Source organism: Oryx dammah, unplaced genomic scaffold (genome assembly GCF_014754425.2).
Source record: "Oryx dammah isolate SB20612 unplaced genomic scaffold, SCBI_Odam_1.1 HiC_scaffold_11210, whole genome shotgun sequence".
Lineage (NCBI taxonomy): Eukaryota > Metazoa > Chordata > Mammalia > Artiodactyla > Bovidae > Oryx > Oryx dammah.
Genome location: NW_024080603.1, coordinates 3,361,653 through 3,505,831, shown reverse-complemented (window position 1 = coordinate 3,505,831; position 144,179 = coordinate 3,361,653). Strand labels below are relative to the sequence as shown.

The 144,179-nt window shown below is 44.0% G+C and overlaps 1 protein-coding gene across 2 annotated transcripts; it reads right to left on the bottom strand.

Moving 5' to 3' along the window:
• Positions 1-49,164: 49,164 nt before the first annotated feature.
• Positions 49,165-105,385, bottom strand: LOC120860971 (sideroflexin-1). Of its 2 annotated transcripts, XM_040236675.1 has the most exons (12): positions 105,280-105,385; positions 87,646-87,818; positions 70,890-71,060; positions 69,871-69,969; positions 68,325-68,400; positions 67,668-67,753; positions 66,319-66,446; positions 62,879-62,928; positions 56,455-56,476; positions 55,503-55,552; positions 55,047-55,094; positions 49,165-51,578 (listed from the first exon to the last, which is right to left on the bottom strand). In XM_040236675.1, the coding sequence occupies exons 2-12, from the start codon at positions 87,807-87,809 to the stop codon at positions 51,549-51,551; spliced, it is 924 nt and encodes a 307-aa protein (XP_040092609.1). In that variant the 5' UTR covers positions 87,810-87,818; positions 105,280-105,385; the 3' UTR covers positions 49,165-51,548. The 2 variants fall into 2 exon arrangements, with proteins under 2 accessions (XP_040092609.1, XP_040092608.1); XM_040236674.1 differs by lacking the exon at positions 56,455-56,476 and having other exon boundaries at positions 49,589-51,578.
• Positions 105,386-144,179: the final 38,794 nt, after the last annotated feature.

Below are 144,179 nucleotides of genomic sequence, written 5' to 3'. Positions count from 1 at the left end.
GCAAGGGTGCGAGGAGAGGGAGCCTGGCACAGAGGGCGTCAGAAAGGGCACAGATTTCATGGGCCTGCGTGCTCAGATGCTCCGTCTTCTTTGTGACTTAGCGACCCCATGGACTGCAGACCGCCAGGCTCCTCTGTCCATGGGGTTCTTTAGGCAAGAACACTGGAGGGTTGCCATTTCCTGCTCCAGGGATCTTCCCGACCGCCAGGGATGGAATCCACTTCTGGGTTGTTGACCACTAGCGCCACCTGGGGAGCCATTCGTGGGCCTGGTAGGGCTACAGTTAGTCTAATCTAAGAGTTTTCTCTGAGTGCAAGGGGAGCTCTTGGGAATTTAGTTTTAAGCTGAAAAATGACATCAATCAGACTTATACAGGCAGACCTCCTTTTACTGCACTTTGCTTTTCCTGTGCTTCCCAGATGCTACGTGTTTTACAAGTTGAAGTTTTGTGGCAAACGTGTGGTGAGCAGGTCTCTTGATGCCATTTTTCTGACAGCGTTTGCTTACTTCCTGACCCCGTGTCACATTTTGGTAATTCTCGAAATATTTCAGACTTTTTCATTGTTATTACATTTATTATTGTGACCTGTGATCTTTGATTTCACATTGCAAAAGGATTAGGACTCACTGAAGACTCAGAAGATGATTAGTATTTATTTAGTAATAAGGTACTTTTCATTAAGGTATGCACTTTGCTTTTTTTAGACATATGCACACTTAATAGACTTCAGGCAAGAATACTGGAGTGGGCTGACATTTCCCTCTCCAGGGAATCTTCCCAACCAGGGATCGAACCCTGGTCTCCTGCATTGCAGGTGGAGTCTTTACCGTCTGAGCCACCAAGCCCAGTAGACTTCAAGATAGTGCAAACATAACTTTTATATGCACCAGGAAACCTTTTTAAAAGCTCATGTGACTCACTTTATTGACATACTTGCTTTGTTGTGCCATCTGGAACCCAGCTGGAGACATCTCTGAGGCCTGGCTGTGTTTGAAAAGACTCACTGTGGTCACCGTGTTGAGTGAGTGCTGTGTAGGTTCCAGGGCAGTGGCAGGCGGGCGCCTTAGACACTGCTGAAGATTCAAGTCAAAGATGGTGGCCCTAGGGCAAGAAGTTGTGGAACCCTGCATCGATTTCGAGCGAAGCATTAGGATTCTCTGACAGCTGGATCCGAGGAATGTGACCAGCAGTAGGAAGGCAGGGATGGCTCCAAGGTCGTGGCTGAGCTGATGGAAGATGAGGGTGAGTGCAAAGGGAGGCAGGGAAGGCTGTGAATGGGGTTTTGAGGGAAGATCTGAGCTACGGTTAGACAGAATGAGTTTGTCTTCTAGGTTGTCAGGTGGAGCTGTTGAGTAGATGTTTAGAAAAAGAGGTCAGAGTTCAGCAAAGTGTTGGGAAGGTGTAAACTTGGGAGTTGAAAGACACGAGACATTTAAAGCTTTCAGGCTGACAGCTCCACAGGAAGGAATGTTGGTAGAAGAGAAGCTGAGTCCTGGGCACCAGGGACGTTCAGAAGAGGGAAGGGAGAGCAAAGGAGGCCGAGAGGAGAGACCGGAGGTAAGGGGACTGAGAGAGCAGAGCATCGCGGGAGGTGGGGGATGCACAATGCCCATCTGTTAAGGGGGAGATGGAGGAGGAGGAGTGTGGATCTGGTCATGTGGATGGTGTTGACTGTGGCAGAACAGCTGGCAGAGGGCTGGGGCAAAAGCCTGACCACAGTGGGTTTAAGGTGAAGAGGAGACGAAAACCACAAACGTAGATAGCGGGTCCCTCGTGACCCTCACAGCAAAGAGGAAACAGAGAAGAGAGGCAGCGGAGGTGGCGAGACAGGGTGCTGGCGGTGAGATCTAGGTAAAAAGTGGAAGTGGAAGTGAACGTCACTGAGTCGTGTCCAACTCTTTGCCACCCCAGGACTATACGGTCCATGGAATTCTCGAGGCCAGAATACTGGAGAGGGTAGCCTTTCCCTTCTCCAGTGGATCTTCCCAAATCAGGGATTGAACCAGGGTCTCCCGCCTTGCAGGCAGATTCTCTACCAACTGCTCTCAGGGAAACCATGAGATCTAGGTACCGTGTGGGTATTTGCAAACCAGACATTCAGAGTTAGCGGTGATGGCACCCAGGGGAGGCAAGCGCTGTGGCAGGTGTGTGTGTGTGTGGCCAGGGGCAGGGAGGAGGAGGCTCACTCTTACATCTCCATCAGCAGCTAACCACTAAAACCAGTAAAAACACTGGGCCAGTTCTGCAAACACAACAAATTCGGGAAATTTAGGGCAGAAGCTGGTCATGGCCACGTTTAACAGCTCCTCAGGTGATGGCTCAGAGGATAAAGAACCCACCTGCAGTGCAGGCTCCTTCCCTGGGTTAGGGAGATCCCCTGGAGTAGGAAATGGCAACCCACTCCAGTGTTCTTGCCTGGAGAACTCCACGGACAGAGGAACCCGGCAGGCTATAGTCCAAGGGGTTGCAAACTGCTGGGCATGACTGAGCGCAATTGTCTTGGCTCAGGTGATTCTATGAGTACCCCCATTAATCTAGAACCTTCTCTGCCTGCTAAACTCCTGCTTCTCCTTCAAAGTCCAGTTCAGCTGAGAAACTTCTGTAGGTATTTTTGAGGCAGGAAAGTCAAGGGCACAGAGGAAGGGGTTAGAGGAGGGTGACCCTGGGAAGACACATGGCATTCTCTATTCTTCAGTAACCAGGGGGCGCTCGGAAAATGACTGTTGTTAGGTTTAGAAACTGTGTCTGGGAGACCCTTTGGGGTTTTCTGATTCTGTAGGGTCTGTGCCCTTCATGGTCTTTGATTGAGTTATTTTATATCTCTGTAAGCTGTAGAAAACAGACAGTAAAGCAAATGATTCTTGTCCACACTGATGCAAGTGAATTTTGCTATGGAGACGCAATTGATTTCTGTCACAGAGAAGGCGGATTTGCATCCACTAACAAATTCATGGCAGCATTCCTGATTGCCAATTCAAGTCTGCTCCTTGGATTCTCCTTGAACCTGTTTTGATATCTTCCTCGTTCCCTCATGATTAATCAACTAAATCATATCTTTGACACAAATTCATTTTGCATTTGTATGAAAGTCATGATTTTGCCTGTTAAAAAGTGATCCTTTAACACTTGTTTAATTTGAAAATGTTGGCTAGTGGTGGTAAGCAAGGAATGGGGATGGGAATAGAGAGACAGCAAAGAAAGTATGTTTGGTTTCCAAGGGATAAAATCCTATCCAAACTAGTCCAACTAAGCGGAGTTTAACTAGAAATATCTAGGGTCCTCTTATGAAACCTGGGGGTAAGCAGAAGGGCCAGGACTCATCTAAATTAGGAAGAGGGTAGGGGATTAAGTTTGACTGCATATAACTGAGATAAAATACATGAGAAATAGAAGTATAAAATTCAGAAGCTCAGATCTAGCATGACAGCTTCTAATGTCATAAAAAAACTCGGACTGCTATTTTTCTGCTCTGTCATCCTTCAGTTCAGTTCAGTTTAGTCGCTCAGTCGTGTCCGACTCTTTGCGACCCCATGAATCGCAGCACCCCAGGCCTCCCTGTCCATCACCAACTCCCGGAGTTCACTCAAACTCATGTCCATTGAGTCGGTGATGCCATCTAGCCATCTCATCCTCGGTCGTCCCCTTCTCCTCCTGCCCCCAATCCCTCCCAGCATCAGAGTCTTTTCCAATGAGTCAACTCTTCACATGAGGTGGCCAAAGTACTGGAGTTTCAGCTTTAGCATCATTCCTTCCAAAGAACACCCAGGGCTGATCTCCTTCAGAATGGACAGGTTGGATCTTGCAGTCCAAGGGACTCTCAAGAGTCTTCTCCAACACCACAGTTCAAAAGCATCAATTCTTCGGCTCTCAGCTTTCTTCACAGTCCAACTCTCACATCCATACATGACTAGTGGAAAAACCATAGCCTTGATTAGGTGGACATTTGTTGGCAAAGTAATGTCTCTGCCTTTCAATATGCTATCTAGTTTGGTCATAACTTTTCTTCCAAGGAGTAAGCGTCTTTTAATTTCATGGCTGCAGTCACCATCTGTCATCCTTAGCATGCTTCCAACTGCAAAGTCACCTCAGTGTCTAATATGATTGCTGAAGCTCCAGCCAGTATTTCTGTATTCCAAGCACCTGGAGTGAGCAAGGGAAGGATTCCTTTTAAAGAAAACTTCCAGCAAGACCCACAAAACACTTCTATTGACCACACAAGATTTCAATTGGCCAGAAGTGGGTCAATGACCACACCTAAATCAGATACTCACACTGTGGTTTGTAGATGTAGTTTGGCTACACTTGACAATTTGGAATGTTTAAAAAACATGAGCAGATATTTAAATACTATAAGATTTGACATTTCTGGCCTCTCTTAAAAAAAGACAAACTCAGAAAGTCTGACAACCCCCTTTTATTAAAGCCCAGTTTTCTCCACCCCTTCGGGTTGCTTGCAGGCTGTGTGACTTTGAGCTCCAGCTTTCCTGAGGGAGGAGTTGATGGGCCCAGATCTCCTGGAATAGTGTCCACTCCTGGCCCGGCCCTGCTGGCCACTGGGAGAAGGGCTTGGCGGCCATGGCCGTCCAGCGGTTCTCCAGGTCAGGTTTGGTGCAGTCTGTCTGTTGCATATAAGACTTCATCTTCATTGGCACCCTGGGGAGTGTTGTCAGACAGCCTTAAGCTGCCAGAGCCTTAAGCTACCCTTTTCTGAGTATCTACTGAATGCCACAGCTATTGCACTCCAAACCCCATTTTGCCAGTGTTTTCTCTCAAAGGGTGGCACACAGACTTCCTGGGGAATGCGTTTAAACTGTCCACTCCTAGCCCGGGTTCCAGAACGGCAGAATCAAGCTCTCTAGGTAGGGCCAAGGACTCTGCATTTCAGCAGTCTCTCCAGGGCCTTCTGAACACTTCAGTTTGGGAGTGAGGGCATTACACAAGCCCCGCAGTTAGGAGTGGGAGCCTGAGTCTGCTCCCCTGGGCTGTCCAGAGGAGGAAGAGAGTGAGCAGAAGCTCTTTCATCAGGAGGCTGCTGGCCCCTACAGGGCTCTCTATCAAAGGCCGTTGGGGGCCACTGGGCATCTCCTGCCGCAGGGTTAACCCTGGGCTGCACAGAGGGGTCCTCTCTTAACTGTCTATTTCACTTAGCAGCGGAGAAGGGGAGGGACAGACAGCGAGCCTGGGGAAGAGAGTGCTCATGCTAGCTTCCCCTCCTCTCTCCCACCCCAGGCCGAGCTCACTCTCTGAGGCTGCTTCCTCCCCTTTACCTGGGCAGTTATTAACGTAATGGGTGATCCCGGTTTCATGCTGTCTAAATGCTATCAGTTTTCATGGTTTCTACCCCTCCTGCTTCTGCTATCATCACTTTCCTTTGCTGGGCATGCTTTGCACAAGCGCAGTGCTCCAGGGTGGCCCAACGAGAGCCTGAATTGAGGACTTGATTGGAAACCATGGGGGAAAGTGGACATTCTTCTCCCTGGCTGGGAGCTGTGGGGATGTCGCCTGGGCCAACTTATCCCTTCAAAGGGCAGTTCTGCCTGGGAAGGGTGCCAGTGTGGGGGAAAGCAGGCCTGAGAGAAAAGAGGCTGATGAAGCGTCAGATGACATCCTGTAAGCCCCCGCCTCAAAGCCAGGCCCCCTCCAGTGTGAGCATGCCAACGGATTCCTGTCTCCTGCTAAAGTTAACCTGAGCCGATTTCCTCTTGTGGAGGGAGTGACAGAGGGCCTCATACAAGCAGCAGCCGCCAAGTCTGAAACCTGCATTTGCTGCTGAGTGCGGCATGGCTGCCACACACTCAGTGCTTGGACACTGCTTTGGATCTCCTTTTGCTTTTTATGATTTGTCCTCGATATTAGCTCTTTTCTTCTTTATTATTTCACTCCTTACTGCTCGACCGATGGTAACAGCTGGCAGAGTTAAATGTGTATGCAGGAAAAAGCTTTCATGTAAGTGACAATGCTTTCCTAATCGGCTGCCTGGAGTGCTGGGTTAGGAATCAGTGGGAAGCAGTGCAGGGTTTGATTAGCAATGTCTGCCATGGAGGCTGCCCTCCACTGTGGGTGTGCATGCTACATTCTCACCGTGTGTGAATTATTCCTTTTTTTGGTGTCAGTTGTTGCAAATCAATAAAAGGGAATTTTAGTGGTTGTGTGCCCCGTGATTTCTCAAGTTGGGGCCACTTCTCGGCCCAGTTCAGAAACTGGAGCATGGGAAGATTTATGGCCAGAGGTGACCAAGGGAATTTGCAAAGGACGTGGGGGCAGTGGCCAGAAGTCACGTTTAGTGTCTGCCACTTGCTGGGTGATCCTGCACAATCACTTTCCCTCCCCCAGCACCAGTGACTGAACCTGCAGTGAGAGGGATTTGAACCAGGAGGACTGGAGAGGTCTTGTGACTTGTGGGCAAGAGGCATGCTGGTGCTGTCTTGCCTCTGGTCTTGATGCTCTGGTGACATTGACCTAGACGTCACTCTCCAAGCACATTGCTTTGCCTCTGTCCCTTTGAGGGCATTTGTCTCTCTGTGAAATGCTACCCTGATGCACTCATCATCCCTTAGCACCCTGCTCAAACGTCCAGTCCTCCTCCTCGTTGTCCTCGGACAGAGGGGCATGAAGCCTCTACTTGGCTTGCTGTGCTGTGAGTGGCCTGAAGGCAGGCCCAGGTCTGCTTCAGCTCGTGCTCTAGAGCATGGCCCATGACCCGGCACAGAGCTAGTGTTCAGACAAGGTTTGTTGAGTGAATTAGCAAATGACCTCTTTTCAGAGGCATGAAGTGCTGTGAAATTAAGGGAAAGGCAAGAATCCCCAGGAATCACATACTTTCTATAATTTTTCTCCCACTTTCTCCTCCCTTCTTTAGAATTTTCCTTTAGAATCTCCCTTAGAATTTCCAAGAAGAAAGGGCCTGTGACATCATTGTTGTCACCTTTGGAGGAGAAACTCTTGACTCATGGGATTGGCCTGGGCTGGCCAGGGCTTGTGTGGGAAGCCTCTGTCTTACCTCCAAAAGCTGTGCAGCCAGGACTCTCCAAAGACTCCATCAGAGTCACTGTTTACATGCTAAAGCCTTTTTTCTCTGAACTTCCTGCAAATTGAACTGGATGTGCTAAATACATAATGAATCTGCTAAACTCTTTAATGAACTTGCAGTACTTATTGATTTCCTCGTTGATTACACATAATTTGCTGAACTGATTTGGCTGTGTGACTTGAAAGGCATTTGGGAGAGATCTCTGCAATTTGTCACTCCAAGTGCCCTGGACTTTAAAATGAATATGGAATGATACATTAAAAGAAATCCCAGGGTTGTGATCCCAGTTATCTTCAGTGGATGGTAACACATTCAGGGCAGCAATTTTTAAAACTGAGTTCTGATTATACACCAGGCCCTGTGTGAGCTGCTGGGGTTTCCCTGATGAATAGGAGTGCGTTTCTGATCTTGGTGTGCTTATGGTCTATGGGGTGGGGGTAGGGGGTAGACTGATGGGCCTTCGAAGTGCTTACAATTTAGAGAGTGAGAGCACAGAGGAGGGGCATGTAAATTCACCTGTGAAGGTCAAGGGCAACTTCAGAGAAAATTTGATCTTTGAGCTGTCTCTTAAAAATTGTGCAGGAGTTTCCAGACATGCCAAGTAGAGTAGACGTCTGCTGCTCTTGCCTGCTCAGCTTCCCTCCTGCCTTCTTTGATCATAGCATCCAGGTATTCTTTGAGAACTCACCTCCTGCATGCCACCTCCCATGAAGTCCTAGAGGAACCAGGTGTATGCCCCACCCCCAGCCCACAGCCAAGATGTGGGTCCTTCAGATCTTACTCCTGGAACTCCATTTCCCAAAGTATCTTACAAGGACAGAAGGCAGCTGGAACCAAGTCATCCCAAGATGGCCCTTGAATTTCTGCTCCTGAGATTCAGCCCTACCTGGATTGTCTCCTTCTCGAATCTCAGTCTCTGAGCTGCTCAATAGCCAGGCTTGGTTTTTGCAGTTCATAATCAAAAGGCCCTAAGTGACAAACTCGGCATCAAAGGCTCTTGCCTCCACTCACTCTGGGGAAGAATTTCTCCTTCCTTTCTGGCAAGACCATGAGCCCACAGCTATGCCTCTTGTCAGGGCCATGTCCCCATGACATATTTTCATCTCCAGCTCTGAATTGTCCACTGAGATGGGAACTTGAATATCCAACCGCCCCACTAACACGGCCACTCGGATAGCTAACACACGAAGCACCGACCCCTCAATCTCCACTGCCCTGCCCCCTAAACAACCACTTCCTCCCCATCTAAGAAGATGACACCATATCTGCTTCTGCGTTCAGCCAGTTGTCATCTGTCTCCTTGGCGCTCTCTCTACCTGCCCAGCCCCATCCACCTCCCAGTCGTCTTGGATTTACACTCCTTCCCTCACAAGTTCCATTTGAACCCATCCTTTTCTTTCTGTATTGATTCCTTTCTATATCAAGACATTCTCTCTCCTGGATCCTGTAATAGCTTCTTAAATTCAGTCTTAGACTCCTCAGTCCTATACACCCTTCTGCTTAACTACCTTCCAAGGCATCTTGTTGCGGTTGAGATACAATTCAAATCTCCCACTGTGGTCTTTTGGCACATCCTGCTCCATTTAAGCCCCTTCCCTCAGCCCTGTCCTCACCTCCTCCTCCTCCTCCTCCCTCATATCCAGCCTGCAGCTGACTGGCCTTCCTGTTCCTGGTACCCACCGAGCATCTCTGGGGCTTTGTGCTGGTGGGTCTCTCTGTCTGGGTGTGTTTATCCCCTACTTTTACCTGGCAGCAGCTTCTCGTCACTCTGGCTCAGGGTCTCCGCTCAAAGGTCCTCTCCTTAGTGAAGTCCGCATTGGCCACCCCAGCATGTCTCCCCGCACCCCGCCACTGGCCACTCCAAGCAGATCTGTACAGTTTTGTTTTTCATATTGCACATTTTGCTGTCAGGTACTGTCTGGTTCCTTTGTTCACTTGTGTGGTATCCGTCTTCCCTACTGGAATGGGGGCCCCCGCAGAGCAGTCTCTTGACTCTCTGGCCACTTCTGCATTGTTGTAACTCTGCACGTAGTGTGTGCTTAAATATTTGTGCCATGCAAGCACAGGAGTGAGTGAGTGAACAGAAGAATGGAGAGCACGTGTCTCAGTGCTATCTTTGCACTCGCTGTCTCTCCTGCTAGCCCTCGAGGACAAGGACTGGGTCTGTTTTGACTCTCAGTATCCCCAGCACCCCAAAGATCGCTGGCACACAGTAGGTATTCAATGAATGTGTGTTTAAAAGATGCAGAAGTAAATGGCATATGTAGCAGAGGGAGCGAGAGAGGGAAAAATGTGGAGGGTTACTTAATTTATGGCAAGCAGATTTACACACTCTCTTCTTGGATAAAGCACTGAGCACAGCTGTTTATGGAGCAGGAATGTGTGCACACACACACACGCCCTGCTTCAGGGAAAGGGTGAGGAATGGAGCTTCATCTGATAAAACCTTTACAATGAACTCGCCCTTCCCATCTAAAGCAATGCAATGGAAATTATTTCCAAGGATCAGAGTTCACAGGGGGAAAAAAAAATGGGAAAAAAATCGTAGGAGGGGATGTTGAAATTTTGATAAACATCCAGACTTTGTATGATCACGGGTTAAAAGGGGCTTGATGTTCGCCTAGGCCAGAAGTTCGCAAAGGTTAGCAAACATTAGAATGGGGATCTTATTTTTTTTGGTAATAACTAAATTTCCCTCTTTTTCTTTCTTTCATTGAAGCATAGTTGATTTACAATGTTGTGTTCATTTGAAGTGTACAGAAAAGTGCTTCAGTTATACACACACACACACACATATTAGATTCTTTTCCATTATAGGTTATTACAAGATATTGAATACTTGTTACTTATCTATTTTATGTATAGTGGTATGTATTTTATTTTATTGTTACTTATCTATTTTATGTATAGTGGTATGTATCTGTTAATCCCAAACTCGTAGTTTACCCTTCCCCCACTTTTGTAAAGAATCTCCCTACAAAGGCAGGAGATGTAAAAGATGTGGGTTCAATCCCTGGGTTGGGAAGATCCCCTGGAGGAGGGCATGGAAACCCACTCCAGTATTCTTGCCTGGAGAATCCCCATGGACAGAGGAGCCTGGTGGGCTACAGTCCACAGGGTCACAGAGTCAGACACAACTGAAGCAACGTAACCCTCAAACACACATCTCTTTGGTAAGCATGTTTGTTTTCTATGTCTGTAAGTCTGTTTCTGTTTTTAAAATAAGTACATTTGCATCATTTTTTTAGGTTCCACAAGTGATTGATGTCATATAATGCCATTTGCAGCAACATGGTTGTATAAATATATATAGATATAGATATAGATATATCTGTATATATATACATACAGTGGACTGTTACAACCATATATGTATATATGTATATATGTATGTGTGTGTATATATATATATATATATTCACGTATAGATACATATGTTATATCCTCTTTATCCATAGAATGGAGATTTTACAAAAGGGGAAGATTCCTGGGGCCCATATCCAGAGATTCTTGTTCTGTAGATCTGGGCTAAAGTTTCAGTCTGTGAATCTGTATTTTGACATTCACCCTCTGGTGATTTTTATGTAGGTAGTCATCAACCCCCAGGCCAGAGAAACCCTGAGCTGAACCAAACCCTACTTAATGTCTTGAAATCTCTCTGTAGCCTCCCCTCTGGATGCCTTTCTTTCTGTCTGTGATAACCTGGATGGAAACTCACTGTCTTTGGACGTTAAGACTGTAAGGAAGTTTTATTTCATGTGCCTAGAATGCCATTTGAAGCAGAAGGTACAGCAAACACAAAAGCTTTTAAGAAGAAGGAAAGTTGTTAAAGGGTGGTGTAAAGTAGATGGAGCATTGGATGACAGGGAGATGTGCAAAGACTGAAAGCTAAAATTGCAGGTTGAAGCCAGATCAGGAAGGCCTTGAATGCCAAAATGGTGGAGTTTGGGCATTATTATCAGACACTGGGGACCTGTTGAAGAGTTTTTATCAGAGAACACCAGCGCTGGTAAGGTATGATTGCGATTTGGCATGGCTCAATCCAATATCCAGTTTCTTTCTCTCCCCCTTTCTTGGCTATGCTTTATTATCAGATCTCATGTCACAAGATGGTTACAGCAGTTCCAGCCCTTTCACCTTTTCTCTAATCCTTCTCTAGGCAGGAGGAGGCACAGCATATTTTTTAAATTCACAGAAATAGACTAAAGGCATTTCATGGGCTCTAAGCAGGTCGGGGACCAGATGCAATGATCTTCATTTTCTGAATATTGAGCTATAAGCCAACTTTCTCACTCTCTACTTTCACTTTCATCAAGAGGCTTTTTAGTTCCTCTTCACTTTCTGCCATAAGGGTGGTGTCATCTGCATATTTGAGGTTATTGATATTTCTCCCAGCAATCTTGATTCTAGCTTGTGCTTCCTCCAGCCCACCGTTTCTCATGATATACTCTGCGTATAAGTTAAATAAGCAGGGTGACAATATACAGCCTTGACGGACTCCTTTTCCTATTTGGAACCAGTCTGTTGTTCCATGTCCAGTTCTAACTGTTGCTTCCTGACCTGCATACCGATTTCTCAAGAGGCAGGTCAGGTGGTCTGGTATTCCCATCTCTTGAAGAATTTTCCACAGCTTATTGTGATCCACACAGTCAAAGGCTTTGGCATAGTCAATAAAGCAGAAATAGATGTTTTTCTGGAACTCTTTTGCTTTTTCCATGATCCAGCGGATGTTGGCAATTTGATCTCTGGTTCCTCTGCCTTTTCTAAAACCAGCTTGAACATCAGGAAGTTCACGGTTCACGTATTGCTGAAGCCTGGCTTGGAGAATTTTGAGCATTACTTTACTAGCATGTGAGATGAATGCAATTGTGCAGTAGTTTGAAAATTCTTTGGCATTGCCTTTCTTTGGGATTGGAATGAAAACTGACCTTTTCCAGTTCTGTGGCCACTGCTGAGTTTTCCAAATTTGCTGGCATATTGAGTGCTGTACTTTCACAGCATCATCTTTCAGGATTTGAAACAGCTCAACTGGAATTCCATCACCTCCACTAGCTTTGTTCGTAGTGATGCTTTCTAAGGCCCACTTGACTTCACACTCCAGGATGTCTGGCTCTAGGCGAGTGATCACACCATTGTGTTTATCTTGGTCGTGAAGATCTTTTCTGTATAGTTCTTCTGTGTATTCTTGCCACCTCTTCTTACTTTGCCAACAAAGGTCCGTCTAGTCAAGGCTATGGTTTTTCCTGTGGTCATGTATGGATGTGAGAGTTGGACTGTGAAGAAGGCTGAGTGCCGAAGAATTGATGCTTTTGAACTGTGGTGTTGGAGAAGACTCTTGAGAGTCCCTTGGACTGCAAGGAGATCCAACCAGTCCATTCTGAAGGAGATCAGCCCTGGGATTTCTTTGGAAGGAATGATGCTAAAGCTGAAGCTCCAGTACTTTGGCCACCTCATGCGAAGAGTTGACTCATTGCAAAAGACTCTGATGCTGGGAGGGATTGGGGGCAGGAGGAGAAGGGGACGACAGAGGATGAGATGGCTGGATGGCATCACGGACTCGATGGATGTGAGTCTGAGTGAACTCTGGGAGTTGGTGATGGACAGGGGGGCCTGGCGTGCTGTGATTCATGGGGTCGCAAAGAGTCGGACACGACTGAGCGACTGAACTGACTGAAGCAGGTCAGGTGACCATCTCTAACCCTGTCACCATATTAAGCAATATAGCTTGTGATTGGCCAGGCTCAAGTCACATGTCTATGGAAGGGATAGGGTCAATTCTACTGGAAACACAGGGATTGCCTATGGAGGATGGGTGGTCCCCCAGAAGGAGATCTGATGAGTCAATTTAGAATGATTTATTCAATGTCTGCAGAGAACTGCTCCACTCTTTCGCGGTGTGTTGGGTGAGGTGGAAGGCCCTCTGTGGCTCAGGGAACCAGGGCCAGGGGGTAGGAGGGTGTAAGGTGGCGAAGGCAGAGTGGCAGAGGACGAAAGTTTTGAAGAGACAAACTTGAATGCATGATGCTTCGTGGGTCAAGTCCTAGCTCAGCCATTTACTTTATGAGGGGCCGTGGGAAGGTTATTCATTTCTCTGAACCTCATTCTTCATCTCTCAAGTGGTACATGAAACGTTTTCTTTAGAGAGCTGCTGTAGGGAGTTGACGAATTTATATAGAGTCCCTGGCACAAAGTAACTACTCGATAACAATCAGCAATTACAATATTTCCTTGGCTTTATGAAACCAGTGATTATAGATGAATCATTGATTTAATAGGCTTTTGGAGAGAGGGAAAAAATAGATGAATCATTGGTTTAATAGCTTTTGGGGGAGGGAAAAAAACTGCCATGTCAATGGCATGAAATTTCAGAAATGTTAAATTTTTAAAAAAAGTTGTTGAATTCAGGAAATGGACAGTGATGATCATGGTGGTGATGGTGATGGCAGTCATGATGCCTGGGGGGTAGGTGATCAGTGGCTGAGAAAACAGATTTGGAACACACAAACCCTGGTTTGGGCACTGTTGAGATATATCAACCATCAAAAGGACTCAACACGTGGTAGCTTCTTCTCCTTGCCCACTCGGTGCCTCAGTTTCCCTTTTCACTCTCTGTCCCATGACACATGATTTTTTATCTTCCTTATACATAGCTGTATTCACTTACTTTTCTACAATTTTTGAAAAATAATCAAGTTGCTTTGATAATTTAGGAAAATTTCTTCCCAAAAAATATAAAGAAAAAAGTCATCCAATTTCATGCCTGCCCCCTGGGGATGAGTCTTCACTGCTTTACTGGATTCCCTTCTATGGTATTTTTCTGTGTATGAGGTTTTGTTGTTGTTGAAGTCATAATCATCCTGTAATTTCAATTTCGTATCCTATTCCCCTCTTGGTTATTACCAACTCTCCTTAAATAGAATTTTAATGACCGTAATATTTTTCATTATGTGTCTGGAATTGGTTGACTTAATTATTTCTATTTTTGAACACTGAGTAGTCTCCAAGTTTTCACTGGTGTTAATAACATAGGGATGAAAAATTTCTGCAGAAACTTATTTCGTATTTCTGATAATATCATAAGGAAACAATCTTGGATGTAGAAATATCGGGGGAAAAAAGTTGGGACATGTTTTCAGTTCCTAGTAGCCAATGTGTTTTTCAAAATAATTTTATCACTGTAGCTATCTTGTAGCTATCTTGTGTCTTGTAGCTATCTGTTTTAAATGTTTGACTTGTTCACAAATATAAGTGCATGCAAAACCATAGACGTGCACGCATATTTAGTGTTTGTCATGAGTGACCCTGGAGACTACGATCAATGGGTCTGTGCAACTGGGAAACAACCCTTCAAAACTCTGCCACCCCCAGCTCAGTATTAAAAGAAGCCAAAGAGGCTGACATAGGATCGGATTGGCAGGGCCATTTCTGTCTCCAATTCTGGCTCAGACATAGGTTTCAGCTCCAACTCTGGGGTTTCCCCCTAAAATGAGATGTGGCTGCCAAGGCCAAAACCTTCTTTTCCCTCTCCAGGGTAAATTCCTTAGGGCTTAAGTGACTACTATCCTTCTTTGCCCTCATGTCTGGGAAACTCTCTGCTGGGCCCTAGGCAGCTACCCTCACCAGGGAGATATGCTCCTGGAACATCCCTCTCAGGGTGCAGGAAAATACACTGGGGTGTGAGAATAAATATTAGAAGTTCTTATATTTAAAAAAACTTTTTTGGTGAAAATAATGCATGTTTATAAAGGTATATGCAATACAAATCTACAGTTTAATGGATTGTTCTAAAATGAACATCCATGCTGAGAATTAAAAACTGGTCAGTGCCCCAGAAGCCTACCCCTTTCAATGACACCCCTCTCCATCCTGCCAAGGTAACCCTTGTCCTAACTTTTATGATAATCAGTACATTAACATTCTCCATACTTCTACTATCTAGCTATGCATTCCTAAACACTTCAGTTTAATTTTGCCTGCTTTGGAGTTTTCTATAAATAGTATGCAAATTATATTTCCTCTTAAGTCTGACTTCTTTAGCTCAAAAATACTCTTTTAAGATTCATCTATGTTGTTCTGTAACATTTTTTGTTGGAAAATATCACTGAGCTGAATGAATATACCACGATTAATATAATCCTTCCACCTGGGGTCTGCAAATTACAGCCCATGGATCCAAATCCAGCTGAAGGCCTGTTGTTTATAGATAAAGTTTTATTAGAACACAGCCCAGCCCATTCATTTACACATTGTCTGTGGCTGCATTCACTCTAAGGAGAATTGCGGCCGAGAGTATATGGCCCGGGCTGTATGCTTGCATGCTAGGTTGCTTCAGTCATGTCTGACTCTTTGTGATCCTATGGACTGTAGCCCTCTGCTTCCTCCATCCATGGGGATTCTCCAGGCAAGAATACTGGAGTGGGTTGCAATGCCTTCTCTGCAGGGGATCTTCCCAACCCAGGGATTGAACCCACTTCTCTTAAGTCTCCTACATGGGCAGGCAGGTTCTTTACCACTAGTGCCACCTGGGAAGCCCGTATATGGCCCACAAAGCCTAAATATTTTCTATATAGCCTTTTGGAAAAAAAAAAAAAGTTTGCTTACCCCTCCCTTCTACAGTTGACACACAGTTGTTCTCCAGTTTAGGGTTATCACAATTTATGCACATTTTTTCCTGGTATGTAAGTGCCCAAGATTTTCTGGGGTATATACTTATGAGCAGAATTATTGGTCCACACAGTATACATAAGCTCAAATTTTCTAGATAATGCTGCACTGTTCCAAAGTGGTTGTATTAATTTATATCCCTCATTGTGTATAAGAGCTCTGGTTGTTTCACATCTCTGGACACTTGTATGGGTGGACTTTTTTTTTTAATGCAATAGGAGCAGTTGTTAGTTATTATTACTGCTGCTCTTAAGGACCTTGCAGTCTAATGGGGATGAGCCATTGAGCAGTTACCACTAGGTGTGCAGAAAATGTGTGTCATCTTTCCTGTCACAGTGACTCCTGTCTAATTTTTTTATTCATTTGGGAAATTGCAAATACAGCTTATGTTGGTCAGATCTAGTGCCTCTAGAATTTAGATGATGAGGGGAAAAGTGCTCTAAGACAACTCAAGGTAAGTTCCTCTTGAGAACATAAGATTGCCTCCTGCTTTTAGATAAAGATGCCATTAGCTAATTGCTCACTCTGGATTCAAATTCCTTCCTTTGTTGCTTCCCATGTATCGAGCAAGAACACCTCTGGATTTTGCTTCTGTTTTGCCTGGAAATAGTAGAGGAAGAGTCATTATTTAGCTTTTTTTTTTTGTCACTACCTGTGATTAGAGGTGTTTCAAAATAAATCAGTGGGTCAGATATGCCTTTACAGTCTTATGGTTGAGAGCCTCATTGTTTTTACTCCACCTTTATTATGCTGGACAGACTTTCTAATTTTTGCCAATCTGATAGGTATGGTTTAGTACTTTATATCTTAGTATTTGGGGCTTCCCAGGTGGCACTAGTGGTAAAGAACCCTCCTGTTAATGCAGGAGGTGTAAGAGATGTGGGTTCTATCCCTGGGTTAGGAAGATCCCGTGGAGGAGTGCATGGCAACCCACTCCAGTATTCCTGCCTGGAGAATCCCATGGACAGAGCCACATTTTCTCTCCTGTGAATTTCTTAGTCATTTTGTCCATTTTTCATTCAGTTATTTGCTTTTTCCTTCTTGATTTATTGGAATTCTTTATCATATTCTGCTTATCAATCTTTTGTTGGTTATGTATTGCAAATACATTTTTTTTGCCTTTGACTAATCAAAGTTTCACTTTCTTATTGGTCATTTTCACTCAGCAATTTTAAATGTTAGTCAAACCAGCTCCTTTCCTTTGCGGGTTGTGCTTTTTGTATATTAACCAAAAAATTTTTCCTGTTTCAATGTGGAAGACAATTCTCCTGTATTAGCCTCTAAATTTATGTCTGCGGGAGTTACATTCAGCATCTTAGTCCTTTAGACAGTTCTGTGGAGTGGAGCTTTGTGTTCCCAGTTCAGATGAGAAATTGGTTAAGAGTCACCGACTTGTCTAAGCTGGTGCAGCTAATAAAACCATGCTGCTGCTGCTGCTGCTGCTAAGTCGCGTCAGTCATGTCTGACTCTGTGCGACCCCATAGATGGCAGCCCATCAGGCTCACCCCATCCCTGGGATTCTCCAGGCAAGAACACTGGAGTGGGTTGCTGTTTCCTTCTCCAATGCATGAAAGTGAAAAGTGAAAGGGAAGTCGCTTAGTCGTGTCTGACTCTTAGCGACCCCACGGACTGCAGCCCACCAGGCTCCTCCGTCCATGGGATTCTCCAGGCAAGAGTACTGGAGTGGGCTGCCACAGTGGAGTGCAATCTAGACCTGCCTGCCGCTCCTCAGCACATGACCTCTGGAGTCCTTCCAAGGATTCAAATAAATCCTTCCTCTTCCACAGACCGGAGAAGGGCACTCTGTTCAATTGCATGCCCTAGGAAGAGGAAGTTGAAGCCCCAGAAAGGAAAGTGTGTTCAGGTACCCTGCCCAGCGCCTGAGCAGGGAAGAGCACTCTACTTTTATGGAGCGGGTGGCTTCCAGGATACAGACCACGGAAATGCCCCTGTGGCCTGCTTCCTGAGGGTCTCAGAGCAGCTGGCCTGCATGCCAGCTTGGGCCCGTTTCCCACCCCTCAGGGCTGTTATCAGGTTTCGGTCAGAAGCAGCCTGGCCTTGGGGGTCCCTGGGGCTCAGCTGTGGACAGCACACCCATTGTTTTTCCCCGGTGGGCTTTTGAAAGTGGATGACTTCCAAAAGGTCTGCTGCTTTTTTCCAGAAGCGGGAGTCCTGCCTCTAGCCTGCCTGTTTTAGGCAAGAAAGCTCACAGCAAGGTGTTCGCCACGCTCCCGGGACCCACTTCACAGGCACTGCCCTGGGAGGATTCATTCTGTGTCACCCACTGGGGTCATGACTCCGAGGGTGCAGACTCTGGGCCTACCTCTCAGCGGTTCCCCCAGGACACAGAGGTGGAATCAGACATGTTTCCCACGCTGGACCCCTCTCTCCATGGCTTGTGAGTTGTAATGCAACCCCAGTCCAGAAGTGGCCAGGCCCCTTCATGGGGTTGCCTTTGACAATGGGGATCTAAAGGCAAAATTTACTCTGGGGCCCAGTATTCAAAGGAAGGAAAGTGTTAGTTGCTCAGTCATGTCTGACTCTTTGCGACCCCATGGACTGTAACCCTCCAGGCTCCTCTGTCCATGGGATTCTCCAGGCAAGAATACAGGAGTGGGTTGCCATGCCCTCCACCAGGGGATCTTCCCTACCCAGGGATTGAACCTGGTTGTCCTGCATGGCAGGCAGATTCTTTATCATCTGAGCCACCAGGGAAGCCTGGCAATATTCAAATATTCCCCTCAGATCACAAAAGATGTCCCTCCTACTTGGGTATTTTACCCCTGAAGAAAAGAAGCCATTGTTTGGGCTTTATGTGCAGCATCTAACCAAGTTCCTACAACTGGCCCAAGGGGGCCCCATTCTACAGATTAGAAAACAGGGGTGCGAAGCAATTAGGCACCTTGACAACAAGGGCACACCACTATAAATGGCAGATGCACGATGGTTCCTTTATTCGTTTGACACAGACTGTTGAGATCATACTATGTGCCAGGTGCTGTGATAGATCCATGCAGACATCTGTGGGAACGGGCATCTTGGTAGAGACAACAGCCAGAAAAAGGCCCCCAGTAGGAACAAGCCTGGAGCTTGAGGAACACAGAGAAGGCCAGTGTGTCTGGAGTAGACTGATGAGGGGGCAGTGGAGAGAGGGTGAGGGCAAGGCAAGCAAGGGACGAATCTCACAGGGCCCTAGAGGCCACAGGGATAGGAGATCTTCTTTCAGGGCAGTGAGCACTCTATACGGAGAAGGCAATGGCAACCTGCTCCAGTACTCTTGCCTGGAAAACCCCATGGACGGAGGAGCCTGGTGGGCTGCAGTCCATGGGGTCGCCAAGAGTCAGACACGACTGAGTGACTTCACTTTCACTTTTCACTTTCATGCATTGGAGAAGGAAATGGCAGCCCACTCCAGTGTTCTTGCCTGGAGAATCCCAGGGATGGGGTGAGCCTGGTGGGCTGCCATCTATGGGGTCGCACAGAGTCAGACATGACTGAAGCGACTTAGCAGCAGCAGCAGAGCACTCTATCTAGGGGAGGGGTAGGGTGTGATCTGCATTTTACAAGTAGCACTCTGGGTGCTCACTGGGGCTTGAGAAGGAGTGTCAGGCCAGGCCCAGGGCTGTGACTTCAGTTCAGGGTGAAGCTGGCGTTACAGGGCGGGAAGAGCCAGTGTAGATGGGTGAGGCAGAGACAGAAACCCTGTGTCTCCTAGGGTCTTTTTTAAAAAACCGTTGAGATATAATCTATATCCCATAAAATTTATCCTTTCTAAATTCACAATCAAGTGACCTTTAGTATAAGCCAAAGATTGTGCAGCCATCGTCACTGTCTAATTCTGAAAACTTCCATCATCCCCACAAGATGCCCCACACCCGCTATTAGTCAGTCCCTCCTCTCCCTTCCTCCACTGCGAGGACATCACTGATCTCTAGGGACCAGTCTTGTTTGGACATTTCATGTGAGTGAAATGACACAGTAACTGGTCTGTTGTTCCTGGCTTCTGTCACTTTCATAGTGGTTTCAGTTCCTCTGTGTTGCAGCATGAATCAGAACTTCGTTCCCTCTAACTGACAACTAATGTCCCGTTCTAGGACATACCACCTCTTGTTTACCCATCAGTTGATGAACATTTGGATTATTTCCACTTAGCTACTATGCATAACTTCTGAAGAACATCTGTGTTCACGTTTTTGTGTGGACATTAGGTTTTCATATGTATCTGGTGGTGAAAGTAAAGTCCGATGCTGTAAAAAAACATATTACATGTGAACTTGCAATGTTACGTCCATGAATCAAGGTAAATTGGATGTGGTCAGGCAGGAAACGGCAAGAATGAACCTCGACATCTTAAGACTCAGTGAACTAAAATGGATGGGAATGGGCAAATTTAATTCAGATGACACTTATGTCTACTGCTTTGGACAAGAACCCCTTAGAAGAAATGGAGTAGCCATCATAGTCAACAAAACAGTCTGAAATGCAGTGCTTGGGTGCAATCTCACAAATGCCAGAATGATCTCAGTTCATTTCCAAGGCAGACTATTCAACATCACAATAATCCAAGTCTATGTCCCGACCAATGATGTCAAAGAAGCTGAAGCTGATGGTTCTGTGAAGATCTAAACACTTTCTAGAACTAACACTGAAAAAGATGTCTTATTGTTCATAGAGGATTGGAATGCAGAAGTAGAAAGTAAAGAGATACTTGGAACAACAGGCAAGTTTGGCCCTGGAGTACAAAATGAAGCAGACCAAAGGCTAACAGAGTTTAGTGAAGAGAACACCTGGTCATGGGAAACGCCCTTCTCTAACAACCCAAGAGAGAACTCTACACATGGGCATCATGAGAAGGTTGATACTGAAATCAGATTGATTATATTCTTTGTAGCCACAGATGGAGAACCTCTATATAGACAGCAAAAACAAGACCTGGAGCTGACTGTGGGTCAGATCATGAGCTCCTCATTGCAAAATTTAGGCTTAATTGAAGAAAGTAGGGAAAACCACTATGCCTTTCAGATATTACCTAAATCCAATCCCTTATGATTATACAGTGGAGATGATGAATAGATTAAAGGGATTAGATCTAGTAGGCAGAGTGTCTGAAGAACTATGGCCAGAGGCTCATAACAGTGAACAGCAGGCTCTGACCAAAACCATCCCAAAGAAAAAGAAATGCAAAGTAGTTGTCTGAGAAGGCTTTTCAAATAGCTGAGGAAAGAAGTGAAAGGCAAGAGAGAAAGGGAAAGATATACCCAACTGAATGCAGAGTTTCAGAGAATAGCAAAGAGAGATAAGAAGCCCTTCTTATATGAACAGTGCAAAGAAAAAGAGGGAAAAAATAGAAAGGGAAAGACTAGAGATACTTTAAGATAATTGGAGATATCAAGGGAAGGTTTCACGCAAAGATGGGCACAATAAAGGACAGAAATGGTAAGGATCTAACAGAAGCAGAAGATATTAAGAAGAGGTGGCAAGAATACACAGAAGAACTATACAAGAAAGGTCTTAATGACCCGGATAACCATGATGATGTGGTCATTTACCTAGAACCAGACATTCTGGAATGTGAAGTCAAGTGGGCCTTAAGAAGCATTACTAGGATCCAAGCTAGTGGAGGTGATGGAATTCCAGCTGAGCTATTTAAAATCCTAAAAGATGATGCTGTTAAACCACAGCACTCAATATGTCAGCAAATTTGGAAAACTCAGCAGTGGCCACAGGACTGGAAAAGTCAGTTTTCATTCCAATCCCAAAGAAGAGCAATGCCAAAGAATGTTCAAACTATGGCACAATTGTGCTCATTTCACATGCTAACAAAGTTATATTCAAAGTCCTTCAAGTGAGGCTTCACCAGTATGTGGACGGAGAATTTCCAGATGTCCAAGCTGGGTTTAGAAAAGGCAGAAGAGCCAGAGATTGAACTGCCAACATTTCTTGGATCATAGAAAAAGCAAGGGAATTCCAGAAAAACATCTACTTCTGCTTCATTGACTATGCTAAAGCCTTTGACTGTATGGATCACAACAAACTGGGAAGGTGGGAAGACCAGAACACCTTACCTGTCTCCTGAGAATTGTGTATGCAGATCAAGAAACAACAGTTACAACCTGACAGGGAACAACTGACTGGTTCAAAATTGGGAAAGAAGTATGAAACGTCTGTATATTGTCACCCTGCTTATTTAACTTATATGCAGAGTACATCATGAGAAACGCTCGGCTGGAAGAAGCACAAGCTGGAATCAAGATTGCTGGGAGAAATATCAATAACCTCAGATATGCAGATGACACCATCCTTATGGCAGAAAGTGAAGAACTAAAAAGCTTCTTGATGAAAGTGAAAGAGGAGAGTGAAAAAGCTGGCTTAAAACTCAACATTCAGAAAGCTAAGACCATGGCATCTGGTCCCATCACTTCATGACAAATAGAAAGGGAAAAAAGTAGAAGCAGTGACTATTTTATTTTCTTGGGCTCTAAAATCACCATGAACAGTGATTGCAGCCGTGAAATTAAAAGGTGCTTGCCCCTTGGAAAGAAAGCTACGACAAACTTAGTGTATTAAAAAGCAGAGGCATCACTTTACTGACAAAGGTCCATTTAGTCAAAGCTGTGGTTTTCCCAGTAGTCATGTATAGATGTAAGAGTTGGATCATATAGAAGGCTGAGCACCAAAGAATTGCTTTGGAACTGTGGTGCTGGAGAAGACTCTTGAGAGTCCCTTGGACTGACTGCAAGGCCATCAAACCAGTCAGTCCTAAAGGAAATCAACCCTGAATATTCATTGGAAGGACTGATGCTGAAGCTGAAGCTACAATACTTTGGCCACCTGATGGGAAGAGCCAGTTCATTGGAAAAGACCCTGATGCTGGGAAAGATTGAAGGCAAAAGGAGAAGGGGGCAACAGAGGATGAGATGGTTAGACAGCACTGCCAACTCAATGGACATGAATGTGAGCGAACTCTGGGAGATAGTGGAGGACAGAGGAGCCTGGCGTGTACAGTTCATTAGGTTGCAAAGAATCAGACACAACTTAGAGACTAAAGGGCAGCAACAGCCCCATTTTTAAATTGGGTTGTTTGTACTTTTATTATTGTGTTGTAAGGACTCCTTTTATACTCTAAATAAAAGTTCCTTAAGAGATATAAGACCTGCAAATATTTTCTCTTATTTGGGAGGTTGTCTCTTCACATGCTTGGTAGTGTTTTTTAAAGCCTAAAAGTTTAGAATTTGAATGAAGTCCAATTTACCTCTTTTTTGTTTTTATCCTTGTCTGTGCCTTCGGTGTTACTCCTAGGGAATCACTGCCTAGTCCAGTGTCAAGAATACTTATTGTTGTGTTATCCTTTAAGAACTTTATACCTTTATCACTTATATTCCGTTCTTTGGTCCACTTTTATTTAATTTTTGTATGTGGTGTGAAGTAGGGGTACAGCTTCATCCCTTTCTAGATGAATATCTAGTTGTCCCAGCACAGTTTGTTGAAAAGATCTTTCTTTCCCCACAGCCCAGGGTCTTCCAGAGCACCTGATGAGAAACAGTAGGGGAAAATGCTGCATGGGTGAAGGCTTCCCCGGGATAACCCATCTCATAGAGCTCCATCGAGTCCTGGGCCCTCCAGGGCTTCCTCAGTTCCTGGGAAGACAGCACAGTTGACTAGAGAAATCAGCTCAGAATTCAGTGAGCAATTCCTTGATGCTTCAGACTCAGAATATGTCTTCAGAGATTGGGACAGGCAGACCCACTGAGTCCAGCAACCTCCCTTTGCTGAGGAAATACCCAAGTGTCAGAGAGGTGACTAGCCCAAGGTTGCAACCAGTTAGCTGTAGCTGGGGCCAGAGCAGCCTCACCACCCTCAGGATGGATCTTTGTGGGCACAGAAAAGGCCCTGCCTCCCCTGCAGACCTGGAGAGTGCCCGGGGCACAGGGATACCTTTGAAGACTCTGAGGAAATGAGCTGCTTCTTTGGCATAAACTCAGCAGGAAATAAAATATTGATCACTAATTCCAACATGAAACAATAATGATGGCTTTTAAAAAGGCCAAGGTTGAAGTCCCCCCTCTCTCGAAGAACTCTGTGCTGCTGGTGCTACTGGGCCCTCACAAACAATCCTCTAGGTGGGGAGGTGCCAGGGGGTGGTGGAATCAAAGGTTTCCTAGGGAACAGGGCTTGGGAGGGGGGTCCTCAAGGACAAGGCTGTCCTTGCCAGGAGGATATAGGGGCCGGGCAAAGGAGGCATGTTGGTGGACTGAACAGAAACAGCGAAGGCAGGCGCTTCTTTAGTGACGTCATTAGTCAGACTCAGTTTGCTCTTCTGTAAAGTGCGGTGTGTCCACTGAGATGCTATTGGCTATGTGAGCAACATACCGAACAAAAGGGGCTTAAACATGGGGGTTTTAAAGTTCTCATTTGACAGGAAGTCTGCAGGTTGACAGTTCCAAGCTGGATGACCCAGCTCTGCTTGTTGGAACTTCCGGGCAGCCTCTCTGAGAGTCTTTCTTCTCATGCTTGCAAGATGGCAGTCCTGGTTCTCTAGTCTAGTAGGAGAAAGAAAAGGAAAGTGAAAGTGAAATTGCTCTGCTGTGTCTAACTATTTGTGACCCCATGGACTGTAGCCCGCCAGGCTCCTCTGTCCATGGGATTTTCCAGGCAAGAATACTGAAGTGGGTTGCTGTTTCCTTCTCCAGGGGATCTTCCCAACCCAGGGATCGAACTCAGGTCTCCCACATTGCAGGCAGACTCTTTACTGTCTGAGACACCAGGGAAGCCCCTAGTAGGGGAAGACGGGTGGTAATCTAAAATGCACGCATGTGTGTGAACGTGACATGTGAAAAGTGCCATGAAAATGGACAGAGCAGAGTGGCAGAGAATAACAGAGGGGCTCTGATTACATAGAGTGTCAGAGAAGAGGCCTCTGAAGGGCTCATACTTAGGCAAAGACCCAAAGGAAGAGAAGGAGCCAGATGCTGGAATGATTCAGGGAAGAGAGATCCCAGCAAGTGCTGAAATCCAGGCAGAACCCAGCTTCTCACCTCTTTAGCTTGTGCATCATGGACAGCACACAAGTAGGAGCTCTGAATTTTAGTGCAGATAGCCAGTTCTAAACAGCTCATCCAGGGCCTTCAGAATTTAGAATGCAATAAACAGTCCAGGTGAGCAAGGAATCTCTGAGAACAGGGTCTCCTGGAAATGCTGGTCCACCAGTCTCCTTGCTTCTCCTCTTGGCCTCCCACAGTTTATTCTTCAGCCAGAAACCAGACAGTTGTGACACAAATGTCCATGAAATACAGTCATCCCTTTGCCCAAGGCCCTCCAATGGCCTCTTATTGGTCTAGAAGTAAACCCAGAGCCCATCCCATGACTGATAAGATTCTGCACCATCCAGCTTCTTGCTACTTCTTTGATCCCTTCTCTTACCACCCTCTTCTCATTCACTCAATTCTAGCCTTTCTGGTCTACTTGCTTTTTCTGGAATCTGCCAAGATGCTGTTGCCTCAGGGCCTTTTCACATGCTGTTCCCTCTGCCTGGAACCTTCTTCCCCAAATATCTACATAGCTTACTCCTCACTTCACCCAGGGCTCTGCTCCAAAGGCCCTGCTCAGAGTCTCTATCACCTTGCCCGGCTTTATATCATGGGGCTGTCTTTCTATCGTCAGCTTCATCAGAGCAAAGCCATTGTGTCTGACTTCTCCAGTGTCTAGACAGTGCCTGGCACATGGTAGGCATTTGATAAGTGTTTGTTAAATGAATGAATGAAGGAACGCAGACCCACATGTGAGATCATACAGATATTTGATATCCCAAGTTATGGTTTCCGAGCAGAGTGGCCCTGTTCACAGCGACATTAAGAGAGGGGAGTGGCAGGGAAAGAAAGCTGGACCACTGTCCAGCTGAGTCATCACTGAGGCGTCTTGGAAAATCATCAGGAGGGCAGGCTAGGCTGAAGAGGGGCACTTAGGAGTCGTGGGTGTGACAAGGGTGACACAAATCACAGGTGCCTGCCCATGGCAGTGTGCAAGACGAAATGGGGGCCCAGCCTTGTGTGGACTGCAGGGAGGAAGAGGGGTGAAGAAAGAGCAGGCAGACAGGTCAATAAAAGGGGAGGAGAAGGATAAAAGAAATAATCACGAGGGATGCAACTGAGAAGGGGCCATCATTTTCTATTTGTCTTTCCAAAATATATAAATAAGTCACATAGCTCAATATTAAAAAAAAAACCCAAAAGATGAGTAAAAGACTTAAATAGACACTTCTCCAAAGAAGGCACACAGTTGGCCAACAGTCATGTGAAAAGATAATCAACATCTCTAATTATAAGAGAAATGCAAATCAAACTTCAGTGAGGTGTTACCTCATAGCAGTTGGAGTGGCCATCATCAAAATATCTGCAAATAATGAAAGCTGAAAAGAATGTGAAAAAATGGGAACCCTCCTGCACTGCTGGCAGGAAGGTAAATTGGTGCAGTCACTACGGAGAATAGTATGGAGGTTCCCTAAAACACTAAAAACAGAGTTAATACATGATCCAGCAATCCCATTCCAGGGCTTATATCTGGAAATATACTTGTACCCCAATATTCATAGCAGCATGATACATAATAGCCAAGCAACCTAAGTGTCCATCAAAAGAAAATGGAAAAGAAGGTGTGATATATATATATCACATCTTTATCTATCTATGTGGAATATTACGCAGCCATGAAAAAGAATATCATACTGCCATTTGCAGCAACATGGATACACCTAGAGGTTACTATACGAAGTGAAGTAAGTCAGACAGAGAAAAAACAAGTATCATATAATATCACTTATATATGCAGTCTAAAAAATTATGCAAATGAAATTATTTATAAAACAAATAGACTTACAGACATATCAAACAAATTTAAGGTTACCAAAAAGGAAAGTGGTTGGGGGGAGGGATGAATTAGGAGTTTGGGATTAACAGATACAGATTTCAGTTTATAAAACAGGTAAACAGGAACCTACTATATTTCACAGAAAACTATATTCAATATCTTGTAATAACCTCTAATGGAAAAAATATGAAAAAATATGTATAACTGAATCACTTTGCTGTACAGCTGAAACTAACTCAATATTGTAAATTAACTACACTTCATTTTTTTTTAAGTGTTTGGCGGGGACATGCAGGAGCGAGCACTGAGCAGCAGTACTGCTTTCAGGCACAGCAGGAAGATGAGACCCAGAAGTACATTTTTAAAGTCAATCGTTTCAGTTGGCCTTGGGAAAATAAACCAACGTTTCAAAAATAACCATGCTTTTCAAAACTAAAAGCAGACAAGTTATTCCCAATGGGGACTACTTTCAATCAGAGCAATGGATTTTGGCTTTTTCCCCCAAGTCCTACATGAGGGCCTCACAAGATATATTGGATCCACAATGGGGCCAAATGCAGAACTTGCTCAGTTCAGTTCAGCTCAGTTCAGTCGCTCAGTCGTGTCCGACTCTTTGTGACCCCATGGACTGCAGCACGCCAGGCCTCCCTGTCCATCACCAACTCCCAGAGATTACTTAGACTCATGTCCATCGAGTTGGTGATGCCATCCAACCGTCTCATCTTCTGTCGTCCCCTTCTCCTCTCTCCTTCAATCTTTCCCAGCATCAGTGTCTTTTCAAATGAGTCTGTTCTTTGCATCAGGTGGCCAAAGTATTGGAGTTTCAGCTTCAGAATTAGTCCTTCCAATGAATATTCAGGACTGACCTCCTTTAGGATGGACTGGTTGGATCTCCTTGCGGTCCAAGGGACTCTCAAGAGTCTTCTCCAACATCACAGTTCAAAAGCATCAATTCTTTGGCACTCATCCTTCTTTATAGCCCAACTCTCTCATCCAGAACTTGCTGCTAACACTTAAAAACTTGGAGAGTTTCCATAAAAACCCAATTTCTAGGTTCTTTAAAAAACAAGAGTACCTGAGAACAGTTCAGTTCAGTTCAGTCACTCAGTCGTGTCCGACTCTTTGTGACCCCATGAATCACAGCACGCCAGGCTTCCCTGTCCATCACCAACTCCCGGAGTTCACTCAGACTCAAGTCCATTGAGTCCGTGATGCCATCCAGCCATCTCATCCTCTGTCGTCCCCTTCTCCTCCTGCCCCCAATCCCTCCCAGCATCAGAGTCTTTTCCAGTGAGTTAACTCTTCGCATGAGGTGGCCAAAGTACTGGAGTTTCAGCTTTAGCATCATTCCTTCCAAAGAAATCCCAGGGTTGATCTCTTTCAGAATGGACTGGTTGGATCTCCTTGCAGCCCAAGGGACTCTCAAGAGTCTTCTCCAACACCGCAGTTCAAAAGCATCAATTCTTTGGCGCTCAGCCTTCTTCACAGTCCAACTCTCACATCCATACATGACCACAGGAAAAACCATAGCCTTGACTAGACGGACTTTAGTCAGCAAAGTAAGGTCTCTGCTTTTGAATATACTATCTAGGTTGGTCATAACTTTTCTTCCAAGGAGTAAGCATCTTTTAATTTCATGGCTGCAGTCACCATCTGCAACACTGGCCTCTAATCCCCAGAAAGCATCAGTTGGCTGCTCTCTTTCATATTTACTCTTGAATACTTTGGTTAAGCGAATAACAATTCTTTTAAAGAAAACCCTTTTATAGTGAAAACTTTCTACATACTAAGATGAGACTAATATGAGGTACTTTGCCATATCATCACGAAATTTGACAGTTGTTAAGATCTGCCTTTCTTGTTTTCTCAATTTCTATCCCAACCTTTTTTTTTTTCCTTTTTGTCCAGGGGAGGGGAAGGGAAGGTTGGCCTATTTTAAATTAAATTCAAGGCATCATGTGACTCCACCCATTAATACAACAATTTGACTTTCTAAGAGGTGAAGACCTTTAAAAATCATAACCACAATGCCATTATGACACTCAACAAAATTGGTAACAATTCCTTAATATCATCTAATATCCAAATTATGTTCTATAAGACCCACAGACTGCATTTGGTTGACATGTCTCCTAAATTTCTTTTAATCTATAGTTCTTTTTCCCTCTTCTTCTTTTTTTCCTTTTACATTTTTTTTTCCATTTGTTGAAGCAACGGGGTCATTTCTCTCGTAAAACTTAGCATATTCTAGGTTTAACTGATTGTTTCCTCCTGCTGTATTTAACATCCTTGTCTATCTTTGTATTTCCTCTAGACCAGTTATAGTTAGAGGCTTGGTTAGAGTCAGATTTATTCTTTCCTCTTTTTGCAAGTGCTACTCATTGGTTAGTTGCTGTTGCTCAGTCACTGAGTCATGTCAGATTCTTTGCGATCCCGTGGACCACAGCACCCCGCTTCCCTCTCCTGCACTGCTTCTTGTGTTTCACGTCCATTGAGTCGGTGATGCCATCCAAACATCTCATCCTCGGCCACCTCCTTCTCCTCTTGCCCTCAATCTTTCCCAGCATCAGAGTCTTTTCCAAAGAGTCAGCTCTTCACATCAGGTGGCCAAAGTATTGGAGCTTCAGCTTCAGTATCAGTCCTTCCGATGAATATTCAGGATTGATTTCCTTTAGGATGGACTGATTTGATCTCCTTGCAGTCCAAGGAAGAGATTGACTCTCAAGAATCCCCCCCGGCACCACAATTCTAAAGCATCAATTCTTTGGTGCTCAGCCTGTTTTATCTCTTAAATCCACACATGACTTCTGGAAAAATTATAGCTTTGACTATATGGACATTTGTCGGCAAAGTGAAGTCTCTGCTTTTTAGTACGTTGTCTAGGCTCATCACGGCTTTCCTTCCAAGGAGCAAGTGTCTTTTAATATGGCTGCAGTCATCATCCACAGTGATTTTGGAGCCCAAGAAAATAACATTTATCATTGCTTCCACTTTTTCCCCTTCTGTTTGCCATGAAGTGATGGGATCAGACGCCATGATCTTAGATTTTTGAATGTTGAGTTTCAAGCCAGCTTTTTCACTCTCCTCTTTCACCACGGATCAGTAGTGCTCTTTATTTCCTATTGCTTTATGTCAAGGTACCCAGAACATCTGTTTTCCACATTTTAAAGAACGATTAGCAAGTTCAGATGTGACAGTGAATCTCAGCGTGATAAAGTTCGCCACCATACCACTGATGACCACTGTCTAGATGATGCGTTCTTACTGGGCTGACGATGTCTCCGAGGAGGCAAAAAATTGTTCTTGGATGGGGGATTAAAAAAAAATCTTTTTTTTCCCTGTGTATAAAGCATAGAAGTACATATAGTACACAGTAGTAGTATTAGTAGTAGTATTAATAGTAGTATTAGTAGTAGTATAGTACACATTTGTAGTATTAAAATTTCATGGGAGGAGAGTTGATTGGGGAAAAAAGTCTCAAAAGACTCCTTGAGGAGGGTGATAATGAAAAGGAGGTTGGGAGACACTGGCATAGACATATTATTTCATTAGGGATTGCCAATTGGTGATTATCTAATGCTATCATTTCTTGGCTATGATTCTCCTATATGGAAAAAACTTGTGCTTGCTATTTGGTTTCCCTGAAATGTAATCCATGTAAACAAGGCAAGCAAATGCTTCAGTCTTATTCTTTATTCATCAATTTTCGGCATAAAGAGTTGATACTTAGCAGTTTCTAAAGGAAACCATGAGATTTTTAAAATATCATTTTGAATTTAGAGATGTCATATATTTTGTGTGATTTTGCTGCTTGGCTATTTATAACAGCTTGTACTGTGACCATTTCACTTGATCCATTTGACTGAATATAAAATCCTTGGCTCTCGTTTCTTTCTGGAAACTTCTTAAATACATTACTCTTTAGAATTCTGACATAAAGTGGTTCTGATGATAATTTGTCTTTGAATTCTTTCCCTCTTATTAATTTGTTCATTTTGGCGGGACACCTAATGCAGTTTTCCTTTTAAAGTCCAAATGTTTAACTGGAGTGTGGCTTGGCATTGACCATTTAGCTTTGACCAGTTGCTTTTCCCAGATTATATAACTCAAGTATCTTTTGTTCCCCCAGAAAGCTTCTGAGATCACAGTTTTTGCTATTTGTTTTCTTGTGTTGCGTCCCTCCCCCCATTCAGAAGTATTATACATGTGTTGAAGGTGAACATTCTATTCTATTTTCTATATCTATCACTTTATCTCAAATCTTTTTAAATTCCTCATTTCTGTTTCATTTTTTTTTCTCTTTTAACCTTATATTTCTCTAACAGCAATTTTCTGTGGTGCCTATCAATTTTATCTCTAATTCATTCCTGGCCTTTTCTGATTCTGTTTTATATTGGTCTTTCTTAATGGCTCTTTTTTCCCCCAGTTTTCTAGTTCATTTTGAAATATTAGGTTATAGTTTTCCTCTCTCTCACTGGAACTAAATGTTTCTAATGTGTTGTTGCTTTTCATAGATATATTACTTTGCTAATTATTCTGTCTTTCTTATTCTTTAACCCCAGTCTTCCTCCACCTACTCATATTTAAATGGGATGGGTTTTCCCATACATTTTGGAGGAATTTCTGTTGTTAAAAGATGATTTTCAGAAACAGGTAAAATAATGACTCTAATACACATACATTTAAATATGAACATATCTTAAAATTTTTAGCCCATTTCAACAAAGGAACAAGGAGGATGTTTTAACCCATTCAAAGGAAGAGTCAGAAAAGCACAAATATATGTGGGTAAAGGAGTGTTGAAATGAGTTACAAATGAAGGCAAATTTTCTGCAAATCTGTGGAGGGTGATGAGACAGGACAGACTCCACGTGTCTACATGTAACAAACTACTTACAGGACTCCCACAGAATCAGCATCTGATAAGGTACAGGGTGTGCTATAGAATATGTATAATTTTCCACTAAAATGTGAGATTATTTTCTACCCTGAGCAGAAGATGGGGTCGCCAGCTCTCCTGGCTACTCTGAACCATAGACTTCCCCTTAGTACAAAGAGTTTGCCTGCATGATGCTGAGAAGCTTGGCCAAATATTAGCCTGGCTTCCAGTTGCATTAGCTCATGCCTCAACAGGTAACCCCAGGCCCCTGGGCTAAGTCTGTGTTCATGTCGACTGGGAAAAAAAAAAAAGCACAACATGAGAGTTCTGAGTTAAGTTTTCTTGTGCAAAATGAGGACTATGCCCAGGAGACAACATTTCAGATAGCTCTGAGAAACTGCTCCAAAGAGGTGGGCAGGGAGGTCAGAATATATGTGATTTTAGAGAAGGGGGAGACCATGCAATCAAGCACATGATTTTTGCAGAAGGTTGCTGTTAGTCACAAGGAGCAGACGTCATCATGAAGGACTTTAGTGCTTTTCTAGATACAAGGAGAAACAAGAATTGGCTCATAAAATCTCTTCCTGAAAATATCTAATTATCTAAAGACCCATTCTGCCAACTTTTTCCAGAGCACAGAGTGCCTCATTTCTGCTCTCCACCCCAACCTCCTTTCAGGAGGTGTTGAAGATCAGCAACTTCAGCTGTACGTAATTTAATCCGAGGTAGATGGTAAGTGCCAATTGTAGTTGGCACTCAAAAAAAAAATTAAACCAAACCACAAAATGTACCTGTTCTAACCCACATTGTCAAACTATTTTCAGTAATTCTTCATTTAACTCCCTTCTGTGATTTTCCATTTCCTCATATCCCCTTTCTGCTCTTTCTTTAAAAGCTTCAGTCACCTTTTTTCCAGTTAGAGTTGAGCTCACTTTGTTTGTACCCGAGTTTCTGCCCTACTGCCCTGGTCTGGAAAAAAATCTGCCTTGCTGCCTTTAACATGTGTCTGATGCTGGTTTTCTTTGACACACCACACTTTTCTCTCTCTTCTGCTGCTTCCACAAGTTATTTAAAAATAGCAATACATCAAGCTCCTCCCTTTTTATTTTCAGAGATCTGTATCCTCTGGCCACTTCCCTTACAAATATTTAGACTTTTTTTTTTAAACTTTTACTCACACACATTCTACCTTGGCTATATTGCACACTATTTCTCTGCAGTTTCCCTCGTGGGTAACTCTGTCTCTTTCCTGGCACTTTGGACAGCCTCAAGTTTCCAGGTCATCCCAGACCCCCTCTATCCCTGCAGAGATATCCTTCTATCACAGTGCAGAGTCTTGTAGGCCCATCCAAGTTCTCTGTCCTCCAGACAGACTGTTCCTGGTGAAAGGTTCTTATAATAGATGGAATTCAGAAATGAGAAAGGGAGATCAAGTGAGGATTTACTTAAGCAGGAATATGCTCTCAAAGAAACAGTGGGCAGACAGATGGGTAGCTGCCCTGGGTTCCTTTGGCAAGCCAGTTATGAGGAGTATGCATGAAGAACCAGTGGCAAGAATACACAGAAGAACTATGCAAAAAAGGTCTTAATGACCCAGATAACCAAGATGGTATGGTCACTCACCTAGATTCAGGCATGCTGGAGTACGAAGTCAAGTGGGCCTTAGGAAGCACTACTATGAACAAAGCTACTAGAGGTGATGGATTCCAGCTGAGCTATTTCAAATATGATGCTATTAAAGTGTTGCACTCAATATGTCAGCAAATTTGGAAAATTCATCTGTGGCCACAGGACTGGAAAAGGTCAGTTTTCACTACAATCCCAAAGGAGGGCAATGCCAAAGAATGTTCAAACTACTGCACAGTTGCACTCATTTCACATGCTAATAAGGTAAGGCTCAAAATTCTTCATGCTAGGCCTCAATAGTATGTGAACCGAGAACTTCCAGATGCACAAACTGGATTGAGAAAAAGCAAAGGAATCAGAGATCAAATTGCCAACATTCATTGGATCATAGAGAAAGCAAGGTAATTTCAGAAAAACATCTGCTTCATTGACTACGCTAAAGCCTTTGACTGTGTGGATCACAACAAACTGGAAAATTCTTAAAGAGATGGCAGGATGAGACCACCTTACCTGTCTCCTGAGAAACCTGTATGCAGGTCAAGACGCAACAGTTAGAACAGGACATGAAACAACAGACTCAAAATTGGGAAAGGAGTATGACAAGGCTGTCTATTGTCACCCTGTTTATTTAACTTATATGCAGAGTACCTCATGAGAAATGCTGGGTGGATGAATCACAAGCTGGAATCAAGATTGCCGGGAGAAATACAACAACCTCAGATATGCATATACCACTTCAGTGGCAGAAAGTGAAGAGGAACTAAAGAGCCTCTTGATGAGGATGAAAGAGGAGAGTGAAAAAACTGACTTGAAATTCAACATTCAAAAAACTAAGATCATGATATCCAGTCCCACACTTCAAGGCAGACAGAAGGGGAAAAAGTGGAAACAGTGACAGATTTTATTTTCTTGGGCTCCAAAATCATGTGGATGGCGACTGCAGCTATGAAATTAAAAGACTCTTGCTCTTTGGTAGGAAAGCTATGACCAGCCTAAACAGTGTACTAAAAAGCACCACTTTTTAATCACTTTGCTGGAAAATGTCCATATAGTCAAGGCTATGGTTCTTCCAGTAGTCATGTATGGATATGAGAGTTGGACCATAAAGAAGCCTGAGCACCAAAGAACTGATGCTTTTGAATTGTGGTGCTGGAGAAGACACTTGAGAATCCCTTTAACAGCAAGGAAAGGAAATCCTAAAGGAAATCAACCCTGAATATTCATTGGAAGGACTGATGCTGAAGTTGAAACTCCAGTACTTTGGGGCACCTGATTTGAAGAGCTGACTCATTGGAAAAGATCCTGATGCTGGGAAGGATTGAGGGCAGGAGGAAAAGGGGGCGACAGAGGATGAGATGGTTGGATGGCATCATCAACTCAAGGGACATGAGTTTGAACAAACTCAGGGAGATGGTGAAGGAGAGGGAAGCCTGCTGTGCTGCAGTCCCTGGGGTCACAGAGAAGGATACAGCTGAGTGACAACAACAGGAACAACACAGCATCCTAACCAACCACCTAATGCCACCATTCCAGTAGGAATTTTTTCTCTCTCTTGAGGCTATGGAAATTGACTGCTGCCGCTGCTGCTAAATCACTTCAGTCGTGTCCGACTCTGTGCGACCCCATAGACGGCAGCCCACCAGGCTCCCCGGTCCCTGGGATTCTCCAGGCAAGAACACTGGAGTGGGTGCCATTTCCTTCTCCGATGCATGAAAGTGAAAAGGGAAAGGAGTCGCTCAGCAGTGTCCCACTCTTCGAGACCCCATGGGCTGCAGCCCACCAGGCTTCGCCGTCCGCAGGATTCTTCAGGCTAGAGTGCTGGAGGGGGCGCCACGGTTACTAGCCTGCAAAAGGGTGCAGGTCTCCTTCGAGCCAGCCCGCTAACAGTGTCTCCCACTCTAAAAACCTTGTTCTCCTCTCATTTATTCTCATGCCTGGAAATTCTTTTCCAATGAGAACGTGGGCCACGACAGGAAGTCATCCCTCTCTCTCTTTCTTTGTTCATGTGTTATTTTGGGGGGGTGGGGTGGGAGGGAGATATCTGTTTTTGTCTTTCTCTATATTGCCAACAGAGGATGAGATGGTTGGATGGCATCACCGTAGCTATGGACATGAGTTTGAGTGGGCTCCGGGAGTTGGTGATGGACAGGGAAGCCTGGCGTGCTGCAGTCCATGGGGTCACAAAGAGTCGGCCGTGACTGAGTGACTGAACTGAACCGATAGTGCTTTCATTTCAGAAAAAAGAATGAGAGCCAATCCCTTCCTCAAGCACTTTACTGAGCCTTTCTTGAATCGTCTAAACCTCAATTTCCTCATCTGTAAAATGGAAATAATATAAACACATCAAAAGACTTTGAGAAGATTAAGGATATGGTCTGCCCTTAAGTAGTGCCTTTCAGTCTCTCCAGCTGGTCCTAAAAGTGAAACTTAAGTACATTTTCCAGTGTTTTGTTTGTGTTTATGGAATAGTTTTTACTTCTTTTTTTTTTTTTTTTAAACAAAACAGATGTGTGTTCAAAATGTTTTAAAATTCCACTTTGAAGAAATACCCCTCCTCCACCCCCACCCTTGCTGGGTAGGGTGGGGAAGAAGAAAAGGAAAAAGAGGCCAGGAAATCAGTTCCTTTTCCTTCTGCTGCTGGCAGTCACTCTTCTCCCCTTCTGGGTCAGGGCCCCTCACAGGAAAAAAAAGAGAGAGAAAGGAAAAAAAAGAGAAACGAAAAAAAAGGCTTCCTACCCGCGATTCAAATTAACCCCTTTTATGACCATATTTTCTTTCCTTCTGAATTGATATCTCCCCTGCCACATGCTTTAGCCTTTGAAAAAACTGCCAGAAATGATTAGAACAGAGAACAAAAGGACTGCAGCCTCTGAAAGGTAGAGACTGCACACGTTTAAATTCAATCACCTCTTTTATTATGCAAATATCCTCCCCCTTGGATTCCGCCTTCCTTGTGTGATTAAATGGAGACTCTCTTAGGGTAAATGGAGCACAGATGCAGAAATAAAGGACCCACATTTCTCAAGTCCCATTCCCTCAGAAGCCAAATGACTCTCCTCTCCACAGTCACTCTTGTTTTCTTTGGAAAGTGGTCCATGTTCCCCAGGGGAAAGATAAATTTTGAATCACTGTTCCCAGCCACGCGCTAAAACCAAAAACAAAACCCCAATTTTCTGGCTTCCTAGAGACTCTGTCATCCAGGTTCAGATCTGGGTGATGTTTCCTACCTGATAGAGAAAAGAATGGTTCACGTTTTTTTTTTTTTCTGAGCACTTCCTGTGTGCCTGGCACAGCGCCAAGCCCGCTCTCTGACCATTATCTCTTTTCATCCTCCCAACAGCTGTATGAGGTAGGCAATTGCTTGGATTATCTAATTCTGCAGATAGACTCTCCCAGGTGAAGTCACTCAGCTTGTTAGCCCCCCAAACCGGGACTGAAACCCACAGGCAGGGTCACGGATTTGACACCATGTGCCGTGCACAGAATCGCGTGGGCTTTGGGGTAAGGTGCAAGCCAGGGTTTTGTGTCCTGGACTCTAAGCTTCTGGGAAGCAGAGTCAGACATGAGGACTGGCTTCCTGTGCTCATAAGAAAAAGAATGGATGGATGGATGGATGGATGGATTCCAATCTAAGCAATGCAGGATGGCAGAGCAAAAACATGGATTTGGGGGTTGGGCATCTGGGATCCAGGCTCAGCCATACTGGGGACTTGCTGTGTGGCCTCATGCAAATTATCTTGCCTCTCTGGGTCTCTCCTCAAATTCATTCATTAAGTGGCGCCAGAAACAGCTCCCTCTCAAGATCGTTCAGTTCAGTTCAGTTCAGTTGCTCAGTCGTGTCCAACTCTTTGTGACCCCACGGACTGAAGCACACCAGGCCTCCCTGACCATCACCAACTCCCAGAGTTTACTCAAACTCATGTCCATCGAGCTGGTGATGCCATCCAACCATCTCATCCTCTGTCGTCCCCTTCTCCTCCCGCCTTCAATCTTTCCCAGCATCAGGGTTTTTTCCAATGAGTCAGTTCTTCCTGTCAGGTGGCCAAAGTACTGGAGTTTCAATTTCAGCATCAGTCCTTCCAATGAATACTCAGGACTCTTTTCCTTTAGGATGGATTGGTTGCAGTCCAAGGGACTCTCAAGAGTCTTCTCCAACACCACAGTTCATAAGCATCAGTTGTTCAGTGCTCAGCTTTCTTTATAGCCCAACTCTCAAGATTGTGGGGAGCATTAAGTAAAATAAACCACAGGAAGCTCTTTAAACTTAATATCGTGTGTGTGTGTGTGTGTGTGTGTGTGTGTGCGCTGAGTCACTTCAGTTGTATCCAACTCTTTGTGACCCCATGGACTGTAGCCCACCAGGCTCCTCTGTCCATGGCATTCTTCAGGCAAGGATGCTCGGAGAAGGTAGCCATTCCCTTCTCCAAGTGATCTTCCCAACCCAGGGATGGAACCTGGTCTCCCACACTGCAGGCAGATTCTTTACCATCTGAGCCACAATTTTGTAGAGGGAGACACCTCAATGTCCAAACCAAGATGATTGAGAACAGAAGAGGGTGCTGTTATCAACGATGCCCAGTCAACGGGAATGCAGGACCATTCTCCATCTCAGTGTTCAATTTATCAGCTGGCTTTCCTGAGAGCAGAAGAGAAACCCTTCAGGAGGAGGACCTGTGGGAAGTGATTTAAGGTTATTAACTCAGCCCTTCAGGCATCTGACTTTGAGTACTTTGCTCTGTCCTCTCCACTCACCAGATCTCTGGACTCCTTCAAAGGGTAGAGCCCTTTTCATCCCATTCCAGCAGTAGTTGGGATGACTGGTGCTGGGATTTTAAATTTCATGTATTTGGATCTCTTCCCCGCTGTGTGATTCTGGATAAGATGCGTTACCTCTCCAGGCCTCAGTTTTGTTCCCTACAAAACAGTGCGATGAACTCCCAAGGGCTGGAGCTGTATGAGGATCGGGTGCTTAGCGCGGCTGCCGGCACACAGAAGGCCTCCAGAAGCGGCCATTTCCCTCCTTACCTTTCCCGGAACCAGGGAGACTGTTTGAGTATTTACTGAAATCCAAGTGCCACATGCATACGTGCGAAGTCACTCCAGTCGTGTGTGACTCATGGTGACCCTCTGGCCCATAGCCCTCCAGGCTTCTCTGTTGCTGGAATTCTCAGGCTCTAGCACTGAAGTCAGTTGCTGTGCCTTCCTCCAGGGGGTCTTCCTGACTCAGGGACTGAGCCTGCATCTCCTTCTTTCGTAGGCGGGTTCTTTACCGCGAGCGTCAGCTGGGAAGCCATCAAGCATCGCAGAGAAAATAAAAATTAGATCCAGTTGGTCATGCGCATGCGTGCTGAGGTGGTCAAAGCACTCTGTTCCATTTAGGTGGTTCGTGAACAGAAAAATACCTCTCTATGCATACGTACTGTTCCTGGTGATAACGGTAAGCGGAGCAGGATCGATAAAGGCCCCCTGCAATGCTCCTGAGCCTCCAGGGTGGGCCTGAAGCTGAGCACCACCCTCCTCCAGCTTCTGCATCCCTCTTCTCTACCCTTTTCTCTTCACGCACCTGTGCCCAGACGTTCAGTGGGGCTGACCACCACCTCCCAGGACAACGCTTACATCGTGGGGCTCAGAGTCTGCCCGCACTTCCCTCCCGTTGTGCGGGGTGATGACACGGATGTGATTCCACACTTCCTCAGTGGCCTGAGCCCCCGGGTGCCTACACAGCAGCCCGCTCAAACCGCAGCCGGCGCTGGCTTGCCCCCGTCACTCCCCGCTGTTCCCCCATTGCGTTCCCTGGTGCCACCTCTTTAAAAACATATGATCTCAAGTCCTACTGTCTGAGGACCGGGCACCCTGGGTGAGATGCTAACTGCTGCAGGCTGAACATTTGTGTCCCCAGCCCCTGAAACTCACATTTGAAACTAATCCCCAACACGATGCTGTTAGGGAGGTGGGGCTTGTGCGGGGGTGATTAGGCCATGTGAGCAGAACCCTCAGCACTGGGATAAGGTCCCTTACCAAAGAGAGAGCCAGCCCTCCCTTTCAACCTGGGAGGCTGTGAGGTTATAGTGAGGAGATGGCCCTCAGTGTGGAAGCGGGTCCCCACTAGACACGGAACCGCCAGGGCCATGATTTCTACTCCCCAGCCTCCAGAAGTTTGAGAACTGAATTTGCATCGTTTATAAGGCAGGTTGGTCTGCAGTATTTCTGTTAGAGCAGCCCCAGGGACTGAGACAGGACCTACCCTTAGGTGCTGGTGTGTCTGCCCAAGGCTCTGTTGCTGCCTCCTCCCCCAAGCATCCCCGAGAGCTCCTTGTACAAACCCCGTCAGGCAGCTCCTATTACTGCCTCATTGTACAAACAAGAAAGCTAGAGCTCAAAGAGGCACACAGCAACTGAGTCATCATCCAAGGCAGAGTCCCTGGGACTCTGGACGCCCCTGGGCGTGTGCCCTGACTGATTCTGTTCTGGGTCTGTTTCACTGATTTGATGTGAAGAGCCTCATTCAGCAGGGATTTCAAAGACCCCTCCCCCCGAGGGGGTGGGGCTGAAGGTGGGGGGAGAATAGCTAGGCTCTAGAGATCTATGGGTCATGAGAGATTGATGAAAGTGGGGGTCGGAGCCAGAGAAGAGCTCAGTCACGCCCTGGGGAAAGGCCATCCATGCTTTCATTATTACTAGAGGCATAAAGAGGGGGTTCTCTGGTGGCCCAGGTGGTAAAGAATCTGCCGGCAGGGCAGGAGACCCAGGTTCAATCCCTGGCTGGGGAACATCCCCTGGAGAAGGGGATGGCTACCCACTCCAATGTGGAGACTCCCATCGACAGAGGCACCTGGTGGGCTACAGAGTTGGACACTACTGAAGACTACTTTCAGAGGCATAACGGAGTCGGTTCTCTCAGCCGTCCTCTGTCTGCTTGACTCCTGGGGAGCCTCCTAGAACAAGAGGGGCAGGTAAAGGGTCATGTCTACGGTGGGGCAGCCACCATGCTTGGAACCACCCATGTCATTCTTTGAGGCCGTTCTTTTTTTCCTTCCTTCTCTTTCTCTCTCTTTTTTGTTCTAGTCTTCTTCATTTTTTAAAATATTCACTAGCTGTATTTTTTAGATTCTATATAAAAGTGAGATCTTACAGTATTTGTCTTTCTCTGTCTTATGCACTTAGCATAATACCCTCCAAATCCATCCACACTGTTGCAAGTGGCAAAATTTCACTCTTTTTTATGGCTGAGTAGTATTTCCTTGTATATGAACACCACACCTTTATCCATTCATCTGCTGATGGACACTTGCTTCCATATCTTGGCAACTGTAAATAATGCTGCTATGAACATTGGGAAGCATGTATCTATTCAAATTAGAGTTCTTTTTTTTTCTTCTTTTTCCTGATATATGCCTAGGAGTGAAAGTGCTGAATCATATGATAACTCTATTTTTAGTTTTTTGAGAAAACTCCATGCTGTTTTTCACATTGGCTGTACCAATTTACATTCCCACCAACAGTGTAGGTGGGAGGTGCATTTCTGATGCACGGGGTCAGCCAACTTGGCTCGTTCTCTAAACTGTAGCATCTCCAGAACTGGGGTCTCTGGTCTTTGACAGCTGCAGATCTTGGGGAGACCTAGGCAGTCCCCCGGCTCTATGCACATGGCGCACTCTCCTTTCCACCATCTGATTCGCATCTCCAAGATGGGACTTCTGGTGGGACTTCACGGAGGACAAGCCTTTCATTGCAGCTTTTGCTAAGGAATTTAGGACCAGATTACCAGGAAGCATCGTTTCCCAACTGGACAAATTCCAAGATGGAAAGTGTGTTTTTAAAACTCGGGAGGTAATGAGAGCCTGGAAGCATTCAGGAGAGAGGACGGAGCAGTGCGAATGATGGCAAGCTGTTCTGCACCCTGTCTGTGGGAGGGGTGCAGACACTGCCTCCGAGTCAGAGCCTGGCTCCTGCTTCTGTTGACCTTGACCCCCAGGGGAGACACATGACCTTTCTGCTCCTCAGTTTCCTCATCTATGAAAGGAGGATGATTGGCTCCTATTGCATAGGTTTGACGTGGGGACTGAACAGCAGTGTACCCAGAGCATTGGCGCCTAAGGGCTGTGTAGACAGTAGCAGAGCAAAGGGACCGACAGGCATCAGGCCCATGAAAGGTCAAAGGGGGAGGAGGCAGGGATAGGAACAAAGTAAAGTTTTTTTAAAAGTTACCTTTAGATTTTTAGTTCTTAAAAAGACAATTATATTCTGTGTTGGGGAAGGTGTGGACCCTTACTGCTAGAGTAAAATACCCTTTCGGAGGACAATTCACATGATCTTTGTGGGATTTGGGGCAAGGGGGTCAGCCGTTCTAGGTCTCAATTTATTGTGTAAGAAATGAGGTTAATAATAGAATTTATCTTATAGAGTTGATAAGAGGCTAAAATGGGATAATGAATAAACTGCTTATCATGTACATCAAAATAAATGCTAAATACAGCTGGCCCTGGTGGCTCAGACGGTAAAGGTAAAGTGTCTGTCTACAATGCGGGAGACCTGGGTTCGATCCCTGGGTCGGGAAGATCTGCTGGAGAAGGAAATGGCAACCCACTCCAGTACTATTGCCTGGAGAATCCCATGGACAGAGGAGCCTGGTAGGCTACAGCCCATGGGGTTGCAGAGTTGGACACTACTGAGCGACTTCACTTTCCTTTCCTTTTGATCATCACCACCAAAAATTTAAATGCTCCTAGGACCTAACTCATCTCACTTATAGGAACCTCTATCAGAGAAACAACGACATAACAATATAAATCTTTGCACAAGGGTATTCAGGACAGAATTTTTTATTTTTTCGGTAGTAGCAAAAATGTGGAAATAACAGAAATGTCTATCAACAGAGGAATGATTAATAAATTATAGGGATTGCTGCTTCAGACTTCTATGAAGCTCTTAGCAAGAATGAGGAAGAGCTATAAATATTACTTAAAAAATGAGAAAATTTTAAGGGGAAAAATGAAGTTGTAGGAGAATATGTGTATTTCAGTTGTACAAAGTCAAACCAAATATACTTATGTGCTAAGTCACTTCACTTGTGTCTCGGTCTTTGCAACCCTATGGCCCATAGCCCACCAGACTCCTCTGTCCATGGGGTTCTCCAGGCAAGCACACTGGAGTGGGTTGCCATGCCCACCTCCAGGGGATCTTTCCAACCCAGGGATCGAATCTGCATCTCTTAAGCCTCCTGCATTGGCAGGCGGATTCCACACTAGTGCCAGCTGGGGAGCCTGAGCCCACTTACAGTTAATGGCATACTATGCAAGGTCCAGACGAAAGTGAAGGTCACTCACTGGTGTCCAACTCTTTGTGACCCCATGGACTATACAGTTCATGGAATTCTCTAGGCCAGAATACTGGAGTGGGTAGCCTTTCCCTTCTCCAGAGGATCTGCTGCAATCTTCCAGCAGATTCTTTACCAGCTGAGCCATAGGAGGGAAGCCCAAGAATACTGGAGTGGGAGCCTATCCCTTCTTCAGCCGATCTTCCCCGCCCAGGAACCGAACTGCGGTCTCCTGCACTGCAGGCTGATTCTTCACCAACTAATGTCAGGGAAGCCCCCGATGAGTACAGATCAATTCAAGGCGGTTACCTCCCATCCCCCACCCCCGAAGAAAGCAGGGCTGGGGCTGGGATTAGAAAGAAGGAAGCGATCACTGTACACCCTTCTGTGTCATCGTAGTTTGTCCTTATGAACAAGTACTATTTTGGTAGTGAAAAGAAAGAGCTTCTTAGGTCAGAGAGGTTGAGGCAGAAAACACGGCTGAAGGAGGAGGCGTGCCGGGGGAACCTGCCGGAGCGGGGATGCGGGTGGGAAAGGCTGGAGGAGGCAGCTGCGTGCCCGGAATAGAGCTCCCTGCGGGGCTCCAGGAGCCTCATCACTCCACTCACGCTGCAAGCTCTGCAGACCCACGTTCTCCAGAACTCCCGCGCTGCTGCGCTCCTGCGGACATCTGCTGCGGGCGTCCAGCGACAGTCCGGTCCCCTCGTACCCCGGGGTCAGAAGGCGGGCTCGTCCTCTCGCCGCGAAGGCAGGCGGCCTGAGCGCAGGGTCTGGGGCGGGGAGCGCCCTGCCTCCCTTCGCCCTGCGGATCCGGGGTCCCGGGTCCCTGGCAAGCGCCTGAAAGGCTGCCGTTTCACCCGTGAAGGGGTGGCCACGGAGTCACAGTTCACTGACAGGGTGCTGTGAGAGTAAACGAGGTGGCCACAGGGGAAAACGACTGCTCAGCGACTGCGAGCCCCCCTGTCTGTCACGGCGGCTCCTGGGGGGTCGAGTGCATTTAAGTGATGACACGCCCTCACGCCTAGCTCCCTGCTGAACCGCATGTCACTGCCGGGCATCAACCACGTCCCGGTCCCCTCGCTCCCCTCCTCCAACTCCCGCACCTCCAAAGCCACGAAAACACTTCCGTGTACTCCTCAATCCTGAGAACAACCGTTCTCAGTCCCGGCTGCACTCAGAACCCAAGGTCTGGGGAGCCTAAAATGCCGATTCCCAGGCCACCTCTGAATGTTGGGATGTGGTCGGCTTGGATGGGGCCTGAGCAGTGGGACTTGTGAAAGGCTCTTCAGGTGATGCTGCAGTGAAGCTCCTCCCCCCAGACTGAGGTGCCCTCTTAATGTGCAGTTTCAAGGATGGGAGCTCCGCATGTGCGGCCTCTTGGCACCCTCTCTCCCCAAACCTGCACCCAACCACCCCCTCGCCCCCGCCGGCTGTCAACTCTCAGACTTGAAAGCTACTGCCCACAGCTGGTCCAGGCAGCTTTCTGTCCAGACTTCCCCTCTTCCTCCCTCCATTTTTATTGTCAGGCTCCACTTAGCCTGGGGTTTCTTTGTTTTGTTTTCCCCGTTGTCCAGATTTTGCCTTGCAAAGGAGCTCCGGGAAGCTGAAGCAAAATTCCGTCTCAGCTTCTTTTTCAGGAACAGCACCCTCTTCCTCCTCCTCAGGTCGCCATCACTGGATTTACAGATGTGAGTCACCCTGCTGGTGAGAAGGCTGCTGGAAGAAAACTTCTTCTTTCTTTACCATTTCAGCCGTCTGCACCCACGCCGCCCAGCCGGAAAGCTGCACAGCCCTTCTCTTGCTGCACCTGAAATGGTTGCACAGGGGAAAAGGGTTCCCAGCAGCGCCCCCTCCTACCTTCTGGACCGAAATGATTATTCAGAGTTTGGCATCCTTTGGAATTTCAATAGAATCTACATCTTCATCTCTATTTTTAGCTTTTTCTTATCAAAAGCACTGTTCTCTCCTGCTACCATCTTTCTTGGAGACTGCACATGATTAAAATACATTTTCATTATAAACGGGAATAAGACGAAAGAACTTGTTCTTGATTGCAATCACACAGGATGAAATGATTTCCTGGTCCCTAGAAACTAGGTGGGACGACTCCCCTGGACTAGTCATGCTCGCTGAGCTGCCACTGTGACCTACTGTAAATGAGGGCCTGCTGGTCTGTCTTTTCTATTTGCTTTACTGCAGAGAGATAAAAGGACAGGGGAAGGAAAGTCATGACTTCAGGCTCTCCACTTATCCATTTTAAGCTTCACAACAAGACTGTAATGTAGGTTTTATTGTCTCCATTTTACAGATGAGAGTACTGAGGCTCAGAGAGGGGATCTGGCTGCTGCCACCCAGACAAAAGCAGTAAGTGGCCGAGTGAGGGTGTGGCTGCTGTTCCTCCCCTGGACAAACACTGCAGAGGGCCTGCCTGCTCTCAGGATGAAGCCGGCACTGCGTCACTGGGTACTGAAGGGCCCTCACAATCCTGAGATACTGGCGGCATTTCCCCCAAAGTTCCCTCCCTTGCACACACCACTCAGCCACACTTTCCTGAGCTTCCAGGTCTTTTCATGGTAAGGTGAAGCCTTTCCTATAGGAGAAGCCCCCTTTTCTCCCCGCCCCTTTTCTCCTCCCAGTGAAAAATCTGTACTCCTCTTCCCAGTATCAGCTGAGATACCATTCCTTAAAGCCCTCCCGCCTCCCAGCTCCCCTCTCCAAGCTGGCTTCAGGGCTCCTCGTCCAGGACCAGGTGCGATGGCCCGAGGGCAGGGACAGACTCCGGCCCCCAGTGGTTCTGGGCTCAGCGGTGACTCCTCCTGTTGGGAATCAGGCGCTCGGCACAATAAGCCCCAGGGGATGACTCCATCCCTGCTTGTCTCCGCATCTTCCCAGCTTCCTGTTGCCTGAGAGAGCACGTCCTTCTCGTAGTTTCCTGCATCATCCTCCCGACCTGGCCTCGGAAATCCAGAGATGCACGTTTCCAGGCCGCAGTTTGTGGCCTCGCGTCCTCTGCCGGCCGTTCTGGGGCTCGGCGGGTTCCAACCGCGCGATCTTGCAGGCTATGCTGCCCCCTGGCGGCGTCTCTCGGCGCTGCGGCTCTCTCTGGTCTGGAGCGCTGAAACCACAGGTTCAGGTTGGGCTCAGAAGGCAGATTTTGTTTCCTTTCATTTCTAGCCGGGAGCTGGAATCCAGGGGAGGGTCGATGCTCTTCTGAGTCTGTGCTGAGGCCACTGAACGGCCCGAACTTGACATCTTTCTGATTTTATCAATAGAACCAATGTAGGAGCATTCCAGAAAATCGGAGAAACAGAAAATTGTAAAGAAAATGAAGTTTCCCTGTAAATCCACAGACTCCAACTTTTAACCATTGTGGCATATATCTTTCTAACATATCTTTTTATACATATCAATGCAATTTTTATTACAAAACTGGGTCTATAACCTATAGTTGTCGTTCTTGTTTTTTAAAGTATTGAACATGTCCTGAGTTCAGAAGCAGAAGAAAAAATGGAAAATTAGAAAATTTTACATTACTTAAATTTACATTACTTAAAATTGCACTATCCAGAGAGAGCATTTCTTTCCAAATGATATTCGTGAAAATCAATTATTATTTCTCTTGCAAAAATCCAATTCAGAAATTAGAAGATTTTTCCCCAAGGGAAAATTTACTCTTATACTTTGGATTACCTGATAATGACATACACTTTTTTTTTTCCTACCTGGCAGTTTCTGTAAACATTCTCCAACCTCCCCCTCCCTTCACCTTCCTTGACCATTGCATTCATAAGGCTCCCAGGAGTAGCCAGGCCTCCTGTGAATCTGAGTGTATTCACCTGGGGGATTAATTCTTAGAAGTGAAATTGCATTAAGGAGGGTGTGTGTTTTTATAAGCTTTGATAAATACTGCCAAGCTATCTTACAGGAAAATCTGGATGCCCACCAGTGGTCCTGAGAGTGCTTGTTTCCCAGCAGGATCACCAACAATGCTGTCAGACTTCCGGCCCTGGGGATCATATAAATTCAGTGACAATGTGCTGAGTGTGCACTGTGCCAGACACCAGGCTAAGTGCTGTCCATTTATTTTTTATCTTCTGTCTGTGCTGCAAGGCATGTGGGATCTTAGTCCCCTGGCTAGGGATCAAACCCACCACACCCTTGCATTGGAAGCACAGTCCTAACCAGAGAGGTCCCAGGGCTGTCCGTTTGTTAATTCTCATTGAATCCTCTCAATATGTCAACGAGGGAAGCAACTTCACTTTACAGATGAGGAAACAGGGTCAGAGCGCTTAGGCTTCCTCGGTTCCTAGAGCAGAGCTGAGCCTCTAGCATTCATCCCAACATCTGCCTGACAGTGCTCAATGGGCTGTGAATGGGCTGTGTCATAGCACTCAGAGGGCTCGTTGGCAGTCCCCTTAGTGTCTGACTCAGCACAATAGAAAGGGCCCAAGAACACGCAGGTCTGGCGACGCTGACGCTGCTGGCCCAGGCACCATCCCTTGAGAATCACTGGTCGCATTAATTCGGAATTCCATCTGGAAATGACCTGTGGACCTGTCTTTCACCTTGGCTCGGAGCTTATCTGAATGTGTATGCTCTACAAACCTTGTGGGGTGTATGTGGGAACGTGAGTACATCTTTTACAGTCCTTTGAATTCACCACGTTTGGTTTGTGGTAAGTGATTTCACCTCTTCAAGACAGTTTCCCTACCTTTTAATGGAGATGGCGCTTACAGGAATCTCTTGGGGGTATTACAAGGAGTAATGTATGCAGAAAAAAAAAAAAAAAAAAACCATGTTGAAGATTGTGATTTACTGTACCAAAGCTAGTTCTCATTATGCCTGTTGATGGAAAAGCTGGGAAGCACAGTGGCAGACACTCGGGTTTGACAGGCCTGGACTGAGGGGGCAGTTTGGCCCCCACGTGATGTTAGACGAATCAGCCCTCTTCTCTGAGCCTCATTCCTTCTCTTGAAGACTGGGCATATCACGGGCTCCCCAAGGGTTCAACAAGCCCGCTGTGGATTGTCTTGAGTGCTCCTTCTGCGCCAGAAGCTCCAGGGGCAGCGGGGTCCTCAGTGCCAGCTGGGTTGGCTCAGGAACAATGGCTACAACCTGGATGGTCCCAGCCATCTTGCCTCTCGATTCCCAGGGGTAACGTTCACTTCCACCTCTGTTCCTAGAAACCTTTAGATTCCTTGTTCTTTTCACATCCTGGGGATGACCCTTCTTCAGATTCCTGGAAAGAACCCGAATTCCAGGATGAACTGGATAATCACGGGTTGCCTGGGGCCTCTGGTTTCAGGTGATGGCGCCGTGGCCGTGGACAAAGCAGAAATCGCAAGCATGTTGATCGTGTCCCTAAGACTGTCAGCACTGAGGCTGCAAGCTTCCTTGGAGTCTGGTGAGGGGTGGATACACACATTCAGAGTATCTGAAGTCGACCTGAAACTGACCGAGGGAAACCTGGGTCTCTGGGAGCAGCGGGGATGTGGCTCGGCAGACCTTCTCCAGCTATGATGTGTGTAGGAATCTTGGGGCTCCTGTTTGTGCAGACGCTGAGGCCCAAGCACTTGCGTTTCTAACAAACCTGGATGTTGCTGGGCTATATGGGCCATACTTTGAATATCTGGAGTTTAAGCGATCCTTGTGTCATTGCTACAAAATATAACCTTTTCTTTGGCTTTCAGTGAAATTCTGAATGCATGAGAATACACAAATTCTGAAACACGAATTTTATTAGAGCATTCCAGTTGTAGCTTTGGGTGTCAGACCTTGGCTGCCACTATAGTCTTCAAGCGACCGGGAACAGTCTTGAGCTTGTACTATCGAAGCCCCAGCTTTCTCATCTATGTGCAGAAACTCTCCTTACCACTGTCTCATTTAGGCAAACCCTTGTTAGGGACTTTAAAAGCATGGATTCAAGTGTCTCCCTGTGACCATTTAAATCTATTTTTAGTGAGGTTGTGGGTTGTCTCTGGGGAAGTTGCTGGGATTCTGAAATCTTACCAGTATATTGATATACTGGCATTTTGAATGCACATCCAGTGTCTTTAAACAAATATATGATGAACAATCATCCGTTGAGTGTGCCCAGCAATATGTGAAGCGCTGTACTGGAGTTATCTTGTTTACAACAGCTCTATGAGGCAGGTCCAATTATCCTGTCCAATCGATCCAAACCAATAAAACTGAAGGTCACAAAGAATGTCAGCAGCCTGAATACATGTATTTTACCAGTAGGTGTGATCAAGATTGTACTGGCTGTGTCTGACCCCTAGCATATATCTCGAATATATCTCCATGGTTTAAGTGAGGAACAGAGCTCCAGCAGTAAAACAGGTGTGGAGATGTGATCAAGGAGAGCAAAATGCTCAGCTCTCTATCGCGTGTTAAAAGGCACTCCCCAGATCCTGGGTTAGATGAACATTTTCTCTGTGAACTATGGAAAACGCGAGTTCCATGTTAGAATCTGACGAACAATATAAAAGCAAATTGACCTCAGCATCATGTGCAAGGGTGTTGGTCACCAAGGCCAAAGGCAGAATCTCATTCCCCGTGTAAGAATGAATGCTCCTGGAATTTACACTGTGGGGCTTGTGGTGGGTGCCGGGTGCCTCTATGCTGTTCAAAAAAGTGGGAAACTGGTAGCCAAAACCAGAAATGTATTACCTGATTAATATAGGAGTTACTTGACGGTACCTAGATATTAAGTTTGAATGAAAGGTACCATTGACTTTAACATAAAAACTGCTTTGTCCTTTACATACAAATAAAAGAGAGGATTTATTTTCATTCTGAGTTTATTTAACATTTCATCCAGTTGAAATGAAATAATACATGGATTCCAACACTGGCTAGACACTGTGCTAATACTGAAATAAAAGCTGCCAGTCAGTTCATACTTATAATTCATTATGTTACCCAAAATATTAATAACTATTTACCTTTACAAGCTTATTGCACTTCATGTCAACTTTTCTCCAGAAAAGGTATTCCTAAGAGATCAGCAAAGACTGCCAACCTTGGTTCATTTTGTTCCTTTTGATAAACCATGATTCAACTCTACAGTTCATATTTCTCTATAAAAGCATCAAAAATCAGAAGCTTCAGCAGATAATGTTTAAAAAGACACATCTCCAGGCTCATTATCCCTTTCGTCATGAGGCTCTGGTTATCTCATCCTGGTACGTATTAAACGTTTGGTTAGTTTGTCAATTTTCCAACCAGTCATTCATTTTTCAATGAAGGTTAAGACTAACACGGAAATGCCAATGTTCCGGGGCTAAGAATTCTGAGGTTAGCTGGGGGCGGGGGTGGGGGGATGGAGGCTTCAAGGCCTTGAGTGTGAAAGTGTTAGTGACTCAGTCGTGTCCGGCTCTTTGGGACCCCGTGCACTGCAGTCCACCAGGCTCCTCTGTCCATGGGATTCTCCAGGCAAGAGTACTGGAGCGGGTTGCCATTGCCTTCTCCACGGGATCTTCCTGACCCAGGGAATGATCCTAGGTCTCCCTCATTGCAGACTCTTTGCCATCTGAGCCGCTGGGGAAACCCTGCAAGTTGCCTTAGTTTCTTATTAAAAGTGCCCTTTAAGCACCTCGTGGAGCTCTGCCTCAAATTTCTAGCTTTTACCAATTTTTAAAGAGAAGCAAAAATGGCAACAAAAGACGTCCAAGGTCAGAATGTCACGGGGAAGCTCTTTTGCTTCAAATGGCTTAAGACAGAAAGCCTGCGTGAGAAAGCTCTGGCAGCAAAAGGAGGGCCCAGAGTAGCCCAGCTTCGGGCCCACTCACTGTTTTAGAGAAAAGAGAGGCACAGACACAAGGCACGCCATCCTGTCTTCATGAGGAAATTCAGTCTGCTCACAGCGCCAGCACAAATCCGCCCAAACTGGTTTCTACATTTGTTTCCACTTACAGGTCTCTGAATTACACATCGTATTGAGTGGTCTACACTTCCTGAAATAACCACCTCACATATGCCTTTGAACCTCTATAGAATTACAGCATAACCTCTGTTACATTGAATACATTACTTGTGAAACTAGAACAGGTGATGTAAACAGTGGTCCATGGGCTGGTTATTTTCAAACACGGTGAAATGTAATATACAACATTCAAGTAAAATCCATTGAGTCACTGATTCACATACACATCATTTCTGTAGCTTTCTGAAAGCCAAAGAGATCTTACAGGATGACAAGAAAAGAGATGTAGGTAGATGAGACCTCTTGATTCTTAAAAAAAAAAAAAAGCCAGATTCAACCCAGTCGTCTACTGCTGGTTTTGAATATACTCCCAAAATTTGACATTTGTGCATTTCAGTTAATTAGTTGATTTAAATGATTGAATATAAAGTCAACAAGTGCAAGGTAAGATTAATATCTTCATAAGAATATAAAACAGAATAAATTTAAAATTCAATCAAAGAAAGCGACCAGCAATAGGAAAGCTTACAGATGTTGACAGCGGCCTCTATGCATCACACTTGTCTATTACTTTGACTTTCAGGAGGTATATGAAGGAGCTTTTATCCTACAAATCCAAAACGTTCTTCTTCTACTTCAGGCTGCCTCCTGCCCAACCTGGGCAGAAAAGCAAACTGTCCTTAATATTTACGAGTCTATTTTTTTTTTTTTAACAGTTTAGCCTCAGGGCTTTTGTGTTTTCTCAACTCACTACTCAGTTCTCCTTGATCTGAAACAAGAATGGGATAAAATTTCAGTATTTTAAACAGATTTCCTTTTCACTGACTGACAATCAATATACTGAACATCTAACTTTATGCCTAGTGGTGCTCTGGAAAACTCTGGGTGTGAGTCAGAACATTGTCTTTGAAAAAACAGTGACTATAAAAGCTACAGGAAGGGTGTCTGTAAATCGTATCATGATTCAAATGTAAGGGGCGGGGGCTGGCAGGCGAGGCACCTAGACCACCCCCAGGGGCTGTGCCGTAAGTAGCAGCTGGACTCTAAAGGCTTCTATGGGTCTTTAAAAGGTTTCTGTCACCGAGAGAACCCGGCCGCCCAGGTTATTCCTCTCCAACTTGGCTACACCAGGCTCACGGCAGGCAGGCTCCTCTGAAGATGCTTCTTAACCTGCTTTATAACCCCTTGTTAAAGTACACACGCCGTAATTCAGGGTAGGTCTCTCGGATCCTGGCTTGCAGCTCAGCCTCCAAGCTTGTCACAGACATGGAACTGGGAGAAGGGAGAAAACGACAGCGTCATCCCATGGACGGTGGAAATTAGAACCTGGGGAGAGGCAAGTGAGGACCCCTGTTCACCCCCACGACTGGTGCAAGAGCCCTGTTTGAAAAATGCTTTGCATCCCAGGAAACTATGACTAAATGAGAAAGAAAGGCACCGTCAGACCCCTTTTTGTCTCTCATCTTACTAAAAGCCTTAAAAACCACTTATTGCTGGCAAGGAGGTATGGTGATCACACTCTCAGACCCTGATGTATCAGAAAGTAATCTTGGTCAGGACACTTCCTAAGAAAAATAACATAAATGTTCACAATTCATGAGAAAAAGACACATGCATTCAGTGGAATTTTTAGCACTAAAAATTCACTTGCATTAATGTGCTTCTGTCCACTGTACAGTGATATATATTCTGAAACTTTTAGAAAATATGAAAATATATGAGAAAAAACATCTCTTGTAGTCACACTACTGAGAAGGACCACTGTAAGTCTCTGCTTTATGCATGTAAAAAAGGTACCTGAATGTTTTATATGTGCATATGTATTAAAGCTTATTTTTTCATTATGAATGCATACTTAATATGTAAGAGGATGAAGAAAAACTTGCCAGCAAAACTGTTGACTTTCTGTTATGGAAAGCTCATTTGCCCCTTTCCTATTTGCCCATTTCTGTTCCCCTCTAATCCTAAAAGAAACTAATTATAGGAATGAGATCACCAGGCAATTTAACCTAACTCCTGACTTATGCTGTCCCGAATAACCTGTTCTTTTCCTAGATAGAAAGAAGAATGAAGAACTAAGCAGTTAAAAAAAAAAAATGACGAGCTCTCTATCCCCAGCACCCACCCCTTACTCTGCCCCCTGCCAAGCAATCTGCAGGCAGATCATTCGGGCAAGACAACATCTGAAGACAGAGTAGGTGGTTCACTGAGATTCCTTCCCCTCCTCTTTTATTCCTTTAAAAACTGTCATGATTGACAGAGAGGAAGAAATATCATATGACATCCTTTATATGTGGAATCTAAAAAGAAATGATACAAATGAATTTGCTTAAAACACAGGAGCAGACTCACAGACTTAGAGAACAAACCTACGGTTGCTGGGCGGGGGAAGGATGGGGAGAAGGGATAGTTAGGGAGTTTGCGATGGAGACGTACACTCTGCTATATTTAAAATGGATAACCAACAAGGTCTTACTGTATAGCATAGGGAACTCTGCTCAACGTTATGTGGCAGCCTGGATGGGAGGGGAGTTTGGGAGAGAATGGATACATGTGTGTGTGTGGCTGAGTCCCTTTGTTCTTCACTGGAAACTGTCACAACTTTGTTCACTGGCTGCTGCTGCTGCTGCTAAGTCACTTCAGTCATGTCCGACTCTACGACCCCATAGACGGCAACCCACCAGGCTCTCCAGTCCCTGGGATTCTCCAGGCAACAACACTGTAGTGGGTTGCCATTTCCTTTTCCAATGCATGAAAGTGAAACATGAAAGTGAAGTCGCTCAGTCGTGTCTGACTCTTCTCGACCCCATGGACTGCAGCCTACCAGGCTTCTCCATCCATGGGATTTTCCAGACAAGAGTACTGGAGTGGGGTGCCATTAACTGGCTACATTCCAATACAAAAATTAAAAGTTTTTTTTTCATAAAAGGTATTACATGAAAAAAAAAGAACTGTCACAACTGAGCAAAATCTTTGGAGTTGGTCTCTGGACATGTGTTCACCTTCTCCCTGATTAAAGCATCTTTCCTTTCTACTGACACCTGTGTCTTGAATTACTGGCTTCTGAGCTGCAAGCAGCTGAACCTGGGCTTGGTAACACTAGTGATTAGTTTCTTAAGAATTGTTCTTTACTTGAGTGGGCTCCCCTAGGGGCTCAGTCAGTAAAGAATCCATCTGCAGTGGAGAGGGTCAGGAAGATCCCCTGGAGAAGGAAATGGCAACCCACTCCAGTGTTCTTGCCTGGAGAATTCCATGGACAGAGGAGCCTGGCAGACTACAGTCCATGGGGTTGCAAGATTCAAAGAGGACTTAGTGAGTAAACCACCACCACCATAGTTGAGATGTGGTTAACTAAGAGCTAAAAAGACAGGATATAGATTTATAGACATAATGCAAAAAAAGAAAAATTATGAATATAGAAAAAACACAGTGGCTGTTTTTTTCTTCTCTATAGGGAGACCTTGGGTAAGTTAAAAATTATGTTGCTAATGGCAATGATAATGGCTATGACTTAAGTGCTCAATTTTTGGGTCAGACATTATGCATTTTTAACCCTTATAAAACCTTGGAAAGTCAAGTATTATCTTAATTTTACAGATAAGGAAACTAGAGGTGCAGCTGAGATTGGAAGTCAGATCCTTCTCGACCCAAATGCCACGCTCTTAAGTCACTGAGTGCAAGGTCAAGTGCTGAACACTGATATTCCAGAACTGCAGACTAAGGAAACAAACCTTTCTTACCTGAAGCCCTGAGATTCTGGGGTTCGCCCAATTAAACAGTGCTCCTCTTCAGGAAATTCATCTGTATCGGGCTCCACAACAGGTTCTGAAGCTCCTGCCCTCTCCAAGGGGGGCTTAACTATGAGCATCAAGGTGATAAAGATTCCCTCTCCTTGAAATTTAAGTCCCCAGCTAACAACAGTGGGGGTCAAAGAGAAGTGTAGGACCAGATAAAAGACAGATGTCTCTATCAGATAGGGGGGCATGATGAAGTCAGTTCTAGAAGAGACTACCGCGTCCCAAAGCCACTGGAAAGCCTCGGGCATTAAAGGGCATCTGTGCGGGGTCTGTCCGCCCGTGAAGGACATGGCAAAGGCTAGACTGGAAGCAGAAATCACAGCCACACAGCAGAGTGCTGCCCCTCTGCACCTGGACGCTAGACGAGAAAAAGGCTGACGCCTCAGATTTATGCGATGCTGATTTAACGCCGGTTAATCCTGTTCTTACATCAAAGGCAGGATTCAAGGGCAACTTGTGATGAAAGATATATGCACAATAAAGCTTTTAAGGCAAAAAGGGAAAAAAAAAAACTCAAGTAGGAAGAAGGAAAGCCAATATACCAACTGCCAAAGTTAAGTGCATTAGGCGCAGTTGCTCTCCCTGGGGGTGGAACTTAAATTCTAATATTTCTGCCTTGTAGACGCCTTTGCCAATGGACTGGGCACCAGTGAATCATATTTAAATTTTTATAAGAGCAAATTTGCACAAGAGTTAACCTGGGTCTTACACAAGAATAAAGCATTTTCAAATGTAAGCATAGCAGGTAGCAAAGAGCGGGGCAAAGAGAGTTTTGATATTAAACAGATGTGCATTTAATTTCTGCCCCTCTCTCTTCCTTTTAGAGACTCAGCTTCATTATCTTTTTGAGACTCAACTTTGCTCCTAGTTAAATGAACCTGTGTCTTCAACTAGTTTTTAGGGTTAAAACGCATGATCATTCTGAAGAGTAACAAATACATACCTTTTCTGTGGAAACAGAGCACAGCACAGAGGTGTAGCAAATACCAAGCTTAAAGAAAAAGGAAAAAGACACATCAGAGCACTTTTGAAATGGTCTACTTTTCAGACTTCTTCTATTCTACTTTGATAACAATCCCCTTTCTTTCTTTTGAGTATTATACTGCCAACACAAAAATATGTACTGTGTGTGTAATTTTACTACTAAGGGCTGCCAAAATAATTTTAAAAAGGGAAAAAAATCAAAGAGATAAAAGGAGTTTAAAAAAAAGAATCATACAAATAGCCCCAAACGTTGCAGGTTTCTCTAAAGACGGTTTCTTTCTAGCTAATGACTGGGACCAGATGTTGTGAGATGGTCTCATTTTTCAAAATGCATGTCCCATATTAGCCCTCACTTTCATATGCTGTATATTAATCTTAAAAAAAGAAAGAATGACATTGAAGTAATTCTACTCACCAAAAGCCAACTATTCCAACTTGAACAGGTGCGCTCATCCATGGGAACCTCTGGGTAAAGAAATAAACTATTTTGAATACTCTTTATACAGGCTCTCAGAGACAGTTTTCTCTGCTGGTTAATTGGAAGGAGCGTGGCCACATTACAAGATCCAGCTGGGGTGCGATTAGCGAGATGTGGGGGTACCACTGCAACGGCACGTTAGTCCCGACTTCCTGCAGCCCTCGCCATCTAGCCATGAAGCACATGCAAGGGTCAGGTGGTTCTCCTGTTCCTCCCTTGCGCTTAGAATCAGGGAGATGCCTGCTTGTAAATGGGAGCTGGAGAAAATGTTATTGCTTGGCTATAATTTGTCTCCTGGCTGGGGAGGAGTGTGGTTCCAAAGCTGGAAGGCTAACAAACCTGTATCCAAATCTCTGTCCTTCCAGTTCACCCCCACTGTGGGGAAAGGGAGGCAGAGTCCACCCAGCCCAAGCTCTGGTTCCTTCTCTGCAGAATGAAGATCCCAACAGCTCCTAAAAGCATGTGCACGAAGATACTCCAGATAACATTTATCGAGCACCTAGAGCTGTGCCTGGAATGTTCAGAAACCCAAAGCCATTGCTGCCCTGCTCCCGCCCCTCTCCTCTCCTGGTTTTAGTTGCTGTCAGTATGGTTAAAATAATTGCTAGCATAACAAATTCTTGGCTGCCACTTTTTTGTTAATAGAAATGAATGAGATGGTTGGTCTTTTGGAGAGTATGTGTTATTAGATTTTTAGCTTTCAAAAGGGACTTTTTATAAAAGCATAATATGCAATATAAAGAGCAACGAGATATACAGATTATATACGTAAGGCCACTGAAAAAGCTGCCACCAAGTTGCCAACTAGTTGTAATGAAATCAGCCAGAGTCAACACAAGTGGTTAATTAAAAGATGAGGACCCCAAGGGGGCTTGTGTGAGAGGCGTACCCTGCTCTCCGAGAAGGCTCCTCTGGCGAAAAGGTACATCCCGCGGGTTAAGGGAGAGAAAGGGAGAGATGTCAGCAAGCAGAGACAGGCCCACAGAGCTCGCACAGACGGCCCCGCCCCTCAAGGGATGGCAGAAGGAAAAACCGCATCTGGGCAGCTGGCTCCGACGGGTGCGGCATGACTTTCCTAAGGAGATGGTAAATCGTCCTCCTAGCATTCCGTGTGTCATCAGACTGGGAGCGCAGACTTGGCGACGGGAAGGCAAGCTAAGAACTGAATAAGATCTTGCTGGAAGATAGACCCATGAGAGCCCACGAGAGCAGCCTCTTCTTCTTAAGTGGACTCTTGAACAGCCGTGTGTAATCTCAACAACGGGTGTGCACAAACCAAACGCTGATGGAGGCTCGTGCAGAGGGTTTTGTTGGAAGGGTTCTCAGTAACCGCAAGGATTCCGGACAATTCCGATCTCTCCCATGAAGCTCAACCTGGATGTCATCCCTGCTCCCAACTCCTTTCCAGCACCCACTCCCGCCTCATTCACCCCTACTTCAAACAGAACGTGGTCTGAGATTTTAAAAGTGAGCTGAGGATGTTTGGGTTTTCCCCTAAATAATCACAGAACTTGAGGGAGGGACAGAGCACAGAATTGTGGAAATTTTCAGGATATTTTAAATGAATTAAAGACAGTAATCACAAGTTTAAAAAGATACATATTCAATGAAGTAAAAGCTCAAAAAGTTAGTATGAGTAAATTCTTTCTCTTTCCAATGATCACTACTCTTTACTTCATACTGTATATGAAATACAGTAAACTGCACATACTGACTGTGCAGAAGTTTTGACGTGTATTCAGCTGTGAGGCCATCGCCACAATCAAGGCAATTAAATATTTGTAGCTATCAGCTTGTTTTGTTTCTTGTGCCCTTGGCTATTCCACCATCTTTCCTAAACTCTACTATACCCATTCCCTGGCCACCTCTGATCTACTTTCTGTCATTATATACTAGTTTATGATTTCTAGGATTTTATAAACAGTATCTATTCTTTTGTATAATTATTTTGAGATTTACTCATGCTGTTGTATATATGCATGGTTCAGAGCTTTTTATTGCTGGGTTAGGTATTCCATTGTGTGAATGGACTTTGATAATCTCTTTTCCTGTTTATGAACATTTGGACTGTTTCCGGTTTTGGGCTATTGCAAATAAAGCTGCTTTAAATTCTTGCCTTTTATGGACATACATTTTCATTTCTTCTAGGTAAATACTTAGGAGTGAAATGGCTGGATTGCAGGGTAAGCATATGTTTAACTTAAGAAACTGCCAAACTATTCTCCAAAGACTCTTCAGAGTCCCTTGGGTTGCAAGGAGATCAAACCAGTCAATCTTATCAGAAATCAACCTTGAATATTCATTGGACTGATGCTGAAGCTGAAGTTCCAATAATTTGGCCACTTGATGAGAAGACCCTGATGCTGGGAAAGATTGAGGGCAGGAGAAGAGGGTGGCAGAGGATGAGATGGTTGGATGGCATCACTGACTCAATGGACGTGAGTTTGAGCAAGCTCCAGGAGGTAGTGAAGGACAGGGAAGCTTGGTGTGCTGCAATCCCTGGGGTTGCAAAGGGTTGGACATGACTTAGAGAATGAACAATAAGAACAACAAAGTGGTTGTATCCTTTTACATTCCCACCGGTAGGGAATAAGAGCTTCAGGTCCTTTAGCTACATCCTTGCCAACGCTTATTATGGTCAGTCTTCTTAATTTTAGCCATTCCAATAGGTGTTTAGAGGTAGCTAATGTGGTTTTTAACCTGAATTTCCCCAATGACTAAAGATATTGAGCATCTTTACATGTGATATTATTCGATATCTATGTATATTTGGTGAATATCTGTTCAAACCTTTTGCCTTAAAAAAAAAAACACTGAGTTGTTTTCCTACGTAGGTGTATCTTTTGGATACAAGTGTTTTATCAGACACATACTTTACATAAATTTTCTCCAGTCTGTTCCCTGTCCTTTCGTTCTCTTTATAGTGTTCAAAAAACAGAATTTTAACATTTTGATGAAGCCCAATTTGTCCATTTTTTCTTTTATGGACTGTGCTTTTGGTGTTAAGTCTAAGAAATCTTTGCTTAACTCCAGATCTCAAAGATGTTCTATTTTCTCCTAGAAGTGTGACAATTGTAGACTTTTACACTTAGACCCCATGAACCACTGGGAGTTGATAAGTTTATGTGTATGACATCAATTCCTTACACCTGGCCCACATCCCAGGCAACCTGACCATACACAGACCTCCCACCTCTGTGTCCTTTCTGTGCTTCTGCAGCGCCTGTGCCCCCGGCCAGCCATCTTCAGGGGTCTCCGCTCACCTGCGGCAGCTGGGGGAGAGACTCCCCTATGCTCCCGCCATGCCCCACACTCTTATTCACCATGCGTTGTAACCATATGCCCTGTGCCCTCCCCGCCACCACACCGTATGGTTCTGAAACCCTATTTCGAAGATAATGGCACCCAGCACATTGCTTGGTGTGCAACAGGCATTGACCAAAGGGCTGCTGCATCAAACAAATGAACAAATAAATGCTACAGTCGCACTCCACTAGCAGACAATCCTGAAAATCTACTGAGTAGACAGAGCCGTCCACCTTTATTAAAAAAAATATAAACGAACAAGAACTTTAGGAATGAGGAGCTCCTATCTGACCCAATTCATATCAACTTTGTTCTCACTGAAAAGTGCCAGCAAGGTAAAGAGACCACAAGAGCTATTCTTCAAGAAAACTGTTGGGTGAAGCATCAGCTTTTAAGCAGTGAACTTTTGGTTTACTGCAAAGATTTCAGTGAGTCACCTGCCCACAGCTGATGCTTTTTGCTAGCACTCCGTTTGGAAAAAGACAGGGCGTGGGGGGAAGGATGAGTCATGCCGAATGCTCCCCAAGCTCACCGGTTAAAAAAGCCAAGAACATTCAATTCCTTTCATGTTTGCAGAGTTTGGTCACATCCAAGGTGAAAGCCCCGAGAAGCACGTCCTTGCAGGGAGGCACATCTGGCTGCTGGAGCTGTGGGAACAGAGGGCCGACCTACCCAGGCAGACGTGGCCGCCCACACGGACATGATGCACAGCTGAAGAAATGATCTCTGAGCCTTTGTCAAAGGGGCTCAGAAGAGCCTCCCTTTCAAAATAGTGTGTGAAGAGTGCTTTGCAGATGGAAATGTATGGATACAAATATAAGCTGCCTCCACCCCTGCTTTCACAATGGCCGTACATCAATGAAGTCCTACAGTCCTTGCTACGCAGGCAAAAATGCAATATTCTGATGTAACAACAACCCTGAACGTAGGAGTGTGATGTATGTCTGAGGAGCTCAACATTTAGCCATAGCTCTTTCAAAACATCATCCTCCAAGGAGGTCTGAATCAGTTTAGCTGCAGCCAGACCCTTGACAGCTAGTGAGGCCCTTGGACGGATTCATGAGCTGCTCTGACCGCCTCCCCGCCCCGCCACATGGCTTCTGATGCCAGCAGCCTCCTCCGGCCCTGTGTGAGGCCCTTCAAGGGGGAAGTGGGGCAGGCAAAGGGGAAGGAAACCAGGGAGGAAGGACAAGGGAGGGAAACACAATAGTGATTCATTTTTCGTGTGAAAAACCCTAGGGCCATGTGGGAATAGTGGCTAACTGTTTGTGTCATTTGCTGGTTGCTTCATGGAAGAAAATGCCAGGCTGTATCTGTAGCAGTTTCTGTCTGTCCCAGCCGGAAAATGATGCAATATGCCCAGCTCTGTCTCCTGGCCAGTGTCTGTTGCCGAGATATTAGAGTAATGGCAGCAACTTTCCCAACGACACCGAGACCTCGGGAGTTCAAGGCCATGATGGTTGGGAGAAGAAAGGGCCAAGTTCACATCACTGTTTTCTCTGGTGACCTAACTTCAGCATGAGCACAGATCTGCATGCAGACTCTCTCAGAGAATTTCTGGAATCTCAAGCCCACATTTGCACCCATGTGTGCTCAATACCCACAGCCAGGAGTGAGACGCCCAGGGAGTAATGTCCCAGCAGCAGTGGCAAATGGCCAGATTCGGAGCCTCGCTGCAGAGTCGGGCTGCTGACACCCCTCTGCTAACTGGGTGCTGGGTGGTGTTGGGGAGGCCGAGAGAAAGGACTGGGAAAGCTTTGATGGTGGGGGTACCGCCACTGAAGCTGGTCTCCCCGCTGCATTCACAGGTGCTGATTCATGACAGTCATGTATTACTGGTGGAATGACTCATACTTGGTATTCCTCTCCTGCAAAAGTTTACTTTTATGCCAGACAACAGGATGAGGTGACTGTCTCGAAGCCTTGTATCCACGCGGAAATCTGATCTTGCTTTAAAAGTCTGATTTTGCTTTAAGTCTGCAGGAGGGGGAGGTTGGATTTATTAGATATGGTTTTTTTGTTTTTTTTTTTTTGATTCTCTGTTGCCCCTGAAGTTGGCATGCCAATTCCTTAAGAAATTAACAATCAGGAAAATCCAAAGGTTGCCTGGGTCAACATATGACCTTGTAGAAGGACTATAATCCTAATGTCTTATCAGATCAAGAGCTAGCAGTGAAGAACACAGTGTATCAATTCTGTATCTGTAAAGTTAACAAGCCACTGGATGTTCCATTTCCTACCAGCATCCTGGAGGATAAGGCTGATGGCCCCTCTCTAAGTTCATTTGACAGGTTTTCCCCTTCAAAGCCTAAACCACTTCCCATAAGGAAAGCAGGGATAGATAGAGAAAGGAGCATCAACATTTTTTTAAAATATTATCTGAAAACCAATTAGACATCAAAGTTGGTGAGTTTTTAGATGTTTACATAATTTAGTAGTTTCCAGACCTAGTCACCGTTCTAGTACATCCCCTAATTCCCTGGCAGCTTTAAAGAGTTCATCTGTTTATATAATATGGTAGCTTCAAGATCTAGTCCCTGTTCCAGCACACACACTAATCCCTGAGCAGCTTTAAAGAATTCATCATTTCTAAATTCTGCAGAGGAAGGAGACTTCAGCAAAGCCTTTTCATGAATCCTCAAGTAAGAGCTTATCAAAGTAGGTAAGATGTCAAATGAGGTCACCTTTACATTTGGTCTTCACTAATAGCTTTACTGGTTAAATCAGTGAAACTGTTTTATATTTTTGTTTAGTCTTACACTTAAGACTGTAGAAATCCACCAGGAGGTGGATGGAGACTCAGCAGGCATGCGAGAATGCTCCTTCCTGGGGGTGGTCCAGGGGTCTGTGGATCGCCCGGGATGCTCGGAGGAGAACAGCTCGATCGCTACAGAGACACTGCAACACCCCATCACAGCACTCACATCGACATGTGAGACTGCTAGAGGAAGAAGCTCCGAGAATATAATTTGCTCATGTACCCAAAGCTCCCAGGAGAGAATGAACGGGCTGCCGAGGAGAGGGCCCTCTTTCTTGCTCTCACATAGGGTTGGTACATCCGAAATGCCAGTCAAATGAGGCACTCAATACTATTGTTTTTTCAAAGCATACTTTTCTTGGCTTATCGTCTGAGAATGTAATTGCATTGAAAAGTATTTGGTGTTGGTCTTAATTTTCCCCTCTGGAGCCCATAGCGTGAATACACAGAAATCATTCAGAAAGCGTCAGGTCCATGAACCATGTCCTTCTTTCAAAGTCTGGTAGCGTTCCCTCATTGTGACAGTTTGCCCTGAGAAAGCTACAGTGTTTACAACACGCCTGCTCCCCCAGCCAGGAGCTGGAGGCCTTCCTCCCGCAGGAGCAATGGGTCAGATTCCACGCACAGCAGGAACCAGAGGAGTTACAACATCCGCCTCTTCCCTACCTGTTACAGGAAACTGGAAAGCTAAGGTGAAGCATAACTACATACAACTGCGCTTGAATCCTGGAAACCATAAGAATGCAGACAGTGCACAGAGGTTTCTCAGTTACAGTTTCATCCTGGAATATTTTCAGACCCTGAGGGGAGGCGGCTGATAGATTAATGGATTATTAAAGACGATTACCACAGAAAAATACATCTAGGCACTAATTCAGTATTCTGTGAAGCTGCTACTCCCAATTATTCTTTCCTTTCAGATAGTATGTACAGGGACTTGCAAACAAATCATTCCAAATTCATACCCTCTTTTCATTATTACTTAGCTAGGGATCTGACTGATAACTAAGATAAGCATGTACTTGGGTTATGGCCGCTCAAGAGGAGTGGGCAGCATTCAACAAATGAAAGATTTATGAGAACTTTTTCAAACATTTCTTATTAGAAATAAAATATTTCATCAAGTGTTCAATTGCCACTGGCCTTCAAATTCTTTATTCCCTATCCATGTGGGAAATAGTCTGTATAGTTTGAAGTCTGAAGACAAATTGTAAGGATTGAGACAAGGATAAATAGAACTGGGGCTTACCTTGAGAAAGGCTTTCTTTTCCAGAGTATTCATGATAAATGGAGGGATGGCTGGAAGTAAAGACAGACACGCTTAAATCTTGGATAATGTCTATTTTCAGCTCACGTTTTTTTTTCAACAATTTCATGAAAGGCTTATATTACTTGCAGACTAGTTTCACACTGGCAGAGTAAAAGCAATTGCATTATTCTTTAAAATATCTTAGCATTAAAAAAAACTCCCACTGTTTCCATTTGTTAAAGTTTTGAAAAATAACACAATGCTCTATGCCAGCTAGAAAATTTTATGATCTTGATGAGAACTTTATCTTTAATATTAAATATGCAACAATGCAAACATCAGGAACTTTCCCCTTTTGTACCAATGATACAAATGTAGGCTTTCCCGGGTGTCCATCCCTGTGGAGTACAGTATAAAAATTCCTGCCTTGAGTCACACAGACCACTTGTTAGCTGGGGTGATCCAGAAAAAGTTACCTCACTGCTCTGAGCCTTGGTTTTCTGTTTTCCTCACCTATATAATGGGATAACTGTATCAAACTAGCCAGGATGATAAGCTGCAATGATGCATGTAAAACGTCAGATAGCTTAGTTCATTTACTCATGATTCAGGGGCACCCCACTCCAGTACTCTAGCACTGGCAAATCCCATGGATGGAGGAGCCTGGTGGGCTGCAGTCCATGGGGTCGCTAGGAGTCGGACACAACTGAGTGACTTCACTTTCACTTTTCACTTTCATGCATTGGAGAAGGAAATGGCAACCCACTCCAGTGTTCTTGCCTGGAGAATCCCAGGGACAGCGGAGCCTGGTGGGCTGCCGTCTCTGGGGTCACACAGAGTCGGACATGACTGAAGCAACTTAGCAGACTCAACTATCCATTAGACTAAACTGTCACAGCAATTTCAATATGTCAGTTACCTTTAGAGATGTTGCTGGGATAGGAAGACTGTCTCTTCTCCCGGGACTAAATAATGTTTCAGATAACCAAGCCACTGGAAACAAATCTGCTGGGATGACTGAACTCCAAAGAGGAGCCTTGTATTTCAAAATGGGAAAGAGCAAAACCAAAAACCTACCCAGAGTAGCAGCTGGAGTGGCCAGCTTGGTCTCATAAAATCTGGAGACCTGGGCTCAGCAGGTACACCAGGGCAGCCTCCCCAGCTCCTCGCAGCTCAGTGACAACATGCTGGTCCCTGACTCAGGGGGCTCTTGGCCTACATTTCATGGCCGTGGTTTCCTCAGTTCACCCAGCCTACAGTGCATACCGCTGTTGCACGAGGATGTCTTTGTTAAATCACTTAACGGTGGTTAATCAGTTCAGTTCGGTTCAGTCTTTCAGTCGTGTCCGATTCTACGACCCCGTGGACTGCAGCACGCCAGGCTTCCCTGTACTTCACTCTATCCTGGAGCTTGCTCAAACTCATGTCCATTGAGTCGGTGATGCCACCCAACCATCTCATCCTCTGTCATCCCCTTCTCCTCCTGCCCTCGATCTTTCCCAGCATCAGGGTCTTTTCCAATGAGTCAGCTCTTCACATCAGATGACCAAAGTATTGGAGTTTCAGCTTCAGCATCAGTCCTTGCAATGAATATTCAGGGCTGATCTCCTTTAGAACAGACTGGTTGGATCTCCTTGCAGTCCAAGGAACTCTCAAGAGTCTTCTCCAACACCACAATTCAAAAGCATCAATTCTTTGGCACTCAGCTTTCTTTACGGTCCAAATCTCACATCGATAAATGACTATGGGAAAAACCATAGCTTTGACTAGACGGACCCTTGCTGGCAAAGTAATGTCTCTGCTTTTTAATCAGATAACCAATTAGCTGTGAGTGCCAGTAGTTGGAAAGGAAGAAAGTTTTCTTTCTTTAACTTTTGTTTGCTCACTCCTACTTGTGAGGAATGCTGATGAGCATTCTCAATGACAAAAGGAATTCAAAGACAACAACCAAAAACACATCCCTGGGAAAATCTAACAGCGCTCAAGTAAGCGTGCCTTCTTTGAGAGCTTAGTAAATAGCCAAGGGCTGTGTGCCCTCAATTTAGACAAGGAAATTGAAGATACTCATTTCTGTTTTCCTTTTTCTTTAAAGAGTAATGTACTCTTGGGCCCTCTGGTTTCTGAGAACCTTCTTGAGAGTCCTGGTCTGAGTGTAGCTGAAGAAGCTTTAGGACTAGATCAGAGATTCTCAGAGGAACTAAGTCACAGCAGAGATTTTCTGCATTTCATCATGCTGAGTCCAAGTCTAATGGACAAAACTGAGTCCATCCTGGCAGCCATTTTATTCATGGTTGTTGGAATTAACCCAACTTGGTTTGTGTTCCAATGGTTTCCAATTGATACAAATAAATCCTTTATTCAAGAACTGTTAGAAGTGTCTTGTCAAGATTGACTAAGACCAAATTCTTTCTCTTCAAATTCTCTCTCTTCAAATTCTCATCACCCGTACTGCCAAGTGCCCTGGTCCAACCACCATCCTGACCAGTCTCCAATCACCAGTCCTGGTTCCTCTTCAGCTGACTCTTAGCATGGCACCCAGAGTTATGCACTTAAAGCCCGAGTTGGCTTATTATTGCTACTCCCCTGCTCAAAACCCTGCATGGCCTTCTACCCCTGGGACTAAAGCCAGGCCTCCAAATGCCTGCAGAGCCATCCGCACTCTGCCCACGGCAGCCCGGCTGCCCTGTCTACTGTTCCTACCCCCTCCTCTCCCCCCACGTGGCCCTGTAACGCTTCCAAGCCACCAGGCACGCCTCAGCCATCTCTTGCTGTTTGCACGTGTGCCCCAGAAGATGCATCCCTGGAACCACCCTCCCCCTTATCTGCCCAATCTACTCCTGTCACCAAGCAGGACCTCTGGGGTCTTCCTGGGACAGACCCCGTGCCCCACATCCTCTGCTGCAGCTCCTCTCTGAAGCACCCAGATAACAGCATCTCAGGACGATCATGAGCACACAGCCCCGACTGTCCGGCGCCCAAGGACTGATGCTGTTAACCCTCTTTGTTACCTTACCATCAACCAAGCAGAGAGCTATGCACAAGCCAATCACATACCCTGCGGCAGCCGCTCCCCACTGGGTGGCCTTTAAAAACGCTGTGCCTTTAAATGCTTTGGGGTTTTTTGGGGGGCATGAGCCACGTTGCCGTTGCACAGCCCTGCAATAGATCTTCCGCTTTTCCAAACTCTGTCGTTTGGTGGTGTTCAGCCTCACTGTACACACGGACTTGGGTTTGATAAAACTTCCACTCCAAGATCCCCTGAGCCCTTGTAACCATGTCACAGATTACATATCTATCTGACTTATTTGGTCAATTCTCTGCCTCCCTGACCAGAGGCCATCTCAGGCAGGGATCCTTCACGGTTGGTGCTCACTGGCACACCAATGCTTGTTCAAGCGAGACGTGCCAAGTACAGGAACAGATGCCAAGGTTCTCCTCACCCATGCCAGGGGCTGCCATCAGGATCCTGGAGACAACTACTTGCGTGATGGCTTGTTTGGCAGCATTTGCCGACTCGCCCAGGCGGTTCCCGTTCTCATCTGTGACAGGAATGCCAACTTTGAGTTCCCTGGAGAGCAAGACACGTGCAAAGTTCATACACAGGCGGTTCATGGAACAGCTGGAAACAGTACTTAGGCTGTGAAAGATCAAGTCCCTACTTAATCCAAAAATGCACTCCAGGGTCATTTTTGGCCCTAATAAGCCTGATTTTTAAATGCCATGAACAGGCTTAATCCTTGTGGGATAGACACAAAAAGGAAACAACACTAGCAAATTTTGTAAAAAAAGGTAGCATTTTGAATAACAATAGAACTCAAAGGATGACTAGGTAACTTGAAGAATTTCAGGCAAGGCTTAACTGGGCCTCCTGCTGCAGCAGTGGGGACGGAAAACAAGTAACAGCTTCCTTTTCTAGCTTGCTGGCTCCCTGGGGGCTTGCTAGCTCCCTCGGTTGGGGGCCAGCTTGTTCCTTATATGCGGTGAGCGTAGGGGTGTGTCCAGGGGTCCAGCAGGACGGTGGCTTAGGCATTTTGCCCAGTCCTTAGGTTGTCCTGTGCAGGGGCCTGCCCCAGCCCCCTGCTTTTGCTCCGGGCTCTTCAAAAGTGGGAGCTGGCTGTTTTGGTCTCTTTGTATCTTTTCTCCAGAATATTCCCTAACAATGAAGCCTTGCCTGAATTTCTAAAGAAAAGAAAATGAGAGTGATACAATTCATAGCATCATTAAGTAAGCTAACTATACTGACAGAGCAGCCACAAGTACAGGCACTACAGAATATTTAACTATGGTCACTAAAGCTATAATTATCGCTCCTCTGTTACCCTGTTTTTCGTTATCCATTCCAAAATGCTTTTTTTCATTCTTCCTTCTCCTTTAATTTTTGCCAGTACTAAAAAAATACTTCCAAAGATATAGATTAATCTTATCTTAAACCCTAAAAGAAAATCTGGGTGGGGGAAGAACCTATTTTATAGAATAAGCTTTCCGGGCACAGACATACGTCTGAGATCTATTTTTTTTAAACTTTGTATCATATAGAAATAGAAAGACTAGTCCGAATCCCATATGCTCATCAGTCCACATTACTAATCAGCAACTCAGAGCTGACCCTGTTTCATCAATGGGCTCATCCTCACCCCAATAACCAGATTACATGGAGGCAAATCTCATATAATTTCACCTGCAAATATTAAAATAAAACAAAAGTTTTTAAAGTTTCAACAAAGCAATTTATTAGAAGAGATGCTACTGTCAAGCAAAAGTCCTCTCTAGGAGGGCATATTATGCTTACCTTTGCCTCATTAACGGAATATTAATGCAATTAGCCGCAGCTACAGCAGCGAAAGGAACAAAACGTCCTATGAGCGGAGAGACACGCTGCAGAAAAGATAATTCCGAAAGCAAGAGCTTATTTTCTACGGTACTGAATGCAAATACTTATTTCTTCTCAAAAACCACTACCAAGGCAGAGTCCTACTTGTACAGAAATGCAGGTCCAAAGTGTGCTCAAAACTTGTTTCCTAGAGGTTATTTTTCTATTGCCAGCCTGGGCATCCTGGGACCAGGGGGGCATCCATGATATTTTGACGGCGGCATGTGGATGACGGAGCAGGGGTTTTGAAGTCCCAAAGTCTTGGGTTTAGATGCTGACTCCTCCACTCCTCAGAGGTGTGCCCCGAGGCACCCTGCCCAGCACCCAGCCTCGGTGGGCTGTGTCGGTGGTAGGGAAGCATTTAGCACTTAAGACACAGTGTCAGGTAGAAACAAATGTCTTGGCAAATGTTATTAGTGAGGATAGAATTTTTTTAAAAAAGCAAAAAACAGTTGAAGATGATGACTATAATAAGAAAGTCAACAGACTTGAACTATTTTGAGAAATAACAGACTTCGAGCCAGGTAGGTGAGAACAAATTAAGACGCTTTACTACGGAGACAAAAATCTGAATACCTTGGTTAATGCGTTGAGTCCTAGAGCTGTTGCTACAGCACCTGTTGTTGCAGAAACGTAAGCTGTTCCCAGTTCACTGAAAAGAAGGAAAATGGTACATAAACAATGAGTGTATGTCAGAAAACTCGAGTCCAACGTTTTGGGAAGAAATGACGAAGATTAAGAATAGAGATTCCATGAAACATGACACAAATGAGCTTATTGGAGGGACAGGAACACGCTCACGAGAAGAGCCTCGTGGCTGCCAAGCCGAAAGAGGGGAGGGAGCGAAGGACTGCGGGTTTGGGTTTAGCGGATGCAAACCACTGTATATAGAATGGATGAACAACAGTGTTCTCCTGTACAGCACAGGGAACTACAGTCGACATCCTGCGACAGACTACAATGGAAATGAATATGAAAAAGAATGTACATTTTAACCGAATCACTTTGTCGCACAGTAGAAACTAACAACATTGTAAATCAACCATACTTCAATAAAATAAATTTTAAAAAAGATTCATCAATGATATATTCAGCTCTGCCAGTAGAGCTATTCATAACAAAAAGGAAGCAGACCCATATAAAAGTGGCATTCTTCACATATAACCTAACTACCACGCTGAACATGTAGACGTGAAGAGTATGTATGTCTGGGGGAGGGGAAGAAAGGAAGCTGTGACTGGGTAGGAAGCTACAAATGTGGGGAAATGCATATTAGCTTAAATGTTTGTAGCATATGGACTAAATAAAAAGTACCTCTCAAAATATTGCTATACATACTGAAAGTAAAAATGCAGTGCAGCCATTCTTAAAATGACATCTTACTGTATAAAAATACTAAAAGTCTTATCTTCAAAATACAAGTAAGCTCAAGCAGTTCTCTATTATTTTAAAATAAATTTTAATTCAAGAATTGGATGAAATGAAGGTGTGATCAGCACGGCTGGGTTGCAGATTTCAATATTCTTTGTTCCCTAGGATGATAATAGAAGAATACAGATGATCAAACTCAATTTAAGAGTTAAAATAAAACCAAAAATTCTTTGAAGTGTTATATAAATTAGGCTCAAAGTTTTGGTTAACTAATCACTTTAGCTTGCCTGAACATTTTCTCACAGGAGGCAAAATTTTAAATCCATTCACTTTCTTTCAGGCTCCAGAGACGTCCTATTTTAAAGATAAATCAGATATAAGATCCCCTGGATTTCTGCAGAGACCCCCCCCCCCCCAATGCTGATGCTGCTATCTGTGTAACCTACAGGGCCTGCCCCGAGCTGTCTGCTGTGTGTTCCGTGCGGGTGAAGGGGATGTGTCCTTGGTTGTGGGAGCCCTGCCTTCCTACCAGCGCCACTAACAGCACGGATGATGTCTGAGAAGGCAGGCTGTGGAAACTGTTATCTAGGCAGAAAGGGAGGAAAAGACACACTACTGAGATACAGGCTCCCTAAGATTCCAAACCATATAAACGATTTGTACAAATATACTTTTTCACCAGGAGGGCATCACCACTGGACCAAATGAACACCAGAGGAATGCAGAGGCTGGTTAAACCTTCCGGTCTTACTTGATAGTGAGGGGAGCATCTCCACTTCTGTTGGTGTAATTGACCACAGCATTGAAGGACTGGTTGATCCACTGCCAGAAGAGCACTGCTGGTGTGGTCCTGAAACAGAGAGATCTATCACACACCCACCACCGCTTGGGATCTAGCTGTCATGCAGAGCAGACGCCACGAACGCAGGGACCCCGACAGGAGACAGACTGGAGCAGGGAGAGCGCTGGGCCCAGGACTGGATGTTCTGCGTCAGAGGCTGAGGACCAGTGGGGCTGGGCAGGTTTTCATCCTCTCTGAGTCTCAGTTTCCTCACTCATGAACTGAGGATAGCAACAGACTGAAGCGGGCTAGGGCAGCGGTCTTGAACCTTTATGGCACCAGGGACGGTTTCACGGAAGACAACTTTTCTACGGACTGGAGTAGGGGATGGTTTTGGGATGATTCAGGCTCATTACATTTATTGCACACTTCATTTCTATTATTATTACATTAGTTCCACCTCAGATCATCAGGCATTAGATCCTGGAGGATGGGATCACTGGGTTAAGGTGAGGATGGAGTTAAATCTTGTCTTAAACTTGTAAGGGAGCCCAGCAAAGAGCAGGCACTCACTTGCTGTGATCAACATCAGGTCCCTTCTCTTACAGAAAGAAGGAATCTGTAGGCTAAGTATTTCTCATCTCCCCTCATTCCACGTATAAGCTTAGGTGTTTACACCTACATACATATTTATACCTATATTATATGAATTGATTACAAAGAGACTCTGCTTAGAGGCTTTCTAAATGTTCTTTCTCATTTTCTTTTGGGTCTAAGATTTAAGGAGAAATTCAACCTCCTTTTGGGCAACAAGGAGAGTTCTATTCAACAGAAGGAAAAGGTAAAACAACCTCCTAGGATTGAAACTTTTATACAAAATGAAACTCCACATGAAATGACATTTATTTCAATACAACCATTCAAGTACAAAAATGTGCTTTAAGCTCCTGTAATATAAAACAAACTGTTGTTACACTGCCAGAACTTACCTATAAAATGTCATCATACAACCTGTGATGGTCATGTTCATCGGAACTTGAGCTGACATTCTTCCTATTAAAATCATCTTTTCTCCAGTGTCCGGATGAAAAGCTGAATCATAGATGTACTTTGCTCTCCATAATTCATTTTCTGTGAGACCTGAAGGAACAATTCCTTGCCTAGGAAAACAGCAACAAACAACATAGCAATTTTCATTCCGAGTACCTCACCAGTGCTACCTAGAACATCTGTGTCTGGATAGGGTGAAACATCGCACTATTGCATAGAGTCAGGGAAATTCCAATAACACAAAAGAAAATATACACTTAAAATGAGCATTTTAAAGCCACAAATCTCAAGTTATCTATAATGTGGAAAAACAAAAATGTGTTGTAAAATAGGGAACTATTCAACTTTGAAATATTCTTTGTTTTAAATGACATTTTAAAATGTACATTGAACTCTGTAAACTCTAAGATATTTTTACCTCATTAGACAAAAGCTGTGGCAATCAAGAACATGAAATCATTCTTAAACCTGTATTTTGAAAACCTAGACTAGAAAGGTTCATCATATTTCCTTATCAAAGAAACACATATTCCTTGCAAGAAATTTAGAAAATACACAAATTCATTAGCATAACTAAAACCATTTGAGCTTTCCCTGATTCACAGCCACTGGAAATGCTTACTGAATACCCTTTCAGATTTTTCTAGATCGATATACATGATGCATTTATCATCTTTTTTATCAATACTATTTTGTAAACCTTTCTCTATATCTTCATATATTCTACATCATCTATACTGGGTTGAATACTTTCCACCCAAAAAATTCACATTCACATGGAACTTCAGAATATGACCTTAATTGTAAACAAGGCTGTTAATTATGTAGTTAAGGTGAGGTCATGCTGGATTGCGGGAAAGAGGAGGCAAGTTCAATGACTGATGTCTTTGTAAGACCAAGTGCAGCCACGTAAAGAAGAGTGTGTGCTGAGGGAGACAGAGATTTGAGAGGCATGGCTACAAGCCTAGGGCTTCCAGACGCTGGAAGAGATAAAGAAGGATCTGGCCTAGGGCTGTCAGAGAGAGCCCTGCAAACACCTGGATTTCAGACCATACATTTCCTTTATTTTAAGCCACTCAGCTTGTGGTAATGTGTTAAGGCAGCCATAGAAATCATACTAATCCCTGCTGTAGGACATTGTAACTGCACTTAACCTTTTCCACTGGTAAAGGATGAGGAAGTAAACACCCTTATAAGTAAACTTTTCCCACATCTAAGATTACTTAGAAAGAAATTATTCTCTGAGATAAAATATTCTCTGAGATAAAAACTATGTAAAATATTAAAACTAATATTTTATCCTTTTTCTCGACTTAGTATGTCCCTTTTCTTATCATCAGCAGCGGTGCCGTCATCACTATCTAGGTAGCCCGTTGTACTCTTTATACAATGTGGATAATTTGGTTCAGTTAGGTTATCTGCTGTCATGAAAATTTTTTTTATTATGCATTCAGGTCATGGAGTTGCAAAGAGTTGGACACGACCAAGCACAGCACAGCACAGGTGCAGAAGAAGGCTCTGCCCAGAAAGGTGTGACCTATTTTAGGGTTATAGGTATGTTCACAGACACTTCTTGCATTTTCCTAATAGTCTTTTTGTTTGTTTTGTCACTTAAAGTTTTTAATCGATTTGGAATTTACCTTGAGATACAAATATGAGAAACTGCTTAACTTCTGTTACCAGTTGGCTGGTCTTCTGTTCCAGTATGAAGATTTCAATGTTATCTTTATCATCAGTTGAGCTTTTATGAACGTTAGGCTTGCTTTCTGAACGTTCCACAGTAATCCCCTCATCTTGTGGTGTCAAAGCCACTATTGTAATCGATGGTTTTTTTTAAATTAATTTTCTATTGGAATATAGTTCATTTATGATGTGTTAGTTGCCCCTGTATGACAGTCCACTTAATATCTCATAGAGCACTGGTCCTTCACTCCATTCCTCTTCCGCGTTTTCAAAAGTGCCTTAGCTATTATTGTCTTAATTTTATAGGTGATCACAATCGTATTTTGACCAAAACTGTATTAATCTGGAGAGAACTGAAACCTCTGCAACATATCCAGGTCTACCACATACTCCTCCAGTTATTCAAAGCACTTCTTCTAATGACGACGCCCAGCGGCCTTGCACTTGCCTCACATTTATCAATCCTCTTTTTAGCCATTCTTGTAGGCATAAAGTGGTATTTGTCGTTTTTGTTTTTTACTTTAGACTTTCCAGTATATACCCCCTTCTTTTCTTCCAGTTTTGTTGAGATATAGTTAACATACAGCACTATATAAGTTTAAGATGTTCAAAATAATGACTTGACTTTCATACATCATGAAATGATCAGCATAATAGTTTAGCGAACACTCTTATCATACAGATACAAAATTAAAGAAATAGAAAAAGATATTGCTCCTTGTGATGAGAACTCAGAATGTACTCTCTCAACAATTTTCATATGTAATGTATAGAAGTGTTAATTTTATTTATCATGTTGTATATCATATCTCAAGTACTTATCTTGTAACTGGAAGTTTGTATCTTTTGACTGCTTTTATCCACTTCCTCTCCTTTACCCCCTGCCTCTGGTAACCACAAATCTGAGCTCTTTTTCCATGAGTTTGTTTTTGCAGGATAGCTGACCTACAACACTGTGTGAGCTCCTGGTACCACCATAGTAATTCAGTACTTCTATGCATTTCAAATTATAAGTCTAGCTGCCATTTGCCACCTTACAAAGATATTCAAACTATAATTCTTCACATATCCCCACAATGTACATTTCATACCTGTGACTCATTTCTTTTGAAATCAGAAAAGACCCTGATGCTGTGAAAGATTGAGGGCAGGAGGAGGAGGAGGCAAGAGGGGATGAGACGGTTGGATGGCCTCCCCAGCTCAACGGACATGAGTTTGAGCAAGCTCTGGGAGATAGTGAAGGACAGGGAAGACCAGTGCGCTGCAGTCCTTGGGGTCACAAAGAGCTGGACGCGACTAAGTGACTGAACAAGGACGACAATTCAGTAACTGGGACTTTGCACCAGCTGGGAGTTAATCCCCTTCACCTATCTCTCTCCTCTCCACAACCTCCTCTCCTCTGACAACCACCCGTCTGTTCTCTGTATCTGTGAGTTGGTGTTCGTTTTGTTCTGTTTGTTCCTTTGTTTCATTTTTTTAGATTCCAAAAAATTGCTGTTTTGAAGCGCCATCTTCTCTTATTCTACACAAGTAAAATCACATAGTATTTGTCCTTCTCTGTCTGACTTGTTTCATTTACCATAACACAGCCAAGTCCAGCTGGGTTCTCAGAAATGATAAGATTTCATTCTTTTTTTTTTAATGGCTGAGTAATATATTTTTTATATATCTATATTCATCACAACTTCTTATCCATTCATCTATTGATTGGTACTTAGATTGCTTCCATATCTTGGCTATTGTAAACAATGCTGCAATAAACATCAGTGTACATGTATCTTTTTTTGAATACCCAGGAGTGGAACTGAGGGACTATATGTATTGGGTTGGTGCGAAAGTAATTCTGGTTTTGCATTGCTGAATTTTGCCATTTGATACTGGAATACATTCTTAAATAAATGTGGTTATGTTATTATACATCATTTTAACGTGCATTCCTTGTTTTATCATTTTTTGCTATGACTTATTTAGTTCAGTTCGGTAGCTCAGTTGTGTCCGACTTTGTGATCCCATGGACTGCAGCACGCCAGGCTTTCCTGTCCATCACCAACTCCTGGAGCTTACTCACACTCATGTCCATCAAGTCAGTGATGCCATACAACCAACTCATCCTCCCGCCTTCAATCTTTCCCAGCATCAGGGCCTTTTCAAATAAGTCAGTTCTTCGCATCAGGTGGCCAAAGTATTGAAGCTTCAGCTTCAACATCAGTGCTTCCAATGAATATTCAGGCCTGATTTCCTTTAGGATTGACTAGTTGGATCTCCTTGTAGTCAAGCGACTCTCAAGAGTCTTCTCCAACACCACAGTTCAAAAGCATCAATTCTTCACTGCTCAGCTTTCTTTATAGTCCAACTCTCACATCCACACATGACTATTAGAAAAATCATAGCTTTGACTAGGCAGACCTTTGTTGGCAAAATAATGTCTCTGCTTTTTTAAATATGCTGTCTAGGTTGGTCGTAACTTTTCTTCCAAGGAGCAAGCGTCTTTTAATTTCATGGCTATAGTCACCATCTGCAGTGATTTCGGAGCCCAAGAAAATAAAGTCTCTCACAATTTCCATTGTTTCCCCATCCATTTGCCATGAGGTGATGGGACTAGATGCCATGATCTTAGTTTTCTGTATGTTAAGTTTTAAGCCAACTTTTTCACTCTCCTCTTTCACTTTCATCAAGAAGCTCTTTAGTTCTTCTTTGCTTTCTACCATAAGGGTGGTGTCATCTACATATCTGAGGTTATTGATATTTCTCCCAGCAATCTTGATTCCAGCTTGTGCTTCATCCAGCCTGGCATTTCACACGATGTACTCTGCATATACGTTAAATAAGCAGAGTGACAATATACAGCTTTGATGTCCTCCTTTCCGGATCTGGAACTAGTCTGTTGTTTCATGTCCAGTTCTAACTGTTGCTTCTTGACCTGCATACAGATTTCTCAGGAGGCAGGTCAGGTGGTCTGGTATTTCCATCTCTTTAAGAATTTTCCACAGTTTGTTGTGAAATGCCTTATTACTTGCTATATACTTCATATTTTTTTAGACTATGGAAATGACATTAAACAAAAAGCAAATTTGAGTGATTTTCAAGTTCAAAATGGGTTGTAAAGCAGCAGAGGCAATTCGCAACATCAGGAATTCATTTGGCCCAGGAATTGCTAATAAACATACAGTGTAGTGGTGCTTCAAGAAATTTTGCAAAGGAGATGAGATCCTTGAAGATGAGGAGCCCAGAGGCTGGCCATCGGAAGTTGACAAGGACCACTGAGGGCAACCATTGAAACTGATCCTCTTACAACTACATGAGAAGTTGCTAAAGAACTCCACATTGTCCTTTCTATGGTCGTTTGGCATTTGAAACAAACTGGAAAGGTGAAAAAGCTCCGTAAGTGGGTGCCTCATACGCTGACCGCAGATCAAAAAATTGTTGTTTTGAAACATCGTCTTCTCTTATTCTACACAACCATGAACCATTTCTCAACCAGACTGTGATGTGTGACAAGTGCATTTTATATGACAACCAGCAACAACCTGCTCAGTGGCTGGACTGAGAAGAGGCTCCAAAGCACTTTCCAAAGCCCAACTTGCACCCAATAAAAGGTTATGGTCACTGTTTGGCGGTGTGCTGCTGGCCTGATCCACCATAGCTTTCTGAATCCCGGTGAAACCACAACATCTGAGGAGTGTGCTCAGCAAATCGATGAGATGCACCAACCACTGTGACACCTGCAGCCCACACTGGTCAGCAGGATGGCCCCTGATCTTCTCTGTGACCATGCCTGACCACACTTTGCACACCAAACACATCCAAAGTTGAACGAGTTGGGCCACGAAGTTTTGCCTCATCGACCACATTCACCTGACCTCTCGCCAACCGACCACCACTTCTTCAAGCATCTTGATCCCTTTTTGCAGGGAAAATCCTTCCACAACCAGCAGGAGGCTTGGAAAACGCTTTCCCAGAGTTCATCGAATCCCCAAGCATGGATTTTTATGCTACAGGAATAAACAAAATTATTTCTCATTGGCAAAAATGTGTTGACTGTAATGGTTCCTATTTTGATTAATAAAGATGTGTTTGAGCCTAGTTATAATGATTTAAAATTCATGATCAGAAACTGCAATTATGCGCCACCTAATAGTTTTAATTTTTAAAGGAATCTCCATTCTATACATTCCCACCAACAGGACACGAGGGTTCCCTTTCCTCTACATCCACATGGAAAGTTGTTATTTGTTGTCTTTTTGATTCTGACAGGTGTGAAATGACACTTCATTGTTGTTTTAATTTGCATCTCCCTAACAACTAGTGATACTTTGCATCTTTCTATATGCTTGCTTGATATTTCTATATTTTCTTTGGTTGAGTGTCAGCAGTCTACTCAAATCTTTGGACCATTTCAAAAAATTGGGTTTAAAAGAATTATTTATCTCTTCTTGATGTAAGTCCCTTATGAGCTGTAAGTTTTGCAAATATTTTCTTCCAGTTTGTGAACTGCACTGTCGTTCTCTAAACAGCGTCTTCTGCTGTGTAGAGACGTAACTTTTCCCTTATTCTTCATGCTTACAGCCTAAGGAATCTTTGCCTATCCCCAAGTCATATAGATTTTATCTTGCTTTCTTCTAGAAGCTTTATAGTTTTAGCTTGTATATTTAGGTTTATCATTCATTTCAAGTTATGTTTATGGTTTTGTTTAAGGATTAATACTTTTTTAAATACGAAAATCCATTTTCCAGACTCACTCATTGAACAGAATATTCTTTCTCTATTGAATTATCTTGAGAATTCTATTTTGGGATCCCCGATTCTGTTCCACTGACCTATATACCTATCTTTATGCTATACTGTTTTGATTACTTGAGCTTGATAGTAAATCTTGAAATCAGGCATTTTATATTTTTGTTGCTACTGAAAATACTATATGTAAAATTTCAATTTCCAGTTATTAGTTGTTACTAAATAGAAACTCATGGAGAAGGCAATGGGAACCCACTCCAGTACTCTTGCCTGGAAAATCCCATGGATGGAGAAGCCTGGTAGGCTGCAGTCCATGGGGTCGCACAGAGTCAGACATAACTGAGCAACTTCACTTTCACTTTTCACTTTCATGCATTGGAGAAAGAAATGGCAACCCATTTCAGTGTTCTTGCCTGGACGGGGGAACCTGGTGGGCTGCCGTCTGTGGGGTCGCACAGAGTCAGACATGACTGAAGCGACTTAGCAGCAGCAGCAGCAGCAAATAGAAACTCAATTGATTTCTGAATATTGCTCTTATGTCTCGTGATTGGGCTAAACACGCTCCATTTGCATTTTTGGTAGATTTTTCCTACACAGATGATCATGCTTTCTGTGAATGAAGACAGTTTTAGTTCCTTTCCTGTCTATACATCTTTTATGTTGCTATTTTTTCTTACTGGACTACTAGCTACTCAGCAGAATGCTAAATGAAAGTAGTGACTGTTGAACTCTTGGCTTTGTTCTTGATCTCAGGGGAAAAGTTCTCATTCTTTCATCATTAAATTTGGTTGGTGTCTGTTGTAGGGTTTTCTTAGATGTATTTTATTCCTTCTATTCCTAGTTTGCTGAGAGTTTTATCATGAATTGATTTTGGATTCTTCTCTCTGCTTTTTCTGCATCTACTGAGATGACCACACGTTTTTCTGTCATAGTCTACTAATACAGTAATTTCCAAATGCTAAAATGAAATTGCATTGTTGTAATAAACCACATTTGGGTTCTGCTTATTTGGGGTATTATCCTTTTTATATATGGCTAGATTTAAGCTGTTAATTTTGTTGAGGATTTTTGTGTCTATGTTAATGAGGGATATTGGTCTGAATTTTTTTCTTGCAATCCCATTGGCTTTGCTGTCAGTAGTCATAAAATGGATGATGAAGACTTTCCCCCCTCTTCTATTTTCTGGGAGAGTTTGTGATGGAATTGGTATTGTTTCTTCCTATGAAGAAATGATTTATTTTACCTGTGATGCTAACTGGTCTAAGAGATTTTAGTGGGAAAGTTTTATATTTATTTATGTATTCCATCTTTCTCTTTATTTTTTATTCATCTCATTTCTTCCTTATTTCGTTTTTCTCTTTCCTTGCCTTCTTTTGCATTGAGTCAATTTTGGTAATTTGTATATTCATAGAGGGTTAGATATTTTACTAAGATTTCTGAAATTTTTAGCAAAGAGCTAAATAGTAGGCTTTATTTTTGTATTTCTATTTCCCATAGGAAACTTCCTTATCCTCTTGCAATATAGTTTTAATTTTATGTATTTATTTCATATTGATTAGATGTGCTAGAGGCTTATCTTTCTCTAGGTTTATCAAAGAACTTGTTTCTACATTTATTTTTCTATTTATTTCTGACTTTAAACAAATACGAACTTCCCTCTGTTTTCCTTGAAAAGCAGTCTATGGAGTAGTTAACAAAATGTACTCTGGAGTCAGACTGTCTGGGTCCCTATGCTGGCTCTGTCACTTAACGGTGGCAGGACTCGGAGCAGGCTGACCTTTCCTGCCTTAGTTCCTTCATCTGACACATGGTTACACGAATAGCCTTTACTTTTGCTATGATGCTTAAATGAAAGCCCGTAAAGCGCTTCAGGCAGTATCCGCCCACGGCATGTGCTATGTGGTATTGCTATTTTCTTTTTATTCTCTTGCGTTGCTCTTTAATTTCTTAAGCTGAAGTCTCAGTTCATTTGTCATCAGCCTTTAAGGTTTAATCAGAGGGATATGTAAAACTATCAACTTCCCTTCACAGTACAATTTTGGCATAATCCCCTAAGTTTTGATATTAATTTTCTCATTATTTTTACTTTGTGATTTTACTCTTGGTTTTTATTTTCATACAGTTAAAGCGAAGTATTGAACAATTCTGATGTGATTAGATGACTGTGTTTAATCAAGTTCTGTCTGTATTTCTAACAGTCTTTTCTTTGTGTATTTCATGCAACATTAACTGTTTCATCAATACCGACCATGTTCATTTTCTCAATATCAATTCTTTTCTGATCTATTTGCCCTGAATGGAATTTTGTCTGGTTTTCATACAACTTCCATTTTATTTGCAGTTACCTTTGTCCTGCTTTGTAATGTTAGCCATTTTTATTACCTTCTGTTGGGTTTACATTAAAGTGGGATTGTTGGAATCTCACGAAGACTACCGATTGTTGGTATTCACACTTCCTGAAGCTATACTATACATAATTCTTCTTTGACACCAACTAACCCTTTGAGATATCCTCCCCCGAAAGGTCACAGATAATTTGTCTCTTGGTGGAAGAGGGAGAACTCTGGGGTATTTCTTAGTCATTAATTCAACAATTGGTTTTACAAATGAACACATATGTCTTATATATAATATTACATATAATACATATAAAAGCAGACGTGATTAAAGCAGCATTACCCCTAATTCCCAGTGGAGCAGGCCCAGGCAATTTATGACACAGACTTTAAGGGCTTATATGAAAAGAGAAAATGAAGTGTTGAGCTATTCTTGGAGGAAAGCGTCTTGGAGGAAGGCACCATATTTCTCCCTTTGCAACAACCTCATACAGAGTTGAGTCATGTAGCTAGAAACCCTCATGCATTCCGACTGGGATGCCACATCACTGTTGAGCTTTTTAAGTATTTTTTACTCTATTTTAAAGTCTTTGATTTTAGTAGAGGATTTTGATCCTTTTTTACATGTATTGTTATCACTGGGCTATCTGGTCTCTTTTATCTTATTTAATGTTATTTTTAAAACTTTTATGTCAGGTTTTTGGTTTTATCTTTTGTTACGCTTATCACACAGTCTGTTTTTATAACTTTGGGATTTTAGAAGACATGCTGTGCTGTGCTTAGTCGCTCAGTGCTGTTTGACTCTTTGCAACCTCATGGACTGTAGCCCGCCAGGCTCTTCTGTCCATGGGGATTCTCCAGGAAAGAATACTGGAGTGGGTTGCCAGGCCCTCCTCCAGGGGATCTTTTGAACCCAGGGATCAAACCCAGGTCTCCCGTACTGCAGGTGGATGCTTTACTGTCTGACCACCAGGGAGGCCCTAGACATACTAAGATTTAACTTGACCATGGTTACCATTAAGATTCTCGAAACCATTCTACAATACAGTGCATTTCTCTAATATGGTGAAGAGCCAAACTATACATATTTTGAGACTACCTCCTATTTAAAATGGGCCTCCCAGGAGGCTTGGTGGTAAAGAATCTGCCGGGCTACAGTCCATGGGATAGCAAAGAGTCGGACATGGCTGTGAAACTAAGCACATACCTACTTATGATAAATATTTGGTATACTTTTAATTCCTCCTCTTTTTTTTTTTGTTGATACTACAATCTAGGGCTTTAGATTCAGACAGATACAACTTTTTCTTTTTTTGTTTTTTACAAAACATTTAAAATTTCTCTTTGCCTTTACAATGCTTTATAACTAGAAAGTGAAAGTCGCTCAGTCATATCCAACTCTTTGTGATCCAATGGACTATACAGTCCATGTAATTCTCCAGGCCAGAATACTGGAATGGTAGCCTATCCCTTCTCCAGGGGCTCTTCCCAACCCAGGGATCAAACCCAGGTCTCCCGCATTGCAGGTGGATTCTTTACCAGCTGAGCCACAAGGGAACCCCTTATAACTAGAAACACAACAACCATTTCTATTTTAACTATTTCAGCATTCATCACTAGTCTATATTACAGCTTCCTTATTTTTTTAATGTAATAAAATATACATAACAAAATTTACCACCTTAACCATGTTTAAGGGTATAGTTTTAGCGTACTAAGCATATTCATGTTATCGTCCAACTCTTGCCACCATCAATGTTCAGAACTTTTTCATTGTCCCCAACTGACACTGTATTCTTTAAACAATAACTCCTGATCCTCCCCTTCCCTAGACCCTGGCCATCACCATTCTCTTTTCTGTTTCTATGTATTTGCTACTTTAGGCATCTCGTGTAAGTGGAACTATGCAATAATTTGTCCTTGAAGTATGTGTTACATTTGGAAAACTCAGCAGTGGCCACAGGACTGGAAAAGGTCAGTTTTCATTCCAATCCCAAAGAAAGGCAATGCCAAAGAATGCTCAAACTACCACACAATTGCACTCATCTCACACGCTAGCAAATTAATGCTCAAAATTCTCCAAGCCAGGCTTCAACAGGACATGAACCATGAACTTCCAGATGTTCAAGCTGGATTTAGAAAAGGCAGAGGAACCAGAGATCAAATTGCCAACAACCATTAGATCATCAAAAAAGCAAAAGAGTTCCAGAAAAACATCTATTTCTGCTTTATGGACTATGCCAAAGCCTTTGACTGTGTGGACCACAACAAACTGTGGAAAATTCTTCAAAAGATGGGAATACCAGACCACCTGATCTGCCTCTTGAGAAACCTATATGCAGGTCAGGAAGCAACAGTTAGAACTGGACATGGAACAACAGACTGGTTCCAAATAGGGAAAGGAGTACATCAAGGCTATATATTGTCACCCTGCTTATTTAACTTATTTAACTTATTTGTAGACCCAATGGACTATACAGTCCATTATTTAACTTATATGCAGAGTACATCATGCGAAACACTAGGCTGGATGAAGCACAAGCTGGAATCAAGATTGCCGGGAGAAATATCAATAACCTCAGATATGCAGATGACACCACCCTTAGGGCAGAAAGCAAAGAACTAAAGAGCTTCTTGATGAAAGTGAAAGAGGAGAGTGAAAAAGCTGGCTTAAAACTCAACATTCAGAAAACGAAGATCATGGCATCTGGTCCCATCACTTCATGGGAAATAGATTGGAAAACAGTGGAAACAGTGTCAGGCTTTATTTTTTTGGGATCCAAAATCACTGCAGATGGTGATTGCAGCCATGAAATTAAAAGACGCTTGCTCCCTGGAAGAAAAGTTATGACTAACCTAGACAGCATATTAAAAAGCGGAGACATTACGTTGCCAACAAAGGTCTGTCTAGTCAAAGCTATGGTTTTTCCAGTAGTTATGTATAGATGTGAGAGTTGGACTATAAGAAAGCTGAGAGCCAAAGAACTGATGCTTTTGAACTGTGGTGTTGGAGAAGAATCTTGAGAGTCCCTTGGACTGCAAGGAGATCCAACCAGTCCATCCTAAAGGAAATCAGTCCTGAATATTCATTGGAAGGACTAATGCTGAAGCTGAAGCTACAACACTTTGGCCTCCTGACGCGAAGAGCTGACTCATTTGAAAAGACCCTGATGCTGGGAAAGATTGAAGGCTGGAGGAGAAGGGGACAACAGAAGATGAGGTGGTTGGATGGCATCACCAACTCAATGGACATAAGTTTGGGTAAACTCTGGGAGTTGGTGATGGCCAGGGAGGCCTGGCGTGCTGTGGTTCATGGGGTCACAAAGAGTGGGACACGACTGAGCGACTGAACTGAACTGAGCATGTGTTGGGATTCCCTTTGTTCTCAAGGCCAAATAGTACTCTACCGTGTGAATAGACTATGTTTTATTTTTTCATTCATCCTTCCGTGCACACTTGCATTGCTTCTACCTTTGGCTGTTATGGGTAATGCTACTATAAACACCAGTATGCAAATATCTGTTTAAGACCCTGCTGCCTCTTCTTTTGGATATGTGCCCAGAAGCAGAATGGCTGGATATATGTTAATTCCAGTTTGAACTGCTTGCAGAATCACAACATACTATGGATTTCTTATTTTTGAACTCAATTTTGCTTTATTTCTTGACCTCATAAGAAGGATTGATGAAGAGTCTATTTTTTACATTTTTTTAAGACTTTGTTTTTTTCGATGTGAACCGTTTTTTAAAGTGTTTATCAAATTTGTTACAATATTGATTCGGTTTTATCTTCTGGCTTTTTGGTTGTGAGTTCCCAGACCAGGGATCGAACAGGCACCTCTTGCATTGGAAGATGAAGTCTTAATCACTGAAGGGCCAGGGGAGTCCCCAGGAGTTTATTTTTGATGTATATTTTTCTGTTGCCTCTCTAAACAGACGCTCTGGTGTAAAATTCTTCAGTTGTGTGCTTTCTCCAGGAAACCCAGCACATTTTTTGCTGTCCTCATGTGCTCAGGTTGACTTCTCTGTCATTTGTTCTTTTTTTAAATAACTTTTTTCCTGTTTTGGCTGCTTATAACATTTTTAAAAGTTTCTTTGTAGAAAAAGAAAACGAAAAAAATTTCCATTTTGCAGGAGTCTCTGCCTACAACAGGGTGAGTTTAATTTCCAGATGTTTCACTACAGGAAAATTCTTTATTTACTTAATATTACTTTGTTCGCATTTTTCTAATTTCTCCTTGAGAAGCATCAATGAATTATGTCTTCACGTGCCATCCTCTATTCTCTTGAAATACAATCCTTTTCACACTCTCACTTTTTCACCTGGGTCTGAAGTTGACAAGTCACATCCTATTTTTAAATGGCTGGGAAGCTAACAATGGTTTTTCCATTTTTAAAGGGTGGCAAACACACAAACCAACACAAAAGAATGACTGTAGGGCTCGCAAAGTGAAAATATTTACATCTGGCCCTTCGCATAGGAAGTATGCTGACCTTGGATTCTCACCCTTGGAGAGCTACTCAGGTTTACCCCCGGCATTTCTGTGTCTGCTTTTTCTTGGTACTATTGCCATCCTGAGTTCTCCACCACCGGCTCCAGTGAAGGTTCTAATTTTGCTATTACCGGTTTAGGAGCTTTGCAATCTCCTTATGGCTTCGTTTCAACTCCTCTTGCTGTCTTTACCTCTCCACCTCTCTTCTTTTCTTGGCTTTTGTTCCAGAATCACAGAACATTTTACTTGTCGGAATTCCCGAAATAACATTTCTGCTCTCTTCCGCTGCCTCTTTTCTCAGGACTTGCTCACAGGGCTCCAAGACGTTCTCTGCCCAGGGAGCCCTCCTTCTGCATGGCTGCGCATGCCAGGACCTGGCCAGCTCAGTGCTCGGCAACAGTTTGCAGACTTCTCTTGGCTTCCCTGACTACCCACGTGACAGCCAGGTATGCACCCTGCATGCATTATCTACAGCACGTTTAGGCTTCTTGTTCACACTAGTCCAATTCTCAGCTTCTGACTTCCCTGACAGCAGGAGTTAGAAAAGTACTGTCTGTGGCCTATATGGCTAGCTAGCTAAGAGTGGTTTTTCTATTGTTTTTTAAAGGATGGTAAAACAACCAACCAACCAAAAAAGCAAACAGCCAAGAAATTAGCAAGAACAGACAGAACATGCAGAATAAGATGGAAACCCTTTGTGGTCCACGAAGCTTCAAATATTAATATTTCTTATATGGTCATTTATCAGGAAAGCCTCACGTCCATCAACAGATGACTGGATAAAGAAGATGTGGGGTATATATATAGAGAGAGGAAAACAACAGAATGGGAAAGGCTAGAGACCTCTTCAAGAGAATTAGAGATATCAAGGGAACATTTCATGCAAAGATGGGCTCAATAAAGGACAGAAATGGTATGGCCCTAACAGAAGCAGAAGATATTAAGCAGAGGTGGCAAGAATACACAGAAGAACTGTACAAAAAGGATCTTCACCACCCGGATAATCATGAAGGTGTGATCACTCATCTAGAACCAGACATCCTGGAATGTGAAGTCAAGTGGGCCTTAGAAAGCATCACTACGAACAAAGCTAGTGGAGGTGATGGAATTCCAGTTGAGCTGTTTCAAATCCTGAAAGATGATGCTGTGAAAGTGCTGCATTCAATATGTCAGCAAATTTGGAAAACTCAGCAGTGGCCACAGGACTGGAAAAGGTCAGTTTTCATTCCAATCCCAAAGAAAGGCAATACCAAAGAATGCTCAAACGACCACACAATTGCACTCATCTCACACGCTAGTAAAGTAATGCTCAAAATTCTCCAAGCCAGGCTTCAACAATACGTAAACTGTGAACTTCCTGATGTTCAAGCTGGTTTTAGAAAAGGCAGAGGAACCAGAGATCAAATTGCCAACATCCGCTGGATCATAGAAAAAGCAAGAGAGTTCCAGAAAAAACATCTATTTTTGCTTTATTAACTATGACAAAACCTTTGACTGTATGGGTCACAAAAACTGTGGAAAATTCTGAAAGCGATGGGAATACCAGACCACCTGACCTGCCTGTTGAGAAACCTATATTCAGGTCAGGAAGCAACAGTTAGAACTGGACATGGAACAACAGACTGGTTCCAAATAGGAAAAGGAGTACATCAAGGCTGTATATTGTCACCCTGCTTATTTAACTTCTATGCAGAGTACATCGTGAGAAACGCTGGACTAGAAGAAACACAAGCTGGAATCAAGATTACTGGGAGAAATATCAATAACCTCAGATATGCAGATGACACCACCCTTATGGCAGAAAGTGAAGAGGAACTCAAAAGCCTCTTGATGAAAGTGAAAGGGGAGAGTGAAAATTTGGCTTAAACTCAACATTCAGAAAACGAAGATCAGGGCATCCGGTCCCAGCACTCCCTGGGAAATAGATGGAGAAACAGTGGAAACAGTGTCAGACTTTATTTTTGGGGGCTCCAAAATCATTGCAGATGGTGACTGCAGCCATGAAATTAAAAGACGCTTACTCCGTGGAAGAAAAGTTATGACCAACCTAGATGGCATATTCAAAAGCAGAGACATTACTTTGTGGACTAAGGTCCGTCTAGTCAAGGCTATGGTTTTTTCAGTGGTCAAGTGAGAGTTGGACTGTGAAGAAGGCTGAGCGCCGAAGAATTGATGCTTTTGAACTGTGGTGTTGGAGAAGACTCTTGAGAGTCCCTTGGACTGCAAGGAGATCCAACCAGTCCATTCTGAAGGAGATCAGCCCTCGGATTTCTCTGGAAGGAATGATGCTAAAGCTGAAACTCCAATACTTTGGCCACCTCATGTGAAGAGCTGACTCATGCTGGGAGAGACTGGGGGCAGGAGGAGAAGGGGACGACCCAGGATGAGATGGCTGGATGGCATCACCGACTCGATGGACGTGAGTCTGAGTGAACTCCGGGGGTTGGTGATGGACAGGGAGGCCTGGCGTGCTGTGATTCATGGGGTCGCAAAGAGTCAGATACAACTGAGCGACTGAACTGAGCTGAACTGATATATATATATGTGGAATGGTACTTATCATAAAAAAGAATGAAATTTTTCCATTTGCAGCAACATGGATGGAATTGGAGGGCATTATGCTGTGGCAGACAGAGAAAAATGAATACTGTAATTATCACTTATATGTGGAATTTAAAAAATACAACACACCAGTGAATATAACAAAAAAGAATCGGGCACACAGATACAGAGAACAAAGTAGTGGTTATAAGTTGTTGGGGGGACAATATATGGGTAGAAGACTGGGAGGTATAAACCACTGGGTGTAAGACAGGCTCAAGGATGTATTTCGAAACATAGCATACAGTTATTTTGTTAATAACTGTAAATTGAGTATAGCCTTTAAAAATTGCATTAAAATTTTTTAAAATAAATGAAAGCTGTGACTATTGCCCTAGAGCTCATGCCTCTTCTCTACCTCACGCCTGGCTCTTTGAACTGACGAAATCCATCCCAAACCTACAAACCATGCCACCAGCATCCTTCCCATAGGAGCTACTATACGTGGGGTTTATTCATTGAGGCTTTATCTAAGAAGTGACCAACGTACCCTAATTCCTGACAACTTGGTTTTGTAAGAGGCGGCTTCCACCTGGAGACAGAAGGACGTGGATTCAGGGGTAGCTGTATCAGAGAGTGAGAGGCAGGGCACCTCACAGATTGGCACTTATGAGTTGGAGGATGGCTGTCTTATATTCAGGTTATTATGAACCTTGGATATTTCTGTTAAGGGTCACCAATGGGGTACAAAACCTGTCTTCTTATTTCTCACTTTTTTTTTTTTTCTTTTGATAAAAAGGACTCAATTGCAAAAACATGTTGAAAACTCACTAAGGGAAGGGTTAAGACAAGGGGCCACCAGGACGATCTATTAACACATTAAGTCAAAAAGCACACCACTAGTGTTACCTGTAATCATGGACTACCTTCCTCGCCGCCTCCAGTTGTTCGTTGGTTAACAGAACGTTCCTGGGATCAGTTACAGTGAAGAAATGTTTGGCTCGTCCAATGAAAGTGCTTTGATCCCATCGAGGTTCCTTGATGTTAATGTTTGGTGGAAGTTCTCCAGACATCTTCCTGGACTGGAGAGGATCAGAAAGACAAGCGGATTTAAGATTTATAACGTTACCATACATTCGGAAACTTTGTAATTACACTAAAGAGTTATGGACACTTCAGTTTACGAAAATAACTTTGTAATAAATGGCAGAGGGAAAATTTAAGTCCAAACCTAAATTTGTTTGCAAAAATTCAGTTCAGTTCAGTTCAGTCGCTCAGTCGTGTCTGACTCTTTGCGACCCCACGAATTGCAGCACGCCAGGCCTCCCTGTCCATCACCAACTCCCAGAGTTCACTCAGACTCACGTCCATTGAGTCGGTGATGCCATCCAGCCATCTCATCCTCTGTCTTCCCCTTCTCCTCCTGCCCCCAATCCCTCCCAGCATCAGAGTCTTTTCCAATGAGTCAACTCTTCGCATCAGGTGGCCAAAGTATTGGAGTTTCAGCTTTAGCATCATTCCTTCCAAAGAAATCCCAGGGCTGATCTCTTTCAGAATGGACTGGTTGGATCTCCTTGCAGTCCAAGAGACTTTCAAGAGTCTTCTCCAACACCACAGTTCAAAAGCATCAATTCTTCGGCACTCAGCCTTCTTCACGGTCCAACTCTCACATCCATACATGACTACTAGAAAAACCATAGCCTTGACTAGATGGACCTTAGCCAGCAAAGTAATGTCTCTGCTTTTGAATATGCTATCTGGGTTGATCATAACTTTTCTTCCAAGGAGTAAGCGTCTTTTAATTTCATTGCAAATCTTAGTTGATCCTAAACAAATTTCAATAATTTCCCACACAGTTGTTTTTAAAAGGACATACTATTTCCTCATCCCTTACTTTTGAAAACCTATCCTTTAGAAAAAAATTAAAATATGAAAAGTCAAAAATAACATCAACAGTAACAGGCACTGAAGCTTGAGATTCCTTTTTCTGGGTGAAAGAACCAATGTCAAACTACTGCTGCATTCTGGTTTACTAAATCTGTTACTCCTACAAGTAGAAGTGACTAATGCAAAAAAAGGGTCGCATGCTAAAAATTCTACAATTAAAAAAAGACTCAGATTCATCCAGCCTTATTCAGCATAAAAACCACCAATCAAAAATGAAAAATTATGCTCTTCAATCTAACAGGGTCATAATGGGAAAAACACATTTTGCCAACCCCATAAATAGTTATAACATGGGAGCATATAATTTTTCTCATAAAGTACTTATTTTCTGGCTAAGAACCCTTACTTTTTTCTAAAGTAACTAATTTCTTTCTCTGAGTAATATATGTTTATTGTTAGAACTGCTCTGTATTGTTGTAATACATGCTTTTTGTACTATTTTGAATAACATAAGCTTATGGTAGAAAATGAAGAATAAAGAAAATCTACTATAATTTAGCTATTCTGAAATAACTATTGTTGCTCTTTTTGTATATTTCTTTGCAGGTATTTTCTATACATGTTATCATCTAATTAAAACAAATAACAAAGTTGATCTCATACTTGGTATTTTAATATCCTATTTCTTGCACTTATTTCATAAGCACTCAAACATTATGACCAACCTAGATAGCATATTGAAAAGCAGAGACATTACTTTGCCAACAAAGGTCCATCTAGTCAAGGCTATGGTTTTTCCAGTGGTCATGTATGGATGCAAGAGTTGGACTGTGAAGAAGGCTGAGCGCCGAAGAATTGATGCCTTTGAACCGTGGTGTTGGAGAAGACTCTTGAGAGTCCCTTGGACTGCAAGGATATCCAACCAGTCCATTCTAAAGGAGATCAGCCCTGGGATTTCTTTGGAAGGAATGATGCTAAAGCTGAAGCTCCAGTACTTTGGCCACCTGATGCGGAGAGTTGACTCATTGGAAAAGACTCTGATGCCGGGAGGGATTGGGGGCAGAAGGAGAAGGGGACGACCGAGGATGAGATGGCTGGATGGCATCACGGACTTGATGAACGTGAGTCTGAGTGAGCTCTGGGAGCTGGTGATGGACAGGGAGGCCTGGCGTGCTGCGATTCATGGGGTCGCAAAGAGTTGGACACGACTGAGTGACTGAACTGAGCTGAACTGATGGCAGTAAATATTCATTTCGGGTATTTAGCAACACCTTCAAAGTTTATGTTATTTTCAGTTTTTCACTATGAAAAGTAATGCTGTATCACTGTCTACTAATTTTTTCCCTCAGAGCTAGTGACTTCCTTAAACTATATCTCTCTATATGATATTAGAAGGTCAAAGGATTTGATCACTATTATGGCTTAAACCACTGCTTTCTCATACTGGTTTCCTCTTCTTACATTTCTAATATTGGTTCTTCTAGTAGCTTTCTTTTCCAGGTCATTTTTTCATTAAGTTATTTTTCAGTTCTTCACTAGATTGTAGGTGTTTTAAGATGTCAGTGCCTGTCATTTAAACTTTATTAGAATCTCAAATTAACATGGATCATGGCCCACTGGATCCAAATCAAGCATGTTAGGCCCACAGATGTGACGAATGTAGTGTACGTATTATTCTTAAAGCAGGCTGAGATGACAGACAGATAAAGTCAGCTGTGAAGCTAACGGGGAACCATATTTCTCCCAGGGGCTTCCCTGGTGGCTCAGACAGTAAAGAATACCCTGCAACGTGGGAGACTCAGGTTTGACCCCTGGGTTGGGAAGGTCCCATGGAGAAGGGAATGTCAACCCACTCCAGTACTCCTGCCTGGAAATTCATGAACAGAGGAGCCTGGGGGGCTACAGTCCATGGGGTCGCAAAGAGTCAGACAAGACAGCAACTAACACTTCCTTTCATATTTCTCTGAAACTCATAATGGAGCTAAAAGGTGTCATAACGACTCCATTTTTTGGGTGACCCTGCTTTCTTATCTCACTGGTGGATAAGAAACCTTGTTCTCCATAAAGGCGGACTGTCAGAAACTTTGTTGTTTGAAAAAACAATATTCCAAGTCTTTCTTAACTTTGCTGTTTCCACAGAAACAGGTCAAGGGGCTACTTTATAGCCCAGAGCTTCACAGCCAGCCCTGATCTGCTGCTGCTGCTAAGTGGCTTCAGTCGTGTCCGACTCTGTGCGACCCCACAGATGGCAGCCCACCAGGCTCCTCTGTCCATGGGATTCTCCAGCCAAGAGTACTGGAGTGGGGTGCCATTGCCTTCTCCAAACCCTGCTCTGAGTCAATCATAATATTGCTTCATTAAGCTTCCCTAAATTCCACCATTCTCCAAGATGCTCTGAAAGACCTATCTCTTCCTTTGTTGTTGAGACAGCCCCAGTTCCTCCACTGTTATTTCTCTCACTGAAATACACGTGACTTTATGGCTAGTTTTTAACCAGTTCTAAAGAGGTGGCAAGAATACACAGAAGAACTGTACAAAAAAGATCTTCAGGACCTAGATATTCATGATGGTGTGATCACTAATCTAGAGCCAGACATCTTGGAATGTGAAGTCAAGTGGGCCTTGGAAAGCATCGCTACGAACAAAGCTAGTGGAGGTGATGGAATTCCAGTTGAGCTGTTTCAAATCCTGAAAGATGATGCTGTGAAAGTGCTGCACTCAATATGCCAGCAAATTTGGAAAACTCAGCAGTGGCCACAGGACTGGAAAAGGTTAGTTTTCATTCCAATCCCAAAGAAAGGCAATACCAAAGAATGCTCAAACGAGCACACAATTGCACTCATCTCACACGCTAGTAAAGTAATGCTCAAAATTCTCCAAGCCAGGCTTCAGCAATACGTGAACCGTGAACTCCCTGATGTTCAAGCTGGTTTTAGAAAAGGCAGAGGAACCAGAGACCAAATTGCCAACATCCACTGGATCATGGAAAAAGCAAGAGAGTTCCAGAAAAACATCTATTTCTGCTTTATTGACTATGCCAAAGCCTTTGATAGTGTGGATCACAAGAAACTGTGGAAAATTCTGAAAGAGATGGGAATACCAGACCACCTGACCAGCCTCTTGAGAAATCTGTATGCAGGTCAGGAAGCAACAGTTAGAACTGGACATGGAACAACAGACTGGTTCCAAATAGGAAAAGGAGTCTGTCAAGGCTGTATATTGTCACCCTGCTTATTTAACTTCTATGCAGAGTACATCATGAGAAACACTGGACTGGAAGAAACACAAGCTGGAATCGAGATTGCCGGGAGAATTATCAATAACCTCAGATATGCAGATGACACCACCCTTATGGCAGAAAGTGAAGAGGAACTAAAAAGCCTCTTGATGAAAATGAAAGTGGAGAGTGAAAAAGTTGGCCTAAAGCTCAACATTCAGAAAATGAAGATCATGGCATCCGGTCCCATCACTCCATGGGAAATAGATGGAGAAACAGTGGAAACAGTGTCAGACTTTATTTTTAGGGGCTCCAAAATCACTGCAGATGGTGATTGCAGCCATGAAATTAAAAGACGCTTACTCCTTGGAAGAAAAGTTATGACCAACCTAGATAGCATATTCAAAAGCAGAGACATTACTTTGCGGACTAAGGTCCGTCTAGTCAAGGCTATGGTTTTCCAGTGGTCATGTATGGATGTGAGAGTTGGACTGTGAAGAAGGCTGAGTGCTGAAGAATTGATGCTTTTGAACTGTGGTGTTGGAGAAGACTCTTGAGAGTCCCTTGGACTGCCAGGAGATCCAACCAGTCCATTCTGAAGGAGATCAGCCCTGGGATTTCTCTGGAAGGAATGATGCTAAAGCTGAAACTCCAGTACTTTGGCCACCTGATGCGAAGAGTTGACTCATTGGAAAAGACTCTGATGCTGGGAGGGGTTGGGGGCAGGAGGAGAAGAGGATGACCGAGGATGAGATGGCTGGATGGCATCACTGACTCGATGGACGTGAGTCTGAGTGAACTCTGGGAGTTGGTGATGGACAGGGAGGCCTGGCGTGCTGCGATTCATGGGGTCGCAAAGAGTCGGACACGACTGAGCGACTGAACTGAACTGAACTGCTACGATAAAAGAAGTGTCTAAATTTCAAATCAGGGCACCTTTAAGTCATGCATGTCAAGTCCAGAGATATGAGGAAACACTTCAAAGAGCTGGGTCATTGTATGAAGGAATGTCTAAATTTCAAATGAGACTATATAAGATATATTATCTATAAAACATATAACAAGTAAAATAGAAACTCCAATTCATGCCCAGGAAAATAGGTATCATACTTGTGTGCAGGGACTTAGGGCTCTGCTGAGGGACTTTAGTGACCTCTAGGGGAATGGAGTGCTGCACTCAATATGCCGGCAAGGCTGGAAAAGTCTGCAGTGGCCACAGGATGGGAAAAAGTCAGTTTTCATTCCAATCCCAAAGAAAGGCAATGCCAAAGAATTTTCAAACTACTGCACAATTGCACTCATGTCACATGCTAGCAAAGTAACGTTCAAAATTCTCCAAGCCAGGCTTCAGCAATACGTGAACTGTGAACTTATAGATGTTAAAGCTGGATTTTAAAAAGGCAGAGGAACCAGAGATCAAATTGCCAACATCTGTTAGATCATCAAAAAAGCAAGCGAGTTCCAGAAAAACATCTATTTCAGCTTTATTGACTAGGCCAATGCCTTTGACTGTGTGGATAACAACAAACTGTGGAAAATTCTTCAAGAGACGGAAATACCAGACCATCTTACCTAGGTCCTGGAAAATCTGTATGCAGGTCAAGAAGCAACAGTTAGAACTGGACATGGAAAAACAGACTGGTTCCAAATAGGGAAAGGAATATGTCAAGTCTGTATATTGTCATCCTGCTTATTTAACTTATATGCAGAATACATCATGCAAAATGCTGGGCTGGATGAAGCACAAGCTGGAATCAAGATTGCTGGGAGAAATATCAATAACCTCAGATATGTATATGATACCATCCTTATGCCAGAAAGCGAAGAAGAACTAAAGAGCTTCTTGACGAAAGTGAAAGAGGAGAGTGAAAAAGTTGGCTTAAAACTCAACATTCAGAAAACTAAGATCACGGCATCCGGTCCCATCATTTCATGGCAAATAGTTGGGGAAACAATGGAAACACTGACAGGCTTTATTTCTTGGGCTCCCAAACCACTGCAGATGGTGATTGCAGCCATGAAATAAAAAGACAATTGATCCTTGGAAGAAAAGCTATTATCAACTGAGAGAGCAGATTAAAAAGCAGAGACATTATGTTGCCAACAAAGGTCTGTCTAGTCAAAGCTATGGTTTTTCCAGTAGTTATGTACAGATATGAGAGTTGGACTATAAAGAAAGCTGAGCACTGAAGAATTGATGCTTTTAAACTGTGGTGTTGGAGAAGACTCTTGAAAGTCCCTTGGACTGCAAGAGGATCCAATCAGTCCATCCTAAAGGAAATCAGTTCTGAATATTCATTGGAAGGACTGATGCTGAAGCTGAAACTCCAATACTTTGGTCACCTGATGCAAAGAACTGACTCCTTGGAAAAGACCCTGATGCTGGGAAAGACTGAGGGCAGGAGGAGAAGGGGACGACAGAGGATGAGATGGTTGGATGGCATCACTGACTCGATGGACATGGGTTTGAGTAAACTGCAAGAGTTGGTGATGGACAGGGAGGGCTGGCGTGCTGCAGTCTATGGGGTCACAAAGAGTCGGACACGCCTGAGCGACTGAGCTGAACAGAGGGGAGTGGAGGGGATTCATGCTCAACCACAGTTGGTCTGCTCTCATCTGCCTTCTGCCGCTGTGTTTTATGGCAACGATCTTTTAAAGAGAGGGTTCTACTGCTTGGGGGGAAGAAAAGCAAAAAAGAAAAAAGTTGAAAATCACTATAGGAGACAATAAAATGAAAATCTATGAGATAACTAATAAAGGTACAGAAGGTCTCAAGCTGTTTTTTACTCCAAGTTCCTAAGGTAGCCCTGGAGTCCATCTGATTAGTGCTTCTTAAGCTATGTGTGATGAAAGACCTGCTTTGTTTGTTCTCATTTTCAATCCCTGTCTTGAACCAATACTTTCATAAACTCGATTAAAAATAAATTTTGAAAAAGGCTGGACACAAAAAAGTCCCAATTTTTTATTATTGATCAGCAGATATTAATATAATAGAACTCTAAGATGTTTTTATGAAAGTTTCTCAGCACTTCCAGTTTCTGTACTTTTTCCAGTATGGATCTATAACATACAGTTCACACTGGCCTTGTCTCAGGATCAGAATTTGAATTTCTACTTATGCATACAGGTCATAGTTTGTTTCTATCCTTATACTTTCTATGCTGTAATAATTAAACCAGAGAACCTGGTCAAACTCACTCCTATTTCTGAATGGACCATGATGAGGTATCGTTCTTACACTCTACACTGCAGTAGGTCACAGATTAAATACAGAAGAAATTCTTGCCAAGACAAGACTTACAGGTTTCTTCTTTCTTTAAAGTCTAGAAAATGCTGCTGCCTTTAGTGTTCACTGACTGGGCATCCACCATATAACAGATTCTTGGCCTAAATCAGTGAACAAAGACAAAAATTCCTGCCTTGGTGGAGCTGGTGTTGGATGGTGGGAATAGAAGGGGAGCCAGACAATACAAACACAAAAGGTAAACCAAGTATCAAATATCTAAGAAGGTAATAGGTGGTTTGGGGAAAAGTCAGACTAGGAACCATCAGGAGGAGTGTGTGTTTAACCAGGGCAGGCAGGGCAGGCCTCACTGAGAAAATAACAAGGGAGCAAGATGGGAGAGAAGAGATGAAGCATGCGGGGAACTGGGGGAACGGCATTCCGGGGAGAAGGAACAGACACTCCAGAGGCCCTGAGGCAGATGTCTTCAAAGAACAGCAAGAAGGTGCGCAGCTGGGCTGGAGAGAGGAAGAGGGAGACAGGAGATGAGGGGTCTGAGAGGCATGGGGAGGGGGTTAAGTGGGAATAGGATTGTTTGTTGCCTTGTGGCCACTGTGAGGCCTCTGCATTTTACCCTGAGGGAAATGGGAGTCACTGGTGGGTTCGAGTACTAAAATGATCTGACTTATAATTTAAAAGGACCTCTCTAGCTGCTGTGTGGAGAATGCAGTGGGGTGATAAGAGCAGATGTAGGAAGCCTCTCTGTGAGGCTCATGCAGGCATCCAGAACAGGGCTGATGGTGGAGCAGGTGGCAGCAGGGAGCTGTCAAGAAGCGCTGATGTTCTGGATATGCTGTTGATGGAGCCAACGGGATTTCCTGATAACTTGGACGGGGGGTGGGACAGAATAAAAAAGGCATGACTCCTAAGGTAATCTGGATGGAAGAGGAGCAGATGTTAGGGAGAAAACAGCAAGTTCAGCTTTGGATGAATGAAGTTTGTAAGGCCTAGGGGCCTTCTAAGTGGAGATGTCCAGGAGGCATTTGAAAATGAGAGTGTGGAGTTCAGAGGAGAGGTTTTGTCTGCAGATATTCATCTGGGAGCTATAAGCACAGAGACTATGGAAACTCACACAATAGGAGGAGATCAACAGGGAGGTGAATGTAAAAAGAGAAGGAATCCAAGGCCTCAGATGTTACTGCTAAGTCGCTTCAGTCGTGTCCGACTCTGTGCGACCCCATAGACGGAAGCCCACCAGGCTCCCCCATCCCTGGGATTCTCCAGGCAAGAACATTGGAGTGGGTTGCCATTTCCTTCTCCAATGCATGAAAGTGAAAAGTCAAAGTGAAGTCGCTCAGTCGTGTCTGACTCTTCGCGGACCTCATGGACTGCAGCTACCAGGCTCCTCCGTCCATGGGATTTTCCAGGCAAGAGTACTGGAGTGGGGTGCCATTGCCTCAGATGTTAAGAGGTCGGGAAAGACTAAGTTTCAGCAAAAGAGGCTGTGACAGAGTGTCAGTGGGTAGGAACTCGGCAGTGTGCTGTCCTGGAGGACAGGGGAAGTGAGTGTACTGCTCGTCCCGCTGCCCAAAAGGAATATCCCCCTGGTTGCTTCCACCTTGGGCCAGTGAGGAGGTGGAGACAAGTCCCAAAGGGTCATCAGGGGAGTGAGAACACTGCAAGATGGTTACCCTGACAAATTCTAAAAATGATAAGCAATGCTGGTGGCAAGCAGGGAGTGAAAACTCAGCATATTAAAGGCCCCCTCCCCAGGGCACTATTATTCCTGCAAAGCCAGCAGTACAGACTGGTGGTTCCTAAACAACAGAACACACTAACCTCACCTGAAGAGCTTCTGAAAAAGACGAACACTATCAGTCTTCTAGAGCCTCGGATCCAGGAGGTCTAGCACAAGGCCCGGCACGTGCTTCTGCAGGCGCTCTGAGCCTGGGCCCCTCCGGCTCTCCAGGCACCAGGCTGCGACTCTGCGTGAGGCTGGGAGCTGTGTGCCCCACGTCCTTCTCTGCTCCGCCATGTCGTCTCACAGCCCTGAGCGGGCTGCCGTGCTCCCCCATGGGTATTTGACACTGATGTCTTCTCATAAAATTGGGTGCCAAGTCATCCTTCTTCCCTCTAAAGTCTAATTCTCACTGTCACTATTTCCCCTCTACACTTAATACATGTAACAGCAACAACAACAAAAAGTTAATATAGCTTTCAGAGAATTCTCGTTCTTAATGACCAACCAACCTCTAATTTGTTAAATATGGGGCAAACTTAAGGTCACATTATTGAAAACATGATCTGGTTTTATAACATGGTACTTCATAAAAGATGTTCTAATTGGATAAGAGCTAGAGAGGATCTTAAAAATGATGCCCTCAATGTGCCCATCATACAGGAAACAGAGGCACAGAGGGGGAAATGACTGCCCAGGGTGTGCCCCTGGTGCTGGCGGCAGAAGGAAGTGGGCAAAGACCTTGTCTCAGGTGCTGGTCAGCCAGTGCATTCTTTCTTCTCTGTTACTCTTTCAGCTATCCCCCCGCCCCTCAAATCACAGCACTTAATGTCTGCACAGAACTGGGGTCTGTAAGGCCCTTCTTTTCCCCCTTAAATAAAAACAGGTCTACTCCTACCATGAAGCTCTGAGCTATGCTAACCCTATGGTGCCTCCACAGTACACATGAGAAGACTGCTGTGGAGGCCTCACAAAGTCTCTTTTTTTTAAAGTTGAAGTATAGTTGATCTACAATGTTGCATTAGTTCCTGGTATACAGCGAAGTGACTCAGATACGTATCAACATACGTATGTATCTGTATGCATATTTTTCAGATTCTTTCCCATATAGATTCTTATAAGATACTGAATACAGTTCCCTGTGCTGTATAGTAAGATCTTGTTGTTTATTTTATATATAGTAGTGTATACAAAGTCCCTTCTTTAACAGGCAAAGGAAAAAGAGACTGATAGGGAAAGGAACTCCAACAGTTTTGAGTTTCTATTACATACAAGGGACAGGGCTGTGCACTTGCCTAAGAGTTCAAGCCCCTACTCTGTGCCAGTGGAAGACTATTCTAAGTCAGTTTCCACAACACTGTGCTTTAGGCATATTATGCACAACTCGCAGAGGAGGAAAGTAAGATTCTCAGAAGTCATAGCTATCCCACAAGGGAGGAAGCAGGCTTATCATCAGACGCCAGGCCTAGCCTGCCAAAAGCCCAACACTGAAAGTCCATACCACCCACTCTGTATAGAGTGTGGCAGGCAGCACCGTGGCCCCCCAGAGATACCCCACCACCACCCCCGCCAACCTCCAGCTTCTGACTGTATTACTTCCTGTGGCGAAGGGACTTTGCTGGTATAATTCAGTGAAAGCTCTTGAGACTGGGAAACTCCCTTGGATGATTCAGGTGGGCCTGATCACAACAAGGGTCCTTGTGAGAGAAAGAGGGAGGTAGGAGAGGAGAGTCAGAGAGGTGGATGCGACAAGGGACAAGCAGAGTTTGGTGTGAGGCAGGGCCAGGAGCCCAGCGAGCGGCATGGCCTCTGGAAGCTGCCAAGAGCACGGATAGAGAGTCTCCCTTGGAGCCTCCAGAGGCAACACAGAACCAGTCTGGGCTTCTGACCTCCAGAAAGATAAGCTCATACATGGTTGTTTTAGGGTAAGATTTAGTTGTGTTAATGGTAACCCACTCCAGTGTTCTTGCCTGGAGAATCCCGTGGACAGAGATGCCTGGTAGGCCACAGTCCATGGGGTCGCAAAGAGTCGGACACGACTAGCAATATGCTAAGTACATTAGGCTACTAACACAGCACTCTTTTTACTACTTAAAAGAATGTGATTTTGTAAATAAGTTCATTTAGAAAAAAACTTACAGTCACTAAAGGGGAAAGGTGGGGGTGGAGGGAGGGATAAATTAGGAATTTGTGAGTAATATCTACACATTATATTAAATGCATCCCAGTGCCTCAGCAGTAAAGAATCTGCCTGCAGTGCAGGAGATACAGGACACTTGGGTTCGATCCCTGGGTTGGAAAGATCTCCTGGAGGAGGGCATGGCAACCCACTCCAGTATTCTTGCCTGGAGAATCCCGTGGGCAGAGGAGCCTGGCGGGCTGCAGTCCATAGTGTCACAAAGAGGTGGACATGACTGAAGCATCTGAGCACACACACACACACACACACATATAAAACAGCCACACGACAAGGACCTATTGTGTACATATATATATGTATATGCATATGTGTGTATGTATGCATATGCATATGTGTGTGTATATATATATGTATATGCATATGTGTGTATACATATACTTGAATAGTTTTGCTGTACACCTGAAACTAACACAACATTGTATATCAACTAAACTTCAGCAACAGCAAACAAATAAAACTATTTAAAAAGGATTTTAATAAGACATACCAACTAAACTTGAGAGCCCGTCCCTGCCCCCACCAATTTCAAAACCATAAAGGCTAATCAGAAATGCCATATGAACATTCTTACAAAGAAAGCTGATCTCAAACCAGATAAAATTTTAATTATTAACTAGGACTCCCATGATCTAATTGGACAAGCATTTTCTTGCACCAACCTTCAAGCGCAGGAACAGTTTATACTTTTTTCCCCACTCTAAATAAAATAACCAGTTTCTATAAATAAGAGTCCAGTCTGAAAACAAAACAAACGAAACTTATTTCCTATTTTACACTAAAATTGTGGGACAGTGGACAAGGTGCCCCTGCCCTGGCTCACCTGTCTCCCCAGCTGTAGACCCAGGAGAAGCTCTGAGCCTCTGCCCGAAGTGCAGGGGGCCGAGGCGGGGGCTCCTGCCCTAGGAGCTGCCTTGGGGGGCAAAGCACCCCATGGCCTTGACTGCTATGCGGGGGTCCCTGGGCACAGCACCTTTCCACCTGCCTCCTTGCTGAAGCTTGGCAGGCCTGGACACCTGGTCCTGCAGCATCACAGGCGCCCACTGATTGCTGGGGTCTGTGCTTAAGGGTCATCCGGCCCGAACACTTGGTGCCAGCTCGTGGGCTGGGCCATGGGGCTGCCCGCCCAGGGCACCGTCATGGAAAGGAAGCGAAGCCCCCAGTGGTAGGGGAAGGTTTATGGTTGATGGTGCGCCTTAAGCATAAAGTCTGGTTTATGCATGAAAAGCGTAGCCATAACCCTGCTTGCAGTTCCTGAACTTTCCTCCCTCTCTCCCTCTCGAGGCTGACTTTGGTCAAAGATCAGGCACTTTTCTAGAGCGTTCTCGAGCACAGCTGCTGATGTGGTTCTCAGGGTATTTCATGACAATGGATGGTGACAACAGCAGAGCAAGTGCTTCTCGGGCAGGAATTTCCTCAGAGGAGACAGGGAGGCATTTGGCTGCACGGCCCTTGTGACGGCACTAGGCGCCACGAGGATGAGGGGGAAGCTGTGTGTGCACGCCGAGTCACTTCAGTCACGGCGGACTCCGCGCCACTCACGGACTGCAGTCCACCAGGCCCCTCCGTCCCTGGGATTCTCCGGGCAAGAACGCTGGAGTGGGTTGCCATGCCCTCCTCCAGATCTTCCCAACTCAGGGATCGAACCAGGGTCTCCTGCACTGCAGGCAGATTCTTTACTGACTAAGCTACGAGGGAAGCCCAGAACAAAGTTAATTTGTACATTCAGAATGGACTCCCTGGAGAAGGAAATGGCAACCCCCTCCAGCATTCTTGCCTGGAAAACCTCATGGTCGGAGAAGCCTGATAGGTTAGTCCGTGGGGTCACAGAGTCGGACACGACTGAGTGACTTAACTGTCATCATCTGTCAGCATGGGCTGGAGTCCTTTCCTGCACCCAACGCTGGCTTGGCCTTGTTTTTGGGAAGACCCGATACACAGTGAATAGACTGAAAAGCAAGCACATTCGAATGACTATAACCTAAATTTCCCCAAACGTACGTACAGACACCCTTCCCATTTAGAGCTTATTACGGGTGGACATCACCCACCTCCACTGAAGTCTTCAACTAACTTATCAACCTTACTGATGACTTCGATATGAATGACTCGTAGGAGATGCCGGTTCGATCCCTGGGTTGGGAAGATCCCTTGGCGGGGGAAATGGCAACCCATTCCAGTATTCTTTCCTGGGAAATCTCATGGACAGAGGAGTCTGGTGGGCCACAGTCCATGGGGTTGCAAAGAGTCAGACATAGTGACTAAACCACCGTCATCCTATGACTAGCTAAGTCTGGGAGACGCTATGTGGTAAAGAATATAAAACTTATGAGTAAACATTAATAACCAAATGCTCTTCCAATCAAGGAAAGATTTTTTTTTACCCTCTTTCTGGGGAAGTATAAATATTTAGATGACTCCATGGCCATCCACACTAGTTGCTGGCTGGGTCCTGCAAGGAAGAACCCTTGCTCAGCGTTCTGGTTCCCTGAGTATCTATCCTGGCAACCAGCCTGCAGAATGAGAACCAGACTTAAACCACTGCAGTCTGGATTAGAGTCTCGATTCTGCCACTTCCTTTCTAAGCAGGTCACTGGGTGACTCACTTTGCCTCTCTGAGCCTCAATTTTCTCATCCTGAAGATGGAGATGAGGGTTGGCTAAATAGAGTTGAAAGGATTATAAAACTGAGGTGTACAGGAGGGCTTTATTGAGCTTTAGTAAATGTGGAGGGACAGACAAATATCGGATCGCCACTAACACGTGGTTCTCCACTCACGGACCCTCCTGTCCTCACATGCTGAAGTCTTGTCCGTAAACACAGTGGCCGCCAGTGTGGTGGGACCAGAGGGGAACAAGGGTGCTTGGCTGCCTGAACTTCCTGAGGATGACCAGAAACACCCGAGAAAAACACTTTTCTCCTAAGATTAGCTTCATTTTAAAATTCAAGTTACATGCCAAGAAAATGCTCAACTACTGCGGAAAAAAAAAAAGAAGAATTTACTTCACAGAAAACAAATTGTCAGGGAATGTGCTCTCCCAGGGACTTGGGAAAAGAACTTTAACCCTGTCTAAAGATTAACAATGATAATTATTAAACTGGAAGCTTACTGTTAGTTAAGATAACTGCATTTGAAAAAGTTGGGAAGGGATCTGGTTGCCCTTGGTTTACTTAGTTAGGGCCAGAGAGCGCGATATACCCCATCCCAGTCCCCGGAGAGGGACGTGGCTGAGAGCCCACTGTGTGCCAGACCCCGGGCTTTCCACGTGTTACAAGACGGCTAAATTCTCACTTCAGCTCTCTAAGAAATTTCCCCCTATTTTGTAAAGCTACTCAGCGAAACCAAGTGTCCTGCCCAAGATGGCATTTCTACCTGATTTTATAGTCTGCTTGGCTTCCCTGGTGGCTCAGACGGTAAAGAATCTGCCAGCAATGCAGGGGACCCGGGCTGGATCCCTGGGCTGGGAAGGTCCCCTGGAGGAAGAAGACATGGCAGGCTGCTCCAGGGTTCCTGCCTGGAGCGTTCCATGGACAGAGGAGCCTGGCGGGCTGCAGTCCAGGGGGCTGCAAACAGTCGGACACGACTGAGCGACTAACACTTTCTTCCACTCCGGACCCTTGTGAGGCCAAAAGTGATGTGTCTGGCAACAGCAATAACATTTATTCAAGAAGCACATTCCCTGATTTGGCTTTGAGATGGTTGTTAGCACACAGCATTCCTTTCTTATGGGTGTGGCCACCCAGGAGATCAGTTTATAGAACAGAAAGTTGAATCCTGTGCTGAGAAGCAGATTCTTTCAAATCTCAGCAATGACCTTCTGTTGCATACCTTCCTCTGTTTCAGGGACACGTCTGCATGAAGACATAGGGCCCGCGTAAAATCAAGAAGCCACGGGGGAATGACTGCCGTCTCTCTGTCTCCCTGCCAGCATTCCTGCCCCCCACCTCCCAGTTCACAGGGAAGATCCCATTCTTAGCTGAACTTTAAAACACACATGTGACAATATAATCATTGTTCATATTTTGATGGTCCTCAAGATCACCTTTGAGTTTCTTAATCAATTTCTTATGAGTGAAGTTCTTATCCATTAAAAAAAAAATTCTACTGGTTTATACTTGAGATAGTGGTATCAGCCTGTGAAAATAATAAAATACTCCCAAACCCTAGTACTTTCGACATACCAAGTTGCATATTTTACCATCTACTTTAAAGAATCAAGTCACAGATTATATATATTGTCTATTTCACAAAGTAATAGTTAACCAAAAACTTAATAACTTTGAACTTTTTATGATTAAGTTAACTGAGTGTAGGTTTGATTTCTATTCTGACAATAAGTTCTCATGCTGAAGCCATTGTCAGCCTTTAAAAAACAACTGCCTATGTATTGCTCACCTTTAACCTCAAACAAAAGGTTCATTCCATTCCCTATCATACTCCAATCGAACGCATCTAAGCACTGCTTGCTTAGTAGGTTAGAGGCTATTCTTCATTCCAAGGCATCAGAGAACAGAGGAGCTATATGATGGATCTGTTCCAAGGGTCACGGCTGCTCCAGCTGCCCTCTCCGCTTCCTTCTATATCCATCCACATGGGATTTCATAAAACTTCTACAGACTATTAAAAGCGTTCTAAATATTTTCCTGATTCTGAATTATAGCTACAGCTTTTTCTCTGACAACCGCTACTCGGGTATCAACACTCTCCTGAAAGTCCATGGGACTTTAAATGCTTGCACACTCAGCTGAACCCTTGAATACAGACTTAGAACAATTCTATATTAGAGCTGGAGAGAAGCTGATATACCCATCTCTCCAAACACCATCATTTTCTACAAACCAGACACCCACAGTCCTCAGGGGAGAAAGGAGCTGCTTGAGGTCCCAGAACCTCCTGGTGGAGCCTCATTATCCCAGGTTCCCTCTCATCTTATATGGCTCTTATATGGCAAGTCAGTCTTTCATGGCAAGTCCAAGTTCAGTGCCACAAGAGTGGCAAAGCTTCCTTACTCACTTGCATATCCATCTCGCAGCGATTACAAGGCCTGAAACATAGAAGCAGCTCAACAAACTGGGGATGGGCACAGGAAGAGAAAAGCTAGAGGCATGCAAGGAAAAATCTAGACGATGAGGCAGAAGAGAGATTACAACTTTGAGATAAGTACAAAGAAAATGCTGTGGGGGTTCAGAAGGCAGTGGTTCATGGAGTGATTCTGTGTCCAAGCTCTGAAGTCACCCATGCTAAGCTTTTTCATTCAGGCACTCAACAAATATTCAGTGAGAGTCTACCTGGTGCAGGGAACAGACAGTGAGCAAGACAAACAGAGGCCCTGAGCACAAGCAGAGAATCAAACAAGGAAGTCAACAGTTCGTTTCAACTGGTGAAATATTCTCTTACGGAAAAACCAAAGCAGTAATGTAACAGAAGATACGTGCAGGAGGAGACAATGTCAAACAAGGCAGCCAAGTTTGGAAAGCGTCTTTAAGGAAGGAACATTTAAGCCGAGACTACAGAGGACCCACTGTGTGACCTTAGGCAGGATACACAACCTCTCTGAGATCCAGTTTCCTTCCTCATCTGGATTAGGAGGGCAAGGCCAAGTACCCCACGGGGCTGCAGGAATGTGATGTAAAAATGCATGGACCTGGATCACCTGCACACACGTAGTAGACATCGTGGCTACTGTCATTCTCAGAAGGCTAGAGACCCGTGACAAGTGCGAAAGCTCAGGAGGTCAGCACCGAGATGCAAGCTCTGGGCAGGACCATCACGGTGTCCATCACCTGCCTGTCTCTTCCTACTGGAAGGCTCGTTGCAGGGCTGGAGCCCGCTCTGCGCCAGGAGCCGGGGGCGCGGGGGTCGGTGCCACCCGGCCACCTGCGCTCGCCCGCACCCGACCCCGCGGCAGCCATCTTGGTGTCCTCCCCGCGGCGGGTTCGGCACGCGGCCCCGAGGACAGCGTGGCAGGGCGCGTGCGGGCGTGGACGCATGCACCCCCTTCGGTGCCGGGGGACCCGCTGCACCGCAGGGCTCCGGGCGGAGCTCGCGGGAGGTCAGGCTGCCGGAGGTGGGGAGCTGAGGCAGCGGGACGGCAGGTGGGGTTTCCAAGGTGCAGGGACGCCCTGGCCCGAGGAGTCCGGGCAGGTTTTTGATTTCCCAGCCGGGGTGTGCGGGGGTCGCCCAGCAGCCGCCCGCGGGCGCGCGCCCCAGCTCCAGCCCGCGCCCGTCCGCCCGGCTCCCTGCGCGTTTCCCACCCACCGCACCCAGGCCCGCGATTCACCGCTACCCACCGGCTACAGCCCGCGCGGCTCTCAGAACCTGCTCGGCGCCGCCTCCGCCGCCACCGGAAGAGCTTCTGCCGCCACGGCGGCCCCGCGCGCCGCCGTCGCCGCCTCCCGGAGCGCGCCCTCGGAGCGCGGCCCCGTGCGCGGCCACGAGGCCGGGAGGCCCGGACGCACTCTCGCTGTCACTGCGCTCTGGGCGCAGCCTCCGCCTGACCCAGGGGCGGAACCGCTGTGCCCGCGCGTTTGCTTCTGAGTCCATCAGGAGCTCCCAAGTTCATCCTCGCGGCGGTGCGCGGCTCTGCTCAGGCCAGTGCCTCCGTTTCCATTTTGGTTTCCAGGAGACCGCCTCGTTTACTTGATCATTTCCCGGTTACCAGCAACTTCTTGCTCATCTTCTCACTCACTCATCTTCTCCTTCAGTTGGTAAAGAATCCGCCTGCAATGCAGAAGACCCCGGTTGGATTCCTGGATCCGGAAGATCCTTTGGAGAAGGGATACGCTACCCACTCCAGTATTCTTGGGCTTCCCTTGTGGCTCAACCCGTAAAGAATCCACCCGCAATGCGGGAGACCTGGGTTCAGTCCCTGGGTTGGGAAGATCCTCTGGAGAAGGGAAAGGCTACTAACTCCGCCTCCTTTACTTGATCATTTCCCAGTTACCAGCATCGTCTCAGCCATTCATTTAAGCCAGTTTCCCAAAGTGTGGAATCTGGTACAGAGGCGACAAAGCGATTTGCCGTGGTGCCAGGCCACGACCTGATTTATGTCTTCACAAAACTCACCCCGCTGCTGTGGAGCAGGTGACGGAGGCAGAGAGGCCCGTAGGCAGGCGACTTTCGCTAATCAGGGGACAGATGATCGTGGCTTGGACCAAGTTGGTTATGGTGAGAATTACTGGATTCTGGGTATATTTTGGAGGCAGATGAACTCTAATAAATGGTGAATTTACATTATTTAGCGGATAGGAAGATTCCATTTTTAAAGTCGTAAATTCTCCCCTAAATCAGCCTAAAAATTGAATGCACTTCCAAACAAAATTCTGACAACTCTAGTGCGTATAAGGGTGTGGCGTATAACTTCACAAGGTGACTGTAAAAATGAATATGGAAAAATAAAGAGCCAGAAATAGCCAAAGCAAGTTTGAAGAAAAAGAGCAAGGTGGAGTGACTTGTCCTGTGAACACAGAAGGTTGTGTGTTTGCGCAGGCATCGACGAATAGTGCAACCAAATAGAGGTACCAGACGTATGAGCCCTGCACATAGAGAAACCTGCTGCTAGCTGCATCCCAGGTGAGGCGAGCCAGTGTCCGGGCTTCCCTGGTGGCTCAGTTGGTAAAGAATCCGCCTGCAATGCAGCAGAGCCGGGTTCATTTCCTGGGTGGGGAAGATCCTCTGGAGAAGGAATAGGCTACCCACTCCAGTCTTCTGGCCTAGAGAATTCCACGGACTTTATAGTCCATGGGGTCACAAAGAATCGGACAGGACTGAGCGACTTTCACTTTCAGGTAAAGGGGAAGGTTAAATAGCCATTAAATGATGCTGAGGCAATTGAATCCCTGCCTTAAACCATCTATGAAAGTGAGCTCCACACAGGTTAAAGACCCAAATATGAAAAACAAAACTCCCAGAATTTTAGAAGACAATATAGGAGGGTACCTTTATGACCCAGAAATAAAGGGGGCATGCTTAAATAAATGCAAAATAGACTTGACTGTTGGCTTCCCAGGTGGTGTAGTGGTAAAGAATCCACCTGCAATGCGGGAGATGCAGGTTCGATCCCTGGATCTGGAAGATCCCCTGGGGGAGGAAATGGCAAACCAACACAGCATGCTTGCCTGGATAATCCCATGGACAGAGAAGCCTGGTGGGCTACAGTTCACAGGGTCTCAAAGGGTCAGACACGACTGAGTGACTGAGCATACAGGCATGAATGGAATATAAAGGGAAGATTAAAAAGTTAAACTTCATTAAACAATTCATGTAGTCCATAATAAAAGGGAAAGAGTTTGTTTACAGGCTGTCAGGAAGTGTTTTCAATACATGGATCTGCAAAGAATACATATGGAAACAACATTTTTAAAAGATTTACAAATTAAGAGGAAGAAAGAGAAGCTATCCAATAGAAATACATACAGAAAACTATGAAACATGCCATTCATGGAGAAGGAAAAACAAACGACGCTGATACCCATGGAAAGATATTCAACCTGGCTAGCAGTTTGGTCACGCATAATTCCTAGGAACGTTTAACCGGTTTCTTTTCTTTACTACATATTGTGCCGAGTGTTGGGCTCAAAAAGATTTTTTAAAAATTCCTCCCTAAAATAACTTAGTGTCAAGGAGATCAATATGTAAACAAGTAGTTACAATAAATGATTATAACTCAGTATAAACACTGTCATAGTATAATATGGGCTGTGAAAGTAAGTGCTATGAGCGCATGGGAGGGATGCTTACCTCTGCCTGCAGAATGGGGATAAGAGAGAGGTCTGGTAGATACAAAGTTTATCTGTTATCTTTTGCCACCTTGATGTTGCAACAGAAACACAAAAACCTCAAGAGTATACACTCATAAACATTTACTTTTGTTCCTGCATCTGTAGGTTGGCTGGCACTTCTGCCAATCAAAGCTGGGCTCTGCAAAACTTACTCAATTGGTGGCTCTGTGGGTGTTGGCAGGGCTTTCTCACTAGTACAAGAGGACTGACTGGGCTCTGTTCCAAGTCTCATATTTCCAGCAATTCAAGGTTGCTTTCACTTCTACTTTATCCTATTGGTCAAAGTAGGTCACACAACCAGCCCAGATTCTTTATCTCTTAATGGGAGAAGATGCATAGTGGCTATAAATAGCTATGATATATAGACAAGTGAAAATTGGGGGACATTATTTTTCAAAAATTCTTTCTTGCGTGTATTTTACCTTCTCAGCATCCCAATTTTTTGGGGGGGAGCTCCCAACACTTACTTCATTTGATCCCAGTCATATCATCAATCATGGAATTTATCTTCTCTTGCCTGCCAGTGTTATGGGTATGTAACACAAGCTTGGTCAACCAGAATCTTGCCCTGAATTTATATGTAGACACTGGGGAAAAGAGCAGTCACCTCCCTCCTCTGGCCCTCCTGGGGTTGCTAAGCTGGAAGAATATGGATTGGGGGCTGCCAGGGCTGCTGTTTTTGCCCGTTGGCAGCATGGAAACTAAGCTGAAAGATGCAAGAGAGACAGTTCAGATGACATCATTACAGGCCCTGGGCTCACTCAGTAGTGAAGCTCAACCTACTTCCTGGGCTTCTAGTAATAGGAGTCCATATATCAACCCACATGCACATTTATTTTTTTTTAAGTCATAAGTTCGAGTTACAGTTCTGTCTCTGCTGACTGGCAGGTGCACAGAAGTGGTGACTTTGAGCCGAATGAAACCAAATTTGAAAAATCAAAGAAAAGAAGGCAGATGACAGAAGAAGAAATAAGCTAAGGTTTAAAGAATAAAAAGTACGTGTCCACATGTGTTCCTACCATTGTTTTACATAAACATTTTTCAGAAACAGCGTCCAGAGAAGTTAAACTAGTATTTTTCAGCTTTGATGACAAGGATGTTGACAAGGGCTTGGGGATTCTTGCTGGGCTTGCATTGGCGAAGATTGCAAAACCCTGACATTTTAATATGGACTTTGAACTGTTCAGGGCATGGCAAAAGAAAACAACGCTTAAGTCAGCAAAGATGGGGGGCATTTCTGAGCATAGTGTAAGTTCCATGAGCTGAGCAAAGATCCTGAAAAATATATCACAAGATGAGAGTTTCCTCATTGTAGAACAGGGAATTCAGTGAGACTTAATATTTAAGTGAAAACCTTAAGCTCCAGACTCTCTTAGCAAAGTTATTTATGATGATAAGAGGAAATACGTAACCATGAGTTTGTAGAGGTATGCAAAAGTTCGTGTATTCCCTGCTGTTCCCCAGCACTCTCCCTGAGAGAGTTTTGGTATGTTTTCTTCCAGAATTGTCTTTTCTTTTCTGACCTAATCAAACTCTTCATCCTGAGCCTAACAGAAGGAGGGACATAGGGGTATAACAGTCATGAACTATCCACTATGAGCTGGGCCTATAGTAGTCACTTTCACAAACATCTTCTTTAGTCCTTAGCGAAACTCTGAGAGGTTAACTACTTGTGTTAGGGTTCACTGAGACAATAGAACCAATAGCATATGTTTCTGTCTCTACAGTTAGCTAGCTACCCATCCATCCATCCTCTATCCATCTATCTGTCTAGAGAGTTTTGGTAAGGAATTTTCTCAATGATTGTGGGAGCTTGCAAGCCTGAAATTTAGAGGACAGACCAGCAGGCTGAAAACTCCCATTGATGCTTCAGTCTTGAGTAGCTGAACTTCTCTGGGAAAATCATTCCTTGCTCTTAAGGCCATCAACTGCTTAGGTGAGGCCCACCCACATTATGGAGGACAGTCTTCTTTATGCAAACTCAACTGATTGCAGATGTTACCCATATCTACAAAATACCTTCACAACAGCACCCAAATTAGTGCTTAATTGGATAACTTGGTTTCTAGCCAAGCCTGGCTGATGCATAAAACTAACCATCACATTATCCTTCCCCTGACTTTATATCTCTCCTCACTGTTGCTTCTGATGATCCATCCCCTGATCTTTTGAAATGTGAATAAGGTCAGTTCATCCTCTGCTTTAAAATCCTCAATGGCTACCAGCTACACTTACAATTAAATTGGAACATTCCATCATGACCTATGGACTTGCATGATCTGTCCTGTCCCATTGCTGCAGTTTCATATTAATATCACCAAATTTCCTGACTTCTGAACAGGCCAACTTATTCCCACCTGAGGCCCTTTGCATCTGCTGTTCTAGCTGCCTGGAATGCTTTCAGGTCAAATATCACGTCCTCAAAGAAGCCTTCCTTGACCCTCCCACTCCCACTGGAGTTCATCACTCTTTTATTTCCGCTGCTATCCAAAACCACTGTGTTTACTCATCTGTGGACCGGTTTCTTCTCTGTCTCTTCCACTAGAATGTTCCATCACAAGGGCAGGGGTTCTGTGCACCCACCACTGTATTCTCAGGTCCTCGAATGATGCCTGCTGCAGCTACCCCCCGACTCAAGCCACAGCACAGCAGTGCCGTGGTGAGGGCCCCGCAGCCACCACCCCTGGATGCCGGACACTACAGCTTGCACAAGAGTCACTCCTGCTCCTGGAATTGCTCATTGCAGCCACTGCTGGAAGCGATTCTCCATGGTACTGGGCGTGTCAATCCGATCAGCTGAGCTGAGCTCACGTGCCAGGGCAACATCAAGACTTCTCTGTAGAGGCATGGTCTCTGCCTCACACTCAAACAAAGACGATGCATTGAATCACCCAGAAAGCCCCCTCCGGCTGTTTCTCAGTCAACATACTCCCTGATTTCTCCAGGGGTAACATCTTGGGACTTCCCAGACGGCTAAGTGGTAAAGAATCCGCCTGCAATACAGGTGATGTGGGTTCAATTCCTGGATTGGGAAGATCGCCTGGAAGAGGAAATGGCAACCCAATACAGTATGGCTGCCAGGATGATGCCATGGACAGAGGGGCCTCGTAGTTTACAGTACATGGGGTCGCAGAGAGTCGGACACGACTGAGCGGCTACAGCAGCACGCACAAACACTATCTTGACTTTTATCAGCTATCTTCGATGATGTCTAGCGCTAACTTTTAATTAGTTTTATCTGTTCTGGAACTTTATCTAAATGACATCATACAATGTGTGCGTTTTGCGTGTGTGTCTGGTTTCTTTCGCTTAGCCTGTTTTTGAGATGTGTCTGTGTGGTTGGATGTAGTTATACTCTGTTTTCTCTAGTTGTGTAGAATTCTGCTTCATACGAATAGACCACATATGTTGTGTCCATTTCCAAATGATGAACATTTACAGTGTTTCCAGTTTTGGGTTATTATAACTAAAGCAGCTGCAGTATTCAAGTATAATCTTTTCGTGGATAAAAAAGCAGGGGGGATTGTTCTGTTTTGCATTTAGTTTGCAGTGTTTGGGGCATGTGTTTTCACCTAATTTCTGCCTCTAGAGCGATTTCCAAGATCTGAAATCATATCACTCCCCACCTGAAAACTGATTCTTGCCTCCAAATAAAAGTCCAAATTCTTTAATATGGCATTCAGGACTTGTTGATACTGACCTTAACTTCCAATTAACTTTATCTCTGACTTTTTACCTTGATACAAGAATATTGATCAACTCACTGTTTCCAGAAAGTTCAATTCAGTTCAGTCTCTCAGTCATGTCTGACTCTTTGCAACCCCATGGACTGCAGCACATCAGGCCCCTGTCCATCGCCAACTCCTGGAGGTTGCTCAAACTCATGTCCATCGAGTCAGTGATGCCATCCAACCATCTCATCCTCTGTCGTCCCCTTCTCCTCCCACCTTCAATCTTTCCCAGCATCAGGGTCTTTTCCAATGAGTCAGTTCTTCGAATCAGGTGGCCAAAGTATTGGAGCTTCAGCTTCAGCATCAGCCCTTCCAATGAATATTCAGGAATAATATCCTTTAGGATGGACTGGTTGGATCTCCTTGCAGTCCGAGGGACTCTCAAGAGTCTTCTCCAACACCAAAAGCATCAATTTTTCGGTATTCAGCTTTATACCATTCTTTATGGTGCAACTCTCACATCCATCCATGACTTCTGGAAAAAACATGGCTTTGACTGTATGGACCTTTGTCGGTAAAATAATGTCTCTGCTTTTTAATATGCTGTCTAGGTTGGTCATAGCTTTTCTTCCAAGGAGTGAGCATCTTTTAATTTGAAGCCTGCAGTCACCATCTGCAGTGATTTTGGAGCCCAAGAAAATAAAGCCTGTCACTGTTTCCATTGTTTCCCCAGCTATTTGCCATGAAGTGATGGGACCGGATGCCACAATCTTAGTTTTTTGAGTTTTAAGCCGGCTTTTTCACTCTCCCCTTTCACTTTTATCAAGAGGCTCTTTCTTTAATTCCTCTTCACTTTCTGCCATAAGGGTGGTGTCATCTGCATATCTGAGGTTATGGATATTTCTCCCAGCAATCTTGATTCCAGCTTGTGCTTCATCCTGTCCAGCATTTCTCATGAAGTACTCTGTAACAGGTTGTTTTCTTCCTGTTTGTTCAGATTTTGGTCTGGAATGCCTTTCCCAGGGAGTCTTGATTCCTGGACAAAATGATACACATCCCTCAAAGCCCAGCTGAAAGATACCTCCTCCCGGAAGCTGTCCTTCAGTTTGCCAGGCACTTTATGTACTTCCATTGGGTGTATACTTTGCTTTTAGTTTTGTTAGAGCACTTATTTCTTCACATTTCTCTGACTGTGGTCTGTCCCTTCTTCTTGTCTGCGAGCTCTGAAAGGCAGAGAAGGAGGTTCTCAGCAGTGAAATGGTGTACCTAATGATACCTCACAGCTTCTGTGACTCCAGGTCTGCCTGATTCCAGGTTAAATGTTCTTAACACCACAAGACTTGGTGGAACGCATGCTAATCACCATGTGCAAGGTTAATGGAGACCAGAAGCTGGAGCTCTAAGGGCCTGAGGGTCCTCATCTCGGTGAGAACAGCAGAGAGTGTGGAACTGGGCCAAGTGGTTGGGAGAAAGCCACCAGAGAGGTTGCCATGGGAACCTGAGGGGCCACATCTTCTGATTTATTTCAAGAGACACCAGAAATCCACAAAAGAGGCAGAATTTCTTAATTTTTGAATGTTAGTAAGTTATTGTTTTAAATACAAAGTAAGACAAGAAAGATCTGTGGGCTGGATTCAGGTCTTTTCACACTCGTTTGCTTCTTGCACACCCATCCACCTTTGTCATGCAAGATCTGCACCCTGGTCTTTCTTACTTTGGAAAGTTAAAAATAGGAGTGATAAATTACCGCTTGTAGCCCAGACAGAGATTTTCCTGGAAACCAAGCCAAATGTCCGAGGTTTCTGAGGTCCCGTTGGTTTGTTAGTTTTCTCGCTGGGTTTGTTGACATCACCCAGTGAAGCCCCATTGAGGGTACCTGAGCTAATGAGGTGTTAGACACGGTCAACCTGCCAGAAAGACACTCAGGGCCCACACAGGGCCAGGTGGTCTCAGCAGCAGACACGCAGCCCAGAGGAAGGACACACATGTCGGGGAAGTGTTCCGGGTAGAGGCAACAGATTCAAGGGACAAGTAAGAGAAAGCGAGGTGAAGAGGCAGGCAGGAAAGGACCTTCTTTGCAGGGGGAACATAGAGGCCCCACCAGGTGGTGTTGCAGTGAAAAGGAAAAAAAGGGGAATTAGTGTTTTGTTTTGTTTTTTTAATTTGTTGCAGTGCAAAGGTGAAAAAGAGAAATGAGGTTTTTTTAATGGAGTCACAGAGTCAGACATGACTGAGTGCCTTTTGCTTTCTCAAGGACAAAGAAGATGAAGAGAACAGTGAGCAGGCCTGAGCATTCCTAGTGATTTTTTTTTTTTTTTTTTACTTTAATTGCCTGTAGCTTTTAATGCCTGTAACTAAGTTTGCTTTTCTGCCCCCTAACTTCGCAGGAGCTATACTTCGTACCTATTTTCCTGACTCTTCACTAAATGGCTTCCGAGCTGGTGCTAGTGGTAAAGAACCTGCCTACCAAAGCAGGAGACACAGAGATGCAAGTCTGAGCTTGGGTCAGGAAGATCCCTTGGAGGAGGGCATGGCAGTCCACTCCAATGTTCTTGCCTGGATAAGACTCTCATGGACAGAGGAGCCTGGAAGGTTACGGTTCATAGGGTTGCAAAGAGTCGGACGTGACTGAAGCAACTTAGCACGCACACTATGCTAACCAATCCTGTGTCTAGCTTTCACCCTTACAACACCTTCCCCTTGTAGTTACATATCAGAAAGGAGGGCGCAGTGCCACCGACCTGCCAGACTCAATTACTGGATTACTGACGCCAGCCTATGACTCTTTGACAAGATCCTAACACCTTTGCTCCTCATCACCGACCCCTGACTGCGAGCCCTCACCTTGCACAAGCCTCTAGAATCCTCATGGCGGGGGAGGTGGGCACAGTTCTTGAGATGTGAGCCTGCTGTGATTCCATCTCAGCCGGCTGAGAATTCAAGCCACCTGTGCCTTCCAAACTCTGTCTCCATAATTTTTATTTGGCTTCAGTGGACAGATAAAGCCAAGATGTTGGCCAGCAACAATGGGTGTGGGTGGGGGAGCTGTGGTCCAGATGGGTGACGATGGGCACGGAGTGGTGGGCTTGGCCTGGAAGGTGTAGGGGTAGGTGGAGAAGAAGTACCCAGACAGGACGGGGTCCGTGGCTAGAGGGCATGTAAGAATACTTTTCAGGAGGGGTGAGGTCAAGGCTAGAAGCACTATCGCCAAGGATTCATTCCTTGGAGAGGTTAGGGGCAGGATGGGGCCAGAGACAGGGCCAAGGAAGGGAAAACCACAGGGCCAGCAAAGCAGAATAGACAAATGGGCAGCCCGGGGCATCTCTGGAGGCAGAGTGCAGGCAGCGGTGGGGCTTCATGCTATCTGCCTCGGTGCCACCAAGGACCTTTGAAAATAGTGACTCGCCCTGGCTAGAGCTGGGAGTGGCCCAGGAAGCTTTAAAAACTTGCCAATTTTATCCAGTTTTCTGGGCCACAATCCAGGCAAATTACATCAGGATCCTAAAAGGCAGGACCTGGAATCTGGATTTTTAATGCTTCAGTGTGCAGCCAGGGATGGAGGTCACGGCAGTCAAGAGACGGTCCAAACACTGCAGAACCTACAGGATCCTCCTTCAGTTGATTCATGGGGGCCCCTCCTGTTCTTGAGGTGCGGGGGGGTTGACTGCAGGGCTCTTTGTGGGTTAATTGCAGAGCTGATCTGCCATTTGCCCGAAATGGGGGCTGGACTGTGGGCAGAGGGCAGACAGGCCTTCGGCTTTTGTTCCTCAAATATGCTGACAATAATCCTAAAAGCATTCTTATTTGTGGGGGGAGGTATGAAAGCTCAATGTGTCTCACACACAAAGCATCTGAAAAACACATCATGAATTGGCTCTTTGTTTAAAAATACAGCAATGCTGAATATCACTTGGAAGCCAATTATGTCTTAAATAGGTCCTGGAGGCTAAACACAATGTTGATTACTCCGGGAAAGCTGACTCACCCCATTTGGGTTTTAAGAAACTGGTTCATTAGTCAAATTAATCTTAACATTTAGGGCAGAAATAAGGAAGAAATAATACTTCACATTTCTTTTTGCTCTGGGTAAGGATTCTCTTTGCCCTTGCTGTAACTCATCTGAGAAGACTATGATACCCTGTTTTCTGCTTTGGTCCAATCCATTCATCCATCCAGCGTACATCAACTGAACATCTATTCCATGCCTACCCTACACAGGTACCAGTGAGTGAGACTCCCTCCTTTGTGGGAACTTACACTCCGATGGTGGGGAAGGGGGTACAAGAAATAACCCAATACATGCAGGACTTCAGGGAGTTAAAAGTGGAATGAAGATAACTGGCTAAGAGGGTAGAGCAAGGTAAGGACGGGAAGGGGGCTGATCGTAGAGGAGATGTTCAAAGAAGGCTTCTCTGCGGAGGTGACTTGGGAACAGAGACCCAAATCAAGGAGGGAAGGGCCAGGCCTGGAACAAGGAAGAGTGTTCCAGGCAGAAGGAAAGGTCAGTGAAATAGCCTTAAGGGCTCTCCTAAAAGCAGAGGCTGAGAAAACACCTTTGAGTTGATATGTGAATTTCTGATAAGAATGATGATCAGACTGAGACTCAGGGCTCCAGCTGACACATACGATGCCTTGGTAGAGGCCACAGAAGATGAGTCTGACTGGCAGACAAATTATCAAAGGCACTTCTACCTGTGATTAAAGTAGCTCCAGGTTGGCCCAGTTGTAAGCAGAACCCCTGATGGATTCTAGCTCCCCTTCACTCACTCACTTGGCCAGGGGCATCTTTGTGCAGTGCACAAATTGTACAACTGTATGTAGCAGACCTCACTGAAGTTCAATTAAAACAGACTCACTCAAGTCACGGGAAATTGATGAGATGGATTAGACTTTATTTTTCTGGATTAAAAAAAAATTATTTTATTCAAGTATAGTTGATTTACAGTATTGTGTTGATTTTAGCCATACAGCAAAGTGATTCAGTTATACATATATATACACTCTTTTTCATATTTTTTCCACCGTGGTTTATCACAGGATATTAAATACAGTTCTCTGTGCTGCACAGCAGGATCTTATTGTTGTTTATCCAAGCTATATATAGTAGTTTTTACGTGATAGTTTTTATGGGTTTGAAAATGCTCTCCAAGAAGCCTGAAACAGTTGCCATGGGATAATATTTTGATAGATTAGCTGGTTAGCTGATTAACTTGATCACCTCCCCCAATCCCCTTTGGCCTCCTCCCTCCTCTTCCAATGACCAAGCTGTTCTGGGCCAAATTCCTCAGCCAACAGTAGCTACAGGGCAGACAGAATGTTCCTAGGCTCTGGCCTTCAACATCTGAGTTTTTAGCGGGATGGAGAGCAGTTGAGTGGAGATGACATGTTGGAGGCTATGACGGTGCAGCAACCGCCCAGAGGAGCTACCCTGCGTCCGAGGTCAGGGGTGGTGGCCGGGAGGAGCAACCCCACACCCGAGGTCGGGGCAGCGGCTGGGAGGAGCAACCCCACGTCCAAGGAGCGGTGGCTGCGTGGGCGCAGGAGGGCCTAGAGGAGCCATCCCACGTTGAAGGTCAGGAAGGGCGGCAGTGAGGAGATACCCCTCATCCAAGGTAAGGAGCAGTGGCTGCGCTTTGCTGGAGCAGCTGTGAAGAGATACCCCACACCCAAGGTACAAGAAATTCAAGTAAGATGGTAGGTGTTGCAAGAGGGCATCAGAGGGCAGACACACTGAAACCATACTCACAGAAAACTAGTCAGTCTAATCACACTAGGACCACAACCTTGTCTAACTCAGTGAAACTAAGCCTTGTCTGCAGGGCAACCCAAGATGGGCAGGACATGGTGGAGAGGTCTGACAGAATGTGGTCCACTGGAGAAGGGAATGGCAAACCACTTCAGTATTCTTGTGTTGAGAACCCCGTGAACAGTATGAAAAGGCAAAATGATAGGATACCAAAAGAGGAACTCCCCAGGTCATTAGGTGCCCAATATGCTACTGGAGATCCGTGGAGAAATAACTCTAGAAAGAATGAAGGGATGGAGACAAAGCAAAAACAATATCCAGCTGTAGATGTGACTGGTGATAGAAGTAAGATCCGATGCTGTAAAGAGCAATATTGCATGGGAACCTGGAATGTCAGGTCTATGAATCAAGGCAAATTGGAAGTGGTCAAACAGGAGATGGCAAGAGTGAATGTCGACATTGTCGGAAGCAGTGAACTAAAATGGACTGGAATAGGTGAATTTAACTCAGATGACCATTATATCTACTACTGCGGGCAGGAATCCCTCAGAAGAAATGGAGTAGCCATCATGGTCAACAAAAGAGTCCAAAATGCAGTACTTGGATGCAATCTCAAAAATGACAGAATGATCTTTGTTCGTCTCCAAGGAAACCCATTCAATATCACGGTAATCCAAGTCTATGCCCCAACCAGTAACACTGAAGAAACTGAAGTTGAACGGTTCTATGAAGACCTACAAGACCTTTTAGAACTAACACCCAAAAAAGATGTCCTTTTCATTATAGGGGACTGGAATGCAAAAGTAGGAAGTCAAGAAACACCTGGAGTAACAGGCAAATTTGGCCTTGGAATGTGGAATGAAGCAGGGCAAAGACTAGTAGAGTTTTGCCAAGAAAATGCACTGGTCATAGCAAACACCCTCTTCCAACAACACAAGAGAAGACTCTACACATGGACATCACCAGATGGTCAACACCAAAATCAGATTGATTATATTCTTTGCAGCCAAAGATGGAGAAGCTCTATACAGTCAGCAAAAACAAGACCAGGAGCTCATTGTGGCTCAGATCATGAACTCCTTATTACCAAATTCAGACTTAAATTGAGGAAAGTTGGGAAAACCGCTAGACCACTCATGTATGACCTAAATCAAATCCCTTGTGATTATACAGTGGAAGTGAGAAATAGATTTAAGGGCCTAGATCTGATAGATAGAGTGCCTGATGAACTATGGAATGAGGTTCGTGACATTGTACAGGAGACAGGGATCAAGACCATCCCCATGGAAAAGAAATGCAAAAAAGCAAAATGGCTGTCTGAGGAGGCCTTACAAATAGCTGTGAAAAGAAGAGAAGCAAAAAGAAAAGGAGAAAAGGAAAGATATAAGCATCTGAATGCAGAATTCCAAAGAATAGCAAGAAGAGATAAGAAAGCCTTCTTTAGAGATCAATGCAAAGAAATAGAGGAAAACAACAGAATGGGAAAGACTAGAGATCTCTTCAAGAAAATTAGAGATACCAAGGGAACATTTCATGCAAAGATGGGCTCGATAAAGGACAGAAATGGTATGGAAGAAGATATTAAGAAGAGGTGGCAAGAATACACGGAAGAACTGTACAAAAAAGATCTTCATGACCCGGATAATCACGATCGTGTGATCACTCATCTAGAGCCAGACATCTTGGAATGTGAAGCCAAGTGGGGCTAAGGAAGCATCACTACGAACAAAGCTAATGGAGGTGATAGAATTCCAGTGAGATATTTTAAATCCTGAAAGATGATGCTGTGAAAGTGCTGCACTCAATATGCCAGCAAATTTGGAAAACTCAGCAGTGGCCATGGGACTGGAAAGGGTCAGTTTTCATTCCAATCCCTAAGACAGGCAATGCAAAAGAATGCTCAAACTACTGCACAATTGCACTCATCTCACATGCTAGTAAAGTAATGCTCAAAATTCTCCAAGCCAGGCTTCAGCAATACGTGAACTGTGAACTTCCTGATGTTCAAGCTGGTTTTAGAAAAGGCAGAGGAACCAGAGATCAATGTTGATCCACTGGATCATGGAAAAAGCAAGAGAGTTCCAGAAAAACATCTATTTCTGCTTTATTGACTATGCCAAAACCTTTGACTGTGTGGATCACAAGAAACTGTGGAAAATTCTGAAAGAGATGGGAATAACAGACCACCTGACCTACATCTTGAGAAATGTGTATGCAGGTCAGGAAGCAACAGTTAGAACTGGACATGGAACAACAGACTGGTTCCAAATAGGAAAAGGAGTACATCAAGGCTGTATATTGTCACCCTGCTTATTTAACTTCTATGCAGAGTACATCATGAGAAATGCTGGACTGGAAGAAACACAAGCTGGAATTGAGATTGCCGGGAGAATTATCAATAACCTCAGATATGCAGATGACACCACCCTTATGGCAGAAAGTGAAGAGGAACTAAAAAGCCTCTTGATGAAAGTGAAAGAGGAGAGTGAAAAAGTTGGCTTAAAGCTCAACATTCAGAAAATGAAGATCATGGCATCTGGTCCCATCACTTCATGGGAAATAGATGGGGAAACAGTGGAACCAGTGTCAGACTTTATTTTGGGGGGCTCCAAAATCACTGTGGATGGTGACTGCAGCCATGAAATTAAAAGACGCTTACTCCTTGGAAGAAAAGTTATGACCCACCTAGATAGCATATTCAAAAGCAGAGACATTACTTTGCCGACTAAGGTCCGTCTAGTCAAGGCTATGGTTTTTCCAGTGGTCATGTATGGATGTGAGAGTTGGACTGTGAAGAAGGCTGAGTGCCGAAGAATTGATGCTTTTGAACTGTGGTGTTGGAGAAGACTCTCGAGAGTCCCTTGGACTGCAAGGAGATCCAACCAGTCCATTCTGAAGATCAGCCCTGGGATTTCTTTGGAAGGAATGACGCTAAAGCTTAAACTCCAGTACTTTGGCCACCTGATGTGAAGAGTTGACTCATTGGAAAAGACTCTGATGCTGGGAGGGATTGGGGGCAGGAGGAGAAGGGGACGACAGAGGATGAGATGGCTGGAATGCATCACGGACTCGATGGACGTGAGTCTGAGTGAACTCTGGGAGTTGTTGATGGACAGGGAGGCCTGGCGTGCTGCGATTCATGGGGTTGCAAAGAGTCGGACACAACTGAGCGACTGAACTGAACTGAACTGACCTGTTGGAAAGAAATATTCCCCTTTTATTTAATCATGAAATCCCCATTCTCCATGTCTGTTTTCCTCCCCTCCATAGGTGACAGCTCTAAGACACTACTCCATGACCTTGTAGAACATGTAACATTGTTGTGGGTATGTGGGTTTTAAATCATAGTAATGCTATTCTGCTGTAGATCTCGTTTGGTCTCTTTTCCACTCCCCACTAAATTTTCTGAATCTGTTCACAAGGTTCTGTGCATATCCTTTTTTAAGAAATTATTTTATTGAAGTATAATTGATTTACAGGGTTGTGTTAATTTCTGCTGCATAGCAAAGTGATTCAGTTGTACATGTTGTTGCTCAGTCAGTAAGCCATGCATGACTCTTTGCAACCCCACGGCTGCAGCACACCAGCCTTCCCTGTCCTTCACTATCTCCGGAAGTTCGCTCAAATTCATGTCCATTGGGTCGGTGATGCCATCCAACCATATCATCCTCTGTCGTCTCCTTCCCCTCTTGCCCTCAATCTTTCCACCCATCAGGGTCTTTTCCTGAATGAGAACCGAATGAATCAGTTCTTCACATCAAGTGGCCAAAGTTGCATATACATATACACACACACACACACACACACACCTTCTTACATATATATACATTCTTTATATATGTTAGATATATATGTATATATACACATTTTTTCATATTTTTTCCATTACTGTTTCTCACAGGATATTGAATATAGTTCACTGTGCTTACAGCAGGACCTTGACATTTATCTGTTCTGCATATAATAGTTTACATCTGCTAACCCCAAACTCCCAATCCAACCGTTCCGACCCTCTTGGCAACCACAAATCTGTTCTTTATGCCTTTACGTCAGGGAGTTTATTTTTGTTTCATGGATAATTTGTATCATATTTTAGATTCCATGCATAAATGATATTATGTGGCATTTGTCTTTCTCTTTCTGATTTACTTCACTTAGTCTGATAATTTCCAGGTCTCACCATGTGTGCCTATCTCTTTGTTCCTTCTAACTGTGGACACAGTTCCATGGAGCAGAGCCACTGTATTTTACAATACACTCTCCATGATGGCCACCAGGGTGCCTTCGGCTTGTCAATGCCATCAAGAGTTCTGTGATAAATGCCTTCTCATATGTCCAGTTACGGTCCTGTTTAATAAAGACTCTGGGACTATACAGAAGGATGAGATTTCTGCACACACAAGCACACTTAATTTAGATATGTACTGCCAGAGAACCCTCCAGAAGGGCAGCAATATCTAAACACTCACCAGCAGTGTACAAAAAAGGCTCCTGTTCCTCACATCTCACAAAAAATTAGCATCATTCTTCTCTCTGATCTTTGCCAGTCTGTTGGGAATAAAGCTCTATATGACTGTTGTGCTTTGTAGTTCTTTGATTATCCGTGACTTTGAGGATCTTCTCATGTGCTTGGCACTTGCTTGATCGTTTAAAATTGCCTGTTTTTTGTTTGTTTTTCTAAAGTCAGGTTTCCTGTCTTTGTCTCTTTGCAGTATTCCATGTCTGTTGTAAACACTGTGATATCTTCTCCCAACCTTCCCTCTTCTGTTAACTTGGTCTACGGTGTGTTTTGTTGAACAGAAACCTTTAACTTTGACGTAATTAAAGCCGTTCGCTTTTTACTCTATATTTTGAGCTCTTGAGTTCGGGTTTTAGCGGGACTCCCCAGATGCTAGGTTGTAAAGATGCACTCCACTATTTCATCCATTCGTTATGTCCTTTTAGGTTTCACATTTAAGTCTTTAGTCAATCTAGAATCGCCTTCTGTATACAGTGTGAGGTAGGGGTTCAACTTCATTTTTCTCTAAAGAATGAGCCAGATTTCACTACACTGTCTACTAAACTGTGAATAAGGGGATTTAAGGAGTGTAAAGTTTACTCCTTTCCCAGGTTGGGAATGATTCCATCAGATCAAAGGAAGAGAAGAGAAGGAAAATGTTGAAAGTCCAGATATTAATGTGTTCCAAGGAGAAGGAGCCTGCTTTTTGCTTCCCGGGCAGACTTTAATCAGTCTAGGAAGAGGGAATCTTAGCTTCATAGATATTCTCAGGCTCTCACATATGGAAACAGAGTTATGGAAACAGAACTGATAGATCAAAAGATTCCTGGCAGATAGAAATGAAAGGTGTATATATATATATATAAAGATTGACATGTATATAAGGGTATGTGTATGTGAAAACAGCAACCTCGTTAAACTAACAAAAGGTGATGGGCCCTTCTAATATGCTTTGGAACTTAGACTAAACCCCAAGAAATTGGGAAGGTAGGTGAACTTTCAATCAACTAAGATAAACCTTCAACCACCTCTGTGGAATGGGAGCTTGAGATAGAAATATAGTGACTGAGTGAAGCTCAAATATACGTCTTCGTTATTTCACTTTTTTTCTACCATATCAATCAATATTTTATCAGAACTAAATTTGTTGATCAGTGGCAATTATAGTTTGACTAAGAATATAGGTGTATTAGTAAACATCAATGAATTATCTTGTGTCAGTTGTCTAAGTGAGACTTATAAAAGAATACTGTATATTTATTATCATTTGTAAATTTTGTTCTATGCATCTTTTGCATCAGTGTGTTTCTAATAAAATTATCATATGTATGTATATTTCTCAGAGTACTGGTTGTTAAATATTTAACCTACACTTCTGGCTCAAGCCTCAATTTTATTTAACTAAATACTCTCCCCACATGTTACCCAGGAATAAATTTTAATTACTCTAAGCTGTACTTGTTATTTCAGTTTCTTTCTTTGTTAAGGGTTGATTTCATATAGCCATGTAACCCTGTCCTGGCCAATGAAATATGAGAAGAAATATTCTGGGAGGCATATTTCATATGCCTTCATTTCCATAGTTCAAGGAAAGGTTTCCTTGAACTAAAAAAAGATTTTCTTTCACAAAGTACTTTTTTTCTATGTCTGAATCTGAATCGGTAATGACTATGTGATGTCTGGAATTATGGCAGCTATATTGTCGCCATGAGGAAAACTAGCTGAAGATAAAGCCACATTCTAAAGATGTCAGAGTGGAAAAACAGAAAGAACCTTTATCCTTGGTGCAATATTGAATAGCTGAATTATACAATCCTGGAACCATTCTTCTAGGGAACTTATACTTTGTTATCAGTTCAGTCACTCCGTCATGTCTGACTCTTTGCAACCCCATGAACCGCAGTATGCCAGGCCTCCATCACCAACTCCCAGAGTCCACCCAAACCCATGTCCATTGTGTCGGTGATGCCATCCAACCATCTCATCCTCTGTCGTCCCCTTCTCCTCCTGCTTTCAATCTTTCCCAGCAACAAGGTCTTTTCAAATGAGTCAGCTCTCTGCATCAGGAGGCCAAAGTATTGGGGTTTCAGCTTCAACATCAGTCCCTCCAATGAACATCCAGGACTAGTCTCCTTTAGGATGGACTGGTTGGATCTCCTTGCAGTCCAAGGGACTCTCAAGAGTCTTCTCCAACACCACAGTTCAAAAGTATCAATTCTTCGGCATTCAGCTTTCTTTATAGTCTAACTCTCACAACCATACATGACTACTGGAAAAACCATAGCCTTGACTAGAAGGACGTTTGTTTGCAAAGTAATGTCTTTGCTTTTTAATATGCTGCCTAGATTGGTCATAATTTTCCTTCCAAGGAGCAAGTGTCTTTTAATTTCATGGCTGCAATCACCATCTGCAGTGACTTTGGAGCCCAGAAAAATAAAGTCTGACACTGTTTCCCCATCTATTTGCCATGAAGTGATGGGACTGGATGACATGATCCTAGTTTTCTGAATGTTGAGCTTTAAGCCAACTTTTTCACTCTCCTCTTTCACTTTCATCAAGAGGCTTTTTAGTTCCTCTTCACTTTCTGCCATAAGGGTGGTGTCATCTGCATATCTGAGGTTATTGATATTTCTCCCGGCAATCTTGATTCCAGCTTGTGCTTCTTCCAGCCCAGTGTTTCTCATGATGTACTCTGCATAGAAGTTAAATAAGCAGAGTGACAATATACAGCCTTGATGTACTCCTTTTCCTATTTGGAACCAGTCTGTTGTTCCATGTCCAGTTCTAACTGTTGCTTCCTGACCTGCATACACATTTCTCAAGAGGTAGGTCAGGTGGTCTGGTATTCCCATCTCTTTCAGAATTTTCCACAGTTTATTATGATCCACACAGTCAAAGGCTTTTTTATACTTTTTTTTAAATGTACTTTGTTAAGTATAAGCTAATTACATTAGAGTTTATCTATTGCTTGCAACAAAATAGTCTCACTGATACCCTGATCATGTAAATTGTTTGTGTGCTAGTTATTAAGTAATTATCTCTCTGTACCAAACCCAATTTTTCTATACCCTGCTTTGTTATTCTAGGACTCTGCGAACAGGGCCTTTGTTAGGGCCTGGGGAAAATGAGAGACTGAGTGAGGAAAGAGGAACACATCCCTTCTTGCTTGCTTCCTATTGACATCACCATAGCCTGTTTCTTCATCTCAAAGGCCAAGCTTTTTCCACATGCCCAGATTCAGACTCATTGCACCTCTTCAGAGGTACTAGTGTAGACAGATGGGGTGCCCTTCCTCAGAGTTCTGGATCCAAGACCCCTCTCCTCCAAGCTCTGAGATACCAGCACCGATCAGATCAACAGCAGAGTCTGGCCTGCCTGACCTCTCCTCCAGACCCCTAAGATTCATTAAACCCAGGGGCTGATTCCTACAGTGGGTACATTCTGAAGGCTTAGTGTTCCTTTTTGTCATTCCAGGGTTCTAAACCCATTCAAGCAATTCCTTAGATTAAATCCTCTCTGTTAAACTAGCTTGTGTAGTTTTTGTATTCCTGGTGGGGCCCCTGGTTGATAGAATGCATTCAGTGGGCATTTGATGATTGCCTTTCAATATCCATTATCTTCTTTCTGCTGAGAGTACTCTGATTTGGAGCAGTTACTTCTACCCAGTTGCGTAGCAGCCATTTATTTCAGGTGGACTGAGCCAGGCTTCAGCTCCAGGGTGACTGGCTCATCAGCATACCACACCCCCTTAGCTACAGCTCTTGGCTCAGGTATAGGCAGGGGTCTCCATCTGAAACACAGCAGAGCGTATTGAGGATGTTGTGATGTGAGAATGAGGCGTAAAGAAAGTGGCTGGAGCTGCTGGAGGGAGGGGACTATGTGGAGACAGATGATGAGGCTGATCTGGAAGAACACGGAGCAGAGAGAGGAAGAGAAATCCGAGGTGTGGCATGACTGCCAGCGCTCTGGGATCCAGCCTTCCCTAAGGCCAGTGCAAGCTCTGTGCTGTTCAGCTGTTCATCTAATAAACCCTCCTTGCCTTAAATAAGCTGGGCCAGATAGTCTGTTACATGCAATCAAGAGTCCTCACTGACGGAATGGAAAAAACAAACCAGCACATTGAGCACACACCCATTTGCCCTGAACTTGGTACCCTCATATAACCTGTGTTGGATAACTTTCCCTGTAATACTGTTTCTACATCACACACATGGAAACTGTCTCCTAGAACCAAAGGATCACACTTGATGTCACACAGAAAGTCATTGGCAGAGCCAACTTTTTTTTTTTTTTTTTTTTCAGAAAAAGGTTAACATAGCATTTTGTGTCAAGGATAACTATTAATCAGATTTATCTGGCAGCAGAACCATATCCACCCTCGGAGAGGTGAAGGGTTGTATATTTGAAAGGAAGAAGTGTTTATAGCAAAGGGATTTTTATGTAGATTCACACAGATTCTACGTAGATGACAGTCATTATGCTAGGAATTTTTGATGGACTTTATCAAGGTATAATCGATACAAAATAAAATGTACAGTTCACTGGAAATTGTATGGCTCATAGAGTTTCAATAAATGTATAAACAGTTGTGCAGTTACCACAACAAGCAAAATATAGCCTATTTCCATTGTCCTAAAAAATTTCTTTTGTGCTCACTGGCTCTCAGACCCTCACCTTGGTAACCGCTCCTCTGCTTCCTGTAACTAGATATTAGTTTAACCTCTTCTAGGATGTCAAATAAACAGAATGATATACTTGTCGTCCTTTATGTCTGGCTTCTTTGGCTCAGCATGACTGTGGGTCCATCCACAGTGTTGCACGTATCCGTACTTCACCCTCCCTCCTTTTATTTTTTTGCTGAGTAGTGTTTCTTTGTATAAATAGACTGCCATTTTTAATCCAGGGAATAGGATTAAAACGCTGAGACCTGCTTCTTGGGAGTCAGGAAACACTGTATCGGCAGCCGTACTGGAGTAGGGGCTTTTGCCCTTGGGAGCAGCACTGTTGTGTCCGGGGTGTCCCGAGGGTGGTGTGGTCTTACTGGTGTTTTGGGTGTGGTCCTGCTCAGATGGTTTCTTCAGAGAGAGGTGGTCTTCTGAGCCTTCCTTTGACTCAATCCCATGGTCCTTCAGACCATCTCATCTTAGCTTCATGCTTGTCAGTTTTTTGGTGCAGTCCTGACCTTGATACCATGAGATGGGAGAGGAAGACACAAAAGCTCGGGACTGGGCGGCAGAGTCAGTTTCTTCCCCTCGGTGCACGCCTTGCCCTCTCGTTACTTTACCACTATTCCAAGCAGCATCCATACCAGCACAGGAAGAGGTCCTTACTGTGATGGGCTTGTAGGTCAGTTGTTGATGTTCTTGGTTGCTGCATAGTATGGAAAAATCATTTGAAGAAAATTGCCTGGGATTTGCTTGTATTGGACAGGTAGGGAGAGATGATCATACTTGTTCTCTGATTTAAATCAAATACTGAAAATGGGTGTCTTCAAAACGGCCTTGAATAAAAAAATCTTTGTGAGCAGCTTTTCTGTGCTGTAGCTAAGTCCCACCTTGCAGCACTATTATTTTGCTTTTTTGAGAGACGCTAAAGTTAATTTGCTTCTAGCTGGAAAGAAAAATTCTGGCTCTTGCGAGGCAATTTCTAGCAGGTCTGAAAGTATCTAGACTCTCTTAACCAAAACACTGCCAGATGTGTATTTGATTTTTAAAATATTGCTTACACACTGTGAAGGGTGACTCAGCTGGAGGAATGTCACACTAAAGTGTGCCAGAGCTTTGGGTCTAAGCTCCATTCCTCTGCTGAGCGGTGCATATGTGCCCTTACAGTCTAGTGTACTTACACCAGTACCGTCCCTCTCTGAAGATTCTCAGTTGCAGTTGCAGAGGCCCCTCCTCCTACTTTAAACAGAAGAGCATTTGTTAAGAGATATTAGACAGTTTGCAAACTTCCAGGGTGTTTGAAGAATCAGACTCGGGAATGCATGACCAGGAAAACATCCCGTTGGGAGAAACAGTCAGATGAAGGATTGTCCTGGAAAACACACTGTGGTGATGGGGACTGAAAACCTCTGCCACAGGGCTCACCGCTTTATTCTCTCATCTGCCGGGGGCCCTGCTTCCTTTGCTCACTGCCACATCCGTGTCTAGGGATGCATCCGGCAGGCTGAAGGGAGGTCGCATACTTGCGTGTAGCCAGCAAAGAATTCTGGGAAATGTGGTTTTTAGCTCTTCATCTGCTACAGCCCAGAAGGCAAGCTGGGAGGGGCTTTGGCTGGGTGCTGGCAGTGCCTGCCGTATTAATACTAACCTGAACTTCACAGAGACCATGCCATTAGAGGATGTCAGCCAGAGTCTATGTACCCTTACTCAACATACATTGTCAAAGTATGATCTTTGAGCCTCTGTTTCCTAATTTGTAAGATATGGCTAAAAATCCATCCTTAAAGGGCATGGTGCCCTGCTTGGGTCTCCCTTTAAGAAGAGTTTTGTTCCAGTGCAGGAGTACAATTAACAGCTTCTAGTTAGAGCCTTTAGATCTGACTTCACATTTAAGCAGAGTCTATACTTTCTTCTAGATGACAAAGCCCTGTGCAAACACGAGGGCCTGTCTACCCTGGCCTGGTGCAGGACTCCCATGGTGAGAAGTCTTTGCTCTGAGGCTCCCCACCGGGTTGAGTTGGCTAAAACTTTGTCAGATTTGCATCACAGTTCTTCCTCGGTCCGGTTCTGCTTTCTTCCCTTTTTATCTCCCACAGGCATTCCCTCTTTTGCATTCCTAATCTCTTCTCAGGGTCTGCTTCCCAGAGGACCCAATCGACACGCAGAACTCTTGTGAAGAGAGCAGTAATTCATGATAGTGTTGGATGGAGTGCCTGATACACAAATTCAAAAATGAAATAGCCTCTTACTTGGACTCCCTGATTCCTTTCCTGCTTAATAGAATGCAGGGAAATCTCTTAACCACTTGAATCTGAACACTTAGTGTCGCTGCTTGGAAGCCTTCTGTGGGTTGCTATCACACATATAATGCAATCCAGCCTCCTCACTTGGCTCCCTTGTCCTTAAACTCAGCCCAGGCATCTCTCCAGCTTTCCCTTCCATCACTTCTATCAGCTCCAGATGCGCAGACCATGCCACGTTCTTTCCCACTTTAGGGCGTGTGCACTGGCTGTTTTACCCTTTCTGGGAAGCTCTCCTTTTCTGCTCTTTACCTAACAGGAACCTGTATTTGGAGTTCCGCTCAAATGTTGCTTCCTCAAAGAGGTCTTCACTGACCACCCCTGGTAAGAGAGTCTATAAGTCAGGATAAGGTGTCATGCTGCACTAACAAATGGGCCCCAGATCTCAGTGACATCTAAAAAAGGCGTCCCTACAAAGGGAAGGCTGAAACTCTGATCCACCACAGCTTCTCTCTGGGACAGACTGTTCACAGTCTCTGCCTTGGACACTGCTGGACCCAGAGGAGAGAGAAGAGAGAACTGATTTTAAGGCTTCTGCTTGACAAAAACACGCATGGCTTCCAGCCACATTCTATTGGCCAAAACAAGTCATGCGGGACACTCCTGAGTGCAACAGGGTGGGGACTCATAATGCTTCCTTAGGGAGGGCACCATTAAGTCCCAGGGCAAGCCGAAAGTCAATGAGCTGGGGAAGGGTAATGTTCTCCCCAGGAGCAAATATTTGGAACAACATATTCTACCAAAAAGTTTATCCCTAATTTGCATTCTTTCTTATTTCCTCTTTTTGTTTACTTTCATAGAAATTATTACAGTTGTAAAATGCAAATAAATCCTCATTTATCTAAAAAGTGTGTGTGTCTAGGCAGATGTATCTGGGTATGTGTGTACTGTGTATATCATAGAGGCCTGGCCCACGATAGGTTTTTGATAAATCATTATTGAATGACTGACCATATAAACGTGGGAAAATATAGAGCCCATGCTTTGCAATCACATACAATCAGGCATGTGTGCACCCCAGCCTGCCTTTTATTAATACATGATATTACTGTGCTGCACTTTCTTCATATTTAAAATAAGGCTGATGAAACTTTCACCAGACTTGGCCCATAGATGGCACTAAAAAACATGAGTTTCTTTCCCACTTTGTTACTTTACTGGCTCTCATTCTTGAAATGTGTTTCATTTTAGCACAAATGAGCATGAACATGACATTTATTGTATTGCAACAGATTAAAAAAACAACATTTCCATCCTGGCGTTGATTCAGAAACCTCATTCATTTGGCATGGGCTGTGTACTGTGATAATTTAACCTAAGAGGACCTTAGTGATTTCTGTCTCTTCCACTGGGTCTCATATTCTCTAATTAATCTGCTAAATCTGGATTTAAAAAAACGACATCTGTTGATATCTTGACTGTTTTGTTTCACTTGATGAGTATTTTACACAGGTTTTTTTTTGTGATAATGAGTCCTACTCCCAAACTAATGAATGTGATTTTGGAGAATTAGCCCCAGCTCTTGTTTTTGATGCAATACTTACTTCTGATCTACAGACTCTCAGCCATCTTCCAGCCAACATTCAGAGATGATGACCTCTGGAAAACAGGACTGGCAAGACTCTTGTGCTAACATCTTGCTCATTAGGTACCTTTGGACAACTCACTTCCCCTCTCTGAGCCCCTCACTTATCTTGAGCAAAAATACAGATGGAGTTTCCCTGGTGGCTCAGTGGTAAAGAATCTGCCTGCTAATGAAGGAGACGCAGATTTAATCCCTGGGTCGGGAAGATCCCCTGGAGAAGGAAATGGCAACTCACTCCAGTATTCTTGTCTGGGAAATCCCATGTACAGAGGAGTCTGGCAGGCTACAGACTATGGAGTGTGAAAGAGTTGGACACAACTGAGCGACTAAACAACACCAAAGTAGAGATCATGCCTGAATAGTTTCCTCCTCCAGGCAGGGTAGGTGCTGACTATAATGTCATGTCAAGAATTAGGACCAGAGCAAGGTTGGTAACTTTTTCTGGCCCATAGACTGTGGTGCATGTCCCCTGCTGGGGGTGAAGAGAAGGACGAAACCAGTACAAAACCAAGAATGCATTGTCAAAGAATTCTTCAGTTTGAAGACCCTGGACATGCAAGGTGACTGGGGATGGTGTCAGGCACAGGTGGAAACAGAGTGGATAAAGGATTCAGAGAATCAATTCCTAGGCAGGTTGATAAAAAGACCGGGGTCGCCGAGGAGGAGACTGCTGCTGCTAAATCACTTCAGTTGTGTCCGACTCTGTGCGACCCCAGAGACGGCAGCCCACCAGGCTCCCTTGCCCCTGGGATTCTCCAGGCAAGAACACTGGAGTGGGTTGCCATTTCCTTCTCCAAGGCATGAAAGTGAAAAGTGAAAGTGAAGTCGCTCAGTCGTGTCCTACTCTTTGCAACCCCATGGACTGCAGCCTACCAGGCTCCTCCGTCCATGGGATTTTCCAGGCAAGAGTACTGGAGTGGGGTGCCATTGCCTTCTCCAGGGTCTGGAATTCTCAAGGAGGAGGAAAAGACAGACATCTTGCTTTTCTCTACATTCCTTAGTCTTGGTCACATAAAACTTTTTGTCTTTAAGTGGAAACTGATGATTACAATACAAACAACTCAGTTTAAACTCTGTACTAAGATTATATAGCAACAATGTATCCTGCTTGAGGACAGTTTCTCCTTCCTGAAAAACTTCTGACTAATCCTGATACCTTAGAATGTGTATTATGGGAGTGGGTCTGGTGAGGTGAGTTCAGTCACTGTAGTGTCCAACTCTTTGCGGCCCCACAGACTGCAGCATGCCAGGCCTTCCTGTCCATTACCAACTCCCAGAACTTACTCAAACTCATGTCCTTAGAGTTTGATGCCATCCAACCATATCATCCTCTGTCATCCCCTTCTCCTGCCTTCAATCTTTCCCAGCATCAGGGTCTTTTCCAATGAGTCAGTTCTTCACATCAGGTGGCCAAAGTATTGGAGTTTCAGCTTCAGCATCAGTCCTTCCAATGAATATTTAGGGCTGATTTCCTTTAGGATGAACTGGTTGGATCTCCTTGCAATCAAAGGTACTCTCAAGAGTCTTCTCCAACAACACAGTTCAAAAGCATCAGTTCTTCGGCACTCAGCTTTCTTTATAGTCCAACTCTCACATCCACACATGACTACTGGAAAAACATTAGCTTTGACTAGACGGACCTTTGTTAGCAAAGTAATGTCTGCTTTTTAATATGCTGTCTAGGTTGGTCATAGCTTTTCTTCCTAGGAGCAAGCATCTTTTAATTTCATGGCTGCAATCACCATCTGCAGTGATTTTGGAGCCCAAGAAAATAAAGTCTCTCACCATTTCCACTGTTTCCCTATCTGTTTGCCATGAAGTGATGGGACCAGATGCCATGATCTTCGCTTTCTGAATATTGAGTTTTAAGCCAACTTTTTCACTCTCTTCTTTCACTTTCCTCAAGAATTTCTTTAGTTTTTCTTTGCTTTCTGCCATAAGGGTGGTGTCGTCTGCATATTTAAGGTTACTGATATTTCTCCTGGCCATCTTGATTCCAGCTTGTGGTTCATCCAGCCTGGCATTTCTCATGATGTACTCTGTGTATAAGTTAAATAAGCAGGGTGACAATATACACCCTCGATATACTCCTTTCCCAATTTGGAACCAGTCTGTTGTTCCATGTCCAGTTCTAACTGTTACTTCTTGACCTGTATACAGATTTCTCAGGAGGCAGGTCAGGTGGTCTGGTATTCCCATATCTTTCAGAATTTTCCAATTTGTTTTTATCCACACAGTCAAAGGCTTTGGCATAGTCAATAATGAATGATGATGAATGATGATGAAATTTGCTCAGTCGTGTCCAACTCTCTGCAACCCCATGGACTGTATAGTCCAGGGAATTCTCCAGGCCAGAATACTGGGGTGGGTAGCCTTTCCCTTCTCCAGGGGATCTTCCCAACCCAGGTCTCCTGCATTGCAGTCAGATTCTTTACCAGCTGAGCTACAAGGAAAGCACAAGAATACTGGAATGGGTAGTCTATACCTTCTCCAGCGGATCTTCCCAACCCAGGAACTGAACTGGGGTTTCTCTTCTGCATTGCAGGCAGATTCTTTACCAACTGAGCTCTGAGTGAAGCTGAATGAACGAAGGAGAAATATATGTTTTTCTGGAACTTTCTTGCTTTTTTGATGATCCAGCAGATGTTGGCAATTTGATCTCTGGTTCCTCTGCCTTTTCTAAATCCAGCTTGAACTTCTGGAAGTTCATGATTCACATACTGTTGAAACCTGACTTGGAGAATTTTGAGCATTGCTTTGCTAGCATGTGAGATGAGTGCAATTGTGTGGTAGTTTGAGCATTCTTTGGCATTGCCTTTCTTTGGGATTGGAATGAAAACAGTCCTTTTCCAGTCCTGTGGCCACTGCTGAGTTTTCCAAATGTGCTGGCATATTGAGTGCAGCACTTCCACAGCATCATTTTGAGGATTTGAAATGCTCAACTGGAATTCCATCACCTCCATTAGCTTTGTTTGTAGTGATGCTTCCTAAGGCCCACTTGACTTTGCATTCCAGGATGTCTGGCTCTAGGTGAGTGATCACACCATCGTGGTTATCTGGGGTCATGAAGACTTTTTCCCTACAGTTCTGTGTATTCCTGCCACCTCTTCTTAATATCTTCTGCTTCTGTTAGGTCCACACCATTTCTGTCCTTTATTGTGCCCATCTTTGCATGAAATGTTCCCTTGGTATCTCTAATTTTCTTGAAGAGATCTCTAGTCTTTCCCATTTTATTGTTTTCCTCTATTTCTTTGCATTGATCACTGAGGAAGGCTTGTCTCTCCTTGGATGTTCTTTGGAACTCTGTATTCAAATGGGTGTATCTTTCTTTTTTTCCTTTGTCTTTTGCATCTTTTATTTTCTCAGCTATTTGTAAGGCCTCCTCAGACAACCATTTTGCTTTTTTGCATTTCTTTTTCTTGGAGATGGTCTTGATCCCTGCCTCTTATATCATGTCCTGAACCTCTGTCCATAGTTCATCAAGCACTCTGTCTATCAGATCTAATCCCTTGAATCTATTTCTCACTTCCACTGTATAATCATAAGGGATTTGATTTAGGTCATACCTGAATGGTCTAATGGTTTTCCCTACTTTCTTCAATTTAAGTCTGAATTTGGCGATAAGGAGTTCATGATCTGAGCCACAGTCAGCTCCCGGACTTATTTTTGCTGACTGTATAGAGCTTCTCCATCTTTGGCTGCAAAGAATATAATCAATCTGATTTTGGTGTTGACCATCTGGTGATGTCCATGTGTAGAGTCTTCTCTTGTGTTGTTGGAAGAGGGTGTTTGCTATGACCAGTGCGTTCTCTTGGCAAAAGTCTATTAGCCTTTGCCCTGCTTCATTCTGTACTCCAAGGCCAAATTTGCCTGTTACTCCAGGTATGTCCTGATTTCCTACTTTTGCATTCCAGTCCCCTGTAATGAAAAGGACATCTTTTTGGGGTGTTAGTTCTAGAAGATCTTGAAGGTCTTCATAGAACCATTCAGCCTTTTCAGCATTACTGGTCGGTGCATTACTTGGATTACTGTGATATTGAATGGCTTGCCTTGGAAACAAACAGAGATCATTCTGTTGTTTTTGAGATTGCATCCAAGTACTGCATTTCGGACTCTTGTTGACCATGATGGCTACTCCGTTTCTTCTAAGGGATTCCTGCCCACAGTAGTAGGTATAATGGTCATCTGAGTTAAATTCACCCATTCCAGTCCATTTTAGTTTGCTGATTCCTAGAATGTCAATGTTCACTCTTGCCATCTCCTGTTTGACCGCTTCCAATTTCCAGGTTCATATGCAGTATTGCTCTTTATAGCATCAGACTTTACTTCCATCACCAGTCACATCCACAACTGGGTATTGTTTTTGCTTTGGCTCCATCCCTTCATTCTTCCTGGACTTATTTCTCCACTGATCTCCAGTAGCATATTGGGCACCTACCAACCTGGGGAGTTCCTCTTTCAGTATCCTATCTTTTTGCCTTTTCATACTGTTCATGGGGTTCTCAAGGCAAGAATACTGAAGTGGTTTGCCACTCCCTTCTCCAGTGGACCACATTCTGTCAGACCTCTCCACCATGACCCATGCGTCTTGGGTGGCCCTCTATGGCTCGGCTCACAGTTTCATCGAGCTTGGTAAGACTTTTCTGTTGTGACGTTCTAATCCTGTTACCTTAAAATGTAAAGTATGGGAGTGGGTCTGGTAAACTTTTTACAACCTTGAGACATCCTTTTGATTTATTGTAATAACTCTCTTGCTAACACTAGTCGGGGAGGGGGCACTCTCCGCCCCCTTCTGATGTCTATGTCAGAAGCTTTGTCTGTCCCTTTTCACTGTAATAAAACTTCTGCCACACAACAGCCCTGGGTGATCAAGCCTGATCCCTGGTCCCAAAGCTAAATCTTCATCTTCAGAGATCATGAATCCGACATCGTTCACCGTAAGCTATCAGGATGTTCATAAAATGGCAGATATTCTTTGTCCCATAGAATGAATAGCAATGCTACCTCACAGGCAAATAGCTGCAGCTGTTTTTTGTAGAATGTCAGCATTTCAGTCAACATCCATCGGCTGAAGGAAACCTATCCCCAATACCTTTGGCCAAAAGAGAACCCGATAGGATAAAGGGAGTTCACAGACTGGAAAAGAGGGCTTGGTCCATCGGGAGGTCTGGGGAAGCAACGAGGGCTTCAACAGCAGGAGCTCAGAGAGCGCTCTCTGGCGCTGACACCTGATGACTCCGTTCTGACCTCCTGTTCTCTTTATTGGGGTGAAACATTCCCTGATGGCTCAGTGGTAAAGAATCTGTCTGCAGTACAGGAGATGCAGGAGACTCGGGTTCGATCCCTGGGTCGGGAAGATCCTCTGAAGAAGGAAATGGCAACCCACTCCAGGATTCTTGCCTGGAAAATCCCATGGACAGAGGAGCCTGACACATAGTCCGTGGGGTCACAAAGAGTCCGACACGGCTGAGTGAGAGTACATAAGATAAAATATACCATCTCAAGGATCTTTAACTGTACAGTTCGGTGGCAGTAGGCACATTCGCAGTGTTGAGCCATCATCACCACCATCCATCTCCAGAACTTCTGCCTCTTCCTCACCTGAAACTCTGTCCCCATGAAACAGTGGCTTCCCAATCACATGGTAACTCTGTTGTTAACTTTTTGAGGAACTGCCATAACATTTTCCATGCTGGCTGCACCGCCGTTTTTATTCCCATTAGCAATGCAGTGCACAAATGATCCCATTTCTCTATATCCTTGCTAACCGTGGATATTTTTTTATAATAGTAGTATCTTATTGTGATTTTGATTTGCATTTCCCTAAATATTAGTGATGAACATGTCTTCCTTTACTTATTGGCCATTTGGAAATCTTCTTCAGAGTAATGTCTAATTAAGTCTTTTTTCTCTTTTAAAGTTTGAGTTGTAAGAGTTCCTTATGGATTCTGGATATTAATTCCTTATAAATATGGTTTGTGAATAGTTTCTTCTATGGTGTGGGTTACCTTTATAATCTGTTAACAGTCCTTTGATGTACACAAGTTTTTACTTTTGATATAGTCAAATGTATCTACTTTTTTTCTGTTGCCTGTGTCTTTGGCGTCCATTGCCAATCCAATGTCATGAAGGTTTCACTCTATATTTTGTTCTAAGAGTTTTATAGTTTCAGCTCTTCTTTTTAGTTTTTTTTGATCCAGGTGGAGTTAATTTTTCTATATGGTACTAGGTGAGGGTCCAACTTTATCCTTCTGCATGTAGGTATCCAGATAGCTGAACAGAATTCATTGAAAAGACAGCTCTGATCACTCTTTGTTCCTCTGTGTCTCTAACTCAAATTTCAGGTGCCTGGGAAGAGTCTGAACATGGTCGTGTATGTCATCTGTTGGTCCTGTGAGGTCAGGGGAGTTGAGTGTCATGATAGGCAAGGTAGGCAAGTGATAGGTGAACAAAAAATAAAGGCGTCACTATACCCAGAGACAGAGTCCTAAGCATAAGCATTCATTGTTTGAAGGAAAGGAATCATTCAGATTTGTCCAGTTATTTTCCTTCGTAACAAAGAGACAGGGAGAAGAGATAGGTTTGAGTTGAGGCTTCTCTTTCTGCTAAAGAAAAATGGCAGTTTATGAACCTTCCAGGAATAACAGATACCAATTTGAATAAGGTGTCCGACGATGGCCAATCACTATGAAAATCCTTTACAGATTAAAAGAACATTTAACAGGAAAGACTCTGAGTCCAGGTATCATCAGAGAGATCTTTATGGACAGCTGAGGCCCCTTGCTGTTTTCTAAACAGAGAAATGAGCTTTATTCTTCTTAAATGTTTTCTGCCTTCAACTGTATCTAAAACTTCCACCCACTGTCAAAAGACTATACAGTTTAAGATTTAATCTCCCAGTGAAACCACACCAGCTTCTTTGTTTGTTGTTGCTGTTCCTTTGCTTGTAATTAGGAGGGCTTCCTTTGCAAAGCTGAAAATAACAGTGCTTTCACTAGAATCTAATTGAATGAGGAGATGCCTACAGAAATCTCAGGGCCAATATAACACATAAGGAAGTATTACATTTTAAAGAAAGGGACAAGTAACATATAATACTTGCTACCATAGCCAGGAGCATCAGGTGGGAACATGGGAAGAGCAACGAAAGGTTCTGCTCATCCCATTTTGCAAGGTGTCTGTGAAGACTAGAGACACATAACCTGTGACTTAACAGCTCAGGAAGGCATATGCTGAGCCGATGATGGGGAAGCTGGTTGCACTAACCAAATGAGAGATATTGAGACCTGGAATAGAATAGTAGCTTTGGAAAGAAAGAAAAGGGAGTCTCCATGAATCTCGGAAGAATAAAAAGGAGGGTATGATTTTAAAGGTAGGAAGAAGCGAGTAAAGACCTCAGGTAATGTGTCGAGTCTCATTGTTGTACCTGGGGGAGTTGAGATGTCTTTCACCAAGAGAAGAATCCCAAGAGGAGCAGCACAGAGGAAGATGGGGACACAGTTATGATGGCCAGGTGGAGATTCTGAGTAAGCAGTTGGTGACGCAGTGGTTCCGGAGAAGTAGGGGCTAGAAACTGAAGCCACACAGCTCATGGGTGGTGCGGGGAGGAAGACTTCCCACAAGGATCCCAGGATTCTGTCTGCAAGGGTGTCAGCCATGCTCCTCCATGGTGTCTATCTCTTCCAAATTGGAGCCTCTGAGACGTGTGGGCTTCTGCCTGTAGTTTCTCTATTCCATGAACACAAGTCGTGCTAGTTATTCTTGAGATCCACCCCCAAGCCTCTAAATCAAAGTACATTGACCTTAAAATTGCTTGGGTTTCCAAATCAGGGGTGGGCCCTCTTCTTTATATTTCTTCCAGTCTTCCAACTTCCTCTTTCATCACTCCCCAGTTTGGCCCAGTCTGGCCTTCTGGGGTTGTGGACAGAGTCAATTCTCTCAGCAGAAATGGAATGGTAACAAATGTCATCAGGCATTCTGTAAATATTTGTTGAATACCTGTTATTGGCCATCGCATCACATACTGTGTTCTCTTTCTCAAACATACCTTTCCCTCACTTCATCTGGATTATTTCCTTTCTTTCTTTTAAGAGCAGATCAAGTATTGCCTCCTCTGGGGAGTCTCGCCTGGTCCCTCTACGTACCTTCGGGAAGCTGGAAAAGTTGCTTCGACTCTTTGGTGTGTGTGTGCTTGCTCAGCTGTGTCCAGCTGTTTGCAGTTCCATGGACTGTAGCCCACCAGACTCTTTTGTCCACGGAATTTTCCAGACAAGAATACTGGAGTGGGTTGCCATTTCATACTTGTGAATTCTTCTGTGAATTGAGGGATGTTCTCTGAGGTCCTCCAATCATGCATTGTCTCAGAGGCCCAAAAGACAAATTAGCTTCTTTTGAGTCTTCACAGAACGTTGATTTACAAAAGCCTGCTTCAGCATTTTCTCTGCAAAGCCTCTCCCTTGGGCTTTGTATTTTCTGTAAATGGCCTATAGAAGACTCTTTAAGGTGACTTAAATAGATTCTATATTTACATAGTATAAACAACTTTTCTGAATGAGCCCATCTTAGCTTAGATTATGATTTCATCAGTAAGAGCATTCTTTCTTTCAACAAAGTAGAAACTCGGGGCAATTTGTTATAAGACGCTGTGCATGATTTAGCGCAGGAATACAAATGCTCTGAGGACAGGGGTGTTTCCTTTGTACGGTGCTGTGGCCCCAGCATCTAGAAAAGCACCTGGGCAATAACAGGTACTCAACAAATATTTACAGAATGCATGATGGCATTTGTTACCATTCCATTTCTGCTGGGAGATTTGACTCCGTCCACAACCCCAGAAGGCCAGACTGGGCCAAACTGACTACAAGTGTCTCTCAAGACTGAGGGATTTAGCTGGGGGAAGAGGGAAAACGCTGGAGTCGTAACATAGGTGGGCCAGGGTTAGATCTGGTGCTTGTGGCAGCCCAGAGCCATGGGCCAGGAGCAGTTTGGAGGTGCAAAGAAAACCAGAAGAAAATCAGTATTGCACTATTCTTTGTTTCCAATCCCGATTTCCTTTGTTGGCTTAAATTCCTTTGCCTTTTTTAGACTTAAATTTTTAAAAGCTGAGATTTCTATTTCTAGACAGGAGTAATAGAGACTGGGTAGATCCTCCTATCTGAAACAAGCAATAAAATGGGCAGAATGTATGAAACAATGGTTTCCAAGATATGGGATACCATACAACAAAGGATGGTGATCCTTCAGAGATGGGAAGCAAATGAGGTGAGACTTACAGCTGTCCTAGCTTACTGACTCAAGAGAATTCCCAGGTCATGGTGAGGGGAAGGGTAGCACAGGGCGAGTCTGGTGGACTCCAAGAATCGAGGAGACACCATTGAGAATCCAGGGACATCAAGGCAGCTGGAGGTCACAGAATAAAGTACTGCAAAGAGAGATCTGGAGAGACAGACAGACAGACAGACAGGGAACTCCAGAGGCCTTCAGCATCATTTAGAGTATTCGCAGGAAACTCATCAGTACAGTAAGTCCCCTACACGTGAACCATCAAATAGTAAACTTTCAGAAATGTGAATGTGTGTTTGCATGTCCAATCATGTAAGGCATGAATGAAACTGCAGCTTGCCCTCCATCTCCTATTGCTGACAATCCTTCAGTTTTGCTATCTCCCTCCTCCCCTCCTTTCTCTAGTCAGTAATTCTTGCCTGTTCACTTGATGCCAGCCCTTGTATGCCAGCTATTTTACCATGTTGTTGTTGCTCAGTCATGTCTGACTCTTTGCAACCTCACGGACTGCAGAACGCTGGGCCTCCCTGTCCCTCACCATCTCCCAAAGTTTGCCCAAGTTCATGTCCATTGAATCGGTGATGCCATCCAGCCATCTCATCCTCTGACACCCTTTTTTCTTTCTGCCCTCAATCTTTCCCAGCATCAGGGACTTTTCCAATAAGCCCTCTGTTCACATCAGATGACCAAAATACTGGAGCTTCAGCTTCAGCATCAGTCCTTCCAATGAGTATTCAGGGTTGATTTCCCTGAAGATTGACTGGTTTGATCTTGCTGTCCAAGGGACTCTCAGGAGTCTTCTCCAGCACTACAGTTCGAAGGCATCAATTCTTGGGTGCTCTGCTTTCTTTACAGTCCAGCTCTCACAACTGTACGTGACCACTGGGAAAACCATAGCCTTGACGATACAGACCTTTGTCAGCAGAGTAACGTCTCTGCTTTTCAACACACTTTCTGGGTTTGTCATCGCTTTCCTGCCAAGAAGCAACTGTCTTCTGATTTCATGTCTGCAGCCACCATCCACAGTGATTTTAGAGCTCAGGAAGAGGAAATCTGTCACCACTTCCACCTTTCCTCCTTCTATTTGCCATGAAGTAATGGGGCCGAAAGCCATGATCTTAGTTTTTTTTTTAATATTTAGTTTTAAGCTGGCTCTTTTATTCTCCTCCTTCACCCTCATGAAGAGGCTCTTTAGTTTCTCTTTACTTTCTGCCATCAGAGTGGTATCATCCACATATCTAAGGCTGTTGATGTTTCTCCTGCCTATCTTGATTTAAGCTTGTAACTCATCCAGCTCAGCATTTCTCATGATGTGCTCAGCCTATAGGTTAAACCAACAGGGCTGCAGCAGACTGCTCAATTCTTTCTCAATTTTGAACCAATCAGCTTTCCATAAGGGTTCTAATTGTTGCTTCTTGACCCGCATACAGGTTTCTCAGGAAACAGGTCAGATGGTCTGGTATTCCCATCTCTTTAAGAGCTTTCCATGGTTTGTTATGATCCACACAGTCAAAGGCTTTAGCATAGTTGATGAAAGAGAGGTAGATGTTTTTCTGGAATTTCCTTGCTTTCTTTATGATCCAGCGAATGTTGGCAACTTGATCTCTGGTTCCTCTTCTTTTCCTAAACCCAGTTTGGACATACTTTTCAAGGTTCTGTACCATAAGATTAAAAATGTTTTCTTGTGTATTATTTTTGTGTGAAGTATTACAAACCTATTCCAATATGGTACTATATAACCAATAGTGTTAGTTGGGTACCTAGGCTAACTTCGTTAGACTTACGAGCAAATCGGACTTACCAGCAAGCTCTCAAAATGGAACTTGTTTGTATGTAGAGAATTTACTGTATATGATGTGAGGATATGGGAGTGTGGAGATTATATTACAGGGAACTCACACAGGACCAGGAACAGGGCTTGTTGCCACCAGCCAGATTGGAAAACCTCATAATTCATATGGCATTGGAGAGAGCACACAGAGGAATCTTGCCCCAGTTAAGGAAACAATTACTCCCAGACTAAACACTGCTCTTGTTTAACCTAAACAGACCACCACAAAAGCAATACCTGAAAGGATCACGCTGTTTTGAAGAAACTTAAATGTGTTCTAAAAACAAAGTTCAAGAATATTTGTAGGAATATAGAAAGATCCAGTACCCCAAAGATAAAATTCACAGTGTATGGAATCCAGTCAAAAGTTGCTAGGCATGAAAAGAACTGGAAAAGTGAAGCTCATAATAAGAAGTAAAAGCAATCAATTGAACTGATGCAGAGACTGGAATTAGTGAAGAGGAACGGTAAAACAGTCATTATAAATATATGTCATACATTCAGAACGTTAAGTAGAGAATAGGAGATGTAAAAAAGACAGAAAAAGAACTTCTAGAGAAGAAAGCTACAAATGAGATGGAAAATTCATTGTATGGGATTAAGAACAGATTAGACAGTGGGAAAGAAATATATTAGTGAACTCAAGAATATAGCAATATGCAAAATGAAAATGCAGAGGAAAGAGAGTAAATAAAACAGAATAAGCATCAGTGAGTCATAAGCCAATCCCAAGCAGTCTAACACACATATAATTGAAGAACCTGAAAAAGAGAGGAGACAGATAAAAATTTTGAAAAATTAATGGCCAAAATTTTCCAAAATTGACAAAAACTATAAACCCACATATCTTTAAATTGATCAAAATCAATAAGAATGAAAAAAAAAAATCTTAAAAGTAGCCAGGGGAAGAAAGATGTGTTCCATACGGAAGGACAAAGGGAAAGCTGACGTCAGATTTCTCACTGAAAACAATGCAAGTAAACCAACAGTGGACCAACCTTTTAAAGCACAAAAAGGGAAAACTTGTCAACCCAGAATCCTCTCCCTAGCAAAACGCCTTTCAGAAATGAAGGCAAAAGAAAGACTTTTCAGGGATATAGAAGTTGAAAGAATCAGTCCCAGAAGATCTGTGTAGCAAGAAAAGTTAAAGTTCATCCTTCAGTCAGAAAGATGACACCAGGTGAAGCTATGGGTCTAGTTTCAGAAGAATGAAGATTATCAGAAGAGGCACATACGTTACTGTACAGTAAAGATATAATAGTTCTTTCCTATTTAAATATCTTTATAAGTTGACTGACTATTTAAAATCTATTTTATTGGAGTATAGTTGATTTACAATGTTGTGTTAATTTCTGCTGTATAGCAAAGGGATTCAGTTATACATGTGGATGTACATTCTTTTCTGCTATAGTTTATCACTGCTGCTGCTGCTAAGTCACTTCAGTAGTGTCCGACTCTGTGCGACCCATAGACGGCAGCCCACCAGGCTCCCCTTCCCTGGGATTCTCCAGGCAAGAACACTGGAGTGGGTTGCCATCTCCTTCTCCAATGCATGAAAGTGAAAAGTGAAAGTGAAGTCACTCAGTCATGTCGGACTCTTAGCGACCCCATGGACTGCAGCCTACCAGGCTCCTCCGTCCATGGGATTCTCCAGGCGAGAGTACTGGAGTGGTAGTTTATCACAGGATACTAATATAGTTCCCAGTGCTATACAGTGAAATGTTGCTGTTTATCCATTCTCTATGTAACAGTTTGTTTTTGCTAACCCTGAACTCCAGTCCCCACCTCCTAACCCTCCTGGCAACAAGTCTGTTCTCTTGTCTGTGAGTCTGTTTCTGTTGCATAGATAAGGTCGTTTGTGTCATACTTTACAATCCACATAAAATGATATCATATGATGTTTGTCTTTCTCTGTCTGACTTACTTAAATTAGTGTGATAATCTCCAGGTCCACCCATGTTGCTGCAAATGGTATTATTTTATTCTTTTTCATGACGAAGTAGTGTCCTTTGGGTATTTATATATCACATCTTCTTTATCCATTCATCTGTCAGTGGACATTTGGGTTGGTTCCATGTCTTGGATATTGTAAACAGTGCTGCAGATAATTGACTATTTAAAGAAAAATTATAATGATGTATTCTGGGATTTATAGCATTATGGAAGTAAAATATACGACAAAACAACATAAAGATCAAAAGGAAAGACATAGAGAAATACTACTGTAAATTTCTTAATTATACAAAAAATGGTACATTTCACTTGAAGGCAGTCTATGAAAAAGATGTATAAGACATAACACGTCTTACATAGATCTATAACATATCATACATACGTCTGATAGAAGATGTATATAGGCGTACCGCAGTGCTACTGTGGGTCTATTTCCAGACTGCCACAATTAAGTGAATATCACAAATGTGTCACACAAAATTTTTGATTTCCCAGTACATACACAGTTATGTTTACACTATACTGTAGTCTACCAAGTGTGCAATAGCATTATATCTTAGAAAGCACTGTACATACCTTAAGAAAATACTTGATTGCTAAAAAATGGTAACCATCACCTGACCTTTCAGCAAGTTGTAGTAGTAACACCAAAGCTCACTGATCACCATAACAAATACAAATTAATGAAAGACTTTGAAGTGTTACAAGAATTACCAAAATGTGACACAAACACACAAAGTGATCAGGCACTGTTGGAAAAAGGGTACTGACAGATTTGCTCAGAGTTGCCACAGACCCTCAATTTGTAACACACACAGTATCTGTGAAATGCAGCAAAACCGGGTATGTTTGTATCTATATCTTATACAC

Bases quoted from the DNA above. Each gene is read 5' to 3' on its own strand.
- LOC120860971 (XM_040236674.1), bottom strand. From the start codon at position 87,809: ATGTCTGGAGAACTTCCACCAAACATTAACATCAAGGAACCTCGATGG. The intron at 67,754-68,324 runs GTATTCAGATTT...TCTTTTCTGCAG, and splicing joins GACTCAACGCATTAACCAAG to CGTGTCTCTCCGCTCATAGG. The intron at 66,447-67,667 runs GTAAGCATAATA...CTTGCTCTCCAG, and splicing joins ATTCCGTTAATGAGGCAAAG to GGAACTCAAAGTTGGCATTC.